The sequence below is a fragment of the Myotis yumanensis genome, unplaced genomic scaffold, assembly GCF_028538775.1.
Source record: "Myotis yumanensis isolate MYYU_CA2020_CCGP unplaced genomic scaffold, mMyoYum1.0.hap1 SCAF_10, whole genome shotgun sequence".
NCBI lineage: Eukaryota > Metazoa > Chordata > Mammalia > Chiroptera > Vespertilionidae > Myotis > Myotis yumanensis.
In genome coordinates, this window is record NW_027223761.1 from 27,090,048 (window position 1) to 27,234,226 (window position 144,179).

Consider the following 144,179-nt stretch of genomic DNA (forward strand, 5'->3'; position numbering starts at 1 on the left):
AACAGCAAGAAAATGACTGCTGCAGACACAACTTGGTGTCAACATAGAAAACGGTATAGATATATGTGAGTCCTTGTGGCAGATATGGCCAGTGGACTCCTCCACTGACATTGGTGGCAAATTGCCACTGCCCCTCACCCTTTGAAATAGACATTTGAGTACTGTGTTCATGACTGCTCATTATCTTTTGAATTGCCTAATGCAGGAGCAAGGATCTTGTAACTGGGCATGCAATTCGAGCCCCAACTCCCTGCCATCCTCATAGAGACCACCTGAGAGGGAGCACTGATGGAAAACAAGGTCCGTGTAGTTTCCATTTATTATTGTAGACTAGAGGCCCGGTGCCACAGTGGGTGTTGTCATAGCAACTGGTCGTTCCAGTTGTTCCAGTCATTGCAGTGTTCCAGTTGCTGGCTTTATATATATATATATATATATATATATATATATATATATATATATACTAGAGGCCCAATATACGAAGATTCGTGCAAGAATGGGCCTTCCTTCCCCTGGCTGCCGGCACCGCCTTCGCTCTGGCTGGAGCCGCCTTTCTACCTTCCCACGCTGCCCAGCGGCCCGGAGCGGCTGGGGTGGTGCGGAACACCTGCATCCTGCTCTGTCCCCAGACACTTGATGCCTGTGTATACAAATTAACCCACCATCTTTGTTGGGTTAATTTGCATGTTCACGCCTGATTGGCTGGTGGGTGTTGCAAAGGTATGGTCAATTTGCATCTTTCTCTTTTATTAGTGTAGATAGATGGTTGATGGTTGAGGTACCTGGTTTTTGGTATCATGGTGGCAATGGTGGCTGTTTCCTAGTGGTGACTTGCCCAGGGCTTTCACAGTTTGCCACTAAAGGTCTCATGTCCTCAGGAACCTGCTCAGAACCAGGCAGACCTGGACTATGGGCCATCAAATGGGCTAGGGACACATTGTCAATGCAGGTTTTGTAGGAAATTCAAGTTTCAATAAACCAAGTTTCTGGAATTTCGTGCTAAGCAGTGGCACTGGCAGAAGTTTTTGGTGTGTTTTGCAGTCAGATTTTGAAATTTTCTCCTAGAGGCTAAACTGGGTGGGGGTCTTTCCACCCATCCTTCCAATAGCTTCACAAGCTGTTGAGTCCACTGTAAGTTACTTTTAAGCTTAAACTAGCGTGAGTGAATTTATCTTCAGCTAAGGTTCCTGACTGATACACCCTCTTCCTGCTTCGAATACCACCATGACAATTAGAGATATAGAAGCCATCTCATACATGACATGATGCACATGAGGGTAAAAGCCAACAGTGAAGCATGGCAGAGTGGAAGGAAAGAATGAGCTGGTGTTATTGCTGGTATAATTCAAACAACGAGAAATTCCTGGAACTGCCTATCTCTAAGACATGTTGTGTCTAGTTTCAGGCCATTATACCTTGGTTAAGTCGCCATCTTAACTGATATGGGTTTAAGTTAATCATGCTATTTATGTAACTTGCCTTTTTCTCACTAAATCGTATGCGACTTCATATTTCTCTGCCAATAATGTAGATTAACAGTGTCTAAGGATGGTAAACCTTAACTCGACTCGGATGTCCTGTCCTTTTTATCCCATTTAGCCTTATTCATCTGTGTTTTGAACTGTTTTCTAATATGATTTTTCTTCTTCTATATCATACTATTTGTTTAAAATTTTAATAAAATATGAGTAAGGACATTGTCATATTTGAATATAGTATTGATAAACTATAGATATAAAATAGTTTTAAATGGTTAATAATTGCTATGTAAAAGCTGATGGATAATTTCTGCTGCAGCACAGATTTCTGTACAACTAAGGAATTATGTCACATCTTTTTTTTTTTTAATTAAATCTTTATTGTTCTGATTACATTTGTTCCTCTTTTTTTTCCCATAACTCCCCTTCTCCCAGTTCCCGCCCCACCCTCCGCCGTCACTCCCCACCCACTGTCCTCATCCATAGGTGCACGATTTTTGTCCATTCTCTTCCCGCATCTCCCATTCCCCTTCCCGCACCCCCCCCCCCCGCCAAGAATAGTCAGTCCATTCCCCTTCTATGTCACATCTTTTTTATGCCTTCAAAACTTTATGTCTGACTCTGCAGATTTGTCCTAGAAGAGATATGTTAGAACATTTTATGTCTCTTGCAAACAAGGAATGAGACAGTTATCAATGGTGAGAAACTTCATTGGGTTGCTCTGATCAGATGATTAGAAGAGGAAAAAATAATAATGAAGGATATAAGAAAGAAAAGATTAATGGAAATTGAAGGTCCAATATGAAAACCAAGTGATTAAGAACACACATTGCCTGACTTGTTTTTATGTGAAACCCCATTTGTCATCTTATTTAAACACTCTTTCTTTTTTTTAAAAAAAATATTTTATTGATTTTTTTACAGAGAGGAAGGGAAAGGGATAGAGAGTTAGAAACATTGATGAGAGAGAAACATCCATCAGCTGCCTCCCGCACACCTCCTACTGGGGATGTGCCCACAACCAAGGTACATGCCCTTAATCAGAATTGAACCTGGGACCCTTCAGTCTGCAGGCCGACGCTCTATCCACTGAGCCAAACTGGTTAGGGCTAAACACTCTTTCAGCTAACCCTTGTAATTTTCCCTCTTCAATAGGTTGGTGATTCCATAAGAAGCAAGGCGACCTCTGTAATCCCAGGAAGAACACTTTGCCAAGATAAAAAACTGTGAGCAAGCATGGTGCTTCCAGCCCACTTTCCCCTTCTCCCTGGAATCTTCCTGCTGCAAGGACATAGATGATGCAGGCATCTCATTCCCACACCTCCAGCCCTGCTCTCTCAGGATCCATGATCCATCAGAGATACACCAAAGCCACTTGCTGCTGACACACGGGAGTTGTCTCTCTTAGTATCTGGAAACTGACGACATCCTTACCACAGCCCCTGTTAGTATCTTTGCTTCTCATTTACTGGCTTTTACTGGCATCCTGCCTCTTGTTTATGAGAATAAACAATTATTTCTGTCCCAGTATGTCAACTTATATCACAAATATTCCAGGGCAGCCTTCACAAATCCTTTGTGTTGCAAATGAAATCTCCAACTACATACACTATTTTTTAAAGGCAGATAGCTAATTCATCTCACTTTTGAGGAGGTTTAAAAACAAACAAATAAAAAAAACATTGGCCCCATTGTTACAGACTTGAGAAATTACTTTATCTCTCTGAGCCCCAGTTTCTTTACATATGATATAAAAATAGCAATCCCTATTTTATAAAATTGTCTTGACAAATAAAAGAAATAGTACATAATATGCAAATGCATGATTTAGCATAGTGCCCAGCACATAATCAATTGTATATTTCTCCCCTCAGATCCCCACTATCCTAGCACTTTGAAGTTTCTAAGAAAGGCTAGGTTTTGCCAGAGTACAGGAGTGGGGTTGGAAGTATTTTTAGAAAATTTTGTGACAAATAGAGTAGCAATAAAAGACTCAAAGGGTCTCAGCCTGGGGACAAAGAAAGCTTCCAGGGATAGGAGATGCCATCCAAAAATGACCTGCTCTACCAGAAGATAATGTTGGACCATTATTACTACATTTTTCCCCCAGAAATTCCTCCTGTGCAAATACATGAAGGTAGGCACGTAGTGGAAAATATAGCATAGTAATTAAGAACCAGTCTACTTAGCCCTGAAACTAAATCTTCTTTCTGATCCAGGAATACTAAGTACCAACTGCACATTTATTGAAAAAAAAAAATCTATGTATAAGCAGAACTACACAGTTCAAACCTGTATTGTTCATGAGTCAACTGTAGATTTATTTCCAAGTATTTGTGTGATATGTTAAGTCAACAATGAAAACATGGTGAATCCATTGTTTAGTAAAGATACTAAAATAATGCAGATATTGGAGTGAATGGCATGATGATAAGTGGCATGATATGTCACTATCATTGTTAATATTTTGATTTTGGGGTTGAAAAAATGCATTTTCATAAAAATAAAAAGCAACAATCCTCTTTCTGGCATTTATTAGCAATACCTAGATAGGTTAGTATAATTCTGTGACTAAATTTTCTCATTAGTTCAATGGGATAATAATACATCAAATACAGGATAATATACGGAAGATGTGTTTAATGGTAAGCACACAAGAAATAATTATGTTCCATTCATTTGACAAATGTAGATGCATAAAGGTGTATTGAATACAGTCATGTAATTTTCTCCTGAACCAAGCGTCTTAAAGTAAGACACGTGAAAGAGAAAGCAGACTTTGTGTTTGAAGCATCAATTTTGTGGCATTGTCATCACCATATTGCTGCTTTATGAGAAGCACAGTTTCTACAAGTTTCTAGAGAGTGGGCAAAGGTATCTCGTGTTTTTAATTTGTATTTCTCTGATTACTGATTATGAATACATTTTCAAATGTTTATTGGCTTTTTTAACAGGATACTCTCTCTGTTTTTCTTTCCTTTCCTAGATATTGGCCCTATCTGGCCACAAGTCTCCTTGTACCTTATAATTTTCTGATACTTTCAATAATTTTTAGAAAATATTTTAGCTAATCTTTTAGTGGTTTTCAGGGTTTCAATGGTCTGAATAAAGCTCAGGTATTATTTTTGGAAGTTTAATTTCTTGTTTCTGATTAAAAAGGGTATAAGTCTAACATGTTCTATTAAAAATAATGTTTTCTAATGCTTTCCATAAATTTCTCTTCCTAAAATTGATTTTCCTTTCTTTTTTTTTTTTTTCTATTTACATTGCTGTTTGGCTGCCCCTGGCATGCCCGCTGACTAGGAATTGAACTTGTGACCTCCTGGTTCATAGATTGATGCTCAACCACTGAGCCATGCTGGCCGGGCAAATTAAGTCTATTTTTAAATCACATTGTTCAGATGACCACTAGTCAACAGCTTTGTTGGCTTGTCTAGATGGCAGTTTGCATGGTGTCAACCTGGTTAACTGGAGATGCACTTACCAGTAGTCTTTATAATATGGTGTCAGGTTAGATTTGCAAGAGGAAGACAGAAGTGAAGCAGCAGCTATTTCTCTCTGAAGGTCTTTGGGACCAGATACGGTGAAGGACACACAGAAAAGGAACCATCTAATGGACTCTAGCTCATTCTCACTCTTTTCCAGTCCATGTCCAGGTCTTCTGGACCCGCAGTGGCTCCAAGCCAGTAAGTGAAGTGTGGCTGCAAACTCACAGGAGTAGCTTTATAGAAGCAGCAACTTTCCATTGACTTCTTCAATAGCTTCCTTCTCAGACTCACTTCAGCACTTGAGTGTCCACGCCTGCTGCAACTTGTCCACATATGGCAGAGTTTCAGGAGAACTGAGGGGTGTCTTTTCTCTGACCCTCCAAGTCTCCCTTCCTGTCATCACTTCCCAGTTCTGCCCACAATTTCAAAAGATCTCTTTTATATAACAAATTCTTTATTCTACAATTTTCATAGTAGCTTTGCTGTCCTGATTAAATCCTGTCTAGGAATCTATTTGTTCTTTCAAATACTTAGAATGTGATGTATTCACCTTAATTTCTGGTTGGTATTCACTTTTTCTTTTCTTGAATATATTGTTGAAAGCAAGTACATTTTATCTTATTCTCCCTCTTTTTTAAAAAAAATTAAGTAGAGACTACAGGTCTAGGGCTCTTAAGGTGTAATATTTCAATGACTTCTGCACAGGATTAGAGGACTTCTACAAATTTGAAAATCCTGAGTCTAAATGACTTGGCATGCTTCCCTAATGGTTGGAGTGGCAAATGAATGTTTGATGTTATTAAAAAAAGCTTGAGGCTAGAAAATTTGGTATTTTTATGAAATTCTCATCAGTCTTATACCCCCCAAAAGGTAACCCTGCACATTTTTTAAGGTTCTAAAGGTATATTTTTATGACAAATGGCTCACACACTTACCCGATGTATTAAAGAATATGGTTTTGTGAACCAATATCATCATAATAAATTCAATTTTTAAAAAAGATACTAGCCACCTGTCATGGCTCAATGGTTGAGTTTTGACCTATGAACCAGGAAGTCATGGTTTGATTCCCAGTCAGGGCACGGGCTCAGGTTGCAGACTCCATCCCCATTGTGGGGCATGCAAGAGGCAATCAATCAATGATTCTTTCTCATCACTGATGTTTCTATCTCTCTCTCCCTTCTGCTCTGAAATAAAAAATATATATTTTAAATAAATAAATAAATAAATAAATAAATAAATAAATAAATACTAGTTTCCCAGCTGGTGTGACTCAGTGGTTGAGCAACAGCCTGTGTACCAAGAGGTCACTGGTTCAATTCCCAGCCAGGGCCCATGCCGGGTTGCAGGCTCAACCCCTGGTGTGGGGCGTGCAGGAGCCAGGCCATCAGTGATTTTTCTCTCATTGATATTTCTATCTTTCTCTCACTCTTACTTCTTCTCTCTCTAAAAAAATCAATAAAAACTTTGTTTTTTAAAAGTTACTAGCAAACTATAACACTATGTCAGCATAACATTCTTCAGATATTCTGTAACCCTGAAGACTGTTTTAAGGCTCCTCTCCCAGAGGTTTCTTCTGCTTTTAAAGACCTAGGGTAGGACCAAGGAATATGCATTTCTCACAAGTAGCCCAGAGAAGTCCATTGAAGGTTATTATGGATTTCTTCTGGGGAAATACAGGAATGGAAGAAAATTCAGAAAATATATTAACTTGCTATTTATGTCCTTGGACCTTTCTATACACCTATATATCACCCCACAAAACAGAAAAAATAAAGAGGCAAAACAAAACTACTACCATCTCCATTTTTTTGTGCCTTCCAACCTCTATTTCAAGAATTTGCAATTCTAAATGTAACAAACATAATTCTGTGAATTAAACATGTTGCATGCAATGCATTTTAATGTTTCTAATGACTTAAAACCCTCTTAAAACATTCCAATTCAGAAAAATTATATCAACATCCTATATAATAAAAGTGAAACATGCAAATTGACCATCCCTCTGCTGTGCTCACCAGCCAATTAGGAGTTAGTATGCAAATTAACCAGACAAAGATGGCGGGCCTGTGGTCAGTGCACACGTACACAGGCGCCAAGTGGCTGGTGGCAGGCGTCCCACCTTGTCCTGGCTGCTCTGAGCCAGTGGGCAGTGTGTGCAGACATGGCCCAGCTGGGGTGGGGCAGGGCAGGACGCCTGGCTTCCACCCTGCCCCGGTCACTTTGGGCAGGTGAGCAGCACATGCCGGCATCCCACCCCGCCCAAGCCACTCCGGGCCTGAGGGCAGCACACGCAGAGAGCCTCTGGACAGGGGAGGCAGGCCGGCAGAGGGCAGCCTGTACTCCCCACATGGCGGCAGTGGCAGCCGTGAGCATGCCAAGTGGAGCCTGCTGGCTGAGCTGAAGTAGCGCCTGCAGGCCATCAGTGCCGAGAAATGGCTGTGCCAGTCCCACCTCCTGGCCCAGAAGGTTGCATGATCACAGGGACAGTCACCGTGGCAAGCCAGATTGACATCCTCCTGGCCATGCCACGGGGGTTTGCAGATCTACGAAGCCACAGGCCTCCAGTGCGCACATCCTCTTCTTGCCCCCTGGCGTGAGAACATCCCTCAGCGCGCTGTCACCCTTGCGTGTCTGCAAAAGTCCTGGACAAAGGCCTGTGCAAGTTCCCCCCGCTCCTCCGCCGCACTTCCATCAACCCCAGCACGTCCCCTCCGGCATGCTCATGTCCTTTGGATAGTGTCTGGGTGTTCCGGGTGCTGAGGGTGGGCGCCTGTGAGATGACAATGAGGGCCAAGTGGTGATGCCCTGTTCGTGCAGAGGCCAGTGCAGTGAAGAGATCACCTCCGTGGGGCTAATGCAGGTGCTGAGGCAGGAGCAGGTGCAGACAGACACACCTGGTGGGCACGGGCAGCCCTCACTGAGGTGCCTTCAGTCAGTGTTCAAGATCAGGAACCCAGAGGAGGTGAGAAGTTTTGTCCTCTCAGTGAAATGGTGGGATAGTCGGGGTGACTGCAGAGGAGGAAGGTGCACTTTGGGTGCCGGCACCCATGAGCGAAGGCTGCCCTGACTGAGCCTCGCTTGCTTGAGGCCTAGCGCACTCTTGCCAGGCAGAGGGTGACAGGATGTGCTTTTCCGAGTTAATGAGAGAAAACATTGATTCTCCTGCTGCCCACAAAGGTGGAAAGTGGAGTGGGGATACATGCAGGGAGTGAGCGAGGTTCCCTGTCTGGGGGTTCCAAATCTACTGTTGGTTCCTTTCACCGCTGACTAGAGATATACAGGGTTTCCCCCAAAAATGTATACACACTTTGAATACCTACTAATTCCAATGGGTTTAAGCATGAAAAGAAAGAAACAACAATGGAGCTGTCATCTGTTAAAAGTGCGGGCACAAACCCGCAGTCGGACATTCCCCGAGGGGTCCCAGATTGGAGAGGGTGCAGGCCAGACTGAGGGGCCCCCTTCCCCTCAACCCCCTGCATGAATTTCCTGCACCAGGCCTCTAGTTTTTCTATAAGAACAAATTGAGTTCATGTCAAAATGTAGTTTAAAAATAAGAATTACTTTATTCACTGAGTGAATATGAATCTCTTAGGATTTGTTACTTAATAGCAACTTTCCCTGCATACCTGCATACCCACTTCTTCCCACAGGTATGCACACACGTACAAATTGGAAGAAAGAAATAACAGAACTATTTTTTTTTTTTTGTCAACTGCATGGCATATATTCACTCACAGAAAAGACATACGTAGTCAAATATTTTGGGGTGATGAAAGCAGGTATCTCACACACATTGAAAGATGCTATCTTTTAAATATATATATATATTATCATGAATTTTTACATAATGCTGGAATGACATACTTTAATTGTTACACATAAAGGAAAAGAGTAATAAGTTGTTTAGAAAACAGTAACAGAATAATTACAGTAAATCAGTTTTACTTTTGACACATAATAGTTTCCAACTTTAAATTTCTTTGGTTTTTCTCTCATCCTCATTAGATGGCTAAGGAAAGAGACCTTCCTTTCAGTGCCCCCCACCAACAGCTGGACCATGATACCTTACACAAACAACTCTCTCCCCATGGAAACATGCAGTTTCATAAGGAGAGAACTCCTTTATCTTCTTCTTCCTAGGTCGCTCTCCTCTTTATCATCTTCTTTCCTTCTTCTCCTTGATAACTTGCTTAATGGCTCAGATAAAAGAAGAATATTAAATCCAGGAGGAGTCATGAGATACAGCAAAAATAAGAGAGTATTCCATTTAATCAAGATGCTCCATTCTTGGTGGATTACTCTAAAATACATGTTTTGAAGTGGATCCTGCTTCTTATGTTCAAAGAAAACCCGATGAAGGCAAGGATTAGAGATGACATTTGAAAAGAGTTACGTATTTTTCAGCATTTGCATTTAAAATTATTTCAAATAAAATCTCAAATGTTTCCTGTAACATTTCTAAAAAAGTAACTGTGGGTTTGATTGGATGATAAACACATTGGCCATGCTGATCAAAATCAACTTACATTTGACAGCCATGTGCTATTAATTCATCCCTCCCATAATAACCAGTAGGTTTAATTAGATAAGACAAATCTATCTGAATGGATTTGGCTTTGGACTTGGACTAGAGAACTTTTATGAAAGTGATGGATATACTTACATTTCATTTTAAAATCTGTAAAACTAGGAGAAACTCTTTGTAGAAGACTGAAACATGAAACAAAGTATTTATCAACTAGAGGCCTGATGCACAAAATTCGTGCAAGAGTAGGCCTTCCTTCCCTTGGCTGCCGGCACCGGCTTCCCTCTGGCACCTGGGACCTGGGCTTCCCTCACAGCCCTGGCTTCCTCCAGAAGGTCGTTCGGACGGACATCTGGTCTAATTAGCATATTAAGCTTTTATTATTATAGATATTTTAAAAGAAAAATACCAACCAATCATAAAGGCTAAAATTTACTATTTCTTCTCTTGTCTTCCATACAGCCTAGGAATCTAACACTTGAGTTGGTTTAGGATGGCAATGTACAGACAACTTTATGAGATAAATATGTCTTTATTTTCTTACAATCCAGCTCTATAAATATTGTTAGGCTACAAAAATTAAAACCAGAAGAAACCAGTTTCCATATTTTAATTTTTATTAACACCTAGGAAGGAACAATATGAGCTGTGCACAATGTACAACACCGTAGTAATGCAGTTTTATTTAACAGGTCAAACATACTGCATCTGTGGCTTACTTCATAGTAACACTGACTGGATTTCTCACGCAAGAAATATATCTCCTCCACATGTGAAATCATGCTTCAACAATGAGATAATTTCAAATTACACAAAAATATTCATAAAAATCTACCTAGTGGGTGACAAATTATTACTGCCAATATTGGGATAACTGTCTCATAGTTTTATAAAATTCATAATCCTCAGATCTAAATGCTTAATATTGATCATTGGTTAATACTACCTGACATATACTTAATACTGACAATTCCACAAAATATATTAGCATCAAATAATGAAACACCACTTAGAAATTTTTTGCAATAACGTTTCTTCTTTTGTGTGCAATTAAAAAACACTATTCCTTTGGAACTTAAGTGTAATTTAAAACTAGAGATTCAAGTTGACTGGTATCTCTCAACTTATAAGGTTAAAAAATATATATGCCATATATATATATATATATATATATATATATATATGGCATTTATTTTTAAGGGAAATAAGAATGAGACCTAAGTATGAGAGTAATAATTCAATTTTTTAAAAAAAATTACCTATCAAATTACCACCTCATTCTTATTTTGTTGATCCATTTTTGGTGTTAAACTCTGTGATTGATGTCAAATCACATCAAATCAATAGCCAACAATACCACTGTGTGTCAAAGGCATAGGGGCAAGGCACTGAACACTGTATAAAGGGATGAATCAATATAAAAGATTGTAAATGCATTAAAAGATTTGAGATTACTTTAAACAAAAAAATCAAATTTCATAAACAACTTGTGCCTAACATACAAATAGCTAATGCTCAAACAAGCTTCATGATGAAAAAAGGCATTGCAGAAGACAAATAATTTTTTAAAAATAATTCATTTTTATATTAAGGTCAATAAATTAATCAATATACATTGTCTTGAATTTCTTAACTACAAAGAAAAGACATTACTGCTTTAAAATATCTTTCATTCAGTCAAAGACCTGAAACAATCTAATAACTTCTTAATACTCTTTTCCAGATAAAACAATCCAGTCTTCAAACTATTTTTACCAAAACGTTATCTTTAAACAACTGAATTGTTAGTCTTTTGTTGAAACCCAAATGTTCAGTCTCTTGAAAAAGCAATTTTGCATTTACCTGAAGGACCACCTGGGATTCTTATGAAAGTTTCACTTATTCAGGACAACTTCAGAAACATACTCTCGCCATGATATTTACCCAATATACTTAATATGTGGGTCTTCTTATGTCATCTGAGTTTGGTTTTTCATTTGCATAGTCTAAAATGGCAGGTTAAATATGGCTTTTTAAGCCCCTTCACTTCTTTTCTCTTTGTCCCAACATTTCTCTTGATGGGAAAGTGATATGAAACAACCCAGCAGAAGACCATGAAAATGTGCAGATGCACTGGAAGGTGACCGGACAGCCCTAGTCCAGTGTGGGATTATAAACTGCAACATTCCATGATTTTCCATATTCTAATTCCACATGCACTTTTAACAATCATTTATAGAATCCCAGAAAACAATATCTAGGGAGGGCCCAGCCAATGGAGCAGAGAAGGTATTCTTCTGACCTCACAAAGTTGGCCTCTATAAAAGTGTACAAAAATTTGAGTTAAAAAAGGAGAAGGGATAAAATTGACACATGGCTTCTGGCCTCTGGCCCTAATCTAGGGAAAATGTGAAGCCAGTCAGGCTACCAGCTGCTTACTCATTTTGTTGACTAGATTGTTGATTTAGCCAGCTATACTTTGTTTTCCTGAATCATGAATTCCTTGTCAAATTCACTAGAATCAAGTGTCAAGTTCTCTTTTAATTTCTTAAGCTCAAAGTCATGGAGAATCTTGACTGTCATTAGCCTTTCTCGCTTAATTTTCTCCAGAACATCTTTTGGAACATCAGGGATCATCCAAGCCAACAAAAATTTAACTAAAAACACAACATGCTAGAGAAAACATTAAAAACAAAACAAAAACAAACAAACAAACAAACAAAAAAAACAACACTGTTAGAATTGTCAAATGTTCAGCAGGAAGCTCTTACAAATAATTTCATTCATTCAATAAACTGTGCTCAATGTAGGAAGTACCAGGAAAATAAAGAAGATATGGCCCCTGTCTGGAACTTTCCTACAAAGACCAATAGTAAACAAATAAATACATTCTAAAATATGTAATACAGAAATTGAGGTTGAACATGTCATTGAATATACTCTTTTTTCTATGCTCCCTCCTAAGAACCTAATAAAATACTTGAAAATAAAATTTAAAAGATACAACCAACAAAGACAAAAGGAAGGGAGGGAATAGTAATAACAGACTCCAGAGTAGAGAAAGCTTGCACTTAAACTTGCAATGGTTCCCTGGCCCTGGTAGGGGTGTGGGCAGGAGGCAACCAATCGATGTGTCTCTCTCACGTCAATGTTTCTCTCTGTCTCTCCCTCTCCCTTCCACTCTCTCTTTAAAAAAATCAATGGAAAAATATCCTCGACTTGAGGATTAACAAAAAAAAAAAAAAACAACACACAAAAAAACAAAAAACAAAAATATTTATAAAGACTAGGGAATCAGAATGGTTTTGCATTTGCATTTCATAACAACACTGGCTCCAACCCAGGGAAAAACTAGCAGAAAATAGAGCAATGTCTTTAAGAAAAATTCAGGATACTTAAATAAAGATAGTTAAGCATTTTTTAGGGAAAATGACTTTCAATCTTGAATTTCATACCAATTAATCATCGATAATGAAAGAAAATATATTTTTAATATGCAAGTTTTCAAAAATTGATGGCCCATAATTTTCCTCAGCAAATTACTGAAAGATGTACTTCATTAAAATAAGCTATCAATCCAAAAAAGGGAGAAACATAGATTGCAGAAAATATAGTAATTAATACAAGAGAAGGTAAAGAGAAATCCCAAAAAGACAATGAGTCAGAGCCTGTGATAATTGCAAAAATTAGTAAGAATAATGAATGAACAAAAACAAAAATATCAAAAGATTCCTAATGCAATTTACCAGACTGAAAGGTGATGAAAAATGTAGGAATGAAAGAGTAATAAAGAAAATATAGAGAAAGAGAGAAAGGGGGAGGGGTAACAAGTGGAGGAATGCTACATAAGACTGCTCTCTTTTCTTTATTGTGCAAAATTATTTGATTTTTAAAAATTACTTACATATATAAAAAGAAAAACTGATTTGACTTTGTGTGTGCTTGCATTAGACTTTTCCATTATTGAGATTCACTGTAGAGTAAAAAAAGTGCCTTACATTGACTTGTCTCTCCCTTACTGGCTTTCATGTCTTACGATTTGTAGCTCTCAATTTGTGTCTTAGTCAAATACCACCTCTGTATTTGTCCTTTTTTACTGCATGTCTTATATCTAAAATTATACTGGAAATTCCACAAGGGAGAAACATAATGTAGTGGACAGAGCACAGGCTTGGGAGTGAGATATCTGGCATCAAAACCCAGCTTTAATATTAGCTGATTATCTTCCAACCAAATATCTTATTTTGATAAGTCTCAGAGTCATTTTACAAGGGCAAATAATAATAAAGTCTAACTTACAAGGTTATTATTATAGCCACTGCAACCAATATGTAAAGGTATTCAGTAAAATCAGTGGGTCCTCTGCCTTTTTCCTGTCCCTCAAGGGATGTAGCCATATTTTTTCTTTTCTGCCACCTTGATAGTTAGTAAGTGAATGACAGGCACTCATTATACTGAAAATATCCCTACAATGCTTTCTATGACAACAAATATATCAAAACAATTTATTTAGATAATGCTAATTCTTTTCTAAGCAGATATCTTTAGACATATATGGCTAAAGGGAGCAGAAAGACTAACTGGAATGAATGCTAAGAAGGGCTTACCTCCATGACTATGATGAAGGTCATTTTGGCAGCAAGGACGTGCCAGAATTGCATATTATGAGAGTATTTCTCTGCGTGATTAGGGGGATATCTGTGATCTCTATACCTGAAAAATATATATACAAAAAATTAGCTACAGATTCAAATAGAGAGACTTCTTAAGAGACTCTTTTAATTGACCTCAAAAGTCAAGTCACAGTAAGATAACTGCTACCCTGAAACATTTATCTTTCTTGTATAGATAAAAGTCATAAATGTTGCTCACATATAGTATAGATGTAGCAGGAGACATAAGTGAAACTTCTCTCCTGTCCTTCAAAGACAGATATTGCCATCTCCATTACCTCCCTTCCTACCCCTTAACACAGGTAGTTCTAACCATCACCCCAGAGAAACCAACTGTCTCCTGTCAATATACTCAAGGAACATTTTAATCCTCATCTTATTGTATCTTTCAAGAATAAAACTTGACATTATTAACGATTTCTATTTTCTTGGAACTCTATTTTCTTTTGGCTTATCTGACACTGCATTGTGTTGTTTGGGTTTTATTCTTTACTATCCTTCTGGAGTGTTCTTTGTGCTCAACTTTGTGAGCTCATTGTTTTCTATAAAGTTACTAGAGATTGATGTGCTTCAAGGTTTTAGTCCAGTGATGACATCATGAAATACAACACAAGTGTCCATGCTTTTAAAGGCAATGCTATGATTCCTCTAGATGCAAATATGAAACATAACAATGCTTCTGTCTACCTGTGATGCAATATTTTGCTGTTTCTTTGCTGGAAACCAAAATGAAGTAATTGGCTTAAGAATTAAGGGGCCTTAATGTTTATTCTATCAATATGTTATAGTATAGTATAGTATAGTATAATATAATATAGTATAATATAATATAATATAATATAATATAATATAATATAAAACCCTAATATGCAAATAGACTGAATGGTAGAACAACCGAACAATCAAACAACTGGTTGCTATGACGTGCACCAGGAGGTGCGTGTGGAACATAGCAGGCATTGGCAGCAGGCAGAAGAGTGTGGAACATGGCGGGCATTGGCCGTGGTGGGATGGTGGAGCAGGTGAGTGGGGGCGCCAGACCAAGGCAGGGTGCCGGTTGCTGTCATTGGGGTGAGCCTCTGGTGGTTACTGAAAATTCTTTGCTCCATGTGCTGCAGTCCTGCCAGGCACTCACACCAGCTGCCAGCGCTGGAGCCGCTGCTTGCACCTGCTGCTGGTGCCCAGCTCCAGCCCCAATCACTCGGCACTGTCAGCGGGTGTGAGCTGTGCCTGCCAGCCCCAATCACCCATCAGGACTTTTCCTCCTCCCCCTGCTCATGAGGGGCGATCGGGGCCGACAGTTGCCTCTCGCACCCACTCTTGGTGACGGCCCTACTCGCACCCGCTGCCGGAGCCGCCTCTTGCACCCACTGCTGATGCCGGCCCCTCTTGCACCCGCAGCTGGCACCGGAGCCACCGCTTGCACCTGCTGCTGGTGCCCGGTGCCAGTCCTGATCGCTCAGTGCCATCAGTGGGTGCGAGTGGCGGCTGCAGGCCCTGACTGCCCCTGAGGACTTCTCCACCTCCCCCTGCACCTGAGGGGCGATCGGGGCAGCAGCCACTGCTCCCACACACTGATGGCGCTGGCCCCGCTAAACCCGCTGCTGGTGCCAGCCCCACTCACTCTGCACCATCAGCGGGTGTGAGCAGGGCTGGCACCATCAGCACATGGGAGCAGCGGTGGCAGGAGCAGAGCTGCCAGCAGACAGGGGACCGAGGACTGTGGCGGGAAGGGCTGGGCGGGGGTGCAGAGGATGGGCTGAGACCCACCCCTGTGCCCACCTCAGCCTCACAGCCCACAGTTCCTTTCAAGGTGCATGAATTCGTGCACTGGGCCCTAGTATGGTATGGTATGGTACGGTATGGTATAATGTATAATATAATATAATATATTATAAACATATTATATATAAATCTTTAAATTCTAGAGTAAAAAGATACTACACAGGATAAGTGTAGAAAGAGTAGGTTTACAAATACAATTTCACTCACTGAATAAAAAAGAACCCTTTACATAGGATGGATGGTGAAGCAATCGTTATTTTTACTTCTTTTTTAGTTTATCTTATTTTGAGGACATATAATTAAGGTCAAGTAGATTAGATTCACCTATAACATAATTATATATATATATATATATATATACACACATATATATATACATACACACACACACACACACACACACACACACACACACTGAGTGGCCAGATTATTATGACCACCTGACGTTTGCAGCAAATTAGCTATAATTTCACGCTGAAGTTGCTACAGGGCCAGACCATTATAAATAGGGAAGCAGGTTGCTTACCATGACAATAGAAGTGATTTTTTTCTTTTTAAAAAAATATATTTTATTGATTTTTTACAGAGAGGAAGGGAGAGAGATAGTTAGAAACATCGATGAGAGAGAAACATCGATCAGCTGCCTCCTGCACACCTCCTACTGGGGATGTGCCCACAACCAAGGTACATGCCCTTGACTGGAATCGAACCTGGAACCTTTCAGTCCACAAGCCAGCGCTCTATCCAATGAGCCAAACTGGTCAGGGCAGAAGTGATTTTTTTTCTGAAGATATGGGTAAACAATGCGATTTAACAACCTTTGAATGTGGGATATATATTATTATGAGTGGCCAGATTATTATGACCACCTGACATTCGTAGGTAAATTAGCCGTACACTGCATCATATGGGATATGGAAGCTGAAGGCCTGTTTGAACACCTTTGCTGTCTGCAGTTACCAAGATAAAACTCCTCCAATTCGCACAGAAACACAAGGATTGGACAGTCAAGCATTGGAAAAAAGTCATGTGGTCCAATGAATCACGTTTCCAGTTGCATCATGCAGATGGCAGAGTGAGAATTTGGTGGAAACAGCATGAAAGCATGCACCCCACATTCATGTGTACAACCCTTCAAGCTGGTGGGGGCAGTGTTATGGTTTGGGGTATGTTTTCCTGGCATGATTTGGGCCCTTTAATTCGTGCAGAACAGTGTCTGAATAGCACAACATACCTAAGTATCTTTGCTGATCAAGTTCATCCTATCATGATGGCATATCCCAATGGAGACGGCTTCTTCCAACAAGACAATGCGCCATGCCACGGTGCTCGTATTGTGCAGGAGTGGTTTTAAGAACATGAGGGAGACTTTACCTTGCTTAGATGGCCCCTACAATCACCAGATCTCAATCCAATTGAGCATTTGTGGGACGACGTTAAAAGAGCCATCAGGCAGCTGGTTCCACAACCATCAAACCTCACAGAACTGGACAGTGCTATTCATCAGGCATGGTGTCAGATTCCTCGCATCACCTTTCAACATCTCCTGGAGTCAATGCCAAGAAGAATCGCCGCAGTATTGAAGGCAAAATGTGGCCCAACGAAGTACTACTGATGGGGTGGTCATAATAATCTGGTCACTCATAATAGTATAGATCCCACGTTTAAAGGCTGTTAAATCACATTGTTTACCCATATCTACAGAAAAAAAAATCACTTCTACTGTCGTGACAAACAACCTGCTTCCCTATTTATAATGGTCTGGCCCTGTAGCAACTTCAGCGTGAAATTATAGCTAATTTGCCTACAAACGTCAGGTGGTCATAATAATCTGGCCACTCAGTGTGTGTGTGTGTGTGTATCTATATATCTATATATTTATATATCTATATCTATATATAACATCTTGGAATAAAAGGGCATTTGTTGGTGAGAAATCTTTCCAATAAATTTAGAAAATAAAAAGCAACTCAAAATTGACATTATCTTTACTCATAATATTTTCTTACTTTGGGACATTCTACATTTCCAAATCAGAATCATAGAATGTGTGAATTCTAAAATTATGCACTTGGTTTATCCAGGATTTTTATTGCTCCAAGGAAATCCTTTATATTCTAAGGCATGAATGAAATATAGAACTTAGAAATACATTTAGAGGGTAAAATTAAAGTCTAAGAAAACAAGAGGAAACCTGCAAGTGATGAAGTCTCGTTTGTCCAAAGGTGCAGTGGTGTTTGGTAAATCGGCTACCAGGAATATTGACAGGCTGTTATTGACATATCCTTTCAAAGGTTCACTGCCATTTGATGAATAGGCATAGTAGTAAACTAAACGAGGAATGATGTCCGATGTAAATGCAACAATAAAAGCCTAAAGGATAAAGCAAGAGGGAGATCAGGAGCAAGCAATCTAGTTTTAACATGTCAGATTTGTTCCCTGGCTGGTGTAGCTCGGTCCCATGTGCCAAGGGTTGCTGGTTGGATTCCTGGTCAGGACACTACCTGGGTTATGAGCTTGATCCCGGTGGGGGGCATGAAGGAGGCAGCTGGTTGATGTTTCTCTCACATTGATGTTTCACTCCCCCTCTTCCTTCCTCTCTCTCTCTCTCAATCAATAAAAATCTTTTTAAAAATGTCTGATTTGTATTTCTCTCAGTTCCATGTGCCATATGGATGCAAAATGATTAAAATGCTATTATAAATCATGATAATATGAGTATTTGGCCTAAAATATGAAATAGCACATTTATAGTATACTAGAGGCCTGGTGCACAAAAATTTGTGTACTCGGGGAGGGTCCCTCAGCCCGGCCTGTGCCCTCTCGCAGTCTGGGACCCCTCAGGGGATGGCCACCAGCTGGGTTAGGCCTGCTTCCCAGCAATCAGACATCCCTCTGGCCCGGGAGCCCTTGGGGGATTTGCATGTTTCTCTTTTATTAGATTATGGTGTGTTTTTTCTTGCCATCGTTAACCAGATTAACTGTTGCTTATGTATTAAAGTTCTATTCCTGCTAAGTCTAGAAGCAGCCTCAGAATCCTTCTCACCATTCATCTTAAGTCTGATGCTTAGTTAATCAGAATTAATACCTGAGGTGAAGCCTCTTACTGCAGATGTATCCCAGAATGTATGGCATACTCTCTGCTTTATGATCCAGCTAATAATACATTGCCTCAATCATGTTGATTGAGGTCATTTTTCCCCTTGCAGTTTCTAGTAGTAGATTACCAACTACTGCCTAGGAAGTAAAATTGACTGTCTCCATGTAGATCGAAAAATAAGGCATTTTTCTCATCAATAAAATTTCATTAGTTCAGCATGAGTAATTTTGTCAACAACGTTTTGAGGCAGTAACAGTTTAGAACAAATTGAGTTGAATTATTGTTTCAGGTACTGTGCTGTGTCATACACAGATTTCATTTTATCTTTGCAACAACTCTATACAGTAGGTACTATAATTACACAGATGAGAACACTGAGGTATAGAGAGATCAGGTAACTTGACCAGTAAAACCTAAAAGTGGCTGAGTCTCATTTCAAATCCATGAGCCATGTCATTTAACCATTACACTCCACTCAGTATTGTGCTTACTGGCTCACAAATTTTCAGGAATTTTGTAAGCTGGTTGTTTAACATGTTCATTATTCAAAATTAAATTATATAATCTTAAAAGTGAATAAATTACATTAAAACCAAAGGAAACACATACTCTAAATTCATCACTCCTCAATTATTTACTACACTTTACTGTTCTGACTCTTGACATTATTTGTATCTTTTGGGTCTTTCTGGTAGAATATAATAGTGTATTACTGCATGTTTCTACTCAGCTCTGCATTTAGTGGCATCATATTAGCAGCTGAAATCAGCCTTGGATGGAGAATTTATGCCACAGAAATTGGCCGACAGTATAAATCAGAGTTTTGTTTTCTTTGATTGAGAGCCAGTTGTTAAACATTTATCAGCACAACACTGACCACATTGGTGGTGGTAGTCTTGTCAGAATGTGTTATATTATGCAGATGAAAATCTATTTAAACAGATTTGATGTAGATATTTTCAAAGATGGAAGAATTGTCCCTGTCAACTATGTTAGTTGATTCATATCTTAACACTTGGAGTGGGGGAAACGAGTTAAGTCGGCTCGCGTGAATTGCGCGTACTCCGCGGGAGCCGTCTTAACTCGGTTCATATAGATTTGCGGTGGAGTGCGGGAAACGTGTAAACTCGGGCCGATTGTAACTGCGTATTACCAAATATTTGTTTGTTTGCCGTTCACAAAGATACCTACCTGCGTATGCGAACCGTTTCATACCCATTGGGGTAATAGGTATCATAAAAATCCCTGATTTTGCGCGGGAAACCTAAATAATTGCCCGCGCCATCTTATATTTTGGCGGGAAATTCACCCCACACCGGAGTGTTAACTAATTGTCATCATTGCAAACTTTTCTGTCCCCATATGGATTGCTGGATATAATATGTCATGCCCTGTCCCTGCCCCCTCCCTTTGTAGCCTTTGTTACCTTAAGAACTCTAGTTTTCTATTTATATGTTTAAGTACCAACCTTACTGGCTTAAAAATGTAAGCTTTTAACACTGCTCTGTTCCTTATCCTTCCGATGAAAAGTGGAGTTGGGTTGCGGCACAGGAGAGAAATTCAGAAGGGGAATATTGAAGTAATGACCGCAGTAGAAGAAGAGGGAACCTATTTCCCGGGCCACAGGCGCTGGCACCCTGGACCACAGTGCTGGCAGCTTCTCCAGGTGGCTACAGCCTGGGACCTTGGGGCGGATGGCTTGTCCATCTCCTGGGCCGCAGCCAGCCGCAGGCGCTGGCACTTGGACCGCAGGTGGGCGGCTTCTCTGTGTCCCCTGTGATGTAGTGTGGGCAGCTTCTCCGGCTGGCTGCAGCCTGGGATCACGGGGCAGGCGGCTTCTTCATCTCCTAGGCTGTAGCCAGCCTCAGGCCCTGGGGCCCGGCTTCTCAGTCTTCCCGAGGACATGGGGCGAGCGGATGTGGGGCAGGCAGCTTCTCCGGCTGGTTGCAGCCTGGGATCATGGGCACACAGCTTCTCCGGCCGGCTGTGGCCTGGGACCACAGGCAGGCCGCTTCTCTGGCCGGCTGCAGACTGGGATCATGGGGTAGGCAGCTTCTTCATCTCCCAGGCTGCAGCCAGCCTCAGGCGCTAGAGCCAGACTTCTCTGTCTCCCCTGACTTCTGCATCTCCAATAGGCCTGGAGCGGCCAGAGCCAGGATGCTTGCATGGTAACTGTGGCTGCAACGCAAGTATCCTGGCTCTGGCCTCCGCCATCGTTGTTGGGTTAATGTGCATATCTCTGGATCGGTTTGCGGGCGTGGCTTGGGTGTAGTGAAGGTATGGTCAATTTGCATGTTTGTCTATTATTAGGTAAGATAATTAGTAGTCCAAGATGACATAGCTAGAAAGTGACTAAGTTAAAATCGAATCTAAGTGTACCTGTCTCCAAAAACATGCTCTTTCCATCCTGCCTTTCTATTTCCTACATTTCTCATTGTTGCACAGGGCAGTTCCAGTGATCTTAAACAAAATCACTTGGCTGGATCAACTCCCAACTCCCAAAGCTAGGACAGTGTTTGGGTATGTGTGTATGTGTGTGCGCATATGCGTGTGCATGTGGAGGAGTTTGGAGGGGAGCGAATGGAGAGATAGACAACCATGAGCTAGTACAGTGATGGTGAACCTTTTGAGCTCCGCGTGTCAGCATTTTGAAAAACCCTAACTTAACTCTGGTGCTGTGTCACATATAGAAATTTTTTGATATTTGCAACCATAGTAAAACAAAGAATTATATTTTTGATATTTATTTTATATATTTAAATGTCATTTAACAAAGAAAAATCAACCAAAAAAATGAGTTTGCGTGTCACCTCTGACACGCATGTCATAGGTTCGCCATCACTGAGCTAGTAAATTTCCCACAGTTAAATGCAATTAATTTCAGTATTTTATTTCATAGGGAAGCTATTTTTCCATCTTTTCCTAAGCTCTAAATGGTATAAATAACATGATTCTTTTAGGGTTGTTAAGTCACTTTAAACCACCTGGCTCTATATCTACATTTCTAGTGGTAGATTTTTTTTAATGATCTACATTAATATAAGACAAACATGCAAATTGACCATACATTTGCTACACCTTAAGCCATGCCCACCAGCAAATCAGAGCGACTATATGCAAATTAACCCAACCAAGATGGCAGCCGGCAGCCACAGAGCTGGAGGAAGCAGGAGGCTTGGTTGCCCCAATGATGGAGGAAGCCAAGCTTCCCGCTTGTTGTGGCCTGGCTCTGAGCTCCACTCAAAGCAACAAAGTTTCAATTATAGAAGGTAAATAAACCCCAGAATAAAAAAAGAAAAAAGAAAAAAAGGAGAGGCTGGGAGCTTCTGTCTCCAGGGGGGCTTGGCCAGCCTGAAAACGGCCCTCAGCCCCTCACCCAGGCTGGCCAGGCAACCCAGTGGGGACCCCCCACCCTAAAAGGGGTGTGGCCAGCCTGCAAACAGCCATCATCCCCTCACCTGGGCTGGCCAGGCACCACAGGGGGACCCCCATACTGAAGGGAGTGTGACCAACTGCAAACAGCCATCAGCCCCTCACCCAGGCTGGCCAGGCACCCCAGCAGGACCCCTACCCTGATCCGGGACACCCTTCAGGACAAACCAGCTGGCCCCCTCCCATGCACCAGGCCTCAATCCTATATAATAAAAGGGTAATATGCAAACTGACCCTAACAGCAGAACGACTGGGAATGACTGGTCACTATGACACACACTGACCACCAGGGGGCAGACGCTCAATGCAGGAGCTGCCCCCTGGATGTCAGTGCACTCCCACAGGGGGAGCTCTGCTCAGCCAGAAGCCAGGCTTACGGCTTCCAGTACAGCGGTGGTGGTGGGAGCCTCTCCTGCCTCCTCAGCAGCACTAAGGATGTCCGACTGCAGCTTAGGCCTGCTCCCCGCTGGCAAGTGGACATCCCCCGAGGGCTGCCAGGCTGACAGAGGGATGTCTGACTTGCAGCTTGGGCCCGATCCCCCAGGGAACGGGCTGAAGCCACCTGATGGACATCCTCCGAGGGGTCCCAGACTGCAAGAGGGCATAGGCCGGGCTGAGGTACCACCCCCCCCCCCCGCCCCCCGAGTGCACAAATTTTTGTGTACTGGGCCTCTAGTCTTTATATAAAAGAAAATTTAATTGTATTATTCAAATCCTCTATACCTTTACTTGTTTCCTGTTAATTAGTCACATTATGAAACTGTATTGTGTTATTTTAATGAGAGTGATTTTACAATTTTCCTTGTATTTCTAAGAGTTTCCATGTTACATATTTCTTTATGCTATTTACTGTATGAAAGTTTAGGGATATTTTACCTTTGTGGATTGTCAGCAAATGAAATCAATGCAAATAAAGATTGAGCTAAGCATCATTCACATTTCCCCATCCCCAAGAAAACAAAATACAATGTACCCCACCAAAATAGGTCCACTTACATTACTTGCAACAGAAAGAACAGCCATTGCATGAAGAATGTCTTGCCAAACACCTATGCTATGAGCTTTAGATGCTACAGGTCTCCTGTACTGAGTAGTAAGTTTCCAGGCATCCACTCGAATCTCTAAAATATTATTCATGAGAGCAAGAAGAGGAGCCAAAGGAAAAGAGGCCACAAATAAGGTAACAAATCCAAATTGGATAACTGTAGGGAAAAAGGAAAAATTTGTAAACTCATTATTATGGAGGGGAAAAGAGGGAACACTCTGCCCAACACCTGCCACTTCTGGCATTTTGGAAGGATCTATACCAGCAAAGTACTCCAGGTCTCTTTCCATCTGCCCACTTCCTCCTCCTTACAAGAAGCATAGTGATGTATTTGCTTGCTAAAATAGAAAGGAGAAATAAGGCATGCACAGCTCAGTTCTGTCCTTGCTGTTTCTTTTGAGATCTGCTTATCTAAAAAAAGTATCTATTCTTCTTAGATAAGATATTCTTCTTAAAACAGTCTTTTATTATCCTATATAATAAAAGGGTAATATGCAAATTGACCGAACAGCAGAATGACCAGAATGCCTGCGGCCCCTTGCCCTGGCTGGCCCACCCCCAATGGCCCCCATCAGGCAGGCTGGCTGGACCCCACTGGTGCACAAATTCATGCACCGGGCCTCTAGTAGTCTATAGTTAGGCCTTATGCTGGTCTAGACTTTACATTGGTACAGCCATAGTAGTGGGGTAATCAAGTTTTTGTCTTGCTAATCTGAGTACTTTTTCAGATCAGGGAAATGACCGATTCATTTGTATGCTTCCAATAGCCAGCATATGCTGGGTATATAACAGTACTCAACCATAAGCCTTATAAATTAACTAGAGACCTGGTGCACAAAATTCGTGCACAGATAGGGTCCCTAGGTGTGGCCAGTGATGAAGGCTGATCTGTGGGGTGACCAGTGAGATGATCAGGAGGCCCCCACTGGCACCCGCCTTGGCTGGCCTGGCACCACCCACTCACTGGCCCCAACCCCTGCTGCCACAGCCACTGGTCGCCTACCTCTGCGGGGCAACCAGTGGGGCAATTGGGGGGACCCCCACTGGCACTTGCCTTGGCTGGTCTGGGGCCTCTGGGCTGGGGGCAGCTCCTGTGTTGAGTGTCTGCCCCCTGATGGTCAATGCGTGTCACAGTGACCAGTCGTTCCACAAATTGTTTTGCCATTTGGTTGATTTGCATATTAGGCTTTTATTACATAGGATGCTTTATTTAAGCTTTGAAGAAGCTAATGAATAAAAAGTCAGCGTAAAACAAGCTATTTGAGAATAAACCATAAAGTGAATTTTCTAAAGCTTTGGAAGTATATATGAATTATAAGTGGGCAGAGGAAATATACATTTTCTGGAAAAAAGTATTAATTAAAGTCCTGATTCTTTGTGATATCGTGACATCTTTCTAAATAAGTTTTACTCTCCTCACTTGGTGAGCTGGCTTCTCTCCCCATTTTTGTTATTTTGTTTCCAACAATGCTTGGAATAAAAAAAAAATGCAGTTGGCAGTCTGGGTTTCCCACATGAATAATAATAATAATAAAAAAGATATACAGGAGTGGCTCTGAATTGAAGGAGGAAATAATCTTCCACTAGTCCTCTATTTTTACATGAATCTTGAGTGTTTCTGGATTTCAGCTTTTCTTTTAAAATTTTCTCATGAAAATCAGCCTTGTCATCTACTAACCCAAGTGAACAAATTGCCTCATTCCTGCCTCCTCTGATCCAAGAAATACGAAATTAAGAGGAAGTAGTATGTAGAAATAGCTTACATTTTCCATGTTAAAACTCCAGACCTTTACTTAAACTCTTTGTGACAGTAGAAAATTAAACTATTGATGTTTCAGTATCCTCTAAAATAAAATGCAGTGAATAATGACTACTCTGTAAGATGTTTCAAGATTAGAGATAATGTATGTAAAATATCCAAATAAATTAACTGTAGCACAATAAATGGGAGTCAATCTTATGAAACCTTGATTTTATATTTTAATCAGTGGTAATCTCTGATGCATTTACATACAAATTCATTTGAAACTTATACAATTAAAAATTATAGCCTTATCACCCCATAAAGCAAACACGACCTAACTCTGGAGCCAGCTACATAGAGACTTCTTTTTATTTGTCCTCAAGTTACCTATTTCAATCCAGGTATCATAGATATGTACTAGACTGGGGAATCAGTAACAAATTCAGGCCATCTCATTCACTCCACTGTGATTTTATATGTCTTAAGAATAAGTTAAAAATTGTCTAACTTAATTTCACCAGAGAAGCAAAGAAATGTCACTGAAAGGAAGCACTCTAAGAAGCTATATAGGCAGTATCTCCATCATTCTCTCTCCTAAAATGTTACCTCAAGATCTCTTCTCTGTTCAATCCTTAGAATATTTTATGAATTTATTATGTTCAATTTGGGTTTCACTTGAATAACTGCTTTTAACTTTCTTCTTTTCAGCATGAATAAGGGAAAACTATGTCATTCACTGGAAATGTTTTTCAACTTATTCTCTCTCAGCTGCCACAGAGGCAAATAAAGGGAGAAGCAGCTATGTAAGCTAACTTGAGACAGGCATTAAAAAGTAATCTTTATTTTATTTTGTTCAATATTAACATTCCATTAATAGAAAAATATATCTAAGATTGGTGTTTTAAAACTAAACTTCACTCTACATTCTGTTTGGTGGGTAAAGCCAATGTTGAGCCAATCTTTTCTATACTCATCCACCTATCTTCTCATCCATTGTCCAATGATTTATTGAACACCTACTATGTCCAAAGCAGGAAGAAATACTAAGAGATGAAAAAACACTTATTTTACTCAGCCATATTCTATGTTTCAAAACAAGTGGTTGAAAATTACCTGTTTCTAAGTATTCATAGAATAGTCCAAGACTTCCAAAAGTCTCAAGGTCATGATCCTGCTCCCATCGACTGTATAACTTTTCAGAGTTGGTCCGAGCTTTTCGGCGTCTCCACCAATTCAGAGCCAACCTGTTGAAAGTGAGAGAAGTAAATACATGAAATAGTGTTTTAAAAGGGTTATAGAATCAGATCTAGAAATTGGAAGTAAGAAAGGTTAAGTAATTTAAGATCACAGAGCAAGTAGAGCTAAAGTCCAAATCAAAATCTAGTGTTCTTTTCATAACATGTGCCAGAGTCAAAAGTTCTTTATTGGAGTGATTAAGAAAATGTAATAACCCTGAATCTTCCCATGGAAATACATTTAACCAGAGACAGTTCTGTTAAAGAGCACGTGGAGAAGAGGATCACCATAGGGCTGTTTTTCTCTATTTAATTTACTAACTTTTTTCTTTGTATATATCTCTTTATTTTTTAAATTTATCTTTATTGTTGAAAGTACTTCAGATAGCCTCTTTTTTCCCTCCATTTACTCTTTCCACCCTGCATCCACCCCTCCCAGGCCTTCACCACACTATTAACTTAAACATTTGCTTTGTGTTCATATTTACTGCTGTGTTGCTGACAATAACTTGAAAGAGAAGTAGGGTGCTTCACTGGGCTGGAAAAAGTTAAGCTAAATCAGAAAGCAGGTCTAATTAATCAAGTTTATTCTATATCTATAAAAGGCTAAGTTGACTCGCACATGCGCGATACATATAAAACTCTTGCTGGCATCAAACACACACGTGTATTTCAATCTATCATTATCGATCATGAATTTGGTTGACACTTCTATTATAGAGAAAGGGTGAATAGTGATATTAAAATATTTCTTCTAATTAATTTCCATTTAATATACAAGAATTTGTGCACCGGGCTCCTAGTATAATGATAATGTTGGATTACTTTAAGAAACAAGAAGATTTTTTTTATTTTATTAATCAATCATTTATCAATCAATGTAATAAACCACACCAACAGATTTAAGAATATAAAATCATGTCACCTGCTGCAGAAAAATAGATTTGATATATTTCAAGCACCTATTTATGACAAAAAGGTAGAAAAGAAGGAAATTATCTCTATCTGATCATAAGCACCTACCAACATTTTGGGCGAACATTATTCTTAATAGGGAAAAGTTAAAAACATTCCCTTTAAAACCAAGAACAAAATAAAGAGTGTGCATGATCACATAAAATAGACAAATAAATAGAGCACTTTATACTACAGGTGCTAAACAAACCTGACACTGTCATTTCCTAACTAGGAGCCTTGCAAGATTACAGGCTTATGATTCTTCCTCTTTTTATCCATGGGAATTTTCATCTTATATTTGATATCAACTGTTATTTGGTTTTCACTTTTTTAAAAGTATTAGTATTGCTATGCTTTTGGAATAGAAAGCAAACCTTTCATGTATCTGTATTTCATTCATGACCAATTTTTGCCTAAATGTGTCCATGAAAAATAGATACTGTTACAGAGTTCAATTTGTGACTATATAACATGCAGAATAATCTATAGAGGATATGATATATAAATCTTCCTAAAAAGGGGCATAATTATCTTTCCCTCAACTTCAACTCAAGCAACAGTGATGCATATTTAAAAGCTTGTAATACCTTAATGCACTCGACTGTTGATTAAATGTGAAGTTTCTTTTTCATTGACTTAAACATTGCTAACAAAGGCACCACAATAATAGAAGAATTTCATCTTCTTCCAGAGGAAATCTCTCATGATTCCTTAAATCAAGCAAAAACTTCTAAGTCATACATACGGATAAACGGCTTCTTGAAGGTTTCCGAAGACCTGTTTCCCAGTCATTATAATGGTCAGCTGGGTGGTCAGTTCTATTAGACAGCCTCCAGGGTCACACTAGTTAGAAGGGAAGGGTGCAAAGAGAAGTGAATGATGAAAGACAAAACTTTTGCAGTGAAATAAATCCAGAGGATAAGATTCTGAAGATTTGGGTTGAAATGGATACTAATGGGATATAAAGTGATATTTAGCTCAATAGTCCAAGCATGATCACAGACTAGTGCTAGGATAGCTGCATTAGACTCAGTTGTGTTAACAAAACATTTGTGGATCTCATTCTCAGAAAATTCTGCATCTTTCTGTCTGGGTTAGGGCAGAAGTTGTTATTTTTCTCCATGTGATTTGGATGCACAGCCAGATTTGTGGACCACTGATCTGACCTAGCTCACACCCATGGTGGAGTCCTCCCTGCTGTACTTGGAGAGAGTTATCATTCTTCCTTTGCAGGAAGCCTTCGGGAACATAGAACTCACTTACTCCATTTTGCAGCTCATTTTTTGATACCAACAATAAGAAAAAATAACTTCTTGCCCTAAAGGAACAGGGAGATCTATTAGATGACAGAATTCTAAAACCAATATTCTCTGCAGACAGAGTTAGTATCTTATACTTTTCTTCCAATTTGAGTAAAGTTGAGTTTGTGCTGGGCACAAAAAAAGGTATTTGGTTAACACTGAGTTATTGAAAAAACAAACCTCGCTTCTCAAGAGAGTTCTTACCTCTTCACTTCTCCACACATTAAACAAATATGTGTACTTTCCGGGATAGCCCACAAACTTCCCTTTAAAGAAAGCTAAGTAGAAGCATGATGAGTAAAAGTTTACAAACTGAAACAGGAACATTTTCAAGGTCAGGCTGCTTTCATACTCCTGGTAAGTTCGAGGGATTTCTGGTAAGTAAAAAACACCAATGTTTAACAGTGCACTTTCCTGTTTCTTATGAAAGTTTTTAGTCCCTGGGATAAGTGGATATCTAGTCACATTTTTCTGAGAGCCTGCTGAAATGTTTCCCACTCTGGTCATAATACACCAATACTTAGTTAATTATAGACTTGTGCTAGGCTGCCTACTAGAGACTTTGTGTTGATCTAATCACCAGAGAAGCCTAGGAAGTGGTCAGTGTAACATTTGGAGGGGTGAGATACTTGGCCTGAAGTCGCACAATCAGAATATAAAGTTCCCATCCATATCAGACTGAAGAGCCTGTGTTCATCCCCACAACTATATATCCGGTAAACTTGGGAGATTTCTCTCTCTTTTTTTCTCTCTCTCCTCCTCCCTCCCTCTCTGTTTTCAATCAGGTGTAAGCAAAGTAAGCTCATACCAAGGGCAGAGGATAATTTGCAAACCAATTTGTGTTTTCATTTCATGAATTAAATTTATATATATAAAAGACTAATACGCTAAGTGTCCCTCCAGCTTCTATGATGCACACTGACAACCAGGGGGCAGATGCTCAACGCAGGAGCTGTCGAGCTGCAGGGACTTGGCAGCAGCGGTTCTCGGGTAACACACCCCGAAACCAGAGAGGAGGGAGCCCGATTCCTCACGGGGACGAGCGATTCCACCTTCAGCCATGAGTTATGTTGTTGCTGGGGCACTGTTGGCCCCGAATCTGGTTTACTGCACACTTGCATTTGCGTTCCACACCCTGTATGACAGCAACTTTGCAGAGTGCCCTCTAGCACTCCAGGACTCCTCGGGGGATGGTGGAGAGCCGGTTTCAGCCTGATCCCCACAGGCCAGGCCAAGGGACCCCACCTGCCAAAGGGACCTCACTCACTCCATAGACACCTTTCAAGCCATGATGCCACCCCAGGTGTGGCCGGCCAGGGAGGGGCTGCGGGAGGTTGGCTCCAAGGGTTGTCTGGCCCATCTCGCCCAGTCCTGCCCCACCGGCCACCTTCTAATTAATTTCCTTTCAATGTGCCTGAATCCATGCACTGGGCCACTAGTAGCTATATAAAATTTTAAAGCCATGTCACACAAATGGTGGCAGTAATAGCATATATTTTCCTTCTCCTTATTACGATCTATCATTTAATGAATTCCAAAATAAGAAAATATTAGATTCTCTTCATGCCACAGTAAAGCATCACTAGGCATAAAAGAGCATGTTTTTCTGAGCTGATGATCTCCCAATTCAACCAAATCCATGACTTTTTCAGTGATGCTGAAATACACATATTATTCTAAAGACACAGATAACACCTCCATTTTAGGTGCATTCTTACAAAATCTCAAAAGTGAACACAAGTGCTTTTTCTCATAGAAGAAAGCTGCTATTTTTAAGTATTTTACTTTTGGGTGTTATCTGCTGTGATATTTTTGTTGTTGCTATCAGAAAAATACAAATATAATTGAGGGAAGAACTCCAAATTGGAGGGTCATAGTTAAAGAAAGTGGCTGCCCAGTGCTCGCTCCAGTGCTGGGTGGAAGAGGTGCTCTATTGGTTCACATTGGGCCTTGCAGTGGACGGTTTAGAGGAGGAGCTCCTGAACCAAGAGCACTCAGAGAAGAAGCTGAGGCCTTGAGCTGAGTCTCTGATCTATTTCCAACTTGCTGGGGCAAGATTAGGAGCAATTATGCTCCGTGCTATTCTCCCTGGCTCAGTCTCCCACTTCACCTGTGACCACTTCACTTGAGACTCTTTCACCTGTGATGCCTTCACCTTTCCTCATGGCTTTAGGGCAGTGGTTCTCAACCTTGGCTGCACATTAGAATCACCTGGGAATCTTTTTAAAATCCTGATTTCTGGGGCTCATCCTCCGGACATTCTGTTTCTTTGTTACTAATGTTGTGGCCCCACCCCATAACAAAGAAACAGAATGTCCGGAGGATGAGCCCCAGAAATCAGGATTTCAAAAAGATTCCCAGGTGATTCTAATGTGCAGCCAAGGTTGAGAACCACTGCTTTAGGGGGACATTCAATATCTTAAATAGAAAATAATCTAGATTCTAAAATATTGCAACTGAAAAGAGAGGCACTACATTTCAGATTTATTAAGGAAAAGCTGATTGTTCTCATGATGTTTTTACAAACCAAATACCTTCTAAAAGTCATACACATGAAATAAAAACTCTCTTTGCCTTGAGAAAAGTGAGGATTTTACTTAGGATTCAACTAGCCCAGTGATGGCGAACCTTTTGAGCTCGGCGTGTCAGCATTTTGAAAAACCCTAACTTAACTCTGGTGCCGTGTCACATATAGAAATTTTTTGATATTTGCAACCATAGTAAAACAAAGATTTATATTTTTGATATTTATTTTATATATTTAAATTCCATTTAACAAAGAAAAATCAACCAAAAAAATGAGTTCACGTGTCACCTCTGACACGCGTGTCATAGGTTCACCATCGCTGAACTAGCCCCATGAAAGGACAATTAAGATAAGAATACATAAAAAGATCTACAAAGTCCTAATTCTTCTTTTTAGTTCATCGTCTTGCTTCCATTATGATGGCCTGGATATAGCGGTTAGGGCATTCTGAAGTACCAGGCTATGGGTCTACCTATGGACCCAAATTGCCTTAAAATGTGCTTTTAAAAAATTAGCTCCCTGGGGGATGATCCAGAATGAATGTGTAGTGTTGCTAGTGACCCTTTTTCAGAGCCATAGTAAAGAGTCAGCTTACCCATCTTTGTAATCCAGGCAGATATCTTTTCATAAAAGAAATTCAAGATCAAGATGACAATAAAGTTTAAGCATGACCCAGAGAGTGCTGTAGCTATCTGAGGAGTGAGAAAACTTTTGACATGCTTTAAGGATGCTTCAGTTTCCATGAATCTGGAAAATGTAGCAAAGACTGACAGGCGGTACACGATCACAGCCACCAAACAGGCAACGACAAGAGACATCTGCAGAAGGAAAACAGAATTGGTCACTCTGGTCCTCGTATTATATCTGTCACATACTCTGCTCTTCATCTCATTCTGTTATGCTTAGCAGCTCTGACATGGAAAGAAAACCAAGTCTCTCTCATCACCAATGGCAGGAAATGAACACTGGTAAGGTAAAAGGGTTAGAGATAAAGCATATGGTAGTGAGGTAAGTCTAAAATGGAAAAGTATTCATGGTCCATACTCTAGCAAGATATAGGAAAACTAGCCAGAAAGCCAAATTCTGCCTGTTGCTTACCAGTTTGGCATGGCCCTCGAGTTAAGAATGTGTTTTGCCTGACTGGTGTAGCTCAGTGGTTGAGTGTAGGTCCATGAACCAGGAGGACATGGTTTGATTACCAATCAGGGCATGCCCAGGTTTCAGGCTCAATCCTTAATAGGGGGCGTGCAGGAGGCAACCAATGGATGATTCTCTCTAATCATTGATGTTTCTATCTCTCTCTCTACCTCTCCCTTCCTCTCTCTGAAATCAATAAAAACATTTTTTAAAAGAATGTGTTTTGCATTTTTTAGGTTGTAAAGAAAAATAAAGAGAATTATGTGCCAGTGACTGGCCCACAAAGCCTAAAATATATCTGGCCTCTTTACTAAAAATATTTGCCAAACTTCTGCTCTAGATTGTAGTTAAACATGTAGCATGAAGATGACTTACTTTCCCAAGAAAAGTACATTTAAAGATTGTATTTCATTTCCCCTCAGAATGTTGCCATTAGAGGCCTGATAAACCAGACAGTTCAGATATTTGCATCTGTTTGGTATAAATTTTGTATACTTCCCATATTGCAAAAAAACCCACAAAGATCTGGGGATGGCTTTATATCAATGATTGGGGAATTTTACTCTGAAAGTTGAGGAACTGAACCAAACTGAATAAATAATAGAAATAAAAGAATAATCTTTCTGGACACCACTTCAGAGTATTTCTCTAGGAGTGTCCCAAATTGATTGTCACCTCCTTTATTCTATGGTCTTTCTTTAATGATTTTTATATTACCTAAGAAAATGCAAATTTAAAATAGAAAAGTGAATATTTTCAATAAGAAATGTTAAAGGTAAGAAATTATGAACTGGTGAAGTTAAGCTGTAGTCTACAATTGCTAATTTTTTATACTTCAACATGCTAAACTCTCAGAGGGTAACATACTTCTTTTTCTAAAATTAAAGTCCAGTTGTAAGAAGGAACACTTTTGGAAAAGGAAGGGCAGGAAATAGATTATGGTGATCGAGGAATCATTAGCTAAAAGGCATGGAGAAAACCTGATTCCCTCAAAATGGGATATAATAATTAAATTCTTCACGTAGATGACGTAACATTTTTCTTTTGTGTTTTCTTCTCTTTGTGCAAATATTTTAAGTGGAGATAAAGATAAACTAATGATTTAAAAAAAAAACAACATAAAAAACTAGCCAAATAATTTGCAATAAAATTGGGAAAGAGGGAGGGACAGGCTCTAAGATAAAGCACCTCTCTCTCTCACCCTAACTATTTTTCCAAGGTTCAACTATGGTGCATCCATGTAAATTACAGTTTATTTTATATAAGAGCTCTATTTAATATAAAGACTGTGGAGAGAAAAGTAAAGAAGGGATTTAAGGGCTGTTTCAGATTAAACTGTTGAGATAATCCTAATGTTTTTTTAAAATGCTTACCCATAACGTTACTGTGGCTCCTGATAAGAAGTACCATGGAATCCGATTCTTCAGAGGCATGTGAGGCTCCATCTCCTATAATTTTGAAGAAATCACAGCAAAATTCAGAATCTACCCACAATTTTGGGATTCCAAGTAGTAGTCAAAATCACAAAGACCAGTTAAATAAGAAACCTCCCAAAACCTCCCAAAAGGGTCCAGTATAGCTCATGGGAAGCTACATTCTAGCAATGGTCCCTTCCCTTTAGGTAGAATACTTCAGCACTCTTAGCTGAGATATTTTACATGTGATATGAGACATAATGAGTACACACTATTTCCTGAATGTTGAATTAGAGTGGTATTCAAGTAGATAGAAATAAAGTCAAAATCTGGGGGGGCAGTTGCTTAAGTAGACACTTTAATGATGTTAAAATTCCATTAGAGGCCCAATGCATGACATTCATGCACTGGCAGCGGTGGGGCAGGGCAGGGGGGTGGCATCCCTCAGCCTGGCCTGCACCCTCTTGCAGTCCGGGACCCCTTGGTGCGATGTCTGACTGCTGGCTTAGGCCCGATCCCCATGGGGGGGGGGGGGGGGCAGGGCGAGGCCGGACATCCCTCTCGCAGTTCAGGGCTCTCGAAGTCTGGGACCCCTCGCTCCTTATCACCTGCCTGCAGCGGGGGCAGGAAAGGCTCCAGTCACCGCCCCTGTGCTAAGGAGCGGCCCTCCCCCTGTGGGAGCACTCTGACCACCAGGGGGCAGCTCCTGCATTGAGTGTCTTCCCCCTGGTGGTCGCATCATATCAGTCATTAGGCCGTTCAATCGATTTGCATATTATATATAGGTTTTATTAATAGGATTCTAACTCAAATGAATTAAGTTGAATTTCATTGCTCTGTAATTGCTCTGCATGATATTAAATAGGATGCCTTCTTTATATTTATAGGATTTCACAAAATTCAGGGGCCCAAACTTTTCCATTTTTAAGCTTGTTAAGTCATTAATGGAAGATATTAATTAAATCAGCTAACATTCTTAGCTACATAAAGAGTTAGATTTTACCCAAAATAACACTGCCATATAGAAAAAAAAAAAAAAGCAGAAACCTAAATTATATAATTCTATTTAAAATAGAAGATTTTGCATTTTTTGGTATATTTTTCTGAGTGGAAACAGAAATCAACAGTAGAGTAGGCTCTCTGAGAGTTTTACTGTACCTCAGGATGTGTGCATGTATGTGGATGTCAACATATGAATGAGTGTTCCCAATATGGACTCAAATGTGAGAATTCTGGTTGTACTTAACCACTAATAAAGCATAGCAAGTAAAAAAAAAATCTGATTATAGCTAAGTGGATAATTACAGCTAAGTAATAAACCATTTCATGGAAGTCATTACAGCTAAGTGGATAATTCACAGTGAACCAATACATACTGGTTTTTTTTTTTTTTTTTCAATTGGTTTGAAAGGTAATCATTCAGTACATGTGGCTTTCATGTCAAAAATTTTTGGCAAAGCCAATAAGCCTGCCTTAATTTTCTATTTTATCCCATGAAATATGAATAGATATATGCCGGGGATGACCAGCAGCCTGTGAGTGATGGATGAACAGATTACTTTGACACAGTTTCACTGTGAAAGAGAGGGCTAAGGGATGGCCTGGCCAAAGGGACCAGGCAGCCTGATTGCCTGCCTTGTTAGCCTTTTATTGTAACAGCAGTTTGAGATAAATTTATCTTTAAGATACAATCAGTAGGGTGAGTACTCTTGAAAGGACACATGTATTTACATTGTCCTCTATGCAAGGGCATCCAGGGATTAAGCATAAGGATTCCAGTAAACACCCGGGGGTCTGCTCCTGCACAGAATTGTTTGGAAAGATTAAGGAATAATTAGGAGCACTGCCTTGGGCACTCCCCTAAGTCGGAATTCAGATAAACAGGGCAGGCGGCCTTCCACACACTTCCCTTTTCTCAGATTGTCCTCCTTACAATTTTCCAACCAAGTCTCCTGTGCTCCCCCAACAGATATACATAATATTGAGGAGGAAACTGATCTTACAAGGAGTGTCAGGCCATAAAAACTGTGAACAATGCACTGCCCTGGGGCAGGCGGGGGAAGGTTGTTATCGCTGGCCCCTGGACAGGTCATCGGATATGGCCTGGGGACCCCCAACACCTGGGGCCTTCCTGTAAGCCCATGAAAGGGGGTGGAACCATATCTGCAAGACAAAGACCCCAGAAGGTTATAAAAAGCGAAGCCTCTGCATGTTTCTTCACTCTGGTTTGGAAATTATTCCTGGAGTCCACTAGTGTTAATAAACGGGGTCCCTCCCTTTCTCTAGGAAGCATGCTTGGTATTTCTTTGGTCTTCTGCTACAATATCATTAGTATGACAATATCACTTGTAATATAATTTTATAATTTCAAACTGTTAATTTCACCCAAGTTATTAATGTATTTCCTCAGGTGTCCTTCCCCCTTTATTCATTTATTGAATTTTGTAATGTTTCAATGCAATTTAATAAATGTTAAATGAATGCCTATATTATGTAAAGAATTTTGAGTATTATGCTGCAAGAAGAGTGTGCTGAACAAAGTAAGGAATGCTACTAAAAAGACTGTGTTAGAAACATATTATTTTCTGCCTTTAATAGCTTCTGGTAATAAAGTGGTTACAGATTATGGAAATGTAGGGACTCTAAGAATATACAGATTATGGAAATGTAGGGACTCTAAGAATAAGGCAAGAGTCTAGTGTTTGATGGCAAAGTACCTTCTATTTTCACATGAAAAAAGGTGCCAAGAAGTCAAATTACTCAGTCAACCACATAGCTGGTTTGCCAGTCAAAGATCCCAAAATACAGACTTTCACCCCAAATAGCAGTGCAATGATCTTCCCATTATAATCAATTAAGAGAGACTAGTTGAATAAAACAATCACTCATAAGCCCACTATCTTAATACAATACTAATTTAATTTTTGCATATTATCTTTAGTTCCATGTATACATATTTATACACATATTTAAAGCCCAGAGCATACACACTGTTTTCCATTTTTTTAAAATTGCACTTGGTATTAAAATAAAGTCTTTCATGATAAGATTCCTTGGATTTACTTCAAAATAATCCAATGGCCATAAGGAGTAGGTGTATAAATAAAACAAGATTGCCCATGAATTAATATTAATTGAAGCTGTGTGATGGGTTCATCCTGGAGTTCATTTTACTTGTCTATCTACTTTTCTATGTGTTTGAAATATAAGAGTAAGTAAATAAGTTTATATGATTTATATGTTGGAGAATACTTAAAGGCAAATTAAAATAGACACCATTATTTGAGAGACAACCTACAGCAATGTGCCCATTGAGATAGGATGCTCATTTCAGTTTCCTAATCTACCTGAGTCACAGGATTCATTTTCCTCTTTTTACACATGGCTTCAAATTCTGGCCTCAGCTGAAGCTGCTGCTGCTCCTCCTCGAAGTCCACCAGGTCCCAATCACACTCCAGTCTGGCTTGACGCTGTTTCCAAAACTCCAAAAACAATGTGACTATAGGAAAACAAAGTATAAAAACAAATACAATTAAGAGATGGAGAAATACAGTGAATAAGAAAATAACTGAGTTTTCCTTTATTTTGATTTATTGTATTTTTAATAGAATTTATTAACATTGGTTAATAAAACTACATAGATTTCAGCTGTATAATTACATGATACATCATCTATAAATATATGTGTGTTCACCACCCTAAGTGAGGTACATAGTTTTCCTCTATTTTTTGATATGTTTTTATTAATTTTACAGAGAGAAAGGAAGGGAGAAAAAGGGAGAGACAGACAAAATGACAGAAAGACAAACATAAATGTGAGAGAGAAATATTAATCAGTTGCCTCCGGAACTCGTCCAGGGATCAAATTGAAAGCTAGGTATGTGCCCTAACTGGGAATTGAATCCACAACCTTTTGATGTACAGGGTTATGCTCCAACTAACTGAGCCACCAGGTCAGGGTCTCTATTTTTTAATATCAATTTGGTTGCATGATAGCAATTCTGTCACTATTATTTGATGATAGATTTATAAAATTCTTAATATTAACATAATTATGTAATAACATTGAAATGACTCATATATAAAATTTTGAGTTAATTCCTTAGACAACAGTCCATGCAAGAAAAAATTCAAGTTAATTACTCTCTCTCTTCATTAAGATAATTTGAAGGAATAAACTTAACTTTTTATTAACAGCTAGATTTTGTTTGCAAAGTCAGTCTTTTACTGAAATTATTTAGTCTTTTAGTGAAATCATTCAAGCATTATACCTTAGTGAAATTTAAGAAAAATGTAAAAGCCATTTTATAACACATTCTCTCCCCTCTCCCTAAAATATGTATTTCATGTTCATTGCAGCATTATTTTCAATGGTCAAGTCATGAAACAACCTAAGTGTCCATGCATGGATGAATGGATAAAGAAAATGTAGTTTATATAAACAATGGGATAATATTTTGTCATTAAGAAAGAAAATCCTGCCATTCTGCAACAACATGAATAGGCCTTGAGGATATTATGCTAAGTAAGATAAGTCATACAGAGAAAGAGAAATAGTGTATGGTCTCACATGTGGAATTAAAAAAAAAAAAAAAGGCAAACTCATAGAAACAGTACAGTTTGGTGGTTGGTGATGGTGGGGGAAATGGGTGAAAATGGTCAAAAGATACAAATATCCACTTATAAGATTAGCAATTTTGGGGGATATAGAGTTAAAACTATATAGCATGGTTACTATAGTTAAAAATAATGTGTTATATATTTGAAAGTTACTAAGAGTTGATCTTAAATGTTCTCATCACAAAAATATTTGTAACTATGTGAAGTGATGTTAACTAAACTTACTGTATTAATCATTTCATATATATACATATAAACTCACTATATTGTAAACTTTAAACTAATAAAATATTATATGTCAATTATATCTCAATAAAAGTAGGAGGAAAAAGTGAAAGAGACCTAAATACCCAACAATAAACAACTAGTTAAATAAAGTGTAATAAGTTCATAAAAGTATAATAAGTTCATCTATTCAGTCATAAATACACATACATACACACACAACAAATGTACATATTCATTCTACAAAAGGAGTCCCATAATTCATGTTTGTTCTATAAAAAAGTAGGCTTAAAATTATATATAATACTAGAGGCCCGGTGCACAAAAATTTGTGCACTCGGGGGCGGGTCCCTCAGTCCGGCCTGTGTCCTCTTGCAGTCTGGGACCCCTTGGGGGATGACCACCTGCTGACTTAGGCCTTCTCCCCGGGGGATTGGGCCTAAGCTAGCAATCAGACATTCCTCTGGCAGCCCGGCAGCCCTCGGGGGATGTCCACTTGCCAGCGGGGAGCAGACATAAGCTGCAGTCGTACATCCTTAGCGCTGCTGAGGAGGCGGGAGAGGCTCCCACCACCACTGCTGTATTGGCAGCCATCAGCCTGGATTGTGGCTGAGCAGAGCTCCTCCATGTGGGAGTGCACTGACCATAAGAGGGCAGCTCCTGCATTGAGCGTCTACCCCCTAGTGGTCAGTTTGTGTCATAGTGACCAGTCATTCCTAGTCTTTCTGCTGTTAGGGTCAGTTTGCATATTACCCTTTTACTATATAGGATAGAGGCCTGGTGCACAGGTGGGGGCCGGCTGGTTTGCCCTGAAAGGTGTCCTGGATCAGGGTGGGGGTCCCGCTTGGGTGCCTGGCCAGCCAGGGTGAGAGGCTGATGGGTGTTTGCAGCTGGTCACAACCCCTTCAGGGTGGGGTTCCCCATTGGGGTGTCTGGCCAGTCTTGATGAGGGGCTGAGGGCTGTTTTCAGGCTGGCCAAGCCGGCAACGGAAGCTCCCAGCCTCTCCTTTTTTTCTTTTTTTTTTATTCTGGGATTTATTTACCTTCTATAATTGAAACTTTGTTGCTGCTCCAGCTCCGAGGCCAGGGCCTGCTGAAAGCAGGAATCTGGGGTTTGTTTAGCATCTATAATTACAACTTTGTTGCTTAGAGTGGAGCTCAGAGCTGGGCCACGGCAGGCGGGGAACCTTGGCTTCCTCCATTACTGGAGCAAGCAAGCCTCCTGCTAGCTTCAGCTGCATGGCTGTCGACCGCCATCTTGGTTGGGTTAATTTGCATATCCTGCTGATTAGCCAATGGGAAGCATAGCGGAGGTATGGTCAATTACCATGTTTGTCTATTATTAGATAGGATTATACCATTTATGTAAAGTTATATGAACACACACCCACACAGATAGGATAAAAGATTCTGAAAAATCATGGCCAAAATAATAATTCTATTTCTGGTGATTTTTAACATAATTGCCTTTCTGTTTCAATATACTACTTGAATTTCCTAAGATGGGTATTTATTTTCACTAAAAACATGCCATTTTCTTTAAAAAAAAGCATTCTTATCCTTCAGTACAGAGCTTAGTATGCATTACTTTCAGGTCTCAATCCCTAGAACGAGTGTTGTTTTCTCACATCTACTCTGCCAACTCATCCTTTGATTCAGCTTAATTGTTAACTAGTATTTGTACTAAAACAAACATCCTGAAAGTTCTGTTTTCATGAAATTTGGACAAGATCCTCAAAAACAAAAGCTAAATCAATTCACTGCTACAATAAACTTTTCTGAAAGAACTAACTAAAGATAGCACCTCCTCAAAATACAGTGTTGCTGGGAGCTCCGCATATGGTTGCTCTTCTATTTGTGATGAAATATAGAGCTGGTGGAGGTACACAATCTCTCTTAATGGAAACAACTGAAAATTACTAAATATGTTTACATTTGTGCACCTATCCTTCACTTCTGATTCCAATTAACAACAGAGGCAGGATTTGGCAGCCATATAATGGAGTACATCTCACAGCTTACCAAACTTGGGGTTTCTGGAGAATTGTAAGATTTCTCTGTCCTCTTTGCTCGTTGAACCTGGGTGCTCTCTCTAGACCACAGCAGCCAGGAGGAAGTGACAGAAACCCTTCAATCCCTCTGCTTCTCATACACATCAACACATTTTGTTGTCTTTTTGCCTGGATCAAGCTACCCTTGTCCTTTGCCCAGTTTTTAAGTGCACATATTTGTGTTTGCTAAATATTTTCTTTATTATTCAGGAAAAAAAGTATATTTTTTCCAAGTCCTCTGAATTTTGGGGCATGTTTTAGAAGTCTGCAGGATTTCCTATCTGACGGTAGAAACAACTTCTTCACACTTCTACTTCCCATGTGAGATCCTGGAATATTTCTAAAATTAAGGGCTATTCCACTTTAGATCTACTTCCAAATCTATTTGAAAGTTTTTATCAAATAGATCTGAAAGCTGGCACTAGAATTAGCCACAGGGAACTTAGATTCAAACACCAACATATTAACCCTCTATACATTTTAAAAATTCTTATTCTAGTTTGTTTCCGTGATTCAATATTTTCTAGCTACCAAATATTTGTTTATTCTCTCCTGAATTAACTACTTATTGACCCTGATTTTTATCATAGTTCTGGGAAACACTGTTAGCTGAATACATATGAAGTTTAAAAAATTATGTTGTCTCTGCCTGACCAGCGTGACTCAGTGGTTGAGCGTCAACCTATGGACCAGGAGGTTATGGTTGGATTCCCTGTCAGTGCACATCCCTGGGTTGCAGGCTCAATCCCCACTGTGAGGCGGGCAGGAGGCAGCTGATCAATGATTCTCTCTCATTATTGATGTTTCTATCTCTCTCTCACTTTCCCTTCCTCTCTGAAATCAATAAAAATATATTAAAAAAATAATGTCTCTCAGAGAAAGGAGCAGGTGATTATAGAGGCTTTTTTCTTCCTTTTTGACCAAGGACCAAGGATTCAAGACCACTGTTTGGAAGCCATCAGTGTATTGATGCTAGATACAAATACCTGCATCTAAAATCACGTTTGGTATGTTATACATATGGGCCATATACCAAATAACATGGAGAAAGCTATTTTTTATGTGACTGTATACTCACCCCAAATTCCCATGAATATTGCAAAGAACACTGTGGACTCATTATCAAATAAATGAGAGACCTGTAAAAACAAAAATAACATCACAAAGACAATTTCGTTTCCAATGGAAAAGGAGGGAAATTACATTTTACCAAAATACATACATACCTTTGAAGACAAACATGTAGTATTTAGTCTCCAAAAATCACACAATAGATCACAGAGTGGGCACATGATAATCTGACCTCCAATCTTAGGGTCACAGACTTCAATGCTGCAGAGGGAACAGCAAAGTTATCTTAAAAGTAATGTGTGTTTGGGTGAGAGTCCAAAGCTATTCTGATCAGAACAACTTTTCATACAGCTTCTCATATGGCAGAAGGGGGAGTGAAGCAGCAATTTCTTCAAGTTATGCTTTGAAGAGCAGAATCTTTAGAACTAGTCCTTAAAAACAGATTTTTCATAAAACACCTAGTGAGGGGGGCTGTTTGGGTCTTTTTCAGAAACATCCCTGATCTGCTGCCATAAAGAAACATTTCAAAACAAATGCCAGGAAAAATAATAACATGTTTCAATTAGCATAAGATCAAGACATTCTCTCTACTTTGGCAACTCAGCTGCACTTACCTCGCTGTGTTAGAATGAATGGAAAATAAGCCATAAATAAAACAAGCTAAACCAACTACAGCTGCAAGGACCAGCATTTCTGTGTAAAATCCGAGAAAGACAAAATACATGCCAATTTTTTCTCCAAAATAATTCCTGTAAAAGAGGATAAAAATAGAATCAGAGGTTGAAAGAATTACATAGACCAGACAGCCTTTGTTTTGCATTCAGACAAACCTTTATTCTAATTTTGGCTCCACAATTTTCTGGACGTATAATTTTGGTAAAGTTACTAAACTCTCTGAACTTTAGCTTCCACGCCATAAAATGCAGGATGATGTTTATCCGAAGAATTGGTGTAAGGATTAAAAGAGATAACATATCTAAGCTGGAAGCCAACTGAAAGTTAAGTTTTAATTTTGAAATAATACAGGAATTTGAAAAGTTTTTAAATTTAAAGAACTTTTCATGTTTGAAATGAAATGGAGAACATTCTGCAATGTAATTTCTAGCACTTAATTTAACAACTCAAAATGACATGCACAATCTGCACAGGCTAGTGCTTTATCTCTCTTTCTGACATTGAGGAAGTTACTCTGACCATCTATTAAGGAAGAGTGGTTGTATTTACAAAGCTCCATTTCCCCCAAGTTTGGATCTCTGATGGATACAGTACTATAGAATTGTGAGGCAGGCAGCACACCACAGGATTAAAAGTGACTGCTCAGTAAAAGTTCCATAAAATATACAGTTCAGCTCTTGCTTACAAAGAGGTGAAGAGTGACAGCATTACTTGGCATAAATGTTAAAGTCTTACACCAAGCTTTTTGTTGTGGTTGTTTTTTTAAAACCCAGTACCCCTTAAAGAATCCTTCAAGAAACCTGAGAACATAGATCAGCTCACCAAATCCATAAATTCTTTCCAGTTTCCTAATAGCATGCTATTTATAAACCTATTACAGCACATAATATGAAATTGTAGTAATTTCAAAAAGAAGGCAGATCTGAACATAAAGGCATAACCTTAATTTCCCAATGAAAAGATTAAAAAAATTTTCTCATAGTCAATATTAATTTTATTTAACTTCCCATTCTTCAGTTTTCAAAATGTCTAATCATTTCAAATTAAACAGGCATCTTACTGCTTGCACCATCTTTCATTCTTTTCAGTGATTTGTTTTTTTCTTTTTCTGCTCTTCAAATAACTATAGACTTAAAAATAAATTGTAATTATATCATATTCTCTTATTAATCTGCCACCCTAATTTCCTGAGGTTCCACTCACACTTAGGATGAATAAAAGCTTGCTTTTTTCTCCTGTTTTCTTTTTGCTAAAAAAAGCAATTATTGTAATACTGCATACCATCAAACATTTTTAAAAAGAGAAAAAAATTGATTTTGTGGTGTTTACTATTTATCATGTCTATTTCCATTTGATGTTTTAAAAAACACAGAATCAATCATTTTTGAAGACATAACTATTACTGTAAAAGTTCTTCAAGAACTCATAGAGAAAGCTGAGTATTTAAACAATCTTATTTTTAAAGAATTACATTTTCCTCCCTTTCAAATAGCAGAATCTTATTCCTTGGAAATAAAAAAGTCCCCAAGAAATAAAGTTCATATAATAATTTAGAGAAACATTAGTTTATATGCTCCAGCTATCTTTTATCCTTAAAAGTTTCCCCTTATGCCGAAACCGGTTTGGCTCAGTGGGTAGAGCATCGGCCTGCAGACTGAAAGGTCCCAGGTTCGATTCCGGTCAAGGGCATGTTCCTTGGTTGTGGGCACATCCCCAGTAGGAGGTGTGCAGGAGGCAGCTGGTCGATGTTTCTCTCTCATCGATGTTTCTAACTCTCTATCTCTCTCCCTTCCTCTCTGTAAAAAATCAATAAAATATATTAAAAAAAAAAAGTTTCCCCTTATTTGCTTAGAGAAAACTGTTGTGATAACATTTCAATTGATTTGGATGTTTGCATCAAAATCAGTCTCCTAAAAAGGATGCCATACAAGCATTGCAGAAGAAACATTAATCACCAAAAGAATTGTTCTAATTTGATTATTCCTTTACTGAAATCATAGCAGGAGGCCCCTAATATCCTGTATGTATGTAGTATTGTAATGGTTTGAAGCAGCAGTCTGCAGCCATAGTCTTCTTACTTAACTAATAAAACTGCCTGAGAAATTGTCTGAGAGCATGGAACTCAGACAGGCTCAGACACTAAGTTTGTCAATTGCCTGAGCCCAAAAATGAAAGAAGAAAAACAAACAAACAAAAAAAGAGGTTATAGAGCAATTGTCTTTACACACACACACACACACACACACACACACACACAGCTATACACAACCTTTCTGCTATCATCTAAATTCCAGGAATGAGAGGAAAACGAAACAAAAATATTATGTATTAAGCAGTAAGTGCTAGCTCTTGTGCTAAAAACGTATATCTCATTTAAGAATGAAATAACCCCAAAAGGAAAGTGCTAGTCATTCCCATTTTACAAATGAGCGTCATAGATGTTAAGAACTTGAACAAGTTTAGATAGCTTCTAGGAGGGAGAACTTAGACTTGAACCCAGCCTACCTAAATACCAAGGCCCAACCTCTGAGCCACTGAGCTATCTCTGCAGGGTGGTTAATAGCGTTCTGGTAATAGCACTGTGTTCACAAAGGAATGACTAAATGATAGTGTAGATACAAAATTGGGAAAGTGTCAAATATAGTGGGTAATAGTAGTAAAAAGAATGGAATATGATGCCACTGTAAATAAAATCACATGATCAAGTTTTAATCATCAGTGTGATCTTATGTAAGAAACTTACCTAATCAAGTCGAAAGGCTGCTCCTTGTAAAAATAGGAAAACCGAGCCCAATTCTGGAAAAGTATGTACCTTTGGTTGGTAGGATTAGGAGGTTCTGATGGCTTCCAATATTGACCCTACAAATATTCAAGAAGAAAGTACATTAATGACCAAGCAAAAAATGAGGGTGAAAAGTAAACAAACACAGCTTTTATGAGGTTAGTGAAATATAAAAGTATTTTTCACCTTGTTTTTAGACTGGGATTTTCATGTGAAAATGAATGAATGTGAAATTATTTACTAAAATCTATAATCCTATATAATAAAAGGGTAATATGCAAATCAACCAAACAGCAGAATGACTGGTCTCTATGATGTGCACTCACCACCAGGGCCAGATACTCAATGCAGGAACTGCCCCCTGGTGGTCAGTGTGCTCCCACAGGGGGAACACTGCTCAACCACAAGCTGGGCTGTCGGCTGGAGAGCGCAGTGGCAGTGGTGGGAGTCTCTCATGCCTCTGTGGCAATGCTAAGGATGTCCAACTGCGGCTTAGCCCTGCCCCCTCGGACATCCCCCAAGGGCTCCCAGACTGCTAAAGGGTGCAGGTCAGGCTGGGAGACCCCTACTCTCCACCCCCGAGTGCATGAACGTCATGCACCAGGCCTCTAGTAAACTATAATAAAAGTGATTTATTTATTAAATTCTCACACCCAATTATTTAAAAATGCAAGTTTAAAGGCTCTGGCTTTACTCAAGCTATTCTTTTCACCAGGAGTAACCTTTCTGCTCTACTCAAATCCAACATAATATGCACAGCTCAGGATGCATATGAATTATATACCTGGCTGGGACTTTAGAAATAAGCTAACACTTTCATTGTAGAGATTGAAAGATAAACCCCAAGAGCAGTTAAATGGGTGATCCAAAGTCATACTGCTATGACAGGAATCCCCTCTAGGGAACCTGTCTTATCTGCACTGATATCCATTTCCCAAAGACCTTAACATCTATACAACAAACTTTAGCACTTAAGAGTCTCAGTACTGCTTCATGCCTAAGTTCTCTCTCCACTGTTAGGTATTGTGCAAGGTTATTAACACCCCTCAGCAGAACATGGCCTACTCAGCTATTCAATACGTTCTTTGTAACTGCTTGCCTAGACAAGTGAACTGCTCAAGACAGCAATAAATAAATACCCAATTAAGCACATGTGAATATCTCTATGTGATAATGTGTAACATTTTATATTTTCCAGATTCCAACAGTTTTCTTCTTCTGTAGTTAATCCTACTGAATCTTGAGGACTGAAATAGAAAAAAAAAGCAGCCTATCTGTGTATCTGGAAAAATGATTCTCTAAAGTACATAAAGGAAAATGCAGCATATAAACTTGAATTCAGGGGGAAGGGAAGAAATAAAAAGTAAAATTAGCCCTAACCAGTTTGGCTCAGTGGATAGAACGTCAGCCTGTAAACTGAAGGGTCCCAGGTCCGATTCCATCAAGGGTATGTACTGTGGTTGTGGGCACATCCCCAGTAGGATGTGTGCAGGAGGCAGCTGATTGATGTTTCTCTCTCATCGATGTTTCTAACTCTCTATCCCTCTCTCTTCCTCTGTGTAAAAAAAATCAATAAAATATATTTTTTAAAAAAATAGATTAACAGTAAATTAAAGCTCTCACTAACAATGCTGCAGTAATACTGGTTTTCCAATAAGCATACTGGAAGGCTAGATGTATGGATTAAAATTTTTGGTGATTGAGGATATTTGGTCTTTTTAGTTTGGCTTTATGGACTTGGATTAGGAAGAAAATTAATGCTCTAAAAACAAACAATCCTCAAAATCTTCAAAGAACTGAATGAGCCCTTATGTGAAAAAAATTGACAAAAAAAATGCATTGCCAATGTTCACTAACCTACTATAGATCTCTCTATTTATGCCCATGACATTTTGTAGAATTCATAATCTTCTAGAATTTATTTTGCCCCAGGGAAAAAATATGGGAGAAAGGAAGGGGCAAGGCTTGGAAGGGTGGGGAGGATGGTTTTGCCTGAATTGATACTCCTGTTGAAAAGAGTATTCATTCAGGGAAAATTCTGCTGCACCCTTATAGGAACCAAACCACAGATAATCAACTAACCAGTATTGAACCGACGAGAGTCAATTTGCATGTTGCTGAATGAATACTGACAGAGGACAGTTGGCACAACAGTGTAAGTCCCAGAACAGAGAAAGCTTGGCTTTGGGTTCTTCAAAACTACAACAACAACACTGCCTTCAAAAACATGAGCAATGATTTAGATGCCACCTGTTTAAATGGAAACACTTCTATATTCCTAAGGAATGTGTTTCTCCAACAGAGAGCATGTCATTAAAAAGTCTTCTATAAGTATGGAAGAATAAAACAGGAATAAAATAAATGAAAGTTCCAAAAGATGATGTCAAAATAGTTTATATATGTTTAGCTATATGATTTCTACTTCCAATGGGTGGTGATATTTAGACATGTAATATCTAACAGGAAAGTTTTGCCTCAGAAGCCCCCAGAAACTAGGCTGTCAAGATTTCAGGTTTGGTTGAACGGGGCATCATAAAAAAATGTCACTTCCTCATTGATCTTATAAAGCTCAATAATTTTGTACAATGATCTGACAGCATCAAAGAATCATTTTTGTGAATTTCAGTTATTTGTCTGAATCTTTCTTATGGACTGACTAGAGGCCTGGTGCACAAAAATTTGTGCACTTGGGGGGGGTCCCTCAGCCTGGCCTGTGCCCTCTCGCAGTCTGGGACCCCTCAGGGGATGAATACCTGCTGGTTTAGGCCCGCTCCCCAGGGGATTGGGCCTAAGCTGGCAGTCAGACATCCATCTGGCAGCCTGGGAGCCCTCGGAGGATGTCCACTTGCCAGCGGGGAGCAGGCCTAGCAGCAGTTGGACATCCTTAGTGCTGCTGAGGAGGCGCGAGAGGCTCCCACCACAACCACTGTACTGGGAGCCATCAGCCGGGCTTGTGGCTGAGCAGAGCTCCCCCATGTGAGAGCGCCCTGACCACCAGAGGGCAGCTCCTGCATTGAGTGTCTGCCCCTGGTGGTCAGTGTGTGTCATAGTGACCAGTCATTCCCAGTCATTCTGCTGTTAGGGTCAATTTGCATATTACCCTTTTATTATATAGGATAGAGGCCTGGTGCACAGGTTGGGGCCAGCTAGTTTGCCCTGAAGGGTGTCCCGGATCAGGGGGGGATCCTGCTGGGTTGACTGGCCAGCCTGAGTGAGGGGCTGATGGCTGTTTGCAGGAGGCCCACAGCCCCTTCAGGGTGGGGGTCCCCACTGGGGTGCCTGGCCAGCCTGGGTGAGGGGCTGATGGCTGTTTTCAGGCTGGCCACACCCCTTTTAGGGTTGGGAGTCCCCACTGGGGTGCCTGGCCAGTCTGGGTGAGGGGCTGAGGGCCATTTTCAGGCTGGCCAAGTCCCCCCAGCAACAGAAGCTCCCAGCCTCTCCTTTTTTCTTTTTTTTATTCTGGGATTTATTTACCTTCTATAATTGAAACTTTGTAGCCTTGAGAGGAGCTCAGAGTCAGCCAGTGTGGGTGGGAGGGAAGCTTGGTAACCTCCATCGCCAGGGGCAACCCACGCCTCCTGCTCGCTCCAGCTCTGTGGCCACGGTTGGCTGAAAGCAGGTATCTGGGGTTTATTTACCTTGCATATAGTCGCTCTGTTTGGCTGGTGGGTATGGCTTAAGGCATAGCGAAGGTATGGTCAATTTGCATGTTTGTCTTTTATTAGTGTATCTGTCTTTAGCTTGTTTTGAAGTTGTGTACATGCCTTATTTCCCAGAAATTCCTAGTCTATGAGTGACTCATTGATGTCTTCCAATGATACCTAACAGAATGCTTTATATACAATTAAAACAAATTATTCCTTTGATGACTAAATATGTGCATGCATTAAGTGCATTCATGTAATTTAACTTCTTTACAGCTTTAAAACTTTATGATAAAAGATCTGATAAATTCAGATAGAAATTCTGAATGTTATGCTCTAAAATGTTTTACTATAACTGCATTTTCAATATGGGTCCTAAAAAAGTCATGTGCAAATGTAATAATTTTCCCCAAATGAATTTATTTCCATTAAAACTTCAGTGTGAAGAAATGTTAACTCTATTTCAGAGTACTTATAATTATACATTCTCTCTCTGCCTCCTCTCAGGTTGGTACTAGGGTACCTTTGGGGGATTTTCCCAACACATGAGAGAATTAAGCAACCTGTCAAAAAAGAGAAAGCAAAGGGAAGATTCTCTCTCCCAATAGGGCAACCTCTGAATGTGTGAGAGGGAAAATGTCTCAGTATTTCAAAACCAAACTAAGACTTACATCATGGAGTGGATAGGCAGCTGAATAAGTGTTAGAAGTCAGCAGTCTTTCAATCCCAAACTTTTTCTTCCCTTCTTCTATGCCAAAAGGACATCGGGTAAGAATATAATAAACCTGTAAGATAAGCATAAAGAGGCACACATTTCATAACTATGTTTTTGACATTTTTGTCAAGCACAATTTAAAAATGCCTACTTTGTCTGAATGTAGATAGGGGCTCTGATTACAGAAAGAATCTTCCCTTTGTTGTTTGGAGGAAGAGGTGGAGGGTGGGACTATGTGGAGTTTGCAGGTATTTCAGCTCCTGGGTATGAGAGCCTCCTATTCCTATAGGCAGCGGTTCTCAACCTATGGGTCATGACTCTTCTGGCGGTCAAATGACTCTTTCACAGGGGTTGCCTAAGACCATCCTGCATATCAGATATTTACATTATGATTCATAACAGTAGCAACATTACAGTTATGAAGTAGCAATGAAAATAATTTTATGGTTGGGTCACAACTTGAGGAACTGTATTTAAAGGGCCAGACGGTTGGGAACCACTGCCTTAGGGAGAGTAGAGAGTGAATCATAACTTATTTTGCTTCTTATTTCCCACAATCCTTTGGAAGTCTATTGTGCCAGAATTCCTGCCATAATTAGGGCTTCAAGTTGGAGTCTAATGTCACCACCACCAATTCAATTAGGGGAATATAGAGTAGAAATGATATTTGGACAAGCTGTCTCAAATACTTCTTTGTTTAATTACACTGATGATCTATTTTCCCTGTTATCTGAATTTATTAACTCAGATTATCCTTTCTCTATAATTATTGTGCAATCACTCATATCTTTAATCAGTTTTCTCCTCTATATACTGTAGACTTTGGTGTCTTCTGCTCTTATATGTCTGTCAATTCAATCTTACCTGCTTTTTGTGTTCCAGCAACTTTTCAGAATTTCTGCCTTTCTGATTGTATTTACATCATTATTATTTATATCAGTTTCTTAAATCGAGTATTTAGTAGGGGTGAGTTCAATTAAAATAGGTTGTACTTAGGACAAATAGGAAAAAAGCCAGCCAAATACAAAATTTAAAAATCTGGTGGGACTTCAGATATTTAAAGTTAATCTAGTACACCAAAAACTAATACAATGAGCCCACTTGGCGTGCCTCAGTGGTTGAGCATCAACCTATGAACCAGGAGCTTGTGGTTTGATTCCTGGTCAGGGCACATGCCCAGGTTGTGGGCTCGATCCCCAGCATGAGGCATGCAGGAGGCAGCCAATCAATGATTCTCTCTCATCCTTGATGTTTCTATCTCTCTCTCCCTGTCCCTTCTTCTCTGAAATCAATAAAAATATAAAAAATAAAAGAAGTTTTATATTTTTGGATAAAGACAACTAACCCAGATAAACACTTCAATTACCAGTTGAATTTGTGATGAACAATGTGGCAAATGGTTCTGTCAAATCAGAGTAGGAGGTGAGGGTTATGAATATTCTTTAAGTCATATGAGGAAGGGTGGTTCTCTATGTGAGCAGTTTCCCAGAATGAGAACAGTGGGGGTTTTCTTTAACTGTTCCTGTTTTCTAAGACTACAGAACACAGGTAAAGTTCAATATTGTCAGCACTGATACAAAAATAGACAAAGAGGTCAAAGGCATAGAATCAAGCCCCTCAGAAGACCCATGCCTATACTATAGATATTTGAGTTATAATAAAAGTAGAATTGTAAGATAGTATTTAAAAAGTCTGAGTGTTTTCAGTAATTGGAGCAAGTTAAATGACTATACATATGGGGGAAATGGACTCCATCTCACACCACACACAACAATTTTTTCCAGGTGGAAAGCGGTTCTCATTGTGAAAATCAAAATAATATAACTCATGGAAGATAATGTAGGAAATTAACTGCATGATCTTGTTGGCAAAGTTGAAGAGCATTATTTATAAAACAAAGGCTTGAGACAGTGGACTACATTGAAATTAAAAACATCTGTTCAGCCCTAGCTGGTTTGGCTCAATGGATAGAGCATCAGCCTGTGGACTGAAGGGTCCCTGGTTCGATTTCAGTCAAGGGCACATGCTCAAGGTTGTAGGCTTGATCCCCAGTAGGGGGCAAGCAGGAGGCAACTGATCAATGATTCTCTCTCATCATTGATGTTTCTATCCCTCTCCCTTCCTCTCTGAAATCAATAAAAATATATTTTAAAAAACAAAACAGCCGAAACCGGTTTGGCTCAGTGGATAGAGCGTCGGCCTGAGGACTGAAAGGTCCCAGGTTCGATTCCGGTCAAGGGCATGTACCTGGGTTGCGGGCACATCCCCAGTGGGAGATGTGCAGGAGGCAGCTGGTCGATGTTTCTCTCTCATCAATGTTTCTAACTCTCTATCTCTCTCCCTTCCTCTCTGTAAAAAATCAATAAAATATATTTAAAAAAAAAAATTAAAAAAAGAGAGAAGCACAAAGCAGGAAAAGATCAATAAAATATATAATAAATGGAAATAAAAACAGTTGTTACAAATCAACAAGCGAAGACTTAATTTAAAAACAGACAAGAGACTTTTGCAGGGATTTCATAGAAATGTTTTATCTAAATGACCAATAAACATATACATGGAGATCAATCTCCTTCCTATCAGAGAAATGCAAATTAAAACCATAATAAAACACATACACAATTTCCATACAAAACAACACAAATAAATGGGAAGAAGCTCATACAAAGCTAAGTTAACCATTCAAATAAATGCTGAGCCAAATGCTGTATGATTTTTTTGTTTTGTTTTGTTTTGTTTTTGCTTATTTGTTTTAATTTAAACTGATCTCTGCTATGAGAAATTACAGTTGATCTCTGCTCCAGAGAATGGAATAGTGATTGGGAGAAGGCACTAGGGTTTCTGGGGTGTTAGAAATATCTTCTCTTTTGATGTGGGTGGGGATTACATGGCTGTGCATTTTGTGATAACTCAGTGAGATGTACATTTATGACTTGTGGGTCCTTCTCTATTTATGTTACTAGGATTCTAAATTAGTAGAACTTTTTATAAAGCAGGAAAGTGCAGTCTGTATAAAATTTTAAATGTGTGTGCATTTAGATTTAGAAATTTAATGTGGTATCCATCTTGCAGGAAAATTTATATATATGTTGAAATATGTAAATATTATGCTGTAAAGGGCAGAATTGTTTGTAATATCAGAAGAGTTGGAAACAAACTCAATGGCTGTCAGAAGTGGAAATGTTTAATAGAATTATGTTACATTTATATAAGATGTTACAAAATGCAGATTGTGAGGGGCATATATCACATGGTTGTGAATATATTTTAAAAAGTATGAAATTCCATACCAATGTAAATGCTCTTGCAATACTGTTCAATCTGTACATACATAAACTATAGTGGTTGGGATGAAGTTAGTAAGGAAATGACTTTTCTACATTACCCTCCCAAAGAACTTCCTCAACAGAGCAAGAATAGTATTGCTTTATGAGAGGAAATTATTGAATTTTAAAACTAAATTAACCTAAGGTACTGACACTCTTTACAAACAACAACTACAGATGAATGAATACTGACATTTCTGTTCCTGATCAAGTTCCTAATTTGTCCCCACAGAGTCACTGGTTTTTTGTTAGCAACTTTTCAGTGTAACACGGATATCTGAAGTACTTCACAGTTTACGAAGTGTCTCACAGACATTCTTTTATTTCATTCTCCCAATATTTCCAGTATTATCATTCTCTCTATTTTAAAAGAGGTTATATATTTAGAAAGAAGCAGACACATGACCTGAAACCAGATTTTCTGATTCCATGCCATGTGCTCTTTATTTATTTACCTATAGGCTGACTCCTAGATTTGTTGTTGTTATTTAATCTTGGTAGAAAAGGGGACACAATTTTTAGTTTGTAGATTCATACCATTATACATTAATTCTAGGCATTACATTTTATTTAATATTTCTGTCAGTGAATTATTAAAAAATAGAGGTAGGAACTAGAAAAATTATTATTTTAAAATCCTAAGACACTTAAAAGTACTGAACCTAAAGGGAATGAAGTCTTCAATTGCTCAGGGAAACGGAGTAAGTAAAATCAAGGGAAGGGTCTTTTGATTGTTAGAACCCTGGTGACTATATTAATATGCAACAGAGAGAAGGTGTAAGAGCAACAAAGAACCTGTAATTTTTTTCCCCTCTAAAATCACACCAGTAGAAATAATATCTAACACTTACTGAGCACTTACTATATTTCAGAAACTGTTAAAGCTTTCATACCTAAACTCAATTCTCAGGGTAATGAGAGGTAGATATTATTCCTATCTTAACACAAAGAAACTATGGCACAAAGAAATGTGATTCTTTAGAAGAGAGGTTTTAATGGTGAACTTAAACATCCTAGGACTACAAATGGAGAGGAAATATTATTATTGAAAAGACTAAAATAGTCTTAATGAAAAGAAAAAGTTCTGTGGTTTCTCAAATGCTATCCTATCTAATAAATGACAAAAAGGGTAATTAACCATACCTCCGCTACGCTTCCCATTGGCTAATCAGCGAGATATGCAAATTAACTGCCAACCAAGATGGCGGCCGGCGGCCACCAGCTGAAGCGAGCAGGAGGTTTGCTTGCTCCAGTGATGGAGGAAGCCAAGGTTCCCCACCTGCTGCAGCCTGGCTCAGAGCTCTGAAAGCAACTAAGTTTCAATTATAGAAGCTAAACAAACCCCAGATACATGCTTTCAGCCGGCCGTGGCCATGGAACTGGAGCCGGCTCTTAGCTCCAGTGTCGGCAACATAGTTTCAATTATAGAAGCTAAACATACCCCAGATACCCGCTTTCAGCCAGCCGCAGGCTCAGAGCTGGAGTGAGCAGGATGGCAACAGAGTTTCAATTATAGAAGGTAAATAAATCCCAGAATAAAAAAAAAAAGAAAGAAAGAAAGAAAGGAGAGCCTGGGAGCTTTAGTCACAGGCCAGCTTGAAAACAGCCTTCAGCCCCTCACCCAGACTGGCCAGGCACCCCTGTGGGGACCCCCACCCTGTAGGGGGTGTGACCAGCTGCAAACACCCATCAGCCCCTCACTCAGGCTGGCCAGGCAATCAAGCAGGACCCCCACCCTGATCCGGGACACCCTTCAGGGCAAACCAGCCGGCCCCCACTTGTGCACCAGGCCTCTATCCTATATAGTAAAAGGGTAATATGCAAACTGACCCTAACAGCAGAACGACTGGGAATGACTGGTCACTATGACACACACTGACCACCAGGGGGCAGACGCTCAATGCAGGAGCTGCTCTCTCGTGGTCAGTATGCTCCCACATGGGGGAGCTCTGCTCAGCCACAAGCCAGGCTGATGGCTGCCAGTACAGCGGTGGTGGTGGGAGCCTCTCCTGCCTCCTCAGCAGTGCTAAGACTGTCTGACTGCAGCTTAGGTCTGCTCCCCGCTGGCAAGTGGACATCCCCCAAGGGCTGCCGGGCTGCCAGAGGGATTTCTGATTGCCAGCTTAGGCCCAATCCCCCGGGGAGCAGGCCTAAGCCAGCAGGTGGTCATCCCTCGAGTGGTCCCAGACTGCAAGAGGGCACAGGCTGGGCTGAGGGACCCCCCCCACCCAAGTGAACAAATTTTTGTGCACCGGGCCTCTAGTCTATATAGAAAGCATTCCATTTTCATTTGGAGCAACGAGTATTCCTCCAACGATGCACTAAATTTACAAAACCAAACTCTAAGATCATAAAACCATTTTGCAAATATCTTATAAAATCGAAGTCCTGTTCTCAATTAAATGCCTTTCCCATCATTGCATGATGTCTCTTTCTTTACTATGTTCACAATGGCCACCATTCAATTTTAAACAATAGTTTGAGAACCAGGGAGGTTAACACACTTAAGCGGGCCAAGTGAAATTTCAAACATGCCCAATACCACTAAATAAATTATCGAAATTTCCACAGAAACACCTGCTGACACAGTATTGCCCATGCGCACATATAAAGGAAAACAAAGGCACACAGCCCTTACAGGAAGGGATGTCCCCAAATGGCTTCTCTACCTACAATTCTGTTTCTTGATGAGGATGGAAAGAAGCTTGACTTGTCCTCAATGAGGAAGAGTTCCTGGCGATGTCTGCTAAACTGGACAGTGAAATAATCCGGATCAGGATGCTTCACATTCTTTGGGAGCTTCAGAGGCCCAAGAAGGAAGGAGCTTTTCTCCGGTAGCAGAATATCACTCTCCTTAATTGGCCTTTTGACTCCCAACACTTCAGCATAAGTAACTAATACCTCCCAAGGGGCATGGATCTTGACAAAGTAAGTTTTTCCATCTTCAGAGTTCTATACAAAAAGAGGCAAAATAAAAGAAAGCTGACTAATATATTTATTACTGAGCTAATTAAGGAAAAGAAACGGAATTATATAAAAACACAAATTAAAGATATCACAGCATTTTTCAATCTACTGAAATTCAGCAAAACTTTTAGAAGAGCAAATGGTCAAGACAGTTGTATACTGTATATATATAGGTTTTACATAAAGGGTGTCCCAAAAATGTATACACATTTTGAGTAATTAATTCCAATGGGTTAAATCTGAAAAGAAACATCAATTGTGTTACCAGCTGCAAAATATGTATACATTTTTGGGGGACTGTGTGTGTGTGTGTGTGTGTAGAGAGAGAAAGAGAGAGAGGGAGAGGGAGAGTGGGGGAGAGAGAGAGAGAGAGAGAGAGAGAGATAAAGAAAGAATATTTTAAAACACATATTTCAGTGTCAATGTATACTAGCCTGAAATCCACAGATACATATGTGTTCTGGGCAATCTCTTAAGTATTGATTTAGCAACTAGCCATGTGCTCAGAATTGTGCTTAGGGTATATGTGGAACACTTAGGAAGTATAAGATGCAGTCACTCTTTTTCCCTAACTTCTATGTATAGCCCAAACTTAGAGCATGTATAGCCTACACTATTTTTCCTGCAAAAGGCCATTTGGATATTTATAACATCACTCAAGGGCCATACAAAATAATCAACTTAAAATTAACCTGCTATATTTGATCAAACATTTAATTAACTCACCCCTAATGCCTTGGCAGGGCCACACCAAATCCCAAACCCTGACCTAGAGGAAGTACTTTAGAAAATAAGGGTTCATTAAACAGAAGAATGGTTATATTTTAGTTATAGAGTGTGTGGTATAATACATACTTATTAGTTCAGTAAAAACAGGGATAGATAAGAACTAACAAGTGTTAATTTAGAACTAAAGAGTATTAGAGTTTCATAGACAGAATAAAACTTAAATATGGCTTAAAAATAATTTTGAAGGAAATTCTAGAAAAATAGTAGTGGGTTAGAAAAAAAATTGTGTCATATTCATGAGCAGAAACATTCCTTGGCTTAAATATCAGCTACAAATTAGCCAGGCTAACTAGATCAGATGCCAGATTATAGGCAGCTTTCACAATGAGGAAGATATAAAACAAAAACCATGTCTTCACTTTCTTCATATCCTAAACAGAATTATTTACATCTACTTGTCAAGTGTTTCACTCATCATCTCACAGAGCAAAAACCAACTTACCTGAACAATCACAGGTATTACCATTTCCAGTGTACACATTTGTAGCCAAAAAAGAAAAACTAATGTATTGCTCCCAAGACAAGGTTTATCTAGTCAAAGGCCAGAGTAGAAGAAAAGAACATTTTAACACCAAGGTTCTGGTATAAATTAATTACTTTACCCTTTTGTCTTCAATTTCCAATTCAAGACCTGTTTTTCTGAGGTTTTCTTCAAACATTTTTCTTCTTTCCTATGGAAAAATGAATCAACAGAATTATGCAGAACATTTCCATTTACACCATGATAGACTTGTTACATAATGAAGATGCCTCTGAGGGTCCATTGCCCCTCCTATGGTTTCATTTAAAAGTACTCTATGTAGAATCCCCATCTCAATGTCATGTGCTGCTTTTCACCAGGACTTTAACTCATAAATTCCAATATATCTAAGGATAATCTCCAGGAAGAGTGCAGGATCTCGATCTGAAAAAAAATGCACAAAACTTTACTAAATAAGAACAAAAAATAGAGAAACAGATTATGCTCCTAGTTAGGAAGACACAGTATTACAAAGCTATAAGTACCCTTCAAATAAATGAGATACATAAACCAAAATATCATCACGATGTTTTAGTCTTAAAGAATAGAACAGGTTCACTTAGAAAAAGTAAAATTAAATTAAATGCAAATAATCACTACTTGTGGGCTTCAAAACTATGCACTAATTGCTGAAAAAACTTTTGGTTTTAATTATGATTTCATTGTGAAAAATTTCATAATAATGGAAATTTTAAAAGGCTTTGCTAGGATGTTAGAGGACACTCATCTTCAAATGGATACCTTGAGATGTAATCTTTTACAAGGAATAAAAGATTCTTTTATATCTTTACTAGTGGCCTGGTGCACAAAATTCATACACATGAAAAGGGAATTAATTAGAGAAAATATTTTAATATTGCTATTTGCCTTTTCTCTATAATAGAAGTGTCCGGCTGGCCCCACCCCCATTGGGCAACACCAAGACCTGGCCAGCCCCACCCCTGTCAAGCCATGCTGGGCGGGGGATACAGTCTCAGGACCCCTGGCCCTGGCCCAGACCATGCAGCCTCATCCGGACCCCATGCGCTGCGAGACCCATCAGTGCACCTCCTGGTGACCAGTCGTGGTCATTACAGATGAAAATAAAGTCATGAATTTAAGCATGCACATTCATTTTCAATGCCTGATTTGTCTGCATTCTCCAAATTGCAAAATAAATAAGATCTTCAGCCAGATAGCATCCTACTGCCAAGTTCTTTATATAATGACACATACCATACTCTCCACTCAGTATGCTCTATTTGAATGGATTAAATGTATGTGACTCATATGAAAGGCACTGCTGCTTGCTCTTAATAGAGGAAGCATTAGCTCATTACCTAATGCGATAAAGTGGTTTAAATGGCATATACTGACTTGAAGAATAGAAGGAAAAATAACAAAAAAACCCCCACATAAAACAGTTCAGTGCTGTGGACGGCAGAATCAGAATCCTCTCCCTTTCCCTTCGATTTTTTTCCTGCTTTTCCAATGAACCTATTTGTGCTCTGCCTCAAAATCAACACAGAAGACAAAATCAGATGCTCTAATCTGCATTTTATAGTGCCATTTGAGTACAAAGAGGTGTTTTTCAATCTTTACTTTTTTTTTAATCAGTGCAGCTCAAACTTGCTCCCAATGTTCCAGGAGCCAGGCCGACATGACTGTGTAGACACACCTTTGCTAGGTGCTGTCAGGCTTGAGGGCTGGGGCAGGGAACATGCCCGGTGTTGCTGGAAATGAATCAGCTCACCTCTCTACATAGCAGGAGTCTTTTCATTATAAAATGCAAAGCAACAGCCATTTTCCATTACCCCCATCCCCAGCTCTCCTCGCCCAGGGGCATAGGAAGGGGCTGGGAGGATATTTACTCCCGGCTCTTTGATTTCTCTTATTTAATGGAGCCCAGTGACAGCTGCTTCTCTGAGTGCAGTGCCAGCCAGCTGGCTCAGGGCTAGCTACACCTGGAAGGCAAGTGACAGAGCTGACCAGGGACTTTGACCAAGCCCAAGAGCAGGTCAGAGCAACCTTGGCAGGTGGGCTGCTCCCAAAGACTCTAGGCCTCTCCCAGCTCCACATCCCAGCTCCCTGCTCTCCCCCTTTCACCCACAGGCTCCACCGGCATGGTGTGCCCCAAGGCTTGGTGTGCAGATGCCAGGGTTGCAGGTTCAAGACGCTCTGCCTCCTCCTGGCACTTTGAGCCATAAGCGCCGGCAGGGACCTTTCCACTCGGTCTTGGTCTTTGGTCACTGCTGAGGTTTTCTGAACTCTCTAGGCCAGGGACAGCCAGGACCTTTGCCTCTGACCAACGCTGTGCCTGCAGCCTGCCTGGAGTACCCCAAGCCCTGGGAAGGCGTGGGGGCATGGCTGGCCTAGGTGAGGGACCATGGGGGGTGAGGAGGTTGGCTAGCCACCCCACCCTCAATTGGGGTGGGAGAGGCTGATCAGGGGTGGGACCTGGGGAGGGGCTGGGCAGGGCACCCATCTTGTGATGGCGTTATGGCATGAGGGTCAATTTGCACATTACCTCTTTATTATATAGGATTTTTTAAAAGTATTTTTATTGATTTCAGAGAGAGGAAGGAAGAGGAAGAGAGAGATAAAAACATCAATGATGAGAGAGAATCATTGATCAGCTTCCTCCTTCAGGCCCCACACTGGGGATCAAGCCCACAACCAGGGCATGAGCCCTGACTGGGAATCGATCCCTGACCTTTTGGTTCCTAGGTCAACACTCAATTACTGAGCCACACTGGACCAGGAAAAGTTATTTTAATATGTCCTTTCCCTCCTCTTCCAATGTTTACTATATGTTCACTACATCTCAGAACAGGCCTGTGATAATGATGCAAGGTTCCTTTCTCAGCTACCCTTTCATAGTTGTCCTTCTCCTATGTTACCAGAAAAGGACAAACAGGAAACAAAAAAAGGAGAGAGACATTAAATGTATTATATCATGCCATGGACAGTGTGGCTCAATTGGCTGAGCAATGTCCCACACTGAAATGTTGCCAGTTGGATTCCTGGTCAAGGCACATGCCCAGGTTGTGGGCTCGAGTCCTGGTCAGCGTTTTTGTGGGAAGCAGCTGATTCATGTCTCTCTCTCTCTCTCCTTTCCTTTCCTCTCTAAATAAATAAAAAAATATTTTTAAAAGTCTTAAAAATATTGTATCAGTATTGAAAAAGTGAATAGTCCTTCTCATTGTAATAACAATTGCTTTTGTAAGTCATATAGTCACTGCTTCTCTGAGTTCGAGGAAATAGGATTGTTAGTTCATAGACCATTAAACACTACTTTTATGATGAATCACTTTATATAATTCAGGATTTCAAAAAAAGATTAAAATTGCTAGAGCAATCATCTTTTTATTCCAATCTATTTATTTATCTAGACAAGCTTAATTCACACTAAACACATATAAAAACAAAAGAGGACTATATTCAAAGCTGAACCATCTCATTCTAGGAATAATTCTCATTCATCTAGGAACAAGAAAATATTTTTTAAAGCCCTGCTGCCCATCTTGTTAACTCATGCATTTATCATGAGTTTACTTTTTTAAAATAACATTTTTCTTTATTTAGACCAAGTGGTGATATTTTATTTATTTATTTTTATTGAGATCAAGTGATAGTATTTGTTCTTGCTTTTTTTTTAATATGGAAGAATTAACAGCAGATTTGTTTGTTAAAAAAAAAAAATAGCCCAGTAAAGAACAACACAAAATATAATTTAAAAGAGAGAAGAAAGACTTGTAAGAGCAATATCCCTAAGCAGGCATACGGAGAAGTTAGTATTACAGGCTTGAAAGTGCTATTCTTAGAATGGCCTGCCTGCAAGAGTGGCGCTCAGGTTTGGGAACTTGGCTTTCGGGAGGGTTCCCACAACTCCCAGAAGTGATAAAAGTTGCTCAATTTACCTTAACTGTTTTTACAAACAATGCCGTTTATGCTAATCATTTGCTTTCCATCTGGGACTATGACATGTTAGTGTGTGCTAGGCAGAAGGTGAGAAGGTGACCAGCCCCCAATAATATCCTCGGGCACTTAGTTTTTAATGAAAATCCCTAGTAGACAACAATTCACCCGAGGAATTAAGTGCATTCTGTACCACTCCAATGAAAGAAAAATCTTGTGAGCTTGCACCTGTTTTCCTCTGGACTTTGCCTCATGCATTATTTCTATTATTTCAGTCCAATAAAACATGGCCATTGCGTATGACTATATACAGTGCATGTGTATCCTTCTAATGAATGACCAAACCTGGAGGTGGTATTGGTGACTCCGGAATAGTAGGCAAGAAGGAATGGGATCCAGGGTACAAGTGGAGGTGTTGGCTGTAGGCAGAATAATAGTTTTTCTATGATAACAGGAAGAATAGTAGATTATGCAGGTGAAGATGCTGGTGAATGGACAGATGTGAATGGAAATTTAGAATTTCTCTTCTACTTACTTTAGTTTTCCCAGTGAAATAGAAAAGTATGGTCAGCTAAGCTTGAAAATGGGGATGAGGAATTGGAGGTGAGAGGAGAGTGAAAAAGTTGAAAAACAGTCATCAAGGAAAGTAGAGAGAAAAATAGAATAAACAAGTAAAGTATGACTGCCAGACAGTATTAAGGACCTAATATTTATTGAGCATCCATTATGCTCCAACCACTGTCCCAGGCATTTGGGCATATAGCAATGAACAAGACAAAGTCCTTGGTCTTATGAACTTAATTTATGGTGTTTGACACAGCAATTAAGTAAAAAAAAAAAAGTTCAGAAAGGGACATGTTATAATGGAAAGAAAGTAAGATAAGGAACAGAGCATAATCTAAAGGAGATTTCAGATAGAGTGGATTAATGAAAATTGGAACAAAAGTTGCACACAAAAATATACATTATGTTTAGACATATAACTCAAATTTTAGAGGTTACAATTAACATTTAAGCTAAACTATATAAAAATAGAAGTAATTTTGAAGAAGAAAAAGAAGTTATTCTATAAAATGTCAAAAAATAGAACTGATCTTACACATTCATTCATTCTTAGGCTGCCTATTTTGTAGTCCTCTTAACCAGGTTCAGCTTTCGGTAACACTTCAGAGGCCTCTGAGTTTTGCAATATAATTCATTGGGAACATACCTGTCCAATTACAGAATGTGCTTCTTTCTCTTATTATCATTTCTTTCACATAAGTACTTACCATCTTTAGTTCGGCTTCTTTCTTTACTTCATCAACATAGGAAAGCACAAAATCGATTCGCCTAATCCCATCTCGGAAGAAGATGGAGTCTTTGCTTTGTTTATCTTTATCAAACTGGAAGAGACATGAATGACAGAACAGTTTTCTTTTCAAATGGCAAAAACATGATATCCTTAATCAGCTAAAATTGGGTCACCATCTAATTTTTTTCAGTCCTAAAATGACAGTTAAAGACAAGTAACCAGTTTTCATCAACATAAAATTATGCTTATTTTAGAAAATGAAGTTTCATAAAGGAGATGTTTATTAAACAATAAGGATTCCAGATGAAACTGAGTATATTAACAAGCATACACAACAAAAATGATGAAATTATATCCAAAATAGAATGAATATATGTATACACTGATCACAAAATGCATATTCAGAGAGAGACTTGCTATCTTCATTAAACAACATGCCAATTAGTTCAACAAATAATTAATGGTCACACACTACTTTAGGGTTAGTTAATGAATCTCACTATATTATGATTTCATAAAATTTCCTATCCTATGATTTCATAAAAGGGTTCAAATAAAATCAAAGTGCAGTAAAAAATTAGGAAGCTGGTAGCTTGCGGCTGGCTTCACTACAAGTCAAGTCTCATGCAAATCTTTCAACATTAATTTCTTAGGTGAGCCAAAATCAATCCTTTGTTTAAATTTGTGTTATTGATTCTCTAGGTATAATAATCAAACTTTCAAATTCAACTTTCATATGCTGTATAGTTCATTAGTGCCTTCCCTTTCAAAACCACAAGGACACTAGAGAGATTTAGAAAGAAGGAACTTCATATCTGACTGATTCTCATCTTGGTTTATAGGTATTTCTTGGAATAGCCCCATATAATACTTGGAATGATACAACCAGATAGGCAGCGGATGTCAGTGATCTCTCTAACTCTGTGATGCAAAGTTATAATATAGACAACTTTCTTGTATCTAACCTGTGAATGAAGAACTAGGTTTTTAAAATTTTCATAACTGGTGTTTATATCAGTTTGTGAGTTTCTTTTATGGTGCTCTATGCTGTTTTTCAGTCAAGTCAGGCCAGGCAATCCTCCCATATAAAAGAATGAGTGTAGATCAGTCATGTATAAATAAGACAAAAATCTCATGTATGATCTGTGTTTCATGAGCAGAGTAACTGCATTTTATCTATATGAACACATAGTTGATGCGTCTGCAAAATAAGTAGTTTCCAATGTATAGAAGGAAATGAGTGGAAAAATAGATTAAGAAACAAAAATATTTAGGGAGTCTAAAGATTAAATATCAAAATATAGTAACTCAAATATTATGTCTGAGTTCTCTATGCTCCAAAAGAATTACATAATCATCTCCCTTTTCCTAAAAGAAAGTAAAAAAAAAAAAACCTGAGAAAACTCAAACTGTTACCTTATATACTGATTATAAATCACTAAAAAAGTAAAAGTAAACAAAATAAACCATTTGAGCTCTTTTGTAAATCATCATAGTATTAACATGAAGTTCACTGGAACTCATGAAAGCTAATGGGGGCCAAAATAATTGATTAGGATAAATATAATCAAAACAGAAAATAGAGGGGAAAAACAATAATCCTTTCGCTATAAATCTGTGACAGCTATTTTGCATGGTATTTTATAAAAGGAAACAACATATATTTAAAAGTGCTCTTACTGTTTGGACAAGCTAAATTTAGGGCCATGGACAGTTCTGGTAACAGAAAATGTGCACATAGAAATCAATAAAAATCACAGAGTATTGACTATTAAGAAATAAACAAGTAGCTACAAGAGTAGTGACTCCAATTATTTTCCTGAGGGTTCAGGCAAAATGGGTATATATACTTCCCTTCTACGAAAGCCAAAGGCTACATGGAAAACCCAAACTTCTGTCATTATGTTGTGCCCTTACTAAACTGTAAACGTTTTTAAATTAAGGAAAAATCACTTGTAGCCTTGTAAATCACCATGAGGTATGTGTCAGCACTGTTAACCAAAACTAGTTGAAGCCACTGGGGCAGAAAAACCTGATAATTTTTAATATATAACCAGATACTATTATGACGAGATCGGGCGCGTTCAGGATGGTACGGCCGTAGACTAACCAGATACTATTAAAACCCATCATTGTTTTGTTTTGCCCAAGACATGACATTAAGATATTTTGCAGTATGTGTATGAGTTTGTGTTTATATTTGATTTGCTCTTAGAAATGCCTATATGTAATGAGCCTTTTATAAATCTGGGGCCTTTTCTTCGAATTAGGTAATTATTCTGAACTTCAGAGACTTGGATTCCTGATGGGGGTTCTGAAATAGTATGTAAATTATATGTATGTACATATATATGTGTGTACATATATACACACACACATATATATATATATGATACACATACACATTTTTAGGAAGAGGTCCCATAGCTTTAATCAGATAAAAGAAAATTAATAGTCACCATTCTAAAACTTCAATTGCCCGGGGAAGAGGAAATCAGTAACAAAGACCACCCCCTACTTCAAAATCAATACTATTCTTTGGGATAAAAATGACTTAGACTATCACTGCAGCTATTCAAGCATAAGCAGCAGCATTCAGCACTGCTTTTACCATAAGACGTCGCCTCAGGAACAAATTGTATCTCTTTGCAGGCTGTGAAGCAATCGACAGAGAGTTAACAAATCCTGCCCAGGCTTAAAGAAAAGATTTCAAATATCATGGAGGGACCTGGAGAGTATTAGGTTAAGTGAAATAAGCTAGTCAGAGAAAGACAAGTACCACATGATTTCACTTATATATGGAATCTAATGAACCAAATAAACAAACAAAATTGAAACAGATTAATAGATACAGAGACCAGACTGGCAGCTAGCTGTCAGAGGGGAAGAGGCTAGGAGGGCTCTCTCGCGCGTTCTCTCTCCCACTCAGTCTCTCTCCCTCCCTCCCTCCCTCCCTCCCTCCTTCAATCTTTCTAAAACCAATTAAAAAATTCCTTTATTTAAAAAAAATAAATCAATACTTGAAACCTATATAATCTTATAACCAATGTCACCCCAATAAATTTAATTTAAAAAGATAAAGTATAGTACTGATCATTGCTTACCAATCCTGCTTCACTGAGGAGAAAGCTGGTCTCTCTGCTGCTCAGGCTCTGCAATTAGCACCACAAGGAAGATACAATGCTGTTAATAATGATACAAGTGGGGAGCATATAATGTTCAACAACAAAAGCTCTAGCTTCTTTCTGCAGAAATACTAAACCTGCAATTCAGGGGAGCTCTGAAACACCGGAAACTAAATGCAAAACTGTGTTTATATATGTGTATACATGTGCATGTGTATTCATGCAAGTGTGGGTGTATATGTGTGTATGTGTGTGTGAAGAGAGAGAGCTTGAGAGGGAATGAGAATTTCGGAGGTACCTTTATCAAATCATAAAAACACCACCACCACCTGAGACACAAGAAATGGTTAAGAACCACTATAGTACAGAGAAATAGCAAGGATCTCTATTCTTTTAATGATGCTGAATTCTCAACAGGACCAAAACAAAGGGCAGAATCGATGGATTATTTTAGGCCTTTCAAACATTCGATGACATTACTGAAACAGTGGGAAGACTGAGCCTCAGTAAATAAATACTCAAAATCCTATTTCACTCATATGCGATCTATCTGCCTGTGAACCTTGAATGATTCCATTAACTCAGATAGCAGCATTGTTTTGGCTACAACCCTCAAACGTTACTATGTTGCATTTTCACTTTTATTCGGTTCAATGTTTTGTTTTGTGTTTTCCTTGAGACTTTCTTTGACCCATGAATTCTTTAGAAGTATGTTGTCTAGTTTCTAATTGTTGGAGATGTTCCTGTTATCATTCTGATTAATTTGATTCTATTGTGGTCGAAAAACACACTCTATGATTTAAATTATTTTAAATTTGTTGAGGTTTGTTTTATCTTGGCATATATTCCATAAGTACTTGAAATGAATGTGTATTCTCTTGCTATCAAATGGAATAGTCTATAAATGGCAGTTATATCCTGTTGATTGATGTATTAAGTTAATCTACATCTTTGCTGGTTTCTTCTTTAGTTTGTCATCTATTGTTGAGAAAGGAGTGAAGTCTCCAGTTGTAATTAAAGACTGGTGTATTACTGCTTTCCATTCTATTATTTTGCTTCATATATTATGATGCTATTTCTTGGCACATATATCTTACCTATATCTTAATGTTGGATGGACACTTCTAATGATTCTATTAATGTCCTGCTTTATCCATGGTGATTTTATTTGCTACAAAGTGTACTTTATATATTAATTTAGCACTCCTACTTTCTATTAATGTTTGTATATATTTTCAGTCATAATATGTTTTTAATCCTTAAACTTCCATGTTTTTAATCCACTTTGCAAATCTGTTTTTCAATTAGTGTGTTTAGACTATTTACATTTAATATAATTGATTAGAAATTAATTCTGCCATTTTATTTTTTGTTTTGTTTCCTGTTTGTTCTCTGTGTTATATTTCTCTATTTTATTTTGCATGACTTCATATCAGTTATTGGAACTTTCTTAATTCCATTTTGATTTATTTAAGCAGTTTTGAATGTATCACTTTCTGTATAGTTTTTTAAGTGATGGGTTTTCACATTACATTATATACACATTACTTATCACAACCCACAATATGTATGTTTTATCTATCAAGTGAAGTATATAACCCTCATGTCCATTTATATCCCTGAACCTCTTTATTTATTATCTTAAACTAGAGGCCTGGTGCACAAAAATGTGTGCACTCGGGAGGGTCCCTCAGCCCGGCCTGTGCCCTCTTGCAGTCTGGGACCCCTCAGGGGATGACCACCTGCTGGCTTAGGCCTGCTCCCCGGGGGATTTGGCCTAAGTTGGCAGTCAGACATCACTCTGGCAGCCCAGGAGCCTTCGGGGGATGTCCACTTGCCAGCGGGGAGCAGGCCTAGCTGCAGTTGGATATCCTTAGTGCTGATGAGGTGGTGGGAGAGGCTTCCACCACCACCGCTGTATTGGCAGCCATCAGCCTGGCTGTGGCTGAGCAGAGCTCCTCCATGTGGGAGCGCACTGACCACCAGGGGGCAGCTCCTGCATTGAGCATCTGCCCACTGGTGGTCAGTGTGTGTCATAGTAACCATTGATTCCCAGTCTTTCTGCTGTTAGGGTCAATTTGCATATTACCCTTTTATTATATAGGATAGAGGCCTGGTGCATGGGTGGGGGTTGGCTGGTTTGCCCTGAAGGGTGTCCCGGATCAGGGTGGGGTGCCTGGCCAGCCTGGGTGAGGGGCTGATGGCTGTTTGCAGGTGGGCCAAGCCCCCCGGCGGAGACCCTTACCCCATATGGGTGTGGCCAGCCTGGGTGAGGGGCTGATGGCTGTTTGCAGGCTGGTCACAGCCCCTTCAGAGTGGGGGTACCAACTGGGGTGCCTGGCCAGCCTGGGTGATGGGCTGATGGCTGTTTGCAGGCTGGCCACCGCCCCTTCAGGGGAGGGGTCCCTGCTGGGGTGCCTGGCCAGCCTGGATGAGGGGCTGAGGGCCATTTTCAGGCTGGCCACACCCCCTTCAAGGTGGAGGGTCCTGCTGGGGTGTCTGGCCAGTCTGGGTGAGGGGCTGATGGCTCTTTGCAGGCTGGCCAACCCCCCCAGCAGGGACCCTCACCCCATGATTGTGTGGCCATCCTGGGTGAGGGGCTGATGGCTGTTTGCAGGCTGGCCACAGCCCCCAGCCACCCAAGCTCCCAGTGAAGGCTGGCTGGAAGCAGGTATCTGGGATTTATTTAGCTTCTATAATTAAAACTTTGTTGCCTTTTGCGGAGGCTACAGCTGGCCAGGCCAGGTGGGAAGCTTGGCTTCCTCCATCGCAGGGGCAACCAAGCCTCCAGCTTACTCCAGCTCCGTGGCTGCCAGCCGCCATCTTGGTTGGGTTAATTTGCATATAGTCGCTCTGATAGGCTGGTGGGCATGGCTTGGGTATAGTGAAGGTATGGTCAATTAGCATCTTTGTCTTTTATTAGTGCAGCTATTTCTCTGTATACATTGAGAACATCAGAAATTGTTAAAAATTTTTACTTCAATTGTCAAGCATAATTTTGAAAACTCAGAGGAGAAAGTCTATTGCATTTAGTCATATTTTTACTCTTCCTGCTCTTTTTCCTCCTTTTTCATGTCTCAATATTCATTTTATCATTTATTTCTGTTAAATAACTTATTTTGGCCAATCTTTTAGGGTAGATGTGCTGGTAAAAGTTTTCATTAGTCTTCCTTCATTTGAGAATGTCTTGATTTTCTGTTGATACCAAAGGGTACTTTCATTGGCTATATAATTCTGGATTGGCACTTTTTTGACCACTTAAAACAATTATAGCACTTCCTTGGGTTTCTGATGAGAAAGCTACTGTAATTTTAATTACTTTCCCCCTATAGTTAAGGTGTTTTTTTCTCACTGCTTTCCTGGGTTTTCAGTAACACAAATACAAGATCTTTTGTTATAGTCACATAGGTGCCTGAGGCTCTGTTCATTTTATTTAATTTTTCCTCTCTTCTGTATAGAGTAGGTAATTTCTATTCTATCTCCAAATTCAGTGATTCTGTCTTCTATCCATTCCACCTTCTGTTGAGTTTTTTCTAATTTCAGTTATCTATTTTTCAATTCTCAAATTTCCCATAGGTTCTTCTTCAAAACTTCTGTTATATTTTTGCTGAGACCTTCTACTTTTTTATGTATGAAGTATGTTCACAATTGCTCACTGTAGCACTTGGATGATAGTTGCTTTAAAATCTTAATCAGATAAAGTTTAACATCTGTGTCACCTGGTAGCTATTGCTTGTCTCATCTCATTCAAATTGATGTCCTTCTGGTTCTTGGTATCATATGTGATTTTTCTACAGAAATCTAAACTTGTAGGGTATTGTGTTATAAGATTATAGATTTTATTTAAATCTCCTGTTTTACTAAAGCTGAAGACTTACTACTAAGTCTTCTCTGACACCACTCTGATGGAGTAAGTGGAGTGATGCCTTACAACCTGGTGGGGGTAGAATTCCAGATTTCCTTCTCAGCCTTTGTGGAAATGAAGGGCTGGTGGAATGCTGGAAGGGTTTCTCATTACTACTGAGTAGGGTGGAAGTTCAATCTTACCATTAGGCCTTCACTGATCCCAACCTGTCTGGAAAGATGCCTCCTTACTGCTCCCTACATGGTTTCCACTGTCACCATAGCAGGTAGTGGTATGGGGATGGCTTCTCCAGTGGTTCTCAACCTTCCTAACGCCATGACCCTTTAATACAGTTCCTCATGTTGTGGTGACCCCCAACCATAAAATTATTTTTGTTGCTACTTCATAACTGTAATTTTGCTAGTTATGAATCGTAACATAAATATCTGGTATGCAGGATGTATTTTCATTGTTCGCGACCCACAGGTTGAGAACCGCTGTGTGAAACTCATGGCTTTCCACCAGGCTACCTCTGACAACAACCCAGCACAAATGAATTGTGCATCTTGTTACTACTGATAAGAGTGAAAGTCCAGGCTGCCCACATGTTTTCCACTGATTCTATGCAGATGAGTATGTGAGAGGGACACATTTTTAGAGTACCTGCCTTTTCATTGTTAAACCCTAAAACAGTCTTTTCTGATGCTGAATATATTGTAAATCAGCTAATGTATGAATATTTCAAATCAGACTATCCTTACTATGTCAACAAGTCAATAGTTCAACTTCTGCAACACTAAAAACAAAAACCCCATAAACTATGGCATGCTATTACTAAAATGCTATAGTTGAATTTTTCTGAGTTTGACAAACCAATTGTAAAGCCTTAAAAATGTGAGCAAAATTTTTTGAAATAAAGTCCTATCTGAGGTTAAAGGCAAGGAAGCTATATCCATTGCTCTTGAAATTTGCAAAGGGATAAGGAACAGCATAAATATGACAAGAAATTATTTTTCTGTTATAGAAATTTAAGTCTAGAGTATATATGAATATGAAAGATAAACACAGAAGCCAAGAATGTAAACTGTAACTGCAGTTAACTTGAGAAATACATAAAAATCTGTGAGTATATTATTATGCCAATATGAACAAAATGACAATATATTTGTTATCATGTAAACTGGTTCAATCTTATAAGTATGTTCTCAGTGTCACATTATATCCCTTTAGTTGTGGAGACTATTTTATGATAGTGGTTTTCAAACTTTAATGGCAATAAGAATCACTTGGGTGCTTTTTAAAAATCATGACTTCTTAACCTTACCCTGAAGAGTCCTGATTAGTAATCTGAGGTTGGGCCCAAATGTTTTCATTTTGAGGGAGTTTTTCATATAATTCTTATTCAGGTGGTCTACAAATTATACTGTAAAAATTACTGGACTATATGATTTCCATAGTCTCTTCAGTTTTCATATTTTGTTTCTGTCAGCATTTTGGTCACTGAACTTTTAAAGGAATTGCAGAACTTCTGGGAATCTTTAGTCAACCAGTTTATCCTGCTAATAACTAGCACACAGCCAACCTACTCTGATAGACTTTCTTTCCCAGGGTGGGAATTTCAGTCATTCCTAAGTAGCTATTTTTAAAGAAATATTTTTTTTTGTTATCTTGTTGGTCACCCTTAACCCAATTCAAGGACACGTACCAGAAAGATTACTTTGTCTGAAGTACCTTCAGAATGCTTACATTCTGTATACGAGAAATCCTAATTGTTAGTATCTTATATTCTGTATACGAGAAATCCTAATTATCAGTTTATATAAATAAAATAAGGCTTTTGGTTGAGAAAAACCTGTATTTTTACAAGTAGCATTTAATTTTATTATTTATTATTTTATTTAATATGTTTACTTAACTCAGGTTGAATTACTGGAACCTTGGCATAGTCATCAATAAGCACTATTCACATACTAATCATTGTAACACAAAAAGCTGTCACATATTATAACTGCATTATACTCTATCAAAGTGTTAAGCCAGGTACTATTATATAGCATATCAAGTCCTAGCATTCTGAGTTTATTTCATAGGGATCCTGAAAACAAATCCAAGCTTGTGTTTGCTCCCTTACAACATCTAGAAAGACCCAATAATAAATCTGCATGAAACATGGTATTTGCTTTACTTAATAAAAAAATGACCAGGTTAGAGGAAAAAATAGAAAGAATGTAGTATGAGTAAATAGCTGAAGGGCAAAGACCTAAGGTATTCATATAAAGTACATTTCTAACCTAGTCTTGGTTTTTCATTCTGACTTATAGGCAGCTAGTATATATTTAACTTACCTCACTCATTCTTAAATCAAAGTCTGTTTGCCTAGTGAGTCTTCTTCCTAAATTAAATAAGAAAGGGAAAAAAAACACACATGTTAAATGGCCAATTGATCAGAATATGTTAAGAGTTTGCATAGAGAGAAAACAAGAATTCAAAAATCAAACAAAAAGTTCAAAGAAAAAAATACTGAAAGAAAATGCCCCAAATATTCCTGGAGCTAAGTTATTCAAAACAGCCTCCAAAACAAATCAGTGCCCCAAAATGTATATAATCTAGGAGAAAAACACCAAATACCAATATGTAGGATATAATGGCACCAACCAAGAAATAAACTTAACTCTGATAAATGCAGTTATTAAATACATAGACACAAAACTGCTGAGAGGAAAATATCCTATAGGGATGTCCATTGCTATCTCTTAATTCTCACCATGTGAGATTTAATATTCTATCAGCATATTTTCCTGGAGTGGACCCAAGTTGGTTGCAAATAAGCAACTTAAGGATACAACATAAGCCCGGCCTGCGTGGCTCACTGGTTGAGCATTGGCCTATGAAAGAGATCATGTTTCAATTCACAGTCAGGGCACATGCCTGGGTTGCAGGCTTGGACCCCAGTGTGGGGGGTGCAGTAGACAGCTGGTCAAAGATTCTCTGTCATCACTGGTGTATCACAAACTGCTTACACTGAATAAAGTTTCCTTCTTCACTGCACCCAAACTGGGGATTCCTGTTGATGGTACTAAGGACCATCAGTTGACACAAAGTATTTTAAAATTCTATTTTTTAGAAGAGAAAGTTTTTCTAGCACCTCCTTCCTCTAGTTATTTTTGCTGTATTTAAAATAAATAAAAATATTTTCAAACTGCTATTGGAACTTGATGCAATATGTTTATTTGAGAATGTAGAAAAGAGACGATATTTTTCCTCCAGGCTATCTCCTGTCCCTAGTAGTTCTCTCTTATGCTTTGCTTTCACCTTTTAGCTTGCTGCTTTCTTTCCCTATAACTAACAACTACTTTCCACTAGGCCAGTGGTCGGCAAACTGCAACTCGCGAGCCACATGCGGCTCTTTGGCCCCTTGAGTGTGGCTCTTCCACAAAATACCAACTTCTGCGCATGGGCCACGAAGTTTCAATCGCACTGCACATGCGCGCCCGCACGTGGTATTTTGTGGAAGAGCCACACTCAAGGGGCCAAAGAGCCGCATGTGGCTCACGAGCTGCAGTTTGCCGACCACTGGACTAGGCTAACTCTTGCTAATTTTTCACATTATAACAGTTTTGATATGTTCCTTTCAGGCCTTGCCAGAAACCTCCTCATCTGTCCCCTGGATTAGCCTCCTACCTCTCCCACACCACCTGAATGTAGCCCTCTCTGGAACCTATCCCAATTACTCTTTCCTCCACAAGACTGAAAGCTACCTGAGAGCCAGATGGAACACAAAGATTAAAGAGGAAAGGTGTATTACCTCAGACTATATGCTCCTTCTTACACATAGTGCTCACACACACACACACACACACACACACACAAAATCAGATATTTGCACATGCCATAGACCCAGACACACTTCCACACTAACTCACAGAGTATAGAATGTAATAACTATGCATAATCACCAAACCCCTGTCAAAACAGAGGCCTATCTGAAGAGTCAGGATTTGAACCCAACAACTCTCAATCAGCTTTTTGTTATTCTTCCAACTGCCTCTAAAATGAATGGAAATGACTATGTTCTTTCTAATGTGCTAGAAACCAGAGACATAAAGGGCTTATCTCATTGTGAAGTATCATAAAATATGAGATAAAAGTAAAGTCACCCCAAAGACTGAGCTCTAAGTTTTTGCTGAAAGCACATTACTAAGAATACACACTCCAGCAAACCCAGAGCCCAAAAATAGCACCTGCATTTACCAAATGATCTTCTCAGTTTACACTCCTTCCAGCTGCGTTAAATAAAAATACACTTGATCCACACAGGGATTAAAGGCACTGACACCCACCCCACCATAGCCAAAAGTCTTTGTATAACTTTTGACTCTTCAAAAATTTAACTACTAATAACCTACTGCTGACGGAAAGTCTGTCAGAGTTGATTAACACATATTTTGTACTAGAGGCCCGGTGCACGAGGGGGGGAGTGTTCCTCAGCCAGGCTTGCGTCCTCTTGCAGTCTGGGAGCCCTCAGTGGATGTCCAACTGACGGCTTAGGCCCAATTCCTGAGGGGGTCGGGCCTAAGCCATCAGTTGGACATCCTTAGTGCTGTTGTGGAGGCGGGAGAGGCTCTCACCACCGCCACTGCACTTGCCAGCGTCAGCCTGGCTTCTGGCTGAGCTGCGCTCCCCCTGTGGGAGCACATTGACCACCAGGGAACAGCTCCTGCATTGATCATCTGCCCCCTAGTGGTCAGTGTGTGTCATAGCGACCAGTCATTCTGCCGTCTGTCGATTTGCATATTAGCTTTTTAGTATATAGGAGGATTAAGATAAGAAAAGGAAAATATTAGGAAAATCATAAGGAAAATACATTGGCAATATTTATTGAAATGTATCCACTCATAAGTGAACCTACACAGTTCAAACCCATGTTGTTCAAGGATCAACTATATATGCAATAAAATATTCATATTATCAAATGATAGATGGTTTGGTTAAATACAATGTTTAACATGGTTGTAAAGATGCAAGCAACTCTACATTCAACTTTAAAACTGTCTCTCCCACCCCGCCCATGTGGCTCAGTGGTTGAGCATTCACTTCTGAACCAGGAAGTCATGGTTCCATTCCAGGTCAGGCACATGAACAGTTTACAGGCTTTATCCCCAGTGTGGGGTGTGCAGGAGATAGCCAATCTATGATTCACTCCCATCATTGATATCATTCTCCCTCCCCCACTTCCCTCTTCTCTGAAAGCAATAAAAATATATTTTAAAAAAATAAACCAACAAGTGTTGGCAAGGATGTGGAAAAAAAGGGAGTCCTCATGCACTGTTGGAAGAAATGTAGATTGGTGCAGCCACTATGGAAAACAATATGGAGGTTCCTCAAACATTTAAAAATGGAACTGCCTTATGACCCAGGTTTCCACTTCTGGGTATATATCAAAAAAACACACACTGATTTGAAAGAACATATGCAGCCTTATGTTCATTGCAGCACTATCTATGATATCCACATTAAAGAAGCAACCAAAGTGCCCATCAAGAGACGAGTAGATAAAAATGTGGGTACATATATACAATGGAATATTACTTAGCCACAATAAAGAATGACATCTTGCCATTTGCGAAAACATGGATGGACTTAGAGGGTATTTTGCTAAGTGAATAAATCAGACAAAGACAACTATCGTATGATTCACTTATATGTGGAATCTAAAGAACAAACTAAATGAACAAACAAAACAGAAGACTCATAGATACAGAGGACAAACTTATGGTTGCCAGAAGCAAGGGAGGTTAGGGGACTGAGTGAAAAAGGTGAAGGGATTGAGAAATATAGATTGGTGGTTACAAAATGGTCATGGGGATATAAAGAAAATATAGTCAATAATATTGTAATAACTATGTATGGTGCCAAGTATTGGAAATACCAGGGGGAACACTTTGTAAAATATATGACTATCTAACCACTATGCTGTAAACCTAAAACTAATACAAAATAATATTGAATGTAAACTGTAATTTAAAAATTTTAAAATACATCCTCACTGAAATGCACTTTTCATACAACCCTAGTAATAACAGAGGTCTTAATAATGAGAAGTAAAGCCAACCCAGCAAGATAATTCGCATATTGAAAAACATTTAGAAAAATAAATGTCATTCGAGTGGCTTGGACCTCACCAATTCACACACTCCTGTACTTGGATTCTGGATCTATAAACAAAACAGTCAACAGGAATTTGGGCAGGCACAGTCATCAGAATCAACCATCAAGTGTATATGGTATTCCATATCAATATCCTCTTCTATCTCCACCCAAATTGGAGGCAAAGCTTCAATCACAATGAGAGGAAATATAAATATACTAGAGGCCCGGTGCACAAAATTTGTGCACTGGGGGGGGGGGGGGGGGGCGGGTCCCTCAGCCCGGCCTGTGCCCTCTTGCAGTCTGGGACCCCTCAGGAGATAACGAACTGCTGGCTTAGGCCTGCTCCCGGGTGGCAAAGGGCAGGCCCAATCCCTAGGTGCAGCCCCTGGTCGGGCTCAGAGCAGGGCTGATTGGGGAGTTGGGGCGCCACCCCCTGTCACGCACAGAGCAGGGCCCATCAGGGGGTTGGGGAGCTCCCCCCTGTCACGCACAGAGTAGAGCCGATAGGGGAGTTAGGGCACCACCCCCTGTCACACACAGAGCAGGGCCGATCAGGGGGTTGGGGCGCCGCCACTGTCACACTCAGGGCAGGGCCGATGGGGAGGTTATGGCTCTACCCCGTCACACACAGAGCAGGGCCCGTGGGGGGGGGGGGGGGGGTTGGGGCGCCTTCCCCTGTCACGAACAGAGCAGGGCGGATAGGGAGGTTGTGGCCCCGCCCCCTGTCACACACAGAGCTGCAGGGTGATCAGGCGGTTTGGGCGCTGCCCCCTGTCATGCTGATCCCGGTGCTGGGAGGCATATTACCCTTTTACTATATAGGATAGAGGCCTGGGGGCTGGCTGGTTTGCCCTGAAGGGTGTCCTGGATCAGGGTGGGGGTCCCCACTGGGGTGCCTGGTCAGCCTGGATGAGGGGATGATGGCTGTTTGCAGCTGGTCACACACCCTTCAGGGTGGGGGTCCCCACTGGGGTGCCTGGCCAGTCTGGGTGAGGGGCTGAGGGCTGCTTTCAGGCTGGCGGTTGTTGACTGATGCTCCCAACCGCTCCTTTTTTCTCTCTTTTTTTATTTTATTCTGGGCCAGCTTTAGCTCTGGCTCTAGCTCTGAGGCTTCGTATCTGGTTTGTTTGCTGTTCTATAATCGAAACAATGTATAACTTCAGCTCTGAGATCCCGGCAGGCTGAAAGCTGATTTCTGGGGTTTTGTTTAGCTTCTTATTTGCAACATAGTACATAGTTGCTTAGAGTGTCAACTCAGAGGCCAGCAAGTCAGGCGGGGAACGTTGGAGTCTGCAGTCACTGGAGCAAGCAAGCCTCATGTTCGCTTCCAGCTGCCTGGCTGCCGGCCGCCATCTTGGCTGACAGTTAATTTGCATAAGAATATGCTGATTAGCCAATGGGAAGGGTAGCGGTCGTACGCTAATTACCATGTTTCTCTTTTATTAGTGTAGATTACAACGGCCTTCCCCCCCACCCCCCAAAGAAAAGAAAAAAAGAAAGAAAGAAAAGGAAAACTGAAATTCTTTTTGGAAAAGTTCTAAAACCTTCCTGGGACAGAGTCAAGCTGCACCATGACATTCTAGTAGCAAAGTTATCCTGAGGCTAAAGTAGATCACACTTCTAATATTGGAAAGATAATAATGGTCAATCTCTGCAATGCCATATTGATTTTTTAAATTATATATAGTTATATACTTCACATTTTTCTTCCACGCCTTCAATGAAGGACATATTGTTGTACTTTCTCATAGCTTTACTTCAGAAGGACTGATTATAAGGAATTACTGAATGTTTCAAGCTAAAAAAATATCTATTAAGACCTTCAAATTACTGGAATTACAACAAAAAGTAATTCTCAGCAAAGGAGAAAATCATTCAATAAATATAGGGACCTCTAATTTATTTATTATTTTACACATTTAAAAAATAAATATACTGGTAGGTAGGGACCCCCAATTTTATACATTCGAAAATCATTTGATTTCTTTTGCATTACTGAACACCAATCATTTTCCCTAACAAATAAATATATTGCATCATTTAGAAAAGCCATTAGTCAAAGCTAAAAGTTTTCAATTGTTTTATTTCCCTCTATCCTTAAATTATTTTTTGACTTAAAAAGGGAGTAGTTGCTTCTCAGAGAATGAGAGAAAATATTTGAAAATCATATATACAGAATATGTAAAGAACTTTTACAATGCAATAATAAAATGACAAATAACTAAATTTTTAAATGGCAAAGAATTTGAATAGACATTTCTCCAAAGAAGATATATGATTGGCTAGTAAGCACTGGAAAAGATATTTGACATATTAATCACTGAAAATAATGCAAATCAAAACCACATTAAGATACCATTTGACACACACTAGAATGGTGATAGCTAAGATAGATAACAAAAATGCTAGTGGGTACCAATATGTGGAACAATTAGATTGTTCGTGGGATTATGAAATGATGCAGACACTTGGAATAGTTTGGTAGTTTCTCAAAATTTACACTATAGAGCTACTGCATGATCCAGCAATTCCACTCCTAGGTATATAACCGAAAAAATAAAAAGAATGTCATACAAAACCTTGTACATAATCATTCATAATAGCATTATTCATGATAGCAAAAAAAAAAAAAAGTGAAAACCACCTAAATGTTCACCAACTGATGAATGAATAAAATGTGGAATATTATTTGGCAATAAAAAGGAATAATGCACCGATATAGGTTACAACATGGGTGAACTTCAACATCATTAAGATAAGAAAAAGAAGCCAGTTACAAACAACCACATATCATATGATTCTGTTTACATGATCACACTTGCAATTCATGCAAGAGTAGGTCTTCCTTCCCCTGGCTGCCGGCACCGGCTTCCTTCTGGCACCCGGGACCCCAGCTTCCCTCGCAGCCCCAGCTTCATCCAGAAGGTCGTCCGAAAGGACATCCTGTCTAATTAGCACATTACACTTTTGTTATTATAGATTATGTTTGCTATATAAATTTATAGTAAATAAATGCGTGGCTGCCCATAGGCACAGAATAAGAGGAAGGCGGGTGATGGGGAGTGACTACTAAGAGGATTCTATTTGAGGTGATGAAATGTTCTAAAATTAGATTATGGTGATGACTGCACAACTCTGTAAATATGCCAAACACCATGGAATTGCATACTTTAAATGGATGACTTTTATAGTGTATACATTGTATCAATAAAACTGTGAAGAAAGTGGAGGAGGGAGATGCAATAATACGTTCCATTTCTTGGTACCTTTGAAGACTACCTAGTAAGACCGCATAGATCTCTTATTACTTAAAAGGATTGTGTCCATGTCTAGATCTAACACTAAACAAGACAAGAAAACAGACTGGTATCAAGGGAACTTAGCGTCATTGGAGATAGTCCCAGAAAATAGGTGACTTTTTAGAAAAAGGTGTGTACCAAGGTAAAACAGATCCACAGAGTATGGGTCTGCGCAAAGGCCTTAGCAAACAATGAGCAAATAATTTCTCCACCGAAGATTCAATGAGAGCTGGTGGTACAGCGGTGCTCTAAGTGCATGCTTAAGAATCTCCACCCTCAGGGCCTGCCTCTCCCACAATTAACCAGGATCTCACAGCTCCAGCAGCCATCCGCGAATAGAAGCAAAAGCACCCACACAGCCTTGGCTGGTTTGGCTCAGTGGATAGAGCGTCAGCCTGCGGACTGAAGGGTCCCAGGTTCGATTCCAGCCAAGGGCACATGCCTGGGTTGCGGGCTTTATCCCCGGTGGGGGAATGTACGGGAGGCAGCCAATCAATGATTCTCTCTCATCATTGCTGTTTCTATCTCTCTTTCCTCTCCCTTCCTCTCTGAAATCAATAAAGATATATATATTTTTTAAAAAGCACCCATACAAGCGTCCGAGGTCATACACCCTAAGCAATGGCTCTCTGTAGGAGACTCTATTCTGGGTGCCTGGGCACCTAAGCTCACATGCCCGGCGCGCTCACCGCGCCTCCCAGCATTTCCCCCGGGCTCCTGGGCGCACAGAGGTGCAAAGGGAAGGTGATCTTGGAACCACAGGGGGTCACGGGAACTAGGGGGTCGGGGCTTGCAGGAGCCGCGGAGAAAATCATGGGGCGCCCACCCACCCAGGGCGGGGTCTTTGCAGCCCCCCGTCTTGCACAGGGCACGCCAACGTCCCCCGAGAGCCCGACCCTCCTCCCGCGCGCCTTGGCCGGCTCCTACCTTCCTCCTTCACCACTTCCAGGACCTCGGGGTCGCCCATCTTCGCCAGCTCGTTAATGATGCTGAACGAGGTGTTTGAAGGGAGACGGCCGGCCTTCGAGGACTGGATACTGAATCGGAGCTTGGGCCGCCGGAACAGCTGCTCCGCGGACTCACCCGCCGGGGCCTCCCTCTTCCGCTCGCGGAGGGACTGGCTGTCCCAGAGCGACCCCGTCGGGGACTCCTCCGGCCCCGCGATCTCCGGGAACTTGGCCTTCTTCTCCACGGGGTACCACCACTCGCCCTCCCGGACGCTGCCGGACTTGTGCCTCGCCGCCCTCTTCCGGTAGCGCTCCCGGGTCCCCTCCCAGTACTGCTCCCAGAGCGAGCCGTCCTCCCGGTCGTCCAGCTCCGCCGCCTTGCTCTCGGGCTCCCCCGGGTCCTCTCCACTCCCGCTCCCCTGCTGCGGTGCGGGACCCTCCCTGCCCCCCGCGGCCTCCAGCCCCGCCGCCGCCCCTGCCGCCGGGGCCTCCATCTCCCCGCCCCCCGGCCGCGCAGGCGGGGCGCCCGCCCCCTCCTCTCTGCCCCGACCGTCCGAGTCTCTCGGCCTCGGCCCCGCCGCCTCCCCGGGGTCAGTCTCTGCCCCTCCCTCCCGGGGGCCCGCCGCCTCTTGGCTCCCCTGGGCCGACAGCTCCGCGCTCGACAGGCTCGGCTCGTCCCATCCCAGCGGGCGGGTCCACGTCCAGGACTCCCCGGGCGTCGCCGACGGCACTCGCTCCCAACCCTCCTGCCCGGATCCCGGCCGGCCCGCCGGCTGCTCCCTCTGCCTTTTGTCCTGCTCCTCTGCCATCTGCCCAGCCCTCGCCCTCAGCGGCGGCACTCGCGGGGAGCCCCCTCCCAGTTGGGGACTTATTTTTTGTCGGGTGAGAAAAAGCCCCCCTTTCTTAAGGGGACCCTCCCCCTTAAGGCCAGGATTCTCGCAGCCCCCTCCAGCCTGCCCCGCGCTCGGGTATGAACTTTGCTTCTCAGCAGGGCAAGTTTCCTGCACCTGCAACCAACTCTCTTGTCTAATAAGGTTGGGGGCATGTCATACTTTTTTTTTGTCCCGAGTTCGAATTCAGCCTCTGCTCCTAAAAATTGGGTGGCATTGGCCAAGTTTCTATAAGCTTCCCTATCTTAAAATGAGAAGGATAGCAGTACCCAATCCCTAGGGATGTTGTGAGTACCGTGTGGAGTACACGGGCATAATGTGTTAAAAGTTTAGCCGCTATCAATACTAGGCCATATTACCTTGAGCCCTGCCCCGCCTCAAAGGGTCTCAGTGCCTTGAGCACTTCAGCTTCCCACTCTGCACAGGCTCCTCTGAATTCCTTCTATGTTGTTGAGACCATAACAGCTGCCAGCTCCCCAATAATTAGGAGATATGAAGAATTACTGTCTACTCAGACTTAGACTCTACTGGGTGAAAAATGCATGAGTGGTGATGAACTCAGGGTGACGTGGAGATATGAGATGGAGGGCTTTGAGAGTATGCAGGATTGCTTGACTTTGAGTTGGGGGCAGGATGGAATGATTTAAGAACAAGGAGGTGCCCAAAGAAGACTTGCCCTTCCCTTCCCTCCCTTCCTTCCTCCCTTCCTTCCTCCCTCCTTTCTTTTCTTTCTTTCTTTCTTTCTTTCTTTCTTTCTTTCTTTCTTTCTTTCTTTCTTTCTTTCTTTCTTTCTTTCTTTCTTTCTTTCTCTTTCTTTCTTCCTTCCTTCCTTCCTTCCTTCCTTCCTTCCTTCCTTCCTTCCTTCCTTCCTTTCTTCTTTCCTTCCTTCCTTCCTTCCTTCCTTCCTTCCTTCCTTCCTTCCTCCTTTCCTTCCTTCCTTCCTTCCTTCCTTCCTTCCTTCCTTCCTTCCTTCCTTCCTTCCTTCCTTCCTTCCTCCTTTCCTTTCCTTTCCTTTCCTTTCCTTTCCTTTCCTTTCCTTTCCTTTCCTTTCCTTTCCTTTCCTTTCCTTCCTTTTATGCTATTCTATTCCCCCCTCCCCTTTCTATGGACTTTTTAGAACTAAGAATTACCATTTACAGATGAGGAAAAAGGCCTAGAGAAAAGTGTTTTGGTGAAGGTCATGGTTAACTATAGAACTGGAAATCATCTTTTGGTTTTTTTCTATATCTTTCTATCTATACTCTTAAACCTCTAGGAATATATCAGTCCTGGTCATGTAATTTGAGACAAGCAATTCCTTACTTGATACATTCTGGAATTGTGTTTGAAATGTGAGTCAGCCAGTGGACTTACATGTAATTATAATAAATCCCTAGTTATAATGCAAAGTGTTTGGTTTTACCTCCTGATTACTAATCATTGTTTAATTCTAATAACATGTTTATAACATGATTTGTTTCATGGTCTTCCTGTATCTGTTTTATGTTCTTCCTGTATGTTTCATGTTCTTTCACTAGGCACTGTGCATATTTTGATTCAACAAATGAGTGCAATCTTTGCTTTATATAGATTAAATAAAAATATTCATTTAATTGTTTTTCTATTATTTTTCTATTGTTATATAATTATAAGTTTTATATTTCTTGGTTCTGCACCATATTTGAAGTGAGATATGAGAAGACATTTAATGCTCCTGGTTTTGCACAAAATTAAATGGAATATTTTGATGCTGAATTGGCTGAAATTTTATCAACTTTCTGTAAACATTGTTAACAAAATATTGCAGACTTCCTGTGTTCTTCAGATAAAGCTCTGTATCTTAGTTGATAAATTTTCTCTATAGCCTTATCACTGTAATTTTTTATATTGCTCATCCATTTATAATTTTAGGATATTTTTATGTTCCCCATCACTACACCCTGCCTCTTTTTTTTTTTTCCCTGCAAAAGCTTTATTGTTTCATTTGGTCCAATGCCTGGGAGAGGGCTTCAGGGTGGTTAAAAGAATGGATAGTAGTTTTGGGAAGAGGCTCAGGTAAAAGCCAGACATCAGGGGAATGCAGAGGGGCCTTCAAAGGCCTCTGGGCTCCAAAGGCTCCTTGTTGTGCTTGAGAGTGAGCCTTTTGAAGAGATACTCGCTCAGCCTGGCCCAGCCAACCTGTGGAGGTTAGTCAGGTAATTGCCCATCTTCTTGATGAGTTTCACCTCCTCATCCAGGAAGTGGTTCTCCAGGAAGTCACAGAGCTGAGGGTCTGCGGGGTAGAACCCAGGGCCTGCAGCTCCAAAAGGGCCTGGTTCAGGTTCCTCGCCAAGGTCAAGGTGGCTTCCATGGCGTCCTGAGTTTTGCGCATTCATCTTGGGAAGGCTCAGCAAGTCCTGGAAGAGAAGGAGGCCACCTCACGTGTTTTGCAACTTTAAGGGATGCTCAGTGCCCTCAAGCTTCTTCTCTGCCAACTCAGGGAAGAAGTGGCCCTCGCCCTCCAGAGCCACATCATCAGAGTCAAAATAGAAGTCCAGAGAGAGATAGGTGTAGGAGGCCCGCAGATGCAGGTTGGCCAGGCGGTTGACCACAGCCTCCCCCTCAGTGGAATAATTCTGACGAATTTGGGAGCTCATGGTTGTTCACCAATAAGGAGTTAAGGTAGGAAAAAAACAAACAAAACAAAACAAAAAGAAACACACCAGTGTATTGGCTGGTCCCAGAGGTGGTTCTGAAGGTGGTGACTGGATAAGACACAGGAGGGTGGTCGGAGGCTGGAAGAAGGGGTGTCCTTGGGTCTGTTCCGTCCAAACATTGTTGAAGCAAGAGGCAGATCCGGGACCGCAACCGAGGGCACTCTATACCCCGCCTCTTTAGACCCAATCTTCAGCTATACATTTTGAGAATGTGCTCTAAATAATGAATACATGTTCTCTTAATGAAATTGAACACGGGGTTAAGTACAACAGGCCCCCGTTTATCTGCAGTTTTGCTTCCCCCAGTTTCAATTATCCTCTGTCAACCAAGGTCCAAAAATATGAAATGGAAATTTTCAGAAATAAACAGTTACTAAGTTTTAAATTGCAGGCTGTTCTGAGTAGCATGATGAAATCTCGCACCCTCTGCACCCTCTCTCACTCAGTGTGAATTGCAGCCACGTGAATTGCAGCCACGTAAATTGTGGCCACGTGAATTACCCCACGGGAGCCTGCCTGTCACTCAGCAGCTCTCTTAGTTATCAGGTGGACTCTCATGGTATGGCAGTGCTTATGTTTGCCACCCTTATTTTACTTAATAATGTCCCCAAAGCTCAAGATTAGTGATGCTGGCAATTGATTATGCCAAAGAGAAGCCTGAAAGTGGTTCCTATAAGTGAAAAGGTGTAAGTTCTGGACATAACAATGAAAGAAAGGAAAAATGTATGCTGAGGTTACTATGGGTGGTAAGAAAAAAAAAATCTATCCATGAAATTGTGGAGAAGGAAAAAGAAATTAGTGCTAGCTTTACTGTCGCACCTCAATCTGCAAAAGCTATGGCCACAGTGCGTGATAAGTGCCTTAGTTCAAATGGAAAAGGCATTACATGTGTGAGTGGAAGACATGAACAGAAAACGTGTTCTGATTGATGGTGATGTGTTGTGGCAGAAAGCACTGAGCCTATAAGGCAGAGGTAGGACACCTTTTTTTTCTGCCAAGGGCCATTTGGATATTTGTAACATCATTCGAGGGCCATACAAAATTATCAACTCAAAAAATAGCCTGCTATATTTGGTCGAACATTTAAGTAACTCACCCCTAATGCCTTGACCAAATGATTTCTCAGGCCTTCTACAGCCTGTGGGTCAGTAGTTCCCACCCCCTGATATAAAGACTTCAGCAAGTGACATCAGACCATGTAAAGGATGGTTAAAGTAAGATATTTTGAGACAGAAGACCACACAACTTTATTACAGTATATTATTAAAATTATTTAATTTTATTATTAGTTGTTGTTCATCTCTCTCTCTCTCTCTATATATATATGTATGTATATATATATATACATACATATATATATTAATTGATTTCAGAAAGGAAGAGAGAGGGGGAGAGAGATAGAAACATCAATAATTAGAGAGAATCATTCATTGGCTGCCTCCTGCACACCCCCTACTGGGGATCAAGCCTGCAACCTGGGCATGTGCCCTTGACTGGAATCCAACCCAGGACCCTTCAGTCCCCAGGCCGAGGTTCTATCCACTGAGCCAAACCAGCTAGGGCTATTAATCTCTTACTGTAACTAATTAATACATTAAACTTTATCATAGCTGTGTATGTTAAATCATTTAGGAAACTGAGGCTAAACTGGTTAACTGCCCAGAATTGCATAGCTATTAAAAGACAGAACAAGAGCTTGGAGCCAGAAGAGCCTGACTCCTTGGTTCATTCATGTTCTTAATCACCATAGAGCTTTGCAAAATGCAAACTAAAATCAGCTTTGATTTTGTTCAATATTTTTAGTAATTGCTCTAAATTTCCAGTTTTCTGTCAGTTCTTCTTTGGAAATGTCTCACTCAGTCATTGAAAATGATTTCATATAGCTGGAAGCCACAATGCGTAATTTCCTACAGTTGTCACTTTATCACCTCCCTCTTTGTTTCCTATGATAGCCTGGTAGTTTGTTTTCTTCCTTCCCATCAGGCAATATTGTTCATAGATAAATATGTTGGTTTGGGCTTTGATGGAACTGATTTCAAGTTTAAGCTCTCTTACTTCTTAATCCATGTGGTATTTGATAAGACTCTTACCCTTTTCTGAGCCCCAGTTTTCTTACTTATAAAACAAAGAAAATAATTCTTACCTCACAGGGTTATTTAGTACAATAAATGTAAGAACTCCTATGTTTTCACTTGTTTAAATATTAAACCACGAGATGCCATTTTAATTTTATCGCATTTGTTATTGTTGTTGAGTTGATATTAAGTGATAGAGTTTTGGAGAAGCTGGAGCCTTTAATTGTAAAATATATCTTCATTCTTTTCATTTTCATGACAGAATTTATTTTTACTAGTCTCTAATCCTTCTTGTAATCTATGAAGCAATCCCACTGTTTTTTGGCTTTGAAATCAAGTGCATGATGCATGAAAATGTCAATACAAATATTGCTTAAAACAATGGGAAGGACTCTTAAGGCCCAATGGGCTCACATATGATTGAAGTGCTCCATTATGTAGCATTCAGATGATCTTTAGGGCTGTGGCGATGCCATAAAAAACTTCTGTGAAATAGCAGGTTCCTCTTAAAAGATGATTTAATGTTTGTATTCAAATATGCTGTCAGCCAATTTGTGTCCTCCAAAATATACCCACTACTGAAATTCTAAAAGAGACCTTCAAAATTGAGTTCAATACAAAACCAAATGATTGAATTACAGAAGCTTCAAGTTAGTGAAAGCATACAATTATGTACACTAAAATTGGTCAGGCCTTTAATAAAACATGTTTATGAAAATGTAGCCTATTTTCAAAGTATTCAATTTGGTTATAATTTCAACCAGGAGTACAAGATGCAGTTAAAGAGTTCCAGTGCCCTAGTAGTTACATCCAGGGTTTTATCCTTTTAATTAATCCTCTTTCCTGTGCTCCACCCAGTGGCTCCATGGTTTTCACCAGTAGCATAAGAAGCACCAAGAATATATTTGACTCCCCCAAAATCATGGGCGTACTTGTATCTGAGCCTGCTGTGGTTTGTAATTGTATGTTTTAAGGAGAAAATTGTTGATCACATTCTTTATTTAGTTCCCCTAAACCAGAAACTTATTTGTAGTTGCAAGCAGTCACTCACAGAGAAAAAGAATCCACCCTGTTTAATTACATAGTTATTTTACATTAAGGGGTGGATCCATTCTTGAATTGCCAAAAAAGTTGTCTTCAAAGACAAAGACGTGGGAGTATGTAAAATAAAAAGAGGCTGCTTTAAAATGAGCTGATCTACATCCACTCCACTGAGGTTAGAGAGGGCCCTGCAGGTAGAGCCAGGGCAGTGTCTGCGAACCAGGACTTAATCTTAAGTAGGGGTGTTTAGTCAGAAGAGAAAATAACTGATGGCCACTCTGAGGATATTTTACATCTATGATGATTTAATTATTTGTTCAGTATTCGCCCCTCTGTTGCTCCATGAGGACATGAACCATATCTTGATCATGTTTCTTTTACTCATCACTGTATCAGCAAGCATGGAGCCTGACATATGAATATTCATTCATTGATGGCCAGTTGAATCTCGCTTTTATTGTTTTGCTGTCTGATAGCTTCTATTGAGATTATCTTATCTTGCCAACTAGATTGTAGTCATTTGATAGCAGAGACCATGTCTAATATTTCTCCAAAATCCTTCCCAGTGATATTCCATTCGAATCAGTGTCAATAGCTATAGGATAGTAAGGTATGAATTTGAGAAAGTGAGGAAAATACAGGGGAGCAACAGTGTTAGTAAGGCGTTGTGATGATTTCTGCACAGCGCATCTCTAAGTATACATTGAATTATATGACATTTCCAAATTTGACCATATTTGACTGATAAATTTCATATTAATTTTATACAGTTCCATCTAACTATTGGAGAGTAATAAAGGTTGAGAAATCAAGAAAAATCCATGACATTTTGGGTGGAGAAACAAATTTAAATCAGAGCTCTCTGCTAATTTAGTAATCTTGCACAAGCTCCCAATTCTTTTTTGAAAAAATATTTTTATTGATTTCAGAGAGGAAGGAAGAGGGAGAGAGAGATGGAAACATTAATGATGAGAATCATTGATCAGCTGCCTCCTGCATGCCCCCCGCTGGGGATCAAGTCTGCAACCCAGGCATATGCCCTTGACCGAAATCGAAGCCGAGACCTTTCAGTTCATAGGCCAATGCCCTACCCACTGAGCCAAACCAGCTAGGACCAAGCTTCCAATTCTTGTTGGATCTCTGTTTCCTCAATTGTGAAATGGGCATCATGCCCTTTATGGAGGGTTGTTGTGGAGTAATTAGGTGAGCTGAGAATTTAAGTCTCTAGTCCATTACAGATGCTCAATAAAAGCAGCTCCCACTCATCTTGTGCAAGTATATTTACATCTCCTTGTCTCAATATGCTTATCTGCAAAACAGATAAATTAAATGTGGCTCAGAGCCCATGCTCATTACTACTATACTATAGTGTTTGTTTGTTTTTAAAATTTAGGCTTCAAATTCAAACTGCATAAAAAAATAGTCCTTCATACACCAAGATATGGAGTTAGTGTAGGAAATAGGAAAAAAGAATGTCTGTGTGCATGTGTGTGTGCACACATGCATTGTGTGTGTGTTTGTGTGTGTGTGTGTATGTGTGTGTGTAATGGGGGTGGCTAATGTCTGTGTCTGGCTTGGCTTATCTATTTTTCCTCTTAATGCATGAATGAGTGACTAGTAAGCATCACACTTCATAAATCTTTGTGTGCCTAACCTTCATTTGGTAGAAGCATGAGGTATTTATCTCTGAGTCAGAGTGTGTAAAGTTTTCCCCCCATGTCCCACGTGGTTCAGGGTTCAGGATCTGGAAGAGGAGCCGCACACAAATGAAAGAGAAGAGACAAGAGATAATTTGGGAATATTGGGGGGCCAGGTGGGCAAGTCCAACTCAAGGGGAAGGACTTCCACCAGTGCCCAGGCCTCACCAAACTTTTATGGGTTTGGGATACACCCATAGCCCTTAGGCAGGGAATTTCCAGTAACAGCAAACTAGCCCATCAGCAAGGATTTATATAATAATAAATGGGGAAGTTGCTTCAGCTACCATTGTCTGGACTAATAGTGGGTGCACAGCTCTGACTTTTGCCAGGGCTTCAAGGATCACCAGCCTTCCTGGTTCCTTGTCCATACCTCTCTGCTAGTGAAGACAACAAGTGGCTTCCCACATCAGAGTTTGCAAGTCTGTTGTTTAAATAAAAGAACATTTATGGTACAAGAATATGCATTTTCTTTATATTTAGGATCTTCCTTTTAATCATTTTAATAAACTATTTTCAATTTCAACATTGGCACTGTTCTAAGAACTTTACATGTATTAATTCACTTAATTTTTCTAACAACCTCATACAACATACACTATTCTCCCCCCTTTTTTTTCCCAGATAAGAAAACTGAGGCACAGAGTGCAGCCGGGTTTTAGTAACTTTCCCAAGGCCACACAGCAGGTAAGTGGCAGAGCCAGGATTTTTAAGGAGACAAATAAATTCCCAAGATCATGCTCTTCCTCTCTGTACTACTCTAAATCCTAACGGTTTATTAATTTTATACATTAGAGCTGAAAACCTACTGCCTAGCAGATGTATTGTAGGCAAAAGTGATGACCAATTATTGTTAGGGAATGTCCCTGAGGGGTGTCCTGGCATCTATAACTCTTTAACTGCCTCCAATGGCACCATTAAAGTTTCATTTACTTGTGTCACAATTTACCTTCTTTAAGATGCTTATGGCGGGTGAGAACCTGAAGGTGGGCATGGAGAGGGGGGAGGGAAAGAAATGAATCCTGGATCCTTGGAGAACTGCTGGGAGGCCAGGCCAGGATTTGGTGCCTCAGGAAGAGGAAGGTGGAGGGGAAAGAAAGGAGCTGCCCTGTTTGTTAAAAGGTCATAACAGAGAGGCTGTTACCATGAGTCCCATGAGGAAACTGAACCTCAGAGGTTAAGGACTTTCCCTTGGTCACATAGCTGGTAAGCAGCAGAGCATAGATTCAAAATTGTGTCTAAATGACCCCAAATTTAAGTGGTATTTCCTCTGGGTATGTTTTAGGGAAGGGGAGAAAAAGGGGGAAAATGTGTATCCAGGGTCCTGAAAGGGGAAATAGGAGAGGATGGAGAAAAATAATCCTCTTTCTAATTTTATAAGGTTGCCCTGCTCCTTGACTTTTTATTTCTATTATTTTATTATGAATTCATGTCAACTTGTTTTCCCCTATATTGTGCTTTATTTGAAAAAAACTTTGTTGATTGAGATGTACAAAGTACTGTGATCTCTGCTGTTGATTTCTGTAGTTGGCATCTTGCTCTGCTGTTTGTCAAAATCCATTATTCCACAGCTGCTTGAAGGAACTTCTGCATGCCTGTGGCGATGAAGCAGCTGGTGTTTCAGCAGGTCAAAGCAAGGTATTTTTAGGAAGAGACTTATAGTGGCACTGCCAGTTCCTAAGTCCCTCATGACTGGGCTTCCTCAGGCTCAGGTCCTCACTCTTCTCTTGCCTAGAAGCTCTCATATGACCTAAGGGGTCTGTTGGGAAGCAAACCTCATTCCATTGCCTCTATTCTTCCATCCCTAACATTGCCTTGATGCCTCTTTCTAAAAAAAAAAGGAAAAATATATCTTTGTTTCTCTAGCTAAGTAAGGGTGGGGAATGTCTACCCTCAGGCTGTATCAGACCCTCAAACTCATTTGGTCTGGCCTTGCCCAGGCATTAGGGGTGACTTAATTAAATGTTTGACCAAATATAGCAGGCTATTTTTTAGGTTGGTAATTTTGGATGGCCCTAAAATGATGTTATAAATATCCAAATGACCCTTGGCAGAAAAAAGGTTTCCCACCCCTGAGCTAAAGCAAAGCCCCATGTATAACAATTCATGTAAAGACAAAACTTGCCCAAAGAGGGTGTGTTACCTAACTGCATACAGCTTTGCTCCAGGTAACACACTCATTGCATAAGAGTAAAAAGTCTAAGGAAAGGAGATATTTTTGTTATAGAGCTAGTGTGAGGTTGTCAGAGACAAACAGCCCTTCTCCCCAGGCTGATCAAAGACTTGGAACTTGTTCTCCAGCTCTCCTGTGACTTGTTACTCTTCCCAATGCCATAGGGACGTTTACTTCTCCATGTATTGGTGGGATATTAGTTAATGAGAACTTTATAAAGTGTAGAGGTGTAGCTTCTGGGCTTTGGCTCAATTCAACCACAGGATTTTGGTAGAGAATGGAAAGGAGGGGCTTTAGTGGTTGCATCAGCCCTGTAACAGAGGTGTCAGGGAAATAACCAGTATCCTTTGACACCTGTTTGTTTTGTACGCAGGCCTAATGCAAGAGAAGGGAGGCCAATTGCAGGTAAGGAAAGAAGCCAAGAATAATCACAGAGGAAAAGGAGAGTGGATTAGGTTGAGAGATGAGTTCAGGGTTAGAAACAGAGAATAGGAACGTGTTGGAAATTAAGTGTGATATATCACCTGCTGGGGTCCAATCCCAGCGGGTCCAGGGGTCCCCAAAGGTGTGGACGGAGTCGGCGATTAATTAAGCGCCAATCTGAGAGGTGGCCACTGATTTGCATGCGCTATCATTTAAAAAATAAAAAAGGGGGAATTTGCCGGGAGCCGGTCCATCCTTGCTGCTTGACACAGTCGCTGCAGGAAAGAAACATCTGCACAGCATATGTTTCAAGGGACCTGGCATATATAGCATATTGTTCTTAATATGTTTGCTCTCTTTAGCGCCATGTGTTTTAACCAAGGTCACCTCTCCGAGAAAGGTTGTTTCCCCAGGTGGGGATCTTTCCCTGAGGTTAGGGAGGGGATACAACCCCTTAATTAAGTGCCAGGCGGGTAGTTAAGCTACATAATCTTTGTAATAGAAATTGACAGGATTAAAATCAGCTGGTATAAATATGGATGTAACAAGACAATCAAACCATCAGATCCACATCAGATCCACATCAGATCCACATCAGCTCCTCATCAGCTCCTCATCAGATCCACATCAGATCCTCATCAGATCCTAACCAGAACCTAGCCAGAGAACATGGCAAAAGAACCTAGATAGAACCTGGCTAAAGAACCTGGTGACTGAACCTGGCTGGAGAATTTGGAAACCCTGGCTGGAGAACCAGAACCTGGCTACAGAACTTGGTTGGAGATCCTGGAGGGAGAACCTCGCTATGCTGATGAATTGAAACCAGTTTCCATGTCATTCCTTCTTCGCCGACTCCGTCCACACCTTTGGGGACCCCTGGACCCGCTGGGGTTGGACCCCAGCAATCACCTATATAAGGGACAGTGTATTAGCTTGCTAGGGCTTCTATAACAAAATGTCACTGACTGGATGGCTTAAAAGACATTTATTCTTCCCAGTTCTGCAGGCTCGAAGTCTAAGATCAAGGTGTCAGCATCTTCAGTTCAGTTTCTCCTGAGGCCTTTCTCTTTGGTGGGCAGATGGCTATTTTTTTCCCTCTTTGTCCTCATATGATCCTCCCTCTGTATGTGCATGCCCCTAGTGTTTCTTTGTGTATTCACATTTCCTCTTCTTATAAGAACACTGATCATATTGGATTAGGAACTACTTAACAAATTCCTTTAACTTAATTTCTTTAAAGGCCCTGTTAACAAATACAGTCCCATCATGAGATACTTGGGGTTATGGCTTTAACATTTGAAGTTGGGGGCAGAAACAATTCAGCCAATATCAAATATACAGGGTGGGGCAAAAGTAGGTGTACAGTTGTTCATATAGAAAATACAATAATTAATAAATAATGTGAGAATAAGCTGTTTCCCATACTCATAACTGGGAAACAATTATCTTTGTTAAATGGCATTTAAATGTATAAAATAAATATCCCTACCCTGTGTATTCAGCATAATGAACAAACATGGTGCTTTGCACAGTTGAAACACTATCTTATGTTAATCTTTCATTATTCCTTAAATAGTTATTTAGTGGAGGTAAACATTTATCCAGCCTGGATGGTATTTGGGAATAGCCTAAGACTTTTTTTCAAAGAGTTAAAAGATACTTAAATTTACAAAACATTGTTTCAGTTCAGTAATTAGGAAGTGGTCATTTCCAGATATTAAGTGATTCAACCTTTATTGAAAGGTAAGACTTCTTACCTCCCTCCTTTCTAAGGTCTATAGATGGCAGCTGCCCACTTACAAGAAAGGCCTGTGTAATTGGACTTTTTATCTCATTGCCCCCCTCCTACTCACTTATCAGCTGATGTTTCTGGCTTCTAGAGGCAACGAGAGAAGAAAGGAATTAGAAGTAATAGCTTGGGCTGCTATAAGGAAATACCATAGGCAGGGTAACTTAAAAACAGACATGTTTCTCACAGCTCTGGCTTCTGAGAGGTCAGGGTCAAGGTGTCAGCCAATTCAGTTCTTGGTGAGGGCTCTCCTCCTGACTTGTAGATAGCTGCCTCCTTGCTGTGTTCTCATATAGCCTTTCCTCAATGTGTGCAGTTGGAGAGAAGGAGAGGGAACAAGAAAGGAAGAGAAGGAATGAGAAAGGGATAGAGAGAGCGAGAGTGAGAGTGAGCATGAGCGAGAGCAAGAGCGAGACACACACAGAGAGATCTTCCTCTTCTAAGGACACTAATCCCATCATGAGAGTTCTACCCTCAGGCCCTAAAACTAATTACCTCTCAAAGGTCTCACCCTCATACACAGGCACGATGGGGGTTAGGGCTTCAATATAGGGATTTTGGGGGACACAAACATTTAGCCCATAACAGGCACAGAGGCATCCTGACTAGGCTGGAAGGCTTTGTGATTTTAGATGCTGGCAAACACTATCGGATCCTTAGGGATCACCACTGAGAGCACCTCTCTGACAAAACTCCCTTGACTTGGGTAGATGCTTCCTTATTCCATCTGGTTGCTTATAGCTCATTTATTTAGCCCCCAGGAATCGATTGGCCATGTCCAGCATTTTGCAGCTAGGGTTCCTCTGCCCTTCCAGGCAGCTTTGTTTGTTGGCCAGGACCTAGGCCAGTGATGGCGAACCTTTTGAGCTCCGCGTGTCAGCATTTTGAAAAACCCTAACTTAACTCTGGTGCCATGTCACATATAGAAATTTTCTGATATTTGCAACCATAGTAAAACAAAGACTTATATTTTTGATATTTATTTTATACATTTAAATGCCATTTAACAAAGAAAAATCAACCAAAAAAATGAGTTCGCGTGTCACCTCTGACATGTGTGTCATAGGTTCCCCATCACTGACCTAGGCTAACCCCTTTTGCCCCTTGATCCTGCATAGTTCACATCTGGTTCATGGGGAAACTTTTTTCATTTTATTTTTTGTTTTTTTTGGCTTCAACAAAGTCTAAGAGTTCAGACCCTATGCTGATTTGCTTTGCTGCCAGGCTGCGTTGGCATTCTCACCCACATACAAATCAGTTACTGATCCTCAAGACTTCTTAACCTCAGAAACACATTTTAAGTCTTGTGAAGAGTTAAACTTGAGAACTTCTCTGCCTGGATAAGCTTCAAGTAAAGGTTTTTCTGGGGTGAAGTCAAATGAGAACTCATATTATAGAAGCAGCTTTTTACTGATTCTTCTGCCTACTCTCCAGTCCTTCTGTATTCTCTATTTGATTGAGATATTTAAGAGTCAGTTGACATTTCATATCTATTATATTTTGGAATTCTGGCCAAAGCACACATACATTTATCCAAAGACAGCCAGTGAATGTGAGAGGCAGAAAGAAAAGTATACTAACAATATTGAAAGAGATCAAGATAGAAATAGAGAGATAACAAGGAGGGAGAAAAGATAGGAAGGAGAAGTGGGGGAGAAAAAGAGAGGGAGTGATAGAGAAAGAGAAAATATGCTAAAAATATTAAAGGTATTTATATAGAAATGGTACAAATAATTAAGTTTTCCTCCTTAAATGTTTTGCATTTTCCAAATATTCTACACCAATTTTTAAAATAAACTTTTAATTTTAGAATAGCTTTATATTTACAGGAAAATTATAAAGATAGTAGGGAGAGTTTCCATATACCCACAGTTTCACCTATTATTAATATCTTACATAGTAGAGAACATTTGTTACATTAATAAACCTAAATTGGTACATTGTCATTAACTAAAGTTCATACTTGTTCAGATTTCCCTACTTTTTACCTAATGTCCTATTTCTGTTCCAAGATCTCACCCAGAACACTATATTACCTTTAGTGGATCATGTTGCCATAGGCTCTTTTTGTCTGTTGTAGTTTCTTATTCTTTCCTTGCTTCTGATGAATGACCTTGAAAGTTTTGAGGTGTACTGGTCAAATATTTATTAGAATGTCACTCCATTGGGATTTTTCTGATGTTTTTCTTATGATTAGACTGGGGTAATGTAATTGGGGCGGGGCGGGGGGGGGGGGGGGGTGACCACAGAGGTAAAATGCCATTTCATCATTTCAAGAGTAGGTACTATTAATATGATATCACTGTTGATGTTAACCTTGATAACCTGGATGACAGGGTCTGGTAGGTTGCTTTACTGTAAAGTTATTCTTTTTGCCTCCTTTTCATGCTGTACTATTTGGAAGGAAGTCACAATGCACAGCCCACACTTAAGGAGAAAGGAGTTATGTTTCACCACCTTGAGGATAAACTATATCAATTACAGTATTTGAAATTCTTCTGCATGGGAGATTGGTCTCTTATCCACATATATTTACTTACTCATTTACTTGTACCAGTGATATTTATTTTATACTTTTGGTTATATGATACTTTTCATCTTCAGAAAAAAGAAACATTGTAAAAACATTAAGTAAATGAAAATACTTTTACTTGGCATTGAATTGAAAAACATATTAGTAAGACCAGAAGAACCTTCAAATAAGCTTATTCACATAAGTTAAATTTAATCAAATATAATTATCTTTCTGAAATTAATTTTAAGTAACATAACCACAGTAAAGGGGTTAAAAGATCTAACCAAATATCTTTTTAAAATATTTTTAAATCAAATAATTTGAACTACACCTTTACTCTAAAGACAAAATGAACTATGAACTAATCCTCAACTCTTTTTGTAGGTTTGCATTTCACAGTAGCACAAGTTTAGCAATTCTGAAACTACTTTCTGTGTATTGCAGAGGCTGGAGTGAACGAGGAAAGACACTGATCATGTTCAGAGCCAGGGTTTTTACTTTGAGATAAGGGAGATGCAAATATGGAATAGTGGAAGGCTAGAAAGAACTCTGTAGTGTTAGACTGGAATTTTTTAGAGCTGAAGCAAGGAAGGAAAAGTACAAATAATCTTAGAACGTTTTGTGGTGCCACCAAGTAAGTGCTCAAAAACAATTAATAAAGGAAAAATGATGGGGGCATGTCAAAGGACAAAGGACCCTGGCAGCGTGGCTCAGTTGGTTAGAGTGTTGTCCCTAAACCAAAAAGTTGCAGGATTGATTCCTGGTTGGGGAGAAATAGGGAGGCAACCAATGGATGTTTCTCTCTCCCACCAATCTCTCTCTCTCTCTCTCTCTCTCTCTCTCTCTCTCTCTCTTTCCTTCCTCTCTAAAAACCAACAAAAATATATCCTCAAGTGAGGATTAAAAAAATAAAAGGGACAAAGGGGCTAGCTAGCCTCTAGTGGCTTACCATGACCAAATCTGGCAGCATTGGAATATCAAAATAAAAAATAACAGTAATGGATTATAACCCATTGATTAAAAGAAAAGTCCATGTGCCTATACTGCTAAGTAAATGGGAGAGAAAAGAAAACTTTACAAAAGAAAAGCCAACTATTAAAAGTAGAAGAAATGATGGTCAGAAAGCCATCATCTTGTGACTCAGGCATAAATAATCAAAGGATGAAAGCACTCTAGTATACATTTTTATGAGATTCAGGGTATGTACATTATCTCAAAGCATCTTCCCAGAAATAACTTATTAATCACCACAAATGGGACATATGATGTGATTTACTGAGGCAAAACATATTACTTAATTAATATCCCAAACAAAAATATAACCAGAATTATATTATAAGGAAGAAACCTACAAATTGTTGAGAGACATTCTACAAAATAACTGGCATATAATCTTAAAAATAAAATGCTGGTATATAGTTAGTAAAATAGGTACTCTCATACCTCATTCATATGTGTGTATCTTGATGGATAGACAGATAATCAATAGCAATATATATATATATTATTGATTTTTTACAGAGAGGAAGGGAGAGGAATAGAGAGTTAGAAACATCGATGAGAGAGAAACATCGATCAGCTACCTCCTGCACACTCCCCACTGGGGATGTGCCCACAACCAAGGTACATGCCCTTGACCAGAACTGAACCTGGGACCCTTGAGTCCGCAGGCCGATGCTCTATCCACTGAGCCAAACCGGTTAGGATGCAATATATATTTTAACCTGAAAGATGTCAGCTCTTTGAACTTACTCTAATAAGAAATGTTGGTTTTTGCTGTTGTTTTACTATTCTTGAATCTTTTTGGAAACATTGTTGTTGTTGTTTTAAAAAAAAAAAGGTAAAAATGTTTCCCTCCCTCTAACCATAAGGTTGGTATGTTGCCCATTGTAGAAAATTTAGAAAGAATCAAAAATTTAAAAAGAAAATTTAAAAGTATCTGTAATCCTACTAAGTAAATCTAACCACCATTTATAAAGAAACATTTTTAAATATATTGTGAACATACTGTTTATATAATTTTATTTTCTGTTCTTTTTAATTTACTAAGATAGCATAATCTAATTAAATGTTATTTAATATTTTTTGAAGACCGAAATTTCAATGAGAGCATGATATTTTTGAAATGAAAGTTATACTTTACTATTCCCATTATATTAAGTTTACTTACACTTTTTACTATCGCATTGCTCTGGAAAATGTCTTTGTACATTTATATTTTACATATCTCTTATGATTTTCTTAAGCTAAATTAAAAGAGGTGAAATTTTTCAGGTTTAAAACCTATAAACATGCATTTCCACATTGCTTTCTGGAAGATTTTTTTAAACCAATTATTACTTCCGAAGTGGTGTATGAGAATGTCTATTTGCTACATGCTCACTAGCATTTAACATTATAGTTAAAAAAAAAATTTTTTTTGATCTCAGAGAGGAAGAGAGAGGGAGAGATAGAAACATCAATGAGGAGAGAGAACCATCATTTGACTGCCTCCTGCATGCCCCCCACTGGGGATGGAGCCCTGCAAACCAGCACATGCCCCTACCAGGAATCCAACCAGATCCCCTGGTTCATAGATCTATGCTCAACCACCAAGCCACACCGGATGGGCTGTTTTTGTTTCATTTTGCATTGCTGAATTATTATTATAGATGAACATTTTTTCCTTGTAATATTTTGCCATGCTACTTCTGTAAATTCTGTTTTTATACTTTGCTGACTTTTCTATTTAAATGTTAAAGCTTTTATTTTTTGCTTTGTGTAATATATATCTATATTGAGATTGATATATGTATAAAACTAGAGTTAAAGGTATAAAGCTGGAGATGGAGATAAAAATAGAGGGATAAGTATAAAGGGAGGAAAGAAGGAAGTGAGGATAGAGACAGAGAGGGAGAGAGGATAGCAATGATATATGTGATAAAATATAGCTTTTCTATCACTTTAAGATTCCTGAGGAAGAGATGATCTTTTCTGGTTGCTTTTTATTATAATCATCCTGATAGTATTATGCTTCTTTAGGTTAAAATAATTATGTCCCCCTCTCTTAAAGAAGCATATATATTCTATTTAAAGAGACTCTTTCAAGAATGTAGAGAGTATATTATTTGAATTTGATTTTTTCTTTGCTCCCCCTAGTGAGAAATCTATTTATGTACACGTTGTAAATTTGACTTCTTTTTCAGTAGGTAGTTCCCTCTGGTGTTGCAAAGAAGGAATAGCAGTATATTTTGCCTTCAATTTGTTTTCTGTTTATCAGAATTCCTTGGCACTGATGAGTTATATCTACACAGATTGAGATAAAAATTGAATATATTCAAATTTACTTCAGAAATAAAAAATAAATGACAGTCAATAGTTATTTTGGAAGATTCCTGACATTTAAAAATATCTGGTATTTCCATTTGGCAAATTAGAATAAAACTTTCAGTGGCTCAGTGGTTGAGTTTGATCTATGAACCAGGAGGTCATGGTTTGATTCCTTGTCAGGGCACATGCCCGGGTTGTGGGCTCTATCCCCAGTGTGGGGTGTGCAGGAGGCAGCCAGCTGATCAATGATTTTCTCTCATCACTGATGTTTTTATCTCTCTCCCTCTCCTTTCTTCTCTGAAATCAATAAAAAAATATATATTTTTAAAAATTGCCTGAGAAACATAGTTACCAGTGGCTCTCCTTTACAAAGTCACAAAAAGAAATGTTCACATTCAAACTATGAAGTTCATTTCTTGATGATGTAGCAAATACTATAAGAATAATAGCAGCAGCCAGAGGGAAAGTGAACAATTCTCCAAGGAGGAGAAAAGAGGAGAAAGAAAGGAGCAATTCTTCTTTGTTATTAGATGACTACTATATTTTTTTCCAGGGGATTTTCCTCCTCTTGGGAATTTTAAAATTTTTTATTCTAATATAGAGATAGTACGTTAGACATTTCTGCAGCTTGAAGTTATTTCGGTCACTTAATGTGGGCTTCAATTTTCTTAACTGTACGTTGATATTTACCTAGTTCAGTAATTTTCAAATCGTTGTGAGGGAAGAGGTAGAGTAGGCACTTATTCAAAGAAAATATTCCATGGAAGTCTAATGTAAACACAGCGAAAAGCAAAGTTAATCTGGCTTGAATGGAGCACAGAGCTGGGGAGGGGTTAGGTACCTGCTCTTTAACCTTCCCTTTTGTTGACCTCCCAGTTCACATCTGGGTCACCTCTGAGGCTTCCCTAGTTCTTGAAGAACATATTTTGATGAATAGGGCAGCAAAAATGAAATTTACAAATTGCCTCCTCCTCTTAACTGGTTAAATGTTACCCTGAAATGCAGAAAATCTGCTCTCTGTGTTTTTGTATTTCAAAAACTAGTAAAATCTCTTTCATGTATTAATGTTCTTAACAAATACATGTTTAATAGATAGTATGCTAGGTTCTGGGGGTACAAAAAATTGATACATGCCCGGTCCTCCATCCTATATAATAAAAGGCTAATATGCAAATTGTCCCCTTGGGTGGTCGTTTGACCAGGAGACAGGGAGTTTGACCTCTTGCTATGACGTGTGCTGACCACCAGAGGCTGGTGTGGAACATTGGCCAGCATCAGCGACCATGGTGGGATGGTGGAGCAGGTGAGCGGGCGGTGCCAGGCCAAGGCTGGTGCGAGCTGTGGCCCAATCGCCCTTCTGATCGTCCAGTAGACAGTGACCAGTGGTAGCGGCAGGGGTTGGGACCACCACCCAGCTCCCAGGTGCTGAGGGAGCCAGGCAGGGGGCCTGGCCCCTATTTATCACCCCACAGGCAGGATGGTGGAGCAAATGAGGGGGTGGCACCAGGCCACAGCAGGGTGCCAGGCGGGGCTGTGGGGCTGTGAGCCTGGGGGTGTGAGTTGGGGCTCAATCTCCGCAGGCTACCCCGAGGGACCCCACCCATGCACCAATTCGTGCACTGGGCCTCTAGTAAATCCTATAAGGGAGAAAAAGGAAAAGGTTGCATATGTAAATATAACATTGTGGTGGTGAGACATTTAATGAGGGAGATGCAGATGTTAGCATGAGATCATATGATAGGAAGATTTGATCCAGACGGTATTATCAAGAAGGCTTTCTAGGGAAAGTGATGGGAGAAACCAGATCTAAAGATAAGTTGGGAGTTACCTGGGCAAAGCTAAGAAGCATTTCATGCAGAACAGGGTGAGAAGCAGCATGGCACTTCAATTCATTGAAATGGTCAATATTGTAAAACAAAGGAAGCAAGGGGCAGGGGAGGAATGGAATTAGTAGGGGTCAGGACAAAGAGCCTGTGAACTACTCCAAAATGTTGATCTATATCTTAAGAGAAATAGAAAGCTATTAAAGTGTTTTAAGGAGAGATGATATCAGATCACCCTGTGGATAGCATGGTGAATGTACTGGGGTAGGTGGTGAGAAGTACAAATTTGGACAAGGATACATGTGAGATTTGTTAATGTCTGGTAGAAAGATTTTAATGCCATGGACTTGGATGTGTCAATGGAGATTTAAAAAGGGGGAGGGGTATATTTAAGAAATTCTTACGGGATAAAATTGACTCAACTTGGTGATCAATTGGATAAAAGGTATATGGGAGGATGGTGTCAGGAATAACCCCCAGATGTCTGTCTTATTTAATTAAGTAGATGAGACACGATCCATCACAGGATAAAATTTTGGGTGAAAGAAGGGGAATCATGAGTGTGATTTGGATGTGTTATATCTGAAGCGTTTCTGAGACAATTTGTCCAGTTGCCTATTACAAATTCTTAGTTGAAGTACAAAGGAGCTATCTAAGCATGGGGTATATATTTGGGAGTCATCTACGTTTAGGGGCAATGGAGACATGAGCATAAATAATGGTTCTAAGAAAGAGAGGGAAAAGTGACAATATAATAGGGCCTATGATAGAACATTTAGGAGCTTCAACATTAAATGGCTACATAAAGAAGGAAAAAGAGTTTAAAGTGAGCAACCATAATTGTGACCAAATCAAGAGAGTATCATGATTATGTCCCAGGATGATGGGGAAAGAAGTGTTAGGAAGCAGTCAGCAGATTCAAAGCTGAGAAGTTAAGTCAGATAAGGCCTATAAATATCCACTGGATTTAGCAACCGAAGGTTTTAAGAGCCCTGTTTTAGTAAAATGATAGAGGACACACTCTAGATTAATGTAGTTAGAGGAGAGAATTCAAGGTGAGTTGACTCATTTTTTTTTATATAAGTTTGTCCTTAAAATTGAGGAGAGAGACTGGCTGCTAATTGGTGTAGGATATAGCATTGAGGGAAAGATTTTTAATTTTGGAAGGTACTTCCCCTAATAGGCAAATGGGCTTTATGTCCATTTTAACCTAAGAGAAGCATTGTTAGTTTAGTTCATTATATAGAGCAAATTTGAATATTTGGTGGCAAGTGGAGAAGGCATTTGTGTGTGTATGTGCATGTATATACATCATTTTGATACTTTATCTGTAAAATAAACTGATATTTTCTGCTTAATTTTTTAAGTGAGAAGGGGTGAGTTAAGTTTTGAGGTTAGATTAGTAGGTCAAAATAACAGAAGAATGAGTTGACCAGACAAATCTAGGAGGTTGGCCTGAGAGTTTTGAGTCTATGCCAAGATTGGTTACCATGAATTTATGGGTAGCCATTCTGCTTTCCTTGACTGACTCACCTTTACACTTATATTTTGTTTTGCCTTTTGCCACGCACAGTTTAGCTGGAAGAAATATAATAAGAAGGCAACCATGGAAATAAAATTTTATGTCTATTTCAAACAGCCGGCATGGTGCTCTTCCCATTCACTATAATAACCTTTTTGAAATTCCCTGGAGCCACCCCTGATGTAATTGAATAAGTACAAATGTAAAACAGTGAACTAAATCATTTAAAATATAAAATCACTTAGAACAGAAAAAAGAGGACTGAGGAGACCACAGGACCACAGAATCTAATGGGGCAGGGACATTTTGATATGCATGCTAACCTTTCCTGGCATTAGGGAGGGATGAAAGAGGCGTAGAATGGTTTCTTCATGCTTTCAGAAGCAAACCTACGAGATGAAGCATGCTAGTGTATATAAACGAAAATGTTGTTATATAAAAGGAAGGAAATGGGGATTTAATATGACTAATTTCACTTCTCAATCAATTTTTTATGCCATTGCATGAAACCTTGGGTCCTAAAGCTAAAAGAACAGGTAAAAAATGATGAGACAACAAATCTTACAGCATTTTGCTGCTGTCTCTTCTTTTTTTAAAAATATGTTTTTACTAGAGGCCCAGCGTGTGATATCACGCAAGACCCAGACCTGCCAGCTGGTGGGACCCAGACTGACTCCCACCATGCCGTGAGACCCAGAGTCAAGTCCCCGCCCACCCACGTGCGCCTGGCAGGCACGCAGCCTCCTGGTGACCAGTCTTTGGTTGTTAGGCTGTGACGGTGTCATGACCACGGAGTTTTTATGATAGAGTTTGATTTCCAAGAGAGGAAGGGGATGGAGCCCACAACCAAGGCCTGGTGCATGGGATGATTCTCAACCAACTGAGCCACACCTGTCTCTTTTTTTTAATATGCAAGCGATTATCCTTTTAATGAGACTGACCTTATGTAAGCATAAAATATGGTTTTAGTATAATAATCACTATAGCTTTTTTAATTTCAGCTCTCCAGTGGATTTGCTGCATGTGCAGTAAGGAATTTTTTTTAAAAATATATTTTATTGATTTTTTGCACACTCCCTAATGGGGATGTGCCAGCAACCAAAGTACATGCCCTTGACCGGAATCGAACCCGGGACTCTTCAGTCCCCAGGCCTACACTCTATCCAGTGAGCCAAACCAGCTAGGGCTGCAGTAAGGAATTTAACCTTCCTCAAGAGAGGTCTGTTCTTTGTTCCAGATTCCCTGGAGGTAACCTCTAAACCCTTGTAATTTCCTGAGTGACAGGAATATCTTTGTTATTCATGATGGGCTCCTTGGCCTTCACCTGGTAGTTTTATGATACCTGCTCTCCAGGTGGCTCAGGGTGGGCCCCTTTGTCCCATGTGATGTTAGTCCAATCTCCAAGAAGGAAGTGGGTATTGGAATTGAGTTCAACCACATGAGCAATGGTTCAATCAATCAGGCTTATGTAATGAATCCTAATAAAATCTCTGGATGCCAAAGCTGATGTAAACTGCCCTGTTTGGCAATACTTGTGCGTATTATCATACATCATGGCCAGGAGAAGTAACGCTGGCTGTCCATAAGTTGATTGGGAGAGAATGGCTGGAAGCTATGTTTGATGCTCCTAGACCAGCTGTGGGCAAACTACGGCCCGCGGGCCGGATCTGGCCCGTTTGAAATGAATAAAACTAAAAAAAAAAAAAAAAAAGACCGTACCCTTTTATGTAATGATGTTTACTTTGAATTTATATTAGTTCACACAAACACTCCATCCATGCTTTTGTTCCAGCCCTCCGGTCCAGTTTAAGAACCCATTGTGGCCCTCGAGTCAAAAAGTTTGCCCACCCCTGTCCTAGACTTTATCCTATGCTTTCATTCCTTTGACTGGTTCTACTTTCTATCTTTTCTCTGTAATAAATATGACCTTAAGAATAATAGTGAGTTCTATGAGTATTTCTAGAGAATTATCAAATCCCAGGATGGTTTGGGGAACACCCAAACTTTCAGTTGGTGTCAGAAGTCTTGGTCAGACTTGGCAATCTGGAGGACTGTGCCCGTAACCTCCCAGTTTGGCTAACTCCTGGCTGTGCAGAATCAAATCAAAGCTTTTGAATGTCCCCTCTTGGTTATTCAGATGCTTTTGGACTCCAAAAGGCACATTTCCTTTGCATCCTAAATGAAGGCTTATCCTCTTATTAAAAACCATGTTTCTCTCTATTGACATCTCACTTCAGAAACAATGCCCCTCTGGGAGGCTTAGCAGTGAGTCTAGATGATCCCATTCCAAATAACATCACCTCTGAAATCAATAATTCCGGGTGTCAGAATCTTAAGCTGTGTATCAGTCAATGCCCAAACAGAAGGTAAAACTGCACAGTATTAAATAGGAAACATTTAATTTAAAGAATGATCAGCTATAACAATGTTTGGTGAGTAAAGAGGGTTCTAAGAGGGCAGGAAAAGCAGATTAAAGGAGTAGCCAGCACCCCTAGTGCTAAAATAGAGCACCAAGGGCGACCGTCCCCTCAAGCCTAGGGCTGAGATCCAGACCTTGTTGAAGGCTCTGCTATGGCTCACTGGATGGTAGAGAAGTGGCTGTGGTGTCTCACTAGTGGAACTTGCTGGAAATTCACCCTCTAGTGGCTGGGGAATGTTATTCACAGGAAGTTATTTTACCTGAGGCACTAAAGTGCAAAACTGCCTCCATGAGAGGATTCTGGTGGAAGCTGCTGTCCATGGGGTGCCCCTACTCACTGGTCACTGCAGGAGCCAGGATCTGGGGAAGCCACGCTTCCTGCAGGAGCTGGGTGCCAGTGAAGGCCCTGGTGCTGCAGAAGTCTGCTAAGAAAGCAGAGCGTGACCAGGACGGGAAATCTTTTCTCTCAGCAGTATTTCTCTAGCACCCTCTACTGATATATCTTAATATTGTGCCAGCTGGCAAAGAAGAGATGTTTAAAGAGCCCAGTTCCATTTTCACATAGTGAGCAATAAATTATGCATTTAGATTTGAGAAGAAATAGATTGATAACTAGCAAAAGCTTAAAACTATATGATAGGTTATTTTACTCTCTGGAAGGTTGAGGGAGTTGCCCAAGGTTACACAATGATATGGGACCAGATCCCAGGTCTTTCAATACTTGATCCAGCATGAAGTTGTGCACATTGAAAGGAAATTAATTAGAAGGTGGCTGGTAAGGAGGGACTGGGCAAGATGGGCTGGACATGCCCTGGAACCAACCTCCTATGGTCCCTTCCCGGCTGGCCGGCGGCACCTGGGGCAACGCCAGGGCTTGAAGGGCATCTGCGGAGTGAGTGGGGTCCCTCCAGCAGGTGGGGTCCCTCAGCCTGGCCTGTGGGATTGGGCCGAAACCAGCAGTCTGACATACCCTGAGGGGTAGCGGTGTGCACTCTGCAAAGGGCACTCTGCAAAGTTGTTGTCCCTCAGCAGCTCCTGCGTTGAGCATCTGCCCCCTGGTGGTCAGTGCACATCATACCTACTGGCTGCTTAGCCTTTTATATATATAGATTTGCAGTTGGATGAACTCATATTTTTACCATGGGTTTATCCAACTGAAAATTGTTGGGTATTTTTCCCTTCCAAATTATTTTCTTCTGGGAGAATTTTCTCTCTTTGAAGTTCTAGCAAGAAAAACAGTGGTGATATTTACAGGGTAGAAACTATATCCTTACAACAACCCAGAGAAAAATGAAATATTATTCTCATTTTATAGATGAAGAAAGTAAGACTTGTGGAGATTAAGAAATTTACTTAATGTCAGGCAGTAAGTGGCAGAGTAGTTTCTCTGATTCTAAAACCTGGCTCTTAAACCATTATGCTAGTTGAATCAAATTCCTTATTAATTAGAGCCAAGAAAGTACACAGGTCTGGGTGGGCTGCTTACTTGACTATGGGTGTGAGTGGTGGAGGGTTGTAGACCAGTGTCAGTTGAGAGAACACTGCTTGGCAGCTGGGCAGCTGGGCAGAAGCTGAAGGGCACTGGGCAGCTGGGGTCAGGGTAGGACTGCAGGAGGCAGGTGGCCTTTGCAGATGACTAATGCCTCTTCCACAGCTGGTTAAAAATACAGCTTCCTGCTTGCTCCCTTCACATGGCTCTTTTCCCGTGAGCTGTGGTAAGGTGTGGGAATATGTGAGTGTGTGTATCTGTGTGTGTTGATCTCACCCTTCCCAGCTGGTTTTGTAACCACTGAGCTAGAACAGCCCCCTAATTTTAGATACACGGAACTGAGGTCCCAGAGAGCAATTGTGATTAGCCCCACACCATGGAGGGACTGTGTCAAATGCATTCTGCTCCTCTGCTTCCGGGCCTCACACACAAAGATCCTAATCCACAGGATATAAATTCAGCTGAGTTATAAAGTTTCTTCTCTCCTTTTTGCCTTGCTTCTTTAGCTGTGTATTATGAATTTTATATTAGGAAGTGGTTCATATCATTCAAGTAAAGGTAGGGTATGTATTTTGAGCAATTACTGTTATAATGCCACCACAAATCGTATTATCAGTGGTGAAGGGTCTGGAAATGTTGCCAAGTTCCTCAAGGTACATAGAGTAGAGGTACAACCCTCATCATAGAACATAACAACTAAATGTGGTTTTATTTGTGCCCTTGGTCAGAAAATGACTTTTCAGTGAGATGAATGAAATGTCACTTGAGGTTAGGAAAACAGCACTTTAATATTCTTGAATCAGCTATATTTAAATCAGCCTGTCCAGTAAAGGTAGACCTGAAGTTCATTGTCAGTTGATGGACTCAGATTAGATGTTTCTGAGCCTTTGAACTGATCTGTGCATGGGTACTCAGGGGATGCAATAGATTTTCTTGTGAATTTACAGAAAAAAAGCACAAATATTATTAGTAAGCATACTTACAGTAGAAAGAGATGAAACAAAAACACTATACACTAAAAACTACAAAAACTACAGTCTACAAAACACTTTGTAGAATCATATAATTGGAAAATATCTTACTAGTAGATATATTCTCATTCAGCCTCTTAATTTCACAAAAGGAGAACGTCAGAATTGAGTTTTTCCTCTGATTTTGCCTTTAGAAGGCCTTTTAATCATGTAAATATACTACAACATAATGTATGGTATGGACACAGAGTTGAATTTGTAATTACAAAAACACTAAAGCAAAACTACAAATTTAGACCTAAATTTCACTTCACTCCTCATTTCTATTTTTTTTTTAATATATTTTATTGATTTTTTACAGAGAGGAAGGGAGAGAGATAGAGAGTTAGAAACATCAATGAGAGAGAAACATCGACCAGCTGCCTCCTGCACATCTCCCACTGGGGATGCACCCGCAACCCAGGTACATGCCCTTGACCGGAATCGAACCTGGGACCTTTCAGTCCGCAGGCCGACGCTCTATCCACTGAGCCAAGCCGGTTTCGGCCACTCCTCATTTCTAAATTGGGAAAGAGGGTACTATTAAGATGGAGGCCTCTCCAAGCCAAGACCTGAAATGATTTCTCCTGTTTTTCTGTTTGTAGCTCTGTCAGTTGCTAGGTATAGGACTTCAGGCATGATCTTCAGTGACTTTTATTTATCTTCTTTGTAAAATTGGAGTAATAATTCTTTATAGGATTTTTGTAAGAATGAAATGAATTAATAGCTAGAAAAGTAGTTTCAAAATATGGAGTACTACATCTACACTAATAAAAGAGAAACATGGTAATTAGCGTACGACCGCTACCCTTTTCATTGGCTAATCAGTGAGTATATGCAAATTAACTGTCAGGCAAGATGGCAGCCGGCAGCCAGGCAGCTGGAAGCGAACATGAGGCTTGCTTGCTTCAGTGAAGGAGGACTCCAACGTTCCCCGCCTGCCTTGCCGGCCTCTGAGCAGGCAATTTGAAACTTTGTAGCAAATATAGAAGCTAAACAAAACCCCAGAAACCAGCTTTCAGCCTCCGGGATCTCAGAGCTGGAGTTATACATTGTTTCGATTATAGAATGCAAACAAACCAGATACCAGCTTTCAGCAGCCGAGGCCTCAGAGCTAGAGCCAGAGCTAAAGCTGGCCCAGAGTAAAAAAAGAAAAAAAGGAGCGGTTGGGAGCTTCAGTCAATTGCCAGCCTGAAGGCAGCCCTCAGCCCCTCACCCAGACTGGCCAGGCACCCCAGTGGGGACCCCCACCCTGAAGGGGGTGTGACCAGCTGCAAACAGCCATCATCCCCTCATCCAGGCTGGCCAGGCCCCCAAGCAGAACCCCCACCCTGATCCAGGACACCCTTCAGGGCAAACCAGCCGGCCCCCAGGCCTCTATCCTATATAGCAAAAGGGTAATATGCCTCCTAGCACCGGGATCAGCGGAGCCGCGAGGCCTCCTGGCACCGGATCAGCGTGACGGGGCAGCGCCCAAACCCCCTGATCGCCCTGCGACTATGTGTGTGACAGTGCGGCATCCCAACCCCCTGATCGGCCCTGCTCTGTGTGTGACAGGGTGCGGCGCCCCAACACCCCCCCACACACAGGCCCTGCTCTGTGGGTGATGAGGTAGAGCCATAACCACCCCATTGGCCCGGCCCTGAGTGTGACAGTGGCGGTGCCCCAACCCCCTGATCGGCCCTGCTCTGTGGGTGATAGAGGGCGGTGCCCCAACCCCCTGATCCACCCTGCTCTGTGTGTGACAGGAGGCGGTGCCCCAACTCCCCTATCGGCCCTACTCTGTGAGTGACAGGGGGGAGCTCCTCAACCCCCTGATTGGCCCTGCTCTGTGGGTGACAGGGGGGAGCTCCCGAATCCCCTGATGGGCCCTGCTCTGTGCATGACAGGGGGGCAGCGCCCAACCCCCTGATTGGCCCTGCTCTGTGCGTGACAGGGGGCAGCGCCCCAACCCCCTGATGGGCCCTGCTCTCTGCGTGACGGGGTGGCGCCGCAACCTCCCCATCGACCCTGCCTTGAGTGTGACAGGGGGCTGTGCCCCAACCCCCCAATCGGCCCTACCCTGAGCGTGACTGAGGGTGGCATCGCAACCTCCCAATCCACCCTGCTCTGTGCATGACAGGGGGCAGCGCCCCAACTCCCCAATCAGTCCTGCTCTGAGCCCGACCAGGGGCTGCACCTAGGGATTGGGCCTTCCCTCTGCCACCCAGGAGCAGGCCTAAGCCAGCAGGTCGTTATCTCCTGAGGGGTCCCAGACTGTGAGAGGGCACAGGCCGGGCTGAGAGATTCCCTCCCTCCCCCCAGTGCACAAATTTTTGTGCACCGGGCCTCTAGTATTTATATAAATAAAATGAGTACAGTATATACTAACCTATAAAATAAATATGAGTATTGTTGTTTATATTATTTCAAAGGAAAACCCAGATAATTCTAAGCACTGAGTAGAGCTTCTATTTTCATGCAGAGAAACTCAATTTTTTAAATAAAGACCTGACTTCTAAAGAACATAGGCAGCATTTAAGGCAAATCCACAAAGTATATGATAAAAATTGATAGGAATAGCATTGCAGGTGTGAAAAGTCACTGTCTGTTTTGAAATTTGCCTGAGGCTTTGTTACTTTTAGTGCTAAAGGGCAGATTATTGATCATTTTAAATTATCTTCTCAATTAATCTGTTAGACTTAGTACGATGTCTATTAGTATGGCAAAATTTCATCTTTCAGAGAGAGTAAACAGAATATGGGACATGTTTATTGTGATGAAGGGGGCATGGAAAGTCCAGCTTGGGGGAACTATGGAAAAGGGCCTAGTGGAGTTCTACCCCCGCCCCATCATTTCTACTTCTGTTCTCCATCACAACCTTCCTTAATTTAGCACTTATAACTATTTCATATACATGTTTTTTTTTTTGTTTGTACCCACCCAATAACTATAAGCACTTTGAGACAATAAAATTAGATAAGCAAGAAGAGCGTCTGGACATTCTAGCTGCTCAGTAATCACTTGTTGGATGAATGCTACAAGTTGGACTGTGGGAGAAACAGAGGAGTCAGATATAAGCACTAATTACCTAAAATGTTATTTTTGGAATCCCAAACATAGTCTTTCCTTTCTGTGTTTTTGCTCATTCCACTTGATGGAATTTCAGCAATCCTGCTTCTCTATGATTTGTTGCCACTTTAGGTGTGGCCACATAATTCATCTGCAGTTCCCAGTAGTTTTCACTTTATACCTCCATTTACCTAGTGAGGATTTAGTTATTTTAGGAGGCAAGTTTAACTCCTTGTTCCTATTGCAACCTGTCAAAAGCATTTCCATTTTTGATCTTTCTGCAGTGGACATATGTTATTTCTGCCCGGGATTTAGCCTTTTTTGACACTATTCTCAGTTTTCTCACACGTGCTTGCCTGAGTGGAAAAGAATGGCCCCTGACCAAGAGAACCTTAACTCCTCAGCTTAACAAGGGCTTCTCCCTGACTCTAGGTCCCTGACCTCCATTTTCTTGGTGTATTTACTTTACAAAATTTGTAATCCCAACTCCTGGTACCTTTGGGATGTAAATCTTTAAAAGCTTATTGCCAGTTTTACAACCCAACAATGATTTTCTCAAGGACTTGAGAGTCCTCTTTTCCAAAGGAAGACATGACTATGTCTCTGATTCTGTAAGAGGATTGGAGCCTAACTTCAGCTGGCCTCTTGCTCCAAATTGTAAAACTGTCTTCTGCCATGAAGGTACAGGAAAGTTTACTTTTCCTTTGAGTAAGGCCAATTAACAAAGACAGATGGCCTATTCCCCCACCCCAGCTCTTAAAACCTCTTCAGCTCTTTTTTTTTTTTTTTTTTTAAATAAACATTGACATCCAGATTTGGTCTGTGGTGTCTCCCCTATTGCTGGTAGTGGTATTGGAGTAATATCAACTTCTGTCTGCTCATCTTGTCCAGTGTGATTTTTTTTCTTTAAGATTCCCTTTTTCTATATTTGTTTTCAAAATCAGAACTCATTAGAATGCTGTGTGTAGACAGACTCCAATTGGGTTTTCTGGACACCTCCCTTGTTTCTTCCTCATAATATGGGATGATATATATTTAGGATTTTCTTTCTAGAAAGTTCTCTTTGAATTTAATTTTTCTTTATTTTTGGAGTTTCCTGCCAGATCACTATAGCTATAGCTGAGTGTTTGGAGATATATTCCATCATCATTATTTACAAATAATGATTTACATTATTATTTACATTATTTCAATTTTACATAGCTCTTTTACATGGTACTTTATATAATGCTTTTATATATAATTCTCCTGAAAAGCATGCATGTGCTCAATGAAATTCAAAAGGTTTTGTTTGAATGCCCTTCTTAGTATATTGATATTGGGGGGAGGGGGCAAAGTTGTCTGATTCAAATTTTAGTAAAAACAATTTATTTTGCAAGTGTCTAATGGCTCAGGAACCTTTAGGGTAATTCCATTCAGATAAGAGCATTTGAGAAACAGGAATAATATGAATCACTATTTGGTGATTGCCCCCTGAATTAGTGAAATGACAGGAAGCCGCATTCTTGGCAAAAGACACTAGGGAGATAAAGCTTGTAAATAATACTTTTTCTGGAATTTTACTGAATGCAAATATAAATAAAAGGGAAAAAGTAAACTTCCATTAACTCCCCCCACAAAAAACCCCCACAAAAAAACAAAACCCAGCTTAAGTGTTATTAATTTTCTAGTGACATTGTAAATTCTTGATCTCAAGAATTTTGCTTACCTTTTCCTTTTGTGTCTCCACCATAGAGCAAAGCTTGGTTAACAATAGGCTCTTATTAAGTGAATGGAAGAGAGTCTCTGTTTTAATTTCATTTTAAATTCATAGTTGGTAGGATTCATTGATACATTTTTCTTCTAATGGTGCCAAATACATAGTGTCACCAAGAGGGGAGGGTACTATGAAGGTTCAGTTTTTCACTGGGAGGAACCATTCAGTTACTTTCTGGGGAAATCTGTTATAAAAAATATAGTAAACATTTATTGGACACTTTTATGTGCCAAGGGCTGTGCTAAATACTTCATATGAAGTGTCTCCTTTTAATCTTCATTAACTGAACTATACATTTAACCTATTATTACAGAAGAGAATTCTCTGGTTATTATCTCGTCCCTGATTATATTAGGAATCATTTTCCCCATTTTTTCCCATTGTAATTTCCGAAGAGTTGGAATTGATAAGTCTAAGAAGGAATACAAGAAAGAAGAGACTAATTATTAAACAGTGTGAAAAGTTTTACCTGTTAGAAACCCTATCAAAGATACCAGAAATTGAGAGCAGAGACCTACTTAGCTTTGGTAGGGTGAGAAATTTGAATTAGAATTTTGTGCCCCCCTTCCCACCTCTCCTAACACAGGAACAGACTATAAATATTCAGATAATCTTAAAATAGAAATGTAGTTGGTTTGCTTTTCTTGCCTTTCTTTGCTCACCTCCAAGAATTGAACCTAAATTTCTCTTTTTACCCCCTGGATAGTTTGAAGATTAAATCATCTTTTTTCTCAAAGAAAGGGGAATAAGTTAGGATCTGACTTTAATGAGCCACCAAAGTCAATTGAGGAAAATAAATAGAAAGGCTAGGGTTTTGATGAAAGAGGCTAAGAGAACAGGAGAAATGGAAGGCAGACATGGGAGTTCATCAGTCCAGGGCTAAAAGAAAGAGCGCTGTATATTGAAGTAATATGACTGAAAAAATTCATTTGTTTATGACGTAAGTGACATTGTTTTAATCCATTTTATATAACAAAGAAAAAAGGTGCTTTTAAAATCGAAGTTGTTTTGATATAAGATTGCAGTAAGTTGTGTCAGGATGTCACCATCTCATCTGTCCTCCTTGATAAACAGTAGCTTAGTTGCTGAGAGGCCCTGCTGTGGGCTTTTCTCTAAGAACCTGGGGAGAAACAATTATGGCCAGAGGACATTTAGACTATAAATACCGAGAGTTTGTGAGAACTATTGAAGAGTTTTGCTCTGGGCAAGGCGCACTTTGTTGCCCTAAACAGCTCTCCCAAGATCTTGAGATATTTGCTCTCACTGTGGCCAAGATGATTCTTTGGTTGGTAGTGATGCTAAACCTTGCAACAGTCTCTGGAACGATGATCATCAGAGCAGCCTTGGTCTGTCTGTCAGCACTGCTCCTTCATTCCTTAGCAACCTGCTCTAGCAACAAGGGATGTGTGTGTGTGTGTGTGTGTGTGTGTGTGTGTGTGTTTGCGATGGGAGCTGGAAGTTCACTTGCAGTAGGTCAAGCCTTCTCTCCCCTGAGAAATCAAATTAATATAAAAAGTTACACCTCTGCTTAATTTAGACTTTATTTCTTTCATTTCCCCTTGCCTGGAATAATAGTGTGATTAATCTGTCATTTGTTTGGAGCAGGGGTCCTCAAACTTTTTAAACAGGGGGCCAGTTCACTGTCCCTCAGACCGTTGGAGGGCCGGACTATAGTTTAAAAAAACAACTATGAACAAATTCCTATGCACACTGCACATATCTTATTTTGAAGTAAAAAAACAAAATGGGAACAAATACAATATTTGTATTTGCATGTGGCCCGCGGGCCGTAGTTTGAGGACCCCTGGTTTGGAGTATGCTTTTTCTTTAATTGGCTTATTGAGAGATATCACCCTATATGCTATTGGCTTATAAAATTATTACAGTTCTCTTAGCGAACCTGTGTTAAATAAGTGGCTGGGAAAGATAAAAAACGTCTCCGTGCTTAATTTTGCCACCTAAAGCAAAAACAAAACAAAACAGGGAGGAGTGTGGGTCCTGGGGCTGTGGTGATCTGTCCAGGAAGTTCCCAGAAAGCCACAAATTCCTAAGGAAAAGGGCTGGGTGACCAGTCAGCGTCAATGAGAGGAGATTCACTGTTCTTTCCCTCCCTCTAACTATGTAGGTTAAGGACTGTAAAAATCCCTCCCCATGTCTCCCTTGTGGTAAGTAGAGCAAGAGATAGTTTTTGCCTTTTTCAAGCCAAAGTGTTTAACAGGAGGTGATGTAGGAGGCAGAGCCTGAGGGCAGGATCCCTGTGAGGACCTGATTAAGAAACATTCTCCCCACCCCACCTCAAGGGGAAGATGAAGCTCAGGACCTCTTGGGCAAATTCCTCTTGCTAATGTTCCTTCTGATGACCACTATTGGTGGGCCTAAATTTTGTTCTGTGGTGGTAATGTTATTTAGTGCAGTCCTCTGAGGATCCCTGACATGACACACCTACATTCATAATTTAAGCTAAATACATTGTTGTTTATTCAGAGCCAACTGTTCTTCTCCTTTGGTTTATGGCTGTGGGAAGCACTGAGCTAAAGTGGCATTCTCTGCTTTCGTAAGGAACTGAGGGAACCAACTTCCAGTTGGTGTTCTTCAGTGTACCCACCGTGAGGAGTGGATACAAGCAACTGCCCCCTCCTGGCCTTGGATTTCCCTTTGTGAAAATGTGGAGGCTGATGCTGTGCCGGTCAATTCTGATGATTGTGGAGCCCTTTGCTCTCCCATACAGAGTCACGTTATGCAAATATTAACCACAAGCTGCCAAATGGGGCGGTTAACCAAGGTTTAAAAATAAAGTGACATTTAGAGATTGCCCTGGGGGTCAGTTCAGATTGAAAGGGAGTAGTCTATCCCACAGAACTGAATATTCAAGTTGTTAATTAGGGGGCTTCTGCTTCTGTGCCTTCCTGGCTGAATTTTTAAATGATGGGAAGGGAATGAGAAAAGGAAGCCTGGGGAGGTGAGTGAGGAATCAGGCTAGTGGCTACATCTGCTGTCTGCCTACCCCAGGATGGTACCAGCTCTATGAAGCTACCTTTTCAGCTCTACCTGGAAGCAGCAGGGTTCTCATGGGTAGTACAGTACCAGTACCTGTGGACCAAGAGTCCGGAGACCTGCTTTATTACTATGAATAATGAAAGTAACAGTTTTACCATCTATTGAACACTTACCTAAATGCCAGGGCCAAGAACTTTTGCTACATGAGCTCAGTTCATTTGTACAGCAACCCTGTGAAGTGGGTATTGAAAGGGCCGGCGGGGCACGTGGCCCCGCAGGCATCCGACAGGGAGGATGGCGGGCAGCCATGGCCGAGGCAGCGCCTGACCAGATAGGCGCAGGCCCGCGGACGCCCAGAAGGACCCGGGCCGCCCTCCTCGGCCTCCGAGTCACTTTCGGGCCGAGCAGCGGGCGACCCAAGGGCCAGGTGGGGTGGTGGGCGGCCCGCCTCCCGGGTGACGCCCACGGCGGCAGGCCTTGCATGGGAGCCGAGTGGCTGGCTTCCCATCCATTAAGGGACCTCCATTTTGTATGGAACCATGTGCTCAGTGAAAGCTCCTTCCCCCTCGGAAGGAGCCTCTGCTAGCCACACCCACCATTTCTCTGGACTAACCAATGGTAATCAAGGGAAGTGCACGCCATCGCTATAACCACATCCTGTGTAATGGGTCACCGGCTCGCACCTGGCCAATCGGCGGGGGGCGCAGCCCCCTCTCCCGCCCCTACTCCAACCCTCTATGAAACCCCTGGTTCGAGCAGACTGCTCTCTCTTTGCCACCTGCTGCTGCGTCAGTAAGGAAGGTAGAAGAGCTAAGCCCGGGCTTAAAATAAAAGACTCTTTGCTTTTGCATCGGATTGGATGGCTCCCTGGTGGCTTCTTGGGAATCTTGAAATCTGGGCATAACAGATATATAATATGCTCTGTGAGTGTGCATAAGGTGGTAGCTATATTTGTTCTGCATGAGATTTGGTACGTCATTTATAAATGCCTAAAGCAATTTTGATTATGATGATAGCTGAAAACCTCTACTTCCATTTAAAGCCCAGGTATCATGAATGCTGAACATCCTGCAATATTTGGTATAACACACCCACCATGAAAAATTTAGGCCTAAAAGCTAGTAACCTCTCATTGACATTGGCAGAGAATTCCCCAAAGGAATTTGACTACAGAGCCTTTAATTTAGAGAGCAATTTGTGAGACTAGTATTTTCTGGGATCTATTTTGGGAAAGTTAGCCTAAGTGTATACTTAGATTTAGATTATAGCATTAACCAGACCTCCTACTCCCTCACTCCACCTATGAATTCTGCCACTTTTTTAAAAAATTGAGGTATAATTAACATCAAACATTACATTAATTTCAGGCATACAACATAATGATAGGATATTTGTATATATTGCAAAGTCATCACCACAATAAGTCTAATTAACATCTGTCATCACACACAGTTATAATATTTTTTCTTGTGATGAGAACTTTTAAGAATTACTCCCTTAGCAACTTTCAAACATACAATACTGAATTTCTCTTTCTAACTGGGACTTGGTGAACTTTAAAATTATTTCAACCCCTTTAAACATGGGGAAATGGAGTCAGTGGATGGGAGATAGATATTTGTGGGTAAAAATCCTACCTTGAATCCACTGAGTCAGAAAGCCAACAATACTCCTTAGAGTATTTATGGCCCATTCATCTTTCCTCAACTATTAGCATGACCTCATAATCAAAGCCTTCCACACTGTAGGACAGATTGCTGAAGTGGCTGAAAACCTTCTTCCATGCACTGGGGCTGAGGTCAAGACTTTGACCGAGGAAGAGAAGATACAGGATTAACATATATTGAGAAAAACAAAACAAGACAATCAAACCAAAACAAGTCTTATATGCTCAAAAAAACACACAAAACAAACACACAAACAACAACAAAAAAATGAATCTTATATGCTTCTAAACAATCAGCTGTGGCATTTCCCTATCCCTACCCCTACGATAAGAAATCTTTTCACACAAACCTTCTCAAATTTGTACCCTTTTGAGACTTTGCCCCCACCTTAATTGCTGCCTGGAAACAGTTTTTCATTTAATTTCCTCTTTAAAAATTGAAAGGATTTTCAGGAGAGTAAAAGTGGGGATAAACTAGAGATGTGACAGCCATTTCCTTTATACTCTCTTCCAAAATAATGGCCATGAACTTCTTCACCCATTACAAAAACACTTAGCTGGAATCATCTCGGGCAAATCATTAATACTTTTGGAGTCTCAGTTTCTCTGTTTCTAAAATAGAGTGACTAAAAATACCTGTTATGCCCAGATTTCAAGATTCCCAAGAAGCCACCAGGGAGCCATCCAATCCGATGCAAAAGCAAAGAGTCTTTTATTTTAAGCCCGGGCTTAGCTCTTCTACCTTCCTTACTGACGCAGCAGCAGGTGGCAAAGAGAGAGCAGTCTGCTCGAACCAGGGGTTTCATAGAGGGTTGGAGTAGGGGCGGGAGAGGGGGCTGCGCCCCCCGCCGATTGGCCAGGTGCGAGCCGGTGACCCATTACACAGGATGTGGTTATAGCGATGGCGTGCACTTCCCTTGATTACCATTGGTTAGTCCAGAGAAATGGTGGGTGTGGCTAGCAGAGGCTCCTTCCGAGGGGGAAGGAGCTTTCACTGAGCACATGGTTCCATACAAAATGGAGGTCCCTTAATGGATGGGAAGCCAGCCACTCGGCTCCCATGCAAGGCCTGCCGCCGTGGGCGTCACCCGGGAGGCGGGCCGCCCACCACCCCACCTGGCCCTTGGGTCGCCCGCTGCTCGGCCCGAAAGTGACTCGGAGGCCGAGGAGGGCGGCCCGGGTCCTTCTGGGCGTCCGCGGGCCTGCGCCTATCTGGTCAGGCGCTGCCTCGGCCATGGCTGCCCGCCATCCTCCCTGTCGGATGCCTGCGGGGCCACGTGCCCCGCCGGCCCTTTCATTCCCCCCTTGTCTTGGAACTTCCGGCTCAATCATGAGACGGACTGCATTTCTATTTTACCAGAATTATCAATTGAATTATCCCTATAAGCTTAATAAATGGTTCAGTGGAAGGGAAAGAAACCATTTTAGATTTAATAAATTCTATTGAAATAGGATTTTTTTTCTTAAAATTCCTCCATGGCTATCAAAAAGCTAAATCAAGATTAATCCCGATGTTTGCATAAACACAACAAGAATGGTGACTGACTACCTTTGCTGGAATCTCATGGTTGAATCTTAATGTGCCCCGTAGGGCCAGGAAGCCACGCCATCCAGCTGCCATCAGGCCCGCCTGCAGTATCTGCTGAGTTAGGTGAACCCCTCACCTGTAGCAACTCCATCTGAGCCCACGCTCCAGGCTTTAAGGCCCATCTCAGTAGCCCTTCTACTTGTTGCAGTCCAGAGTGTGTGGGGGTTCCGCAGGAACGTAGAGGCATCCCTACTGCTCCCCTTCTACTTTTATCAACCGCCAGTGATGGTAGGGCATCGGCCTGACACTCCAGCGCCAGCCATCTTCAGGGCTTCCAAGCAGGATACCAGGCTTTCTTCGTGGCATTCTTACTGGCTTCAAGTCTTTAGAGCTCAGACAGGGCTCTTTAAAACATGATACTCCAGTCAAAGTTTTCCGTTAATAAAACCACTATTAGGAACCGGTCTTATTGAATCTATGCAAAGAAACGTATTGCCATGTTAGCATTGCCAAATTTCGGAGGAATTACATAAGAAGAAAGATATACTGATCTGCTCTAAGATTTTCTGACTTTCCTTGCCAATTTCTTTCAATTGTTGGTATTAAACTTTCTTTCTATGCATAACCATGCTTCAGACCTTCTACTCTAAACAGGCTTTTTTCAGACTACCCCTGACATGGGCATGGTTACAAAGGCCTGCAAGCAGTACACAGGCTGCCAACTGTTAGCTGTCTTTAGGCAGCCACATCTTCTGTTATTAAACATGTGATATTAAAGTCTATTCTTGACCTTCCTATGAATTGTCCTTGTCTTTTTGGAGCCATGTCCATGAAGACGCAGGCATTATCTAAGTCTATTCAATGTTACCAGCATCAGGCAGGTCGATCACGCTGTAGCTTGACGAAGTCTTTCCGGATCATGGATGGGTCCGCTGACCGGACGTGGGTGTGATGGACCCAGGTCGCACGTGCAGGGCTGCCAGGGCCTCGTCAGGTTCAGGACTTTCTGGCAGAAGGCTGAGGCTTCGGGGCTGGCTCCCGGTTGGCGTAGCACACAGATGGGCACCAGACTGCAGATGAGTGTGAGCACCAGCAGGAGCACTAGGGCCCCCAACTTCACCTCCAGGCCCACAGGCAGTGGGGGAGCCGAGGCTACTGCCTCTGGGCGACACACCAGGAGCTCTGGTTCTCCCCAGGACCCCATGGTGGTCGGCTGCTCCAGTGACTCTCAGACCTTGCGAGGGTTTTACTCCATGGCCCTCACCAGGTTCAGCAACCAGGCCTCTTTCAAGGGAATGCGCTAGGACCAAACTCTTTCAGTACATTAGACCAGCTTCATTCCTGCTTATTTTTATAGATTTCAAGGCCTATTGTTTTCCTTTACAGGCAGGGGGAAAGGCCCTTTAAGTCTTTGCCTTGGGGAACTGTGAGCCCCATCCTTAAATGTTACTAGAAAAGCCACAAAATATCTTTTAAATTACCCCAGAATTTCAAAATCCCAACCCAGCATAGAATATCACATAGAAAATCAAAGTTCCCAGTAAACAACAGAGATGCTTATAAACATCAAATAAACATTTACATTTACACCTTTTCAGTGAACAAGTATTTTTACAGCCTTGGGCTCTTGAGCAGATAACAGGAACACCGCCGGAGCCCCCTGATGGGGGCCTGACAGGGACAGATGTGAGGGTCTTCCCTTTCCCACATTCCAGGACAGGATTCTTGATTTATGTCTTATTTAGATAGAAACGGTATTTATCACAAACAAACAAACAAATCCAAACCCAAGAAAATCGAGGCCAGAAGTACCCTCTGATGTTTTAGGGGTACCAAGGAAGGAGAAGTTAGGCAGTGTCCAGCCCTTCTTATAATCCACCACCAGTGACCAGTTCCAGCTTACTGGCTTATCATCCATTTAATATTTCTTTCCTTCCATCACACTAAAGCCATGCTTTCCAGTTAAAATTTTTAGCCTTAATTTTTAGGTGACATGTAAATAATTAACATTTCTTAGATTAACAATACATTTAAATTTAACAACAAGGATACATAAGCAATAAGGACAGATCAATTTACAGAAACCAGTTTCTACCTGAACTAATTGTACTTTTACTTTAGAAATTGGATTCAAGCACACTTTCTGCTTCATAGGTGATTTGAACTTAAAAGTTTTAAGTTTCCAGCCAATAAGCCTGGCATAGTCGCTAAATTTCAAAATGGTCACAATTTTCCTGCTGGGGAAGTCAAAAGCAATCCCCATAGCTATTCACATGTAAATTTGAAAACTTTTACATTTCTAGCTGGGGCGATCTCCAAGGGAAGAGGCCGGCTAGCATCCAGAGCCGCAGCCGCCCCCGGCCTCCCGGGTGTCCGGCCCGCAGGCTCCGCGGGGGACCTTCCCCCGGACCCGATGCCGACGGGGGCCTTTGCTGCTCCCGCCTCCCGTGAGCGATGCGCCGGCCCCGCCCCCCGAGCTCCACTCACTTGCCACAAGCCCGGGGCCAACGCCGGCCAACGCCGGCGGCCGCCGCCGCCGCTGCCGCCGCCGCCGCCAGGCTCCGCGAACGAGTCCGCGCCCGGCCGCCGCCGCCGCCGCCTCTCCCGGCCTCCGGCCTCTTCCAGGCCCCGCCGCAGCGCCCGCCGCCGACCAGGCCGGAGGCCGAGCCCCCAGGGCCGCCGCCGCAGCCGGGCTCCGGGGCAGCCGCGCGCCGCTCCTGCACGCCTGCCCCCGACTGCAGAGCAAGGGGCCCCTGCGGCCCCAGGCACAGTGATTTCCAGCTCACCTTCCCTGCCTGGGAGGCGCGCGGGCGGGGAGCCCTCCCCTGTCTTTACATTCACATATTTTTACCAGACATTCATTCAGAGTTTAAACAATCCATTCAATTCCTAACAACTTCCCAATTCCTGAGGGAGCTCTAAAGCTTCCCGCAATCTCCTTGAACTGATCAATCACAATATCCAAAGGAGCAGTCTGAGTCCGTCCCACAACATCCGTCCATAAGTCTACAGAAAACAACAACAAAAAAAAAAACACAGACAGACAAACAGGGCCCCAAAGAACAGCCTTTCAACTCCATGGAAGTAACTAGACGATGGCATTACGCCAAACCCGGCGGGAGCTAACCGCCTCGTCTCAAATCCTCGAGAGGAATACACTTCTCTCATGAGGGGGATACACATCCCTCGTGGGGAGCAGAACTTCTTCTAACTCTCCCCCGCCTGTGGTCGTTCACGGGCGCGTCCGCCCTAGACCCCCTCAGGCACTGATTCCAGAAGTGAGCTCACACAGAACAGAATACACAACATACAGACACTTACCGCGGCCAAGCAGACTCTACGGATTGAGGATCCCTGCATGGTCCTGAGAATCCCGGGCGAGCCCCCAAATGTTATGCCCAGATTTCAAGATTCCCAAGAAGCCACCAGGGAGCCATCCAATCCGATGCAAAAGCAAAGAGTCTTTTATTTTAAGCCCGGGCTTAGCTCTTCTACCTTCCTTACTGACGCAGCAGCAGGTGGCAAAGAGAGAGCAGTCTGCTCGAACCAGGGGTTTCATAGAGGGTTGGAGTAGGGGCGGGAGAGGGGGCTGCGCCCCCCGCCGATTGGCCAGGTGCGAGCCGGTGACCCATTACACAGGATGTGGTTATAGCGATGGCGTGCACTTCCCTTGATTACCATTGGTTAGTCCAGAGAAATGGTGGGTGTGGCTAGCAGAGGCTCCTTCCGAGGGGGAAGGAGCTTTCACTGAGCACATGGTTCCATACAAAATGGAGGTCCCTTAATGGATGGGAAGCCAGCCACTCGGCTCCCATGCAAGGCCTGCCGCCGTGGGCGTCACCCGGGAGGCGGGCCGCCCACCACCCCACCTGGCCCTTGGGTCGCCCGCTGCTCGGCCCGAAAGTGACTCGGAGGCCGAGGAGGGCGGCCCGGGTCCTTCTGGGCGTCCGCGGGCCTGCGCCTATCTGGTCAGGCGCTGCCTCGGCCATGGCTGCCCGCCATCCTCCCTGTCGGATGCCTGCGGGGCCACGTGCCCCGCCGGCCCTTTCAATATCAGTATATTAAAAACTGAGAAGAATTCTTTTAAAAATATTTTTATTCTATTCAGCATATCCTAAATAGATATAGATCCTCCTCATTCTCCCCACTCTTCCCCTCCTCCCCCACCTTGTTTTCCTTAAAACACCAAGTGAAATCCCTGTGGGATAACTTTTGAAAAATATTGCTTTAGCAAAAAGGACCAGGAAGGGAATATTAGCATGTGAAGAGATACTAATGATCATCCTATACCTGAAACCCACTATTCACCCCCAGACCAGATATGGCCTAGTTGGCCCTGGGGATTTTTAGAATTTTTGTTTTAAATATTATCACCACTCATGATCTTTGGAGCCACTGGAACTAACCATCTGTTTCTCTGTGAGCCTGACCGCCGGGTATCCAAGCTAAGTAGCTTAGATAAGTGCATCATTTTATTTGATGCTGATAGTAATTCATTATACAGTTTGAGCTGTTCAGTTTTCATTTTACTAACATCTCATCATAAAGCAACAGGGTATCCTTATGAAAGATTCCTGCCAAAAGGAAAATAGATGTGAGTAAGGCTTTCATATGCACTTTACTCATGTTTGGGTCATGTATAGTTCTTGTACACGAACTGTGGACCCTTAGACCCACCTCTCTTTTCAATTAAAAATCTTAAACTATTTAAGAACATGTGGATAACTGTCTATTTGTATAGTAGTCACCAAGAAAAACAAATGCATTTTCTTCTTTTCTAACTTCTGTCTTTGGCCAATGGGAGAGACCAGCCCAGAAGCTGGTCAGTGACAGAGATGTAATTTGGGCCCAGATATACTGGGCCCAGGAAGGACTCTTTATATTGCTACATTTTGTTATTCTTAACAAAAGAACTACTGAGGTGTGGGAAATGAGTTCTTTGCAGTGAGAAGTAGATTAAAGAAAGAGACCGAACTTGATGGAAGGGCCTCATAACAGAAAGTCCCAGAAAACCATTATTAACTGTTCCAGTGCCTCCCCCCACCAAAAAACCCCACAAAACCATTTCATGCCAAATATATAAGCCGAGTAAACTTAACAACTGCTTTGGTGAACCAGAACCAAGGAGCAGTGAGCCCAGATGGGGGCACATAATAACAGACCAAATAAGGCTTTGCTTTTTATCCAAATGCAGTGTTAAAGGAGGTTGGGTTTACTAAATTCCAGCCTGTCTTAGGCAGGTCTTGATAGAGTCATGTGGTCTTTTCTTGAAAGTCCTGATACTCATTCCTTTCATCCCTTTCTTGGTCACAGTACACTTTTTCTCCTGCTATCTAACTCATAAAGTTTCCTGGATATTACTCACTCTTATTTCCTTTGCTATAAATGTAAAAACAGATTCAGAAATGAAGCAGTAACTCTAAACTATATTCTTTTTAAAAAATATGTTTTTATTGATTTTTACAGAGAGAGAGAGGAAAGGAGAGGGAAAGAGAGATGGAAACATCGATGAGAAAGAAACATCAACATTGATCGGCTACCTCCTATACACCTCCCACTAGAGATCTAGCTGGCAATCCAGGCATGTGCCCTGACTGGGAATCAAACCAGCAACTTTCCAGTACATAAGTCGATGCTCAACCACTGAGCAACACCAGTCGGGCTAAACTATATTCTTTTGATAGTTTTTCTTCATTAAGAGCATTCTCTATATGTACTTTTCTCATGTTTAAACTCCAGGTGATAACTATCTCATTAGCAGTTAAGTCCTGAATTACAGTTTTCAAAGAATACTTTCCCCCAGGTATACTAGCCCTTTTTATATCAAACTAACAACAACAAAATCTGAGCCTGAAAGGGATTGAGGTATGAGGATGTGCAGGACTAACTAGTAGATTTTAGAGAAAGTGGTTCTTGAATTATAAGTCAAAGCAGAATTCTAAGACTCAAATAACCTGATAGAATTAGGGCACAAAATAATAATGGGTGACATGTGCCAAGTACACAAAAAAATAAAATAACTGCTCATGCCTGATCATAATGGGCAACTGATATTTAGGTCAATGTGGATGAGATCAGAGGAAATACCAGTAATGATGGCAGACCCTAGTGGGTATGCTCCATCTAAGAAGATCAAACACTGTTTACCACAGCCATGAGGCAATATTGGCTCACTGTTGTCATCCTTTCAAGGGAAACTATAAATCTAGATTTTAAATATAGGCAACCACTTCATAAAAATGTTAAGGAAATGAACATGTCAAACAGAATGGGCCGAGCCTCTCTGGCTCTTGGCTTAAAGAGACTGAGTCCTATCTTTATATCTCTCTGCTCTTCTGAAGGAGAATCTTCCAGCATTAGGCACCATTCTGATACTTTTCCTCTATCTGAAGGTGGATTCCAGCGTACAGGTATAAAAGGTGTTTTTATGTTCCGATTCTTACAGTTAAATAGCCAGCAGGGGGAACCCACAGACTGTGTGACTTAAAACTAAAGGACTAGATTTTTAATCTATCCATGGAAAGTAATTCAAAGCAGTTTTGAGGAACAGCAAACAGCTTCCAGCTGTCTGGCCAGCAATTTGAGTTTACCTTAAATACCGACACTTGCTTTTACTTGTCTAATAAAATATTATGGCAATCATCATTTATACAATTGGAAACGTTGAATGCAAAATCTTTTCTGGAACTTAGGTCAGCATATAGAATATGGCTTAAATGCTGAACATAAGAATCATTCCCTCACCTGGATTTGTCTGAGTGTGAGTGGGTGATGTGGCCTGCTATTGACACAAAATGGACTTACATCAATCAGAATTATATTATTTAAATCTTACTGTGAATGGAGCAATGTATTATGTACCATGGACTTGCAAAATTTTATAATATTGATTTGCTTTTTCAAGAAATATTAGGAATATTTAGACTAATTCTGAAAGCTAACAGAGAGAGAGAGAGAGAGAGAGAGAGAGAGAGAAATAGCTAGATTAGTATGGTCTGTCCTGTGGAGATTCCCATAGGCAAGAACTGTAAAATTTTTATTTTGCAATAACATATGTAAAAAAATGATATTTGTAGGCACATTGGGAAAAATCAATGAATATGATGGTATAAAAGATGAATAGCTCTGACTGGCCCAGGTATTGTATGGCCATGAAGAAGGCTGTGGGGATCAGTATCTGCCGGGAGCCGGTCCATCCTTGCTGCTTGACACAGTCGCTGCAGAGAAGAAACGTCTGCACAGCATATGTTTCAAGGGACCTGGCGTATATAGCATACTGTTCTTAATATGTTTTACTCCCCTTAGTGCTATGTGTTTTGACCAAGGTCACCTCTCCAAGAAAGGTTGTTTCCCCAGGTGGGGATTTTTCCCTGAGGTTAGGGAGGGGATACAACCCCTTAATTAAGTGCCAGGCGGGTAGTTAAGCTACATAATCTTTACTCCCTGGAATGGAGATAAGAAACGCCCTAACCTTTGTAATAGAAATTGACAGGATTAAAATCGACTGGTATAAATATAGATGTAATAAGACAATAAACATCAGAACCTCATCAGATCCTAACCAGAACCTAGCCAGAGAACATGGCAAAAGATCCTGGACAGAACCTGGCTACAGAACTTCACTGGAGAACCTAGACAGAACATGGCAAAAGAACCTGGATAGAACCTGGCTAAAGAACCTGGTGACTGAACCTGGCTGGAGAACCTGGAGAACCTGGCTGGAGAAACTAGCGAGAGAACATGGCACCAGAACTTGGTTGGAGATCCTGACCAGAACTTCGCTGGAGATCCTGGAGGGAGAACCTCGCTATGCTGATGAACTGAAACCAGTTTCCATGTCATTCATTCTTCGCCGACTCCGTCCACACCTTTGGGGATCCCTGGACCCTTTGGGGTTGGACCCCAACAAGTATCTGGGCAGACCTTCAGCCCACTGTGGCTTTGCAGAATGTTATGGGACACTGGTTTGGGAGGCTCCACTTTTGGAATATAAAGAAAGGGGAGATGAAAATAGAGGCAACTTTAGCCCAGCTGGTGTGGCTCAGTGGTTGAGCATCGACCTAAGAACCAGGAGGTCATGGTTCCATTCTCAGTGTGGGGCCCAGTCCCCAGTTTGGGTCATGCAGGAGGCAGCCGATCAGTCATTCTCTCTCATCGTTGATGGTTCTATCTCTCTTTCCCTCTCCCTTCCTCTCTCTAAAATCAATAAAATATTTTTTTAAAAATAGAGGCAACTTTAAGTCTGAATACCCTTTCCCTTTTCAGTTTTTCCTAATGTTGGTTTGGTTATAGGTTATAGGCATTTGTCATTTTCTTCACTTTGAAAATACAGGATAAAATTAAAGATTTATTTTTTTCATAAATTTTCTATCCTTTCCAAAGTTCTAATGATGCATCTTATATCTAGAAAAGATGACATTTTCTCCAAGTATGTATTTATCCTATTGCAAAAGCTGGTTAGCTTTGTTTGGCAAATTCACTTTTTGTTGTGCTGGGGTCCAGCCCCAGTGGGTCCAGGTGTTCCCAAAGGTGTGGACGGAGTCTGCGAAGAAGAATGAATGACAGGGAGGCAGTGTTCAGGTGATCATCATAGCCAGCTTCCTCCTAGCCAGGTTCCTCCCTTTATTGTCCTCTTACATTTATATTTATACTATTTGATCTTAATCCCATCCATTCTATTCCAAAGGTTAGGGTATTTCTTATCTCCATTCCAAGGTTACTCTATTGTTTTATTAAGCTACAAGGAAGTAACTGAAGGAGGTTATTCTATGTAAAGATTATGTAGCTTAAGCCTGATTGTTCGTAGTTAAAGTGATTAACTACCCCTCTGGCACTTAGTTAAAGGGTTGACTGATAAAAATCCTCACCTGGGGAAACAACCTTTCTCGGGGAGCATTAAGAGGGGGAGCAAACATATTAAGAACAGTGTGCCATATACACCAGGTCCCTTGAAACATCCCTGCAGCGACTGCGTCAAGCAGCCAGGGTGGATAGGCTTCCAGCATTGTTGTACTATTGTTTTGGAGGAAGAGAGAGGTCAGCAAGCAGGGAAAAAAAGAGAGACAATACAGCCATTGTTGATGTTATTATTATTTCTAAATGAAAGTCTAATGAAAAGCCATCAACCTCTATGTTTATAGGGAAATGGGTTGCTACTATTTTGGAATAGAATAATGTTGAGTTATATTCAAGCATATTGAAGTCTAATGATAGTTATTAGTGATCTGAAACTTTTATTTTTATACTGCACAGTATTGAGTGACCACACTGTTGTGTAGTGGCTTTCCTTTGTTTCTCTCTGTCAATCTAATCAAGATAAATTACACCTATTAAATAAATATGCTTTCATGCTTTGAAACAACCCTCAATAAACAAAATGAGAGGTAGAAAGGTGAAAACTCTCCCCTACAAGTTGGAAAACAAAAATGTAGAATTTTGGATTTTTGATGTTTAGCACAAGCTGCCAAGAGTTTTGAAAATAGCTTAGTTGGAATTTAAAAGGATGAGAAAAAGCCTCTTAAGACAAGGGCAAGGTTATAGTAACTAGTTTTTCTTCAGTATCTTTTTGCTCTCACACCCCCTCCCCAACTACATCTGGGATTATGCTGTTCTGTTGAGAAGGGGATTATATTAACCAGAAAGACTTGAAAATGTGTTGTAATTTTAAAAATGATCACATTTTTAAATAATGCATTCAGTCTGAGTTAGGCTGGATCCTAGAAGATACTGCTTCACACCTAAAGTGCGGGGAATGCTATAAGACCAATATAAATTTCCAATATTCTTTTAAGCCAATGGTGGCTGCTAGTCTTTAGATTACCTCCAAGACTCTAGAGCTCATAGCTACCAGGGTAATACATCCTCATTGTTGGAAAAAAGAAACTCCTGAGCACTTTTCTTCAGTCTATTTTAAATTGTATTTGAGTAAAATCTCTCCCAGTGGCCCCTAAACCACCATCAGAACAATATTTTCATTCCATAAGAAGGCTCTTACTCTATTTAATTATCTCCCTTGGACTATTCATGCCAGTGGCCTTCAAACTTTTCACTTGAAGAGTATCCCTCACATTTCTTGAGTCATCAGTGAGAACAAATCCACAGCAAGATTTTATAACTCCTGTATCAAAGGAGAAAGCAGCCATCATAGGAATGGTTGAAAACAAATATATAAGAATCAATTGGAATGTAAATCCATGGAAAATAGGAAAGCTGTGAAGAACAGGGATAGATTAAAAGAAGTCATTATGCAATTACACAGAGAAAGATATGGTCAGCATTATTACATTCCATTTTCATAGAGAACTTTATTTTTCTAAGTATTTTTCTGCTTTAGTTTATGTTTCATAAATACTTGGAGATTTATTAAAGTTACACTAGTAACTCATCATTTTTTCTGATAGATATTCTTATCATTGATATATCACCATCAGTTTGCCCATTTTAATAAATAATTTGGTTATTTCTAATAAAGCTAGTACAAACAAACAAACGAACAAAAAGAATCAATTGGAGATAAATTAGAACACAGTCAATGAAACCTTTCCTGGGTGAGTTGAAGGCCATTGTATCTTCGAGTCTGTGGGGAGGATGGCTGGGAGGTAAGTGCATCTCAACTCAGCCTCTCTACCAAACTACATAATGATTCCCAACTTAGGATCCATAAGGCAGTAATGTGGGTTTTGTCTACTCTCCTTAAATTTTTTAAAACCTAGTAGAAATTGCACATTTTTTTCCATAATGATACCCTGTAAATTAAAAATGAAAAACAAACAAACAAGTTTCTTTATTATTATTATTTTGGCCTGGGATTCTATTTGCTGAGTTATTTGCAGTATCTGTTATCTGTGGCAGGTTCAAAACACTGATCAGCTATTGTTGGCATTGATTACCATGATTCATGAAGAAATTGACAATGCAAGGATTTATTAGGGATGGAAAGACTGAGAAATCTTTCATAGTATAACAATATTAATAAAACAACAATAATTTATATGGTGCACTTAACCTTTTATGAATTATCTCACTTGTATATCCCAGTAGCTCCAATGAAATGGGTAGGGTAAGAAAATTGAACATCAGAGAACTCAAGTTATTTTCCAAAAATGGAAACACATACAACTTCTCTAATCACTATCACCACCACTTGGTACCAACCCTCAGTGATAGGTACTATATTATTCTCATATCATTGTAATTATGGGAGTATGAACTCTGGACAAAAATTACCTGGGTTCAAATTCTGACTGTAATCCATAGCAGTGTGATCTTGGAAAGTTACTTAATCTTATTCATCATTCCTCAGTTTTCTGTTGGGGATAAGAATATCCAGCTTGAGGTTATGGTGATGATTATTGAGTTAATAATGCAAAGTATTTAGAAGAGTGCTTGAAATATAACTATTCAGTAAATGTTAGCTATCATTATTATTTCAGATACGAAGATTGATTCTCAGAAACTAAGATCCACAACTCTTACATGATAGATGCCAGATCATCTCTCATTTGATTCTCAGACTTCTTTGATAAAGTCCTTTCAAAATCTAAAAAGTTCAAAACCATAGAAAGCAGTGTTTGGGAGTATTAGGATGATCTGATCTATAGTCAGCCAGATGGCTAATTAGTAGCAGAACTGGGAATAGAATCCACTGCTCCTGATTTACAAGCCATGGCTTATTCAGTAAAATTCATAATTCTTATTAATTTATATAACAAATCCTAAATTCCCTGCCATGCTTTTAAAATGTTTTACCAAAGGAAAGGAAATGATGGTAAACTAAAGTCTATTATACACCATCTAGAAAATGCAACTTGAATAACATTGGTCCTCCAGGACCGGGAATTTTTTACCATCTGAAATGCAAGTGCAGACTGGAATACTAATCTGAGCACTTGCTTTTGTGTCAGTGGTGAGGATGGCTAATCGATGTCACTGTTTGTAGAACATATTTTGGGAAAGTGAAACTGGGAAGGACCACAGCCTTTAGTGCTTTGTTTTCACAACTGAAATGAACAAAGGTGGAAATTTCCAAGCAAGCTTTCCTCCATATTTTTCCATCGTAGGAAAATTTGAAGACTTGTTTTGGTAATAATCATAGACAATCTGAGTTTGCCAAGGGAAGGAGAAGAAAAACTATTCTTTGACAAGACTATTTATTGAACATGGCAAAGGATTAGAATTTCTATGCATGTGTTTAGAGGGCAGAACCAGACCAAGTGAGTTAATGTTACAGAGAGGCAGATTTTGCCTTGTAACGCCCTGGATGCAAGCCGCTGTCACAAAGAACCAAGAGACGCTTCTCATGCAAAAAGCAAAGGGTTTATTGATACCAGCATGCTGGGACTCACAGCCTACTCTGAGCACAGAGCAGTGTCTGTGAGTCCCGACCAAGAGTTCAAGCACACACTATATACTTTTCAGCAAACGGGGGAAGTAACCTGGGGTCATTCCATTGGAGATCTGGCGCCATACAACGTACATCTATCTGCTTTCGGTGGGGAGGGAATGTAGTTTGGAATTTTTTTACTAATGATCTGGCTTTCTAAGTGAGTTAATGCCTGTCTGGTTTCTTATCAGGTTGTTTGTTCTGCAGCCATCTCCCGTAACCTCCCTGGCTGCAGCTGTCTCCCATAAAAGTTGTTTGTTCTGTCTGCCTTTTCTGACCCTCCTGATTATATTGGCGCCTCTCATTCCCCCCTTTTTCTGTGGGCGGTCTCTAATCTTAGAGACCCTCAGACTCAGCCAAGGCTGAGTATTGTTGCCTGATAATCAGGAGCTTAATGTCCTCTACCCTCTGTTGTATGAATTCCATAATTTTATTTATAATACAGGGTCCTATAGAGAGAATTAACAACAGCCTTACTATAAGTAACAATTATTTTGTGAACTCTGTAGCTGGAAGTACAGCACATAGGACACACTAGTTGCACAGTAAGATTTGCTGATTTCTTTTCTCAATGTACCTGAGTTTATCTCTGTCGTGGCACTTTTATACTGTATTATCCTCTTACTTTATTGTATTTCAGGATAAGCTACTTGAAGTTAAGGACTATATCTTTTTCATTATTATATCCATAGACCTAACATAGAACTTGCCTCATATTAACATTTAATAAGCATTGTGGGAAGAAAGAAAGAAAAAACTAAAGAAAGGGAAGGCAAAGGGAGGGACAAATTACATCAGCGTTTTCAGAAAATGGAATGAAATACTTTGCAACAAATTTTTGAACCCTGCTTTCATAATCACTTACTGGAACTGTTGTAGAGTTGAACTGAAATTTCTTTGGGTGATAAAATCTTTCAGGTGGTATAATTATACACAGTATATGAAAAGCTACATATGTCTTTTAAGATTTCAGTTATTAAGAAATTTCATTCAAAATGGGGTATTTACTTGCCTCCTAAATTACAGAGCTGTTATTTGTCATAACATAGCTAATGAAAGTGTTGGCATTGAATTTTCATATATCTTTGACAAACATGGCATTTAAATTCAGAAATGCTCCATTAGTCTTATAATTTTATAACTACAGGAGGAAGATATTAAGTTATTATTGCTGCAAAAAGAACTCTGGATTTTGTAGAAACACTTTTAATTATGTTAAATTGAAGTGAAGCTTGATCCTGACAATCTCTAGTTACTGGTAATATCTGCACTATATCTACCATAGAAGGCTTCTTGGGGAAGAAGGACTTCTGTTTCCTCTGCTACATCTAGAACAGATATCATATTTGATCAGGGCACTTCATCAACTTTGTAAATAACTTTGAATGATTTAATAGTCTAGATCTGCTCTGTGCTCACATGTCACCACTTAAATTTAAAATGTTAACAAGCATTTTGAAGGTTAATTGACAGTCAATAAACTGAACATACTTAAAGTTTACAGCTTGATAAATTTTGACATGTGTAGTGTATACACCTATAAAAAAACCAGCATAATCAAGAACATATTCATCATCCAAATATTTCTTTGTGCCCCTTTGTCTTTTCTCCTTCTCCCCCACCCTTCCCTGCCCTACTCCCAGCCCCCAGGCAACCACTTATCTGCTTTATAGCTCCATAGATTAATTGATTTTAAAGAATTTTATATAAATTAAACCAAACAGTATGCACTATTTTACACTCAGCATAGTTATTGCTATGTAAAAAATTATAATGTCTACATTAGGGATGTCTAAAATAGATATGACTTAAATTCTTCCTTTCCAAATTGTCTTTTATTTCCTTAGTTTGTTGTTGTTGTTGTTGTTGCTGTATTGCACTGGCTAGATCTTCTAATAACAGGTAGAGTAAAAACTTTAAGAGTAGATATTCTTTGTTTCTGATCTTAGTGGGAAAGCTTTTGTACTTCACTATTAATAATGAAGTTAGCTATAGGTTTTTCACAGATGCCCTTCATCAAATTGAGGAAGATCCTTTCTATTCTTATTTTGATGAGAGTTTATCAGGACTAGATTTTGAGTTTCAATAAATACTTTTCTGTACTTATTTATAGAATTGTACCTTTTATTGAATTCATTTGCTAATATGGTGAATTAAATATATTCACCATATATTTTTTAAAAAATATATTAAACCAACCTTACATTGCTGGGATAAATCCCACTTGGTTATCATGTAGCATCCACTTTATATACTGTTCAATTTGCTAAAAATTTTTCATAAATTTTTGCATCTGTGCTCATGAGGTATATTGGTTGGTGTTTTGCTTTATTATAATACTTTTGTCTGGTTTTGGTATCAGGGCAATGCTGATTTCATAAAATGAGTTGGAAGCATTCCCTCCTTTATAATTTTCTGGAAGATTTTATATTGTTTCTTTTTTAAGTGTTTGATACCAGAGCACCCACTTGAGCTTGGATTTTTCATTGTGGGAGGGTTTTTAACTCTAAATTCAATTTCTTTAATATATATAGAGAGCTTTTCTGATTATGTATTTCTTTTTGAGTCAGCTTTGATAGGTTGGGTATTTTAATAGTCCATTTTATTTAAGTTGTCAAATTTAGTGGTGTAAACTTGTTCATTCAATTTATTGTAAAGTAATTAAACTTTAATACAATTAAAATATAGTTTATCAATCACAACAGTGAATATTAAGGACAAATCCTTAATAAGTACATATGGCTAACTGATACTGTACGGGACAGCCCAAATATAGAACATTTTTATCACTGTAGAAAGTTCTACTAGAAACACTAGAGACCAGCTATTAACAATGTAAGTTGCACTTAAGATGAAACCCATTTCTATATGTTTCTTATTAATTATGGATCAAGATTGGTAATGTGTCTGCTCTAGGTGGGGAGTGAGCTGTGTCCCCCAAACCATTTCAGTCTTAATAATGTTTCTATTTTTAATAATATTTTAACTCTGGAGGAAAACCACATACTCCTTTGCTTAGATTTTATTCACTTTTAGTGTAGGGTTTCCCAAAGAAGACAGCCTTTTCACATTCAGAGGAGCAAGTTCTGGAGTGAAGCTGGTTTCACCCACTTGACTTGATAAACCCTAGAAGAGGGAAGTACAGGAGCCCCCCTTCTTAGTGGTTTCAGTTATCCACACTTCAGGAATATTAAATGAAACGTTCCCTTTGTGCAGCCTATCCATGCTGTGTATGCTACCTGCCCCTTAGTCACTTAGCAGTCATCTTGGACTACCTGAGGCATCACAGTGCTTGCGTTCAAGTAACCCTATTTGACTTAATCATGGCCCCATATCACAAGAATAGTGATACTAGCGATTCAGATATGCCAATGAGAAGGAGTAAAGTACTTTCTTTAAGTGAAAAGGTAAGAATGCATAGCAAAAAACATAGTCCATATAGGGTTCAGTACTATCCGTGGTTTCAGGCATCCGCACGGCATCTTGGAATGTATCCCCATGGATGAGGGGAACTATTGTAAATTAAAAAAAAAAATAAAGAAAAATAGTTTTAACCTGTAAATTCTACGCTTTGACAAAACCTCTGACTCTGTGAGTATTTTAGATCTTTATAAAGTCCTTTTGACAGGGTATTTTTCCTGACTGGAAAGAGAGAGTTTAGCAAATATTTACACTGAGTTGTCCTAAAGTCTGTAAATCAGAATTTTCATGGTGGAGCCATCACTTGTTATAGGGATTGATATTTCTGAGTAGAACTTCCTTCATGTTTTGTCGGCATTTCCAAATGATTTGTTTCAAGTGGCTTGCTCTGTTGATGAATGTATATTCTAATTATTCACACCGAAGCAGAGATAATCAATTACATTTAACATCCTGACCTAAAGATTAGGTGTTTTATCAGAACTGGTCTTTTTGAATGCAGAAAAAATATTTTTACAATTTAAAATGTGTGAAGACCTTTGCATTTCTTACCTGGAGCAGTAATCAGAGGCTCTTTTTCTATTCAATTAATTAACATTGCTTAATAGCTTTTTTTAGCCATCCATATTTTCAGACCCAACAGATTTGTTCTTAACAACTGAATGTTTGTTTATTTATTTCCCTTGATATAGGGTAATTTAGAGCTTTGGCACAAAACAGATCTGGGTTTGAATGTTGTTCCTTATGTTACTTAATGAATTGGACCCTCAGTTTCTGAGCTCTATAACTGGCAATAAACATACCTCACAAAGAGATAGTGAAGCATAGTAATTAAGAATATGTATATTAGGGTCAGATATATTTGTGTCCTTCATCTTAGGTCTACCATTTACTTAGCAATTTGATCTTGGACACTGTCACCCTCCCACGCCTGCAACAGTTGCAAACCAAGGCGTGCACAAGTTCCCCCCGCCTCTCCACCGCACTTCCATCAACCCGGCATGCCTAACACCCCCACAGGATGTGCACACATCCCCTCTGATGCGCTCATGTCCTTTGGAGAGTGTCTGGGTGTTCTGGGTGCTGAGAGTGGGCACCTGTGAGATGACAGTGAGAGGGCAGAGTGGTGATGCCCTGTTCCCACGGAGGCCAGTGCAGCTACGAGATCACCTCTGAGGAGTTAATGCAGGTGCTGAGGCAGGAGCAGGTGCAGACAGACACACCTGGTGGGCGCGGGCGGCCCTCTCGGAGGTGCCTTCGGTCAGCATTCAAGATCAAGAGCCCAGAGGCAGAGAGGAATTCCGTCCTTTCAGTGAAACAGTGGGATAGTCGGGGCGACTGTAGAGAAGGAATGTGCACTTTGGGTGCCAGCACCCATGAGTGAAGGCTGCCCTGACTGAGCCTTGCTTGCTTGGGGCCTAGCGCACTCGTGCCGGGCAACGGGTGACAGGACGTGCTTTTCTGAATTAATGAGAGAAAATATTGATTCTCCTGCTGCCCACGAAGGTGGAAAGTGAAGTGGGGAGACATGTGGGGAATGAGCAAGGTTCCCTGTCTAGGGGTTCCAAATCTGCTGTTGGTTTCTTTCACCACTGACTAGAGATATACAGGGTGTCCCCCCAAAATGTATACACACTTTGAATACCTACTAATTCCAATGGTTTTAAGCATAAGAAAGGAACAACAATTGGGTTTTTATCTGTTAAAAGTGTGGGCACAAACAGGTAGTTGGACATTCCCTGAGGGGTCTCAGATTGGAGAGGGTGAAGGCCAGACTGAGGGGCCCCTTTTCCCCCCTACCCCAGTGCACGAATTTCGTGCACTGGGCTACTAGTTTAAAATATAAAGAAGCAAACATTCTGAGGGACCAGATGGGCATATTAGGTAGTCAGTATACCTTTCAGAATACAGTATTATCCAGGCTATTTCCTGTTTGAGTCTTCTATACTTTGCACAAGGTTACCTTTGTTTGCGGATAAGCAGGAATCAAGATCTCTTTAAATAAATGGCTTGCCTAGCCTTCTACAATCTGCTTGCCCAGCCTTCTACAATCTCAAAGAGAGATGGGACTAAATAGCAAAATTCTGGCCAGGCCCTGAGAACTTTGGCTGGTTTAGCAGCCAGACAGGACAATATTCTGAGTAAGTCCATCACTCCTGCTGAACTCAATGTGCTATAACAGATATTTGAGGCTTTCAGCATTCCAGGTCACCTTTACAAACTTCCTAAAATGGTAACATGTGGTGGGAAATTCTGGCTTGAACTTCCATCCATTACTGTACTAGACATATTGTGGCTGCTCCCCTTAATGGTTCCTAGGCTGTACTATTAAAGGCAAGGTATTACTCTGCAAAGTTTATGATAGCAGTCTTGCTGAAACAAGCACATACCTTCTATTACGTTAATGTTCTATTTAAATAACAAATGGCTCTGCTTCATCCTCTTATGTGTGTCTGGGCAGTAGTGCTTCCATGCTGGTGAATATTTTTAGGCTCCTTCAAACAGCCAGAACACAGTTAATGCAAGATCATCCTGACAGCCCTTTGAAAATCTCACCACCTGATGCTGTCTTTCTCTGAATGCTTTGTAAATGCAACTTATATAATTCCAACCTCTAATATAGGCATAAAAGTGTGATGTGTCTTTTCAGAAGAGAACTCTGCTATAAAAAGGGAAAATTGAGTAAATTAAGTCAGGGTGCTTTTCAAGCCATCAAATAAGATGTTATATACCATCATGACATTTCAACCCACAACTTGGTGCTGATGCTTATCAATTGAGCTGATGAGCTGTGTCTGCACAAAAATAAGAATCCAAGCTAGTCAAATACCTTTCTAAGCAGCTTGCCTTATCACAATCTATTTTTCCAAGTACCTAATCAAGGGCATTTATTTCCCATGGTTGCAGTAAAAATGGAAATATCAATGGAGAGCAATTGGTTATTAGAATTTGCTCAGTGGTTGAGCAAGGAACCTTGCAGGAATCTTTAGCTTCACCCATTCACACTATCATAAAAGCTTTGTGCTTTAGCAGACTCCTTCCTAATTGGAAACATTTTGCAATAAGCCACCAACCAATAGGGTCTATCTTCATATGGTTGTGGAAGGAAAAATTAAGTTACATGGATACATGAAATAGGTGATAATTCATAGACTAATTGTTAATGTAATTGCTATGCTATAATAGTAACTAGCAACTTGGTTTTTGTCTCAATGTCCTTTCCAACTGTACTCTCCAGGGGAAATATTCCCATGACCTTGGATTGAAACTTGCACATTTCTCATTACTTTACATCTTACAGGCAGATAATAAATTAGATTTATGACTCCTTAAAGTTGAAAATGCAGCTTTAATTTAGAAATTAGATGGATCCTTCCAAGATATTAATTGAGCATTTCAATCTTGTTTCAAAGGTGAGGTTCCTTCTTTACCTTTTCATGCCCCTAAAATAAACACTGTAGTAGACCAGGAATGGGTATCACTGACCAGTAGGCAAAGTTGTCTACTAGATACCACTGTATCCTACTTATGCATGAACCTTCCGGACTGTGGCTCAGCAAATCCTTCTACCTTACAGAACAATCATGCTTCACCTTCTCCCACCCCCTTTATCTATAGCCAAAATAAAAATCTTTCAAAACAACCTACATCTTTCTTCCTTCTACATAAGATATTAAAAAAGGCCATTGATTCCAGGATGGTGGACAATGTTGCCTTCTCCACTTAGACCTTCATTTTTTCTCCCTTAAGATTACTCATTTTTTGAAGGGAGAAATAAAATTTAAATTCCTCATAGAGAAATTATAGTGATTCAATGAGATATGGATATAAATCACCTAGTATAAGGTCTGGCACATACAAAGACCTTGATTAATGTTGGTTTCACATTTGTCCTCCCACTCATAGCAGAGGCTAGGTTTCATACGTTTTTGCAAGCCTTAGCAACTCAGATGAGGCAAGGCACATAGAAGATGCTGAGTAAATGTCTGTAGAATGACAAATAAGTCAAGTGTTATAAACACACAAAAGATAAAGCAATTAATTATGAACTCATTAAAATAATCATATTTATTTTCCTTTATATCTGTACTTAGTAAGCAACTTTTTTTATATTATTTCAGTTCCCAAGCAAATATGCCTACTAAAAAAAGAATATATTATTCATTTAACTTCATATTTTTGGTCCACAAAGCAGTAATGTTTCTCATTATAAAATTCAAAAAAATAGCTTTGAAGTTACTAATCAAGCTCTAATGAGCTTGATTAGCATCAGTTAGTCCCCTACAATTTGTTCAACCTTGAATAAATCAATAGGAGAGAACTTTTGACATTAAGAAGATGAGGATCAGGTCTTAGAGACTCATGGGGACTTTGCAAAGAATCATGTAAGATACCAACCTTTTTAATGGGAAATTGGTAACTCTGAGTTTAGCAATGTGTGTACAGGGACAGGGGCTGGGCTCACTCTTTCCTCTTCCCTTTATTTAAATACTGCCTACATTTGGTTAAGACTGATTATGTAACTCCTTATAGTTTTAAGCAACCAGGTATACTGAACAGTGATTTGAGGGAAATGAGAGTGTAAGGATATCTAAGTCAATACTGTTCCAGGCATTTGAATTGCAAGGGCACAGGCCCTGAAGCCTTTCCAAGAAGCCATGGTGGGGACATAGTGAGATGGGGAGAGGAGGGGGAGGGGCTCTCAGAGACCAAACTGGGTAAGGACTTGGTATTTTACTGTGAGCAAAGTAGGAAGACTTTGAGGTGTTTGAGTAGAGAAATGTAATAATTGACTTACATGTTAAAAGGATCATCTGGCTACTCTGATATCTGGGTAGAGACCTACGAATAGAAGTCATACACCTAAGGGCACATGGTGGGGAGCTGGTTCTTCTTATAGAAGATGGTTGCAGATGAAAAAGATAATCTCAGGAAGTGATAAACATAGAACAACACTGATGCCTGGTTCCTGACTGTCATCTGTCCATGCAGATGTCTTTTGTGATATCCGTGATAGAAGTTGGGGGCTGGGAGTTACTTGTCCACTGTAGATAAGTTCATTAGGGTCAGTCTTTCTTAGGAAGTAACATTTGAGCTTAGAGTTTAAGATGAGAAAACCCAGCTAAATGACTATGCAGTGGCAGAGGATTCTTGCAAGGATGAACATTGCTCAAATAGATCATACCAATGACTTTTGTAGCCAACACTAAGCCATCAGGCAAAATTTGAACTTTTAATGTGGTTCAAGTTTGGGGAGGTGTGTGGTATAGTTGCAGTGCATATGCTTCAGAGCCGAGCCAACTTGACATCACTTCACAGTGTTCCCCTTATCAGTTTTATGACCTAAGAGCAGTCACTAAACATCTCTGAGCATCACTTTCCTCATTTGAAAATGCTTATCCTGACAGTGCTGTTGTGAGTATTAAAGGACATAATACACATAAAGTGGCTAGCATGTCTTCTGATGTATATTTTTGTATTCAATAAATAATTATTCTTTTCTGAAAAAGAAGGAAAGGAAAGTGTGTTGTAGCTGAATAAGATAAAGATGTCTTGCTAACCTGGACCACAGGAAATCCCCCCCCCCCCCCCCCCCCCGGCGCCATCCCCACTCACCACTTCTTAATGTCTTGTTTTGTATACAGATGGGTTCTGTCGAACTTCTATTAGAGGTGGGTAAGTTTGTACTTCACAGTCATACAGCAGGAATGCTGAGCAAGCCACCTTCTTTCACTCAGTCTTCCTTATGCTTAACAGTTCACCTGTAATTAGGAGGCTGGCCTAGGATAGAGGATTGGTAAGTTGAAGAGGAGTTATTCTTAGTCACAAGTCCAAGAGATGCTGAGGGTGTGGTGGCCTCCACTGTGTGGAATTAAGGACTAAATGTCTGCAACAAAACTTGATTTTTTCATTTAGCACAAAACCTTGAGTTTGCAGATCCAAAGCCAAATATTAAATGACTGATTAAAATTTTTGGTTGGTTATTTTACTCTGAAAAAAATTTTTAACACTTCAGTAATGATGATGAGCTCTGTCTACCCACAGACTCCAGTGCTTAAGAAATGTACCTTCTGTTTTTCTATAACTCAGTAAAATTCTGTTTCAAGACCTCATTACCCTAATGCCAGGAACTAAAATCTTAATCAATTTAAGGCCCTGTCCCTTTATCCCCAGGATAGCAGCAAAATTCCATAGCTCATGTTGCAGGGCACAGCGATGTCTGGTTCCTATCATCTGTCCATACTGATGTCTTCTGTGATATCAATCACCTGGTCTGGCCCTGGGCCATTGATTGTTGAAGATGGCTATTGTGCTATCCTTTGTTCCAGGTCTGACTCTCTCTGCTGCTTCAGAGCCCCTCTTGGGAGCATGAAAGACCACTGACTGCTCTCCCTGCCTACCCTGAAGCTATGGGACACTGAAGGATGGAATTAGGCATGTACCACACAGAGACTTCCATTTTAGTATTGCTGGGGGCCCCTTTCCAGGAATCTCACCCACTTCTCAGCTCTCTTCAACTCCCTCTACTTTCTTCTTCTTTTTAAAAAAATATATTTTATTGATTTCAGAGAGGAAGGGAGAGGGAGAGAGAGATAAAAACATCAGTGATGAGAGAAAATCATTGATTGGCTACCTCCTGCATGCCCCGCACTGGGCATAGAGCCTGCAAACCGGGAATATGCCCTGACCAGGAATTGAACTGTGACTTCCTGGTCCATAAGTTGTTGCACAACCCCTGAGCCATGCTGGCTGAGCTCCCTCTATTTTCTTCTATTTAGACTTTTACTGCTCAAAAGCTACAACCTGAATTAGGCCTTTTGTTGTCACCCCATTATAATAGTAAAGAAAAGACCCTCAGTTGCTTTCATTAGGAGAAGGCGTTGGGTAATAAATATTTGGGGAGAAGAACATTAGTTAATGTTTCAAAAATATTACTCTGTCTTACTTATATAGCAAAATAACTTTGGCAACTAATGAAATAACCATTTATCAACTTTAATTAAAGCTGATCATAAATATATGGAGAGGAGGACACATAAGAGCTGAGAGGGCCAATATTTTTTGTTGAAATATCTTTGGTGTGTCTCCTGAGTTTGGGTCCTTAATGTGATTTTGAAGACAAACTTTTTTGAATGATTCAGATTACCATGATTTAAAGATTACCTCCATTTCATATTCTTATATGATTTTAGTCTAAATTACGTATCCTAGTAAAAAAAAAAGTATCACAAGCATGTTGGTTTATATTTATTTTGCACTGGTAAAACATGGTTCTAGAGATTATGACTTAGAAAGATTCCAATATACTCTATATTAGCACTCCTTTAGCCAAAAGCCCCAGAAATCTAATTTAAAATTCTGAAGCTAAAAGGAAAATTTATTGACTTACATATCTGGAAGCAGCTTGATTGTGCATATTAAGATTCAGTGACAGAAATTATATCACTGTAGTTTTCTTTGTTGTCCATCTGTATCTTCTGTCTCCACCTTTTAGCTCTTCCTTCTGCCTGCAGGTTCAACTTGCTGACTTTTTGTGGTGGGAGAGATGACCAAGCTTATATCACTACTAGAAGCCCATTGCACGAAGATTTGTGCAATAGGCCTTCCTTCCCCTGGCTGCTGGCACCAGTTTGGTTTTCCTCCAGCACCCGGGACCCAGGCCTTTGGTCCGCCACAGGGAGGCTTGGCTTCTCCCCTCCAGCACAGCAGAGAAGCCAAGCCTCTTCAGTCTTCAGTCTTCAGTCTTCACTCTGGCTGGAGCCTTCAGTCTTCCCTCCGGAGCCTTCAGTCTTTGCTCTGCGCCTGCATATGCAAATTAACTGCCATCTTTGTTGGGTTAATTTGCATAGTCACTCTGATTGGCTGGTCGGCGTAGCAGAGTGACACCAATTTGCATGTTTCTCTTTTATTAGTGTAGATAGCTTGTGAGTCTAACAAAAGAAGGAAACACATCCCCTCCCCCCTGTCTCCAAATATCAGTTATCTGTAAAGCTTGTGTTATCTTGAGCCACGTGTTCATGATGAACCCAATCACCATAACCATAGAGATGGAGTACTCTGATTGGCTGGCCTTAATCACATGCTCACAGGTACAATTGACAGCTTATCATACCACAGGAAATGTGGGAACATTTATCGCTGATAGAAAAAGCAGTTCTCTGTTACCAGAAGAATGAAGTAGGGCTACAACAACAATACAGATGTTACTAACTGGGAGGAAGGAGAAGGGTAGACTGAGGCTCTCTTTTGTGTGTTTCTTTCCAAATCTGGTTTGGATGGTCCTTTATGATGGTACATACACTATGATTGGAGAGCCATAATACCCAAAGTATCATGTAAGAAAAGAAAATGCTTATTTCCATATTGCTGAAGTAGATTTTCACCTTGTTTTTGAAGATGCTATATGGATTTTCATTAAGACATATTGTTATTTTTCTCCTCCTACTTCCTCCTTCCTTCCATGTCACCACATACAAAGGGGCTTTGTGACTACTTTTGCAGAGGGTTGAACAGGCTATTTACTTAGCCAGATAAGGTGGTAATAAATATCTAATTGGGTCTGATTGGATCCGTATGTTTAAAAAATTATTTCCAAGTTTCCTTGGAGGTAACCTTATTCTAGGTGAAAAAATAAAAGGGAGCTGAACAGCAGAATTCTTCATCATATATCACACTCATATCTCAGAATCAAGTTCCTCTTCTTCACTTTGTTTCTCTGGCATGACACATGCTCCTGCCAAAGTCAGAATTATCAGTGATATGGAGAATGAGACTAAGTCAGATTTACTGTAGCTTGTGGAGAAAGCACCTCCAAATCAGGCAGAAAATGTCAATATCATTGACCTCCAGGGAGATATGTGGTTTTTGCACAGTGTAGCTTTGGGCTCTTCAGCCAGCAGCAAAGCATCGAAACAGTAGTAGAGAGTGATTTTCCCATGACCAGAATGTAAAGTGCCATCATTGATCCAGACTGAGGAAGGACTGTAACAGTTCTGAGCCTGTGCAGAGAGCACTGGACATGAAGCCAAAAACCTGAAATTCTAGCCCTGTCTCTTTCTTCTGCATCTCAGGGGGTTCTTGCCTAAACACTGAACTATTTCTGCATCTCTTTTATTTCAAATAAATATTATGACAATAGTTGTCATGGAATTTTGACTAGACACATTTATAATAATATAATATGAATAATAATCTATTCATAATATTGTGATGGTTAGTTTTAAAGGGATGCCCAGATAGCTGTAAAACATTATTTTTGAGCTTGTCTGTGAGAGTGTCCCCAGAATACATTAGCATTTGAGTAGATTGAGTAAAAGCTTCCTCACCAATGTCTATGGGCATCATCCTATCTGTTGATGCCCTGAATAGAACAAAAACGATGGAGGGAGGGTGAGTTCTATCTCTTTGCTTGAGCTGAGACACCCATATTTACCTGCCCTCATATTTACTTGCTCCTGGTTCTCAGACCTTGAAATTCTGGGACTTACACCAGAATCAGTTCCATGATTCTCAGGCCTTTAGATTTGAACTTAATTATACCACTGGCTTTCCTGGTTGTCTAGCTTACAGCAGGCATATCATAGGACTTCTATATCTCTATATCCTATTGGTTTTGTTTCTCTGGAGAACCCTGACTGACACAAATATCATCATTTAATATTTCCTATATGATATACATAGTTTTCCAAATACTTTTCACATCTTTTATGCCATTTTACCTTTTCAACATCCCAGCCAAGAGAGTATTTTTATTCTGATTTTTAGAATAAGAAATAGTAGTACAGAAATGAGGTTGTTACCAGTGAAACCTAGTCCTTTTTGTGGTGTTGAGAGAAAAGAATTTCAAATGGCACACGTGGAGAAGTTTAAATGAGATGGCAAGATTTTACTTGGGCTTAAGGCAATTAATACACTCTCGGGTACATAGAGGGCATGGAGGCTCTGGAATCAACTGCCACGAGGCTCTTGCTATCCTCCATATATTTTCCTGGTTCACGGTAAAGAACAAGGTGCCATTTAAACGATCAAACCCAACTTTCTGATTCTTCCTGGGCCTGAGTTGGGTCCTCTTCCAATTATCATCGTAGTAACTAGCTAGTTTGTTATTGGTTCTTTACAGTAATGCTGCAGGTTCTTTAACATATTGTTTCAGAGTGCAGTTTTCTCTCATTTGTTTTTTTATTCTTTCTAGCTCTGACTCAGGCCAGCCCAATCTGGCCTGGCATTTCAGGAAGGATTTATTTTTGACCAGTCTCACCTGATTTTCTGCTTACTCAGAGTGAGAGCAGGGGAAAAGAACACAAGCATGTCATGATCCATCTTTATCCCTTACCTCTCAGCTCGGACAACCAGACTGCATTTGCTGACTTAGCTCCAGGAGAGGCAATTATCTTCCCAAGTGCAGATTTCATTGCTGGCTCTGTTGGTTTCAAAGACCCAGCTGGCCTCCTGCTGCTACTGGACACTTATCCAAGGCAGTCACAGGTCCTGATTCTTATGATGGAAACATTCCCGGCTCAAGTCATAATTAGAAAGGACATTGCTCCAGACCCTGAGGTTTCTAAGCAACAGATAGTCAATTGACTATTATTGGCTGCATATCCTGTTCTGCTGCTGCATCCATGTTGCTTGATATAGGGACTCTTGGCCAATCTTCTGCATGTCCATCTGCTAAGATGGCAACATGCCCTCTTCTTTTGTATTTGGATTCTGGCCATGGCTTCCAGGCCATGACAGACACCTGCAGATCAACAGGAGTGT

At 40.4% G+C, this 144,179-nt stretch overlaps 1 protein-coding gene across 1 annotated transcript; it reads right to left on the minus strand.

Moving 5' to 3' along the window:
- Window positions 1–8,510: 8,510 nt before the first annotated feature.
- ANO5 (anoctamin 5) lies at window positions 8,511–80,312 on the minus strand. The gene is made up of 22 exons (XM_070428153.1): window positions 79,749–80,312; window positions 71,718–71,764; window positions 65,508–65,555; window positions 65,015–65,056; window positions 62,381–62,494; window positions 57,295–57,363; window positions 55,610–55,888; window positions 49,567–49,680; window positions 45,213–45,328; window positions 42,409–42,543; window positions 41,950–42,055; window positions 41,802–41,862; window positions 37,175–37,326; window positions 33,786–33,860; window positions 31,871–32,093; window positions 28,953–29,122; window positions 28,193–28,290; window positions 26,369–26,499; window positions 23,463–23,668; window positions 18,129–18,307; window positions 14,084–14,189; window positions 8,511–12,149 (listed from the first exon to the last, which is right to left on the minus strand). Exons 1-22 carry the CDS (start codon window positions 80,260–80,262, stop codon window positions 11,949–11,951), a joined length of 3,186 nt encoding a protein of 1,061 aa, XP_070284254.1. The 5' UTR covers window positions 80,263–80,312; the 3' UTR covers window positions 8,511–11,948.
- Window positions 80,313–144,179: the final 63,867 nt, after the last annotated feature.

Excerpts from the sequence above, each read along its gene's own strand:
- ANO5 (XM_070428153.1), bottom strand. The coding sequence starts at position 80,262 with ATGGAGGCCCCGGCGGCAGGGGCGGCGGCGGGGCTGGAGGCCGCGGGG. Across the intron at positions 62,495-65,014 it reads TCCTGAGGCGACGTCTTATG|TTTGATAAAGATAAACAAAG; the intron begins GTAAAAGCAGTG and ends TGTCTCTTCCAG. Across the intron at positions 55,889-57,294 it reads TGGAAATTGAAGACAAAAGG|AACTCTGAAGATGGAAAAAC; the intron begins GTAAAGTAATTA and ends CTTTTTGTATAG.